Here is a 144,179-nt window from a genome sequence, read left to right as displayed (position 1 = left end):
AAAGAACAAAATTTGTATTTCTTCTGGTTTATTTGATTGGTTGTGTGAAAGGGTTTCACACTGTACAGCAGGCTGGCTTGAAACTCACTACATAGCACAGACTGACTTCCATCTTGCAGAAATGCTCCTGTCTCAGCCTCCCCAGTGCTGGAACAAAATCTATAACCATATTGTTTTACATTGACTCTCTCTCTCCTAATAAGGAATAAACTTAAGGGATTCCAGCATTTCTGAGTGTGGACCTGGAGGCTCTCATCTTCAGTGGAGATAGCAGACTTCCTGTCCCACCCATCGTCATCTGCTTCTGGTCTAAACCTCCGCTCTCACTTAGATAAAACTTCCCAGGCCGTTATGTGAAACTTGGTTTGTCTCCACCACAACTCATGTTGAGGCTTAAGTCTTCAATGCTATAAAGTTGGAAGGTAGGACCTGTTGGAGGTATTTGGATATTCAAGGAAGTAGAGCCTTCGCGGTGGGTTAAAGTTTTCTTCTGGGGTGGGTTAGGTATGTCCGGCGTTAGCACTCCTGTCTCTCACATGTGCCTGGTCTTCCCGTTGCCTTTTCCCACTTGCTTTACTGCCACAAGGCTCTCATCGGAAGGCAAGCGGATGCCATTTCCATGTTCTCAAACTGTCTAGTCTTCTCCAGAATAGAGTCAGATAAAGTCCTACTCCTTATAAGTCACACAGCCCCCGACATCCTTCTGTAGGAAAGGGAAACAAATTAAGGAACCATTAGACACAAGGAATGTCTATTCATGCTTGACCACAATTTGGTTGGAAGGAAACAAGGACAAAACCCCTGAACCACTCATTCCTCTCATGAAACTGGGACTGAGAGAATGAAATCTTTAGGTGGGAGGATTTAAATTCACAAAGTAAGACTCAGAGCAAAGGAAATCTTGAAAGGCAAACTATCAGGGAACAGAAGTGATGAGGGAGCCGAGCTACATGAATCATTCAGTTGCGAGAATAGAAATGGTGTGGGGATGGTTTAAAAAGCAGCGATAATGGGAGGAAGAAAGGGATCCCAGGCCCAGGAGAGAGAGATAACTACGGCTGCCTGAGTTCCCATGACAGTGTCTGACAAGCTGCTCTATCAGTGTTCTTCTCTTAGGTTCTTGTGAGATCCTCTGTCTGCCCTGTGTGCTTTTACCCCCTCAAAATAAGGAAGTAGAAAGCCTGTAGGACTCCACTGGGTATGAAGGCACATGCCTGTAACCACTTAGGCGGTGGAGGCAAGATGGCGGCTGCTGCTTAAAGGGCAGTCTGAGCTATGCGGTGAATTCCAGACCAGTCTGAGCTACAGAGTAAAACATAAGAACAAAGAAAAGGGAATGGGAACACACACACACACACACACACACACACATGCACACACACACTCCTGTAGGGATCTCGTTATTCTAGTACTAATGTATGACTTGACAAGCTCTACGAATGAGTAACAGAGCCCTAACCATGGAACCTCAGAATCTGAAAAGCTCTGGATGTCTTTCAGCTGCCTCATTCACTGTAATTCTCAGATTAATTCTAGTGAGAATGTTAAGCATTCTGTGAGGTGGTATATTTGTAGTTGATTCTGATTGTTAGAAGGTTCTTGCATATTTTAAGTCTGAAATTTCTCCATAACTCGTACCTGTTGGAATGGCTTTAGTCAGTCCATTTCCACATGGGGAACTTTCTGGAATGTGAAAACATCTATGTGCCCCCTTTTAAATCCTCCCTTCACTTGGCTGAACATTCTCCTATGCCTAATTATACAGTTTCTCCTTTGGGGGGAGAGAAGGGGACAGCAGGCAACTCTCACTTTCCAAGGACTTTAGTTTGCCTACAGTATAGTCACAAATCAAACAAAACACCCCAAGGCAGCAACATTGATTCAGGAAATTCTATGGCAATCTAAAATTGCATTAACTTATTCTGCAGTTCTCGCCACTTTGTAATTAGCTCATTTTTCTTAAGCATTTCTTCCTTTACAATGAAAAGATCCCATGGGTATCTTGAATTTTGAATTAAATTGAATGGAAGCTTCTTGATAAAGTTTTTGTTTTACTATGCCTATATTCTAGAGTAGCACTATCAACACAAATATAATAAATGTCATATACTTTAAATTTTTCTGGATAATTACGTTTAAAGAGGATAGAGAAACAAGGGCCGGTTAGATGCCCCTGTGAGTAAAAGCTCTTGCTGGAAAGCTTGAGAGCTTGTGTTTGATCCCTGGAACCCAAATCACAGAAAGAGAGAACTGACTTCAGGAAATTGTTCTCTGACTTCCCCTTGTACATCATGGCAAAATGCATCATGGCAACATGGACCTTACCATGTCTACACTATGGCTTGCACCATGGCATGTATGTGTGTGTGTGCACACCCAGGCAAATATACACATGTTAAAAAAAAAGAAAACCGATTTTAATAACTCATTTAACAAAATATATCTATAAATTCAATATGCATTAAACACAAACTTTGAGAATTTTCCATTCTTTTTATATTAAATAACTGAAATTCTGTACGTAATTTTCACTTGAGGCACAAGACTACATTTAATTTGTTTGTCTGTACCTACTTTATTGAACAGCACAATTTTCAAATAATAATAATCATTGCAATATCTGATTCTTATTGAATACTTACTGTATTGCAGCCACTTTTCCAAGGGGTTTACATAATTTAACTCCTTAGATTCTCACTACACCCTCTGGGATGGGCACTGTAATTATTCTCATTTTACAGACGAAGGGGAAGAGTCACTGAGAAGTTAGGTAACTGGTCTAGCTAGTTAAGTGATGACTTGAATCTATGATGACTGGCTCCAGGCTCACATCCTGACTATGTACGTATCATACCCACATGGCACATGGGTCACTGTGCCAAGCACTGTACATATAGTTTTATGGGTCGCCCCCTTTTACAGAGGAAGAAATAAGGCCTTTAGTAGCCTCTGATCTCAAAGCCAGTTTATCTAGCCTTTGAACTTTCTTCCTCAACTGCCCTGCTACCCCAGACTCTAGTGTTTACACATATTTACACCCCTGAGTCAATATTTTTGTTGCTGATATTTTAAATAAGAGAATGACCAAATAAGATGGGGGTAGGGAAGCAAGCAAGGTATGAGGACACAAGCACTGTTCTTTTGATCTTCAAAGCCAAGTATGTTAAGTCACAAGCACCCACAAAACACTAATTAGAGTTAACTATCTCTAACACGAGAAGGGGTAAAAGTTGTTTCAAGTACTTATCTAAAACATGGAAACATGCATTTTAAAAAGCTTTACACAAACACACACACACACACACACACACATAAAGTAACAATTTCAACAGAGCAATTCTCAGGAAGACATCTTATTTTTACCATAGTACTCAAAACTGAGAGAGGAGGCGGTAAGTGGAAGGGTGTGGCACCCCTCCATTCTTTTGTTCTCTGTGGCTTTATTCTTCTGTAAACCTGACTTTCGGTTGTTGCACTGTTAAAGATCTTGCTTTTCCTTAGTAAGGTCTTCCCAGTTTCTAGGCACCTCTCTCTTTACTGCTTTGGAAATCGGTCCTAGGCTTTTAGTGAAAACATAACTTTGAACCATTTTTTTAAATGAGTCTTCCTATGTTTTTCAGGCTGACCTTGACCTGTACACCTTTCCCAAGCGCTGAGATTACAGGCTCGTGCTACCATATCAGCCCGTAGTGGACAAGTGGTCCTGGGTGGTATAAAAAACAGGCCCAGCAAGCCATGGGGAACAAGTCAGCGAGCAGACTTCCTCCGTGGTCTGTGCTTCAGGTCCTCCCTTCCCTGACTTCCCTCGGTCATTAACCTGGATGTATAAGACAAAATGAATCTTTTCTTCCCCAAGTTGTGTTTGGTCAGTGTTTTGTCACAGCTACTGAAAGCAAAGTAGGACCCTGAATTATTATTATTACTATTATTATTATTAGTAGTAGTAGTAGTAGTATTGTTATGTTAGAACATTGAGTTCATATATTTCAGCCTCACCTGTGCACAGAGGTATCACATTTTTTGTCACAACTGTTTTGCTCATTCCTCTGATCTTTCTGTTGCTGCTATGGGTTAGCATTTTTCTCCTCCTAGTACAGCTTAGATATGGAGAATATCCCAAAAGACTTAGGTACTGAAGGCTTTGGTGTCCTATTTGTGGGTCAAATAATTGGGTGGTGACTTGGGCATAAGGACTCTGACCTAATTAATAGGTTAATTTGTTGATGAATTTGAATTTTGATGGCATAATTAAAAAGTAGTGGGAGATGGGACATGGTTCAAGGAAGTAGGTCACAGGAAATGAGTCTCTAAAGGCTATTTGGTCCTGGCCAGTTCCTGTCTTCCTCTTTTGTTTTCCAGTTGTTATGAGATAAGCATCTCTGTTTCACCTCACCCTTTTCCATGGTATTCTGTCTCCAGATCCAGAAATGTGAGGCTAACCTCACATGAACTTTCTGAAACTGTGAACCAAAACAAACCTTTTCCCCTAAGTTGTTATCTTAGGTGTTTGTCACAGTGACAAAAGTCTGACAAAACACACAACAGTTATTAAGCAATAAAGACAATGGGAGAAAGAGAGTCTAGTAATTAGTTGTTTCATTGCAGTGATTACATACCTGATCAGAAGAAACTTAAGGGAAGATGGTTTAGTTTTGGCCCACAGTTCTGAGGGACACAGTCCATCATCACAGGAGAAATGGCAATGGAGTAATTTGGTCTGTGGTGCCAATGAGGGGACATGCTAGTGCTCAGCTGGCTTTTCCTTTTCATGCTTTCTCATTCAGTCTGGGACCCCAGTCCACGGAATGGGAACATTCACAAACAAGGTGGGCCATTTCTCTTTAGTGTCCTCTGAAAACTCCCTCAAAGAAACACTCAGAAGTGTGTCTCCTAGGCGATTCAAAATCCGGTCAAGTTGAACAATGAAAGTTAAAAATTGCAAGGAGAAAACACACTAAGAAGGTGGGATGTTCAATAATCAAGGAACCAGAGGTTCAAGCTAAACTTTCCTAGCATGATCAACTAGAATGGTATGCCCCTGCCCAGTGCTTCAGTTTCTCCATCAGAAAACGGAGTTAGAAATATTTTTTGTAACGTGACTTTCCACTGCAATATTTTAAATTCAGTGACTATTTTGAATTGCTGTGTATGCTTGTTAAAAGTTTATTTTTAATGAATAAATAAAAGACCCTAGAAGTTGGAGAAATGGCTCTGTGATTAAGAGTACTAACTGTTCTTCTAAAGGATCCCAGTTTAATTCTCACTCCTCACATGGCAGCTAACAACTATCTGTAACTCTGGTTCCAAGGGATCCAACTCCCTCTTCTGGCCTCTGAGTTTACACTGACACAAATGCAGGCAATGTACCCATACACTAATTTTAAAGAAAAGACATGTTTTTGTCTTCTCTGGGAGAGAGGAGCAAGCCTTGTCCTTTAGCAAAGAAAAGACCAAGGGAATATACAAGTGATTAGTAAAGGGAAATATTCATCATCCTAAGCCATCAGAAAAACTAAGTTTATTTAAAAAAAATAATATTCAAAGGCCAAAAATAAATAATCATAACCAGGACGGGTATAAAAGTAGAATATGTTTTTTTGTAAAAATTTTAATAATGTTCTAAGCCCTAAATTATGTAACTTCTTAGTTTGTACCATTATAGCTTCAGAGCCTGTGATTCTAAAAAACAAACAAACAAACAAACAAACAAACAAAAACCTCCAAATACACTGCTTCCCTGAAAATCCACTAGAAGATTAGCTACAGTAGACCAGAGAGAACAAGAGGCCTAATTCCTATGCATGGGGATTTTCCAGTGTTGTCATAATTCACACATAACTAGCACACACAATGGATTCAGAAATTAGCAGCTATATGAAAGGAGTGTCCCACTAAATATAAGCCTTACACATCCTGGGGTTCAAATACACACAAGACACACAGATGATATCCTGACATCCTCCAGGGGTCTTTGCATGGCTCCGATGAGATGCAATCCTCCCTGAGATGAGTGAGAACATTTGAAAGGAATAGGAAGGGAATTCTGAGTGTGTCACTCAGAGCTCTGCTCTTCCTAGTGCTTTCCAAGGATCAATGCTAGAACCCAGGAATGAGAAACCATAAAAATATGTGTAGGGCTAGGCACGGTAGTGCACACCTTTAATCCCAGAACTGACACTCTCCATGCCTCAGGTTTTTTCCCTTAGAAGGTAATAAGATACACGCCTCAGAGAAAAACCAAAAAGACTGATGCCATGCTGTAGCATCAAGAACTGGGTATGGACTCCCTTGGTTCATGCATCAGGAGCTAAGGAGCCTTTGAATGGAACCAATAATTACTGGTGTGGTCGAAAAGGCAGAGAAACGGTTTAAAAAACACCAGCTGCATCGGGGAACCAGCCATCTAGTGATATAAGCAGGTACAATTATAGTCACGATGACATTTGGCAGGCTTTATTCACGGTTTCATTTTCCTGGGTTTTCTTTTACGGAGATAAACAGTCTATCTCGTATCTTTTACAAAGGATTTTAATTTTAGGTTAGAAATTAAAATGGCAGGTTGTACCCAGTATCTTAACTAATTATTAACTGAATTAACCATGAAAACCTTTCCTGCCATGTTAAGGCGCATCAAGTTATCCACAGGTGTTCACTGTTTACCTTATCCTTCACTGCATGAGAATTAAATGTGATGTTTGCTCTTCACCTTTTGAGAGAGGTTTCATATTGTAGTACAGGCTGGCCTAGAACTCAGTTCAGACTGGCCTCTAATTTATGTTAATCCCCGCCAGCCTCCCAAGATGCTATGGTTAGATGCAAAGGCAAGCCACCACACCTGGCTAGAATTAAATAACTTCCATAGGCTACAAGAAAATACTACCAGTTTCATTTTAAAATCTGACTCAATTATATTCACTAAATTATATTCACTAAATTATATTCACTTTGTCTTTTATGCTACCTCTTTCAAATAATTTAATAGGTTAGAAGGTAAGTAACTATTTACTTTTTACATTACTATGTTTATAGACAGCTGTATATTTCCCTGCTTCATTATCTTTATTCATGTTTTTTAATAGATTTTTCTCATTTTTATTATATTCCAGTGAATTACCAGTAATTTTTCATTTTAAGAAACTTTGTAGGGCTGGGATATATAGCTAAATAATTAAGTGCACATTTAGTATATATGAGGTCTTTGGTTCATTTCCCAGCAACAGAAGCAACCAGCATGAACAAAACCCAAAGAGAGTACTGTGTTGTATCCCAACAGCATCCATTTATCCTGCTTGGTACCCACGGTGACATCCTTTTAAGTGGATGGCACAGAATTGCTTGCCTAATGGTTTCTTTTTGAGTTTTGCCGCATGGAGCAGCAGAAGCAAATACAGTGCAGGAAGAAAGAGAAGCAGGTTGCTGAGCAGGTTGCTCCTTCCCCTCTGGCTAGTCATGAAGATACCTACGTGCTTCTGTGGCCACTCTGTTCATAGCTCTGGCACTCGCCCAGTTCCAGTGACATGATACCTCCCTCCTTGATCTTGTGACCTATGTGTCACCGTAGCTCCCACACTTGGAGTCATTATTTATTTTCAATATTATTTCAACATCCTTTGTTACCATCCATAATCCTTCCCACACCTCTATGACTATTCCACTCTATTAAACTCTGTTGTATTAAATTCTTTGACTTTTCCTACTGGTTCATTGGCTAACAGACCCCTAGCCAATACAGCTAAATTGGATTTAAATTCATGAATAGGATAAACAAATGGAATTTTTAATGTTAGGAAAAAAATAACTAAACACTATCTAATAATAATAATTTCTGTAATTCAAAATAAATGTAAGAGAAGTCAAATTATTTTTAAAATCCTCCAAAACTCATGTTACTTCTTAAATCTATGTTGAAGTCTGTGCCTTGCAGTAAAAATATGCCGCTTCCAATGAACCATGTTACATGAGTCTTTGCTGAAGACTTTTTCTCTAGATAGAGGGAACAGCCTTGGCCCATGATTCTTTTCCCTCCCCCATAGTACAAGGCAGGAAGGAGTGTGTCCTTTAAAGACAGGCTACAGGTCACCTGCTTCTGCTGATTAAGCTCAGCCTTCTGCAGTTCTACCATCTTCCAATAGTCTGTTTGAATACAGAAAACATACTTTAGGTCAGAGCCCTTGTGATCTAATTGTTTTAGGAAACATTCTCTGAATCTAATCATTTGACAAGATCCTCACAGCGATGAAGAACCTATCCAAAACACCGTCTTCCTGTCCAGTGCTCCCTGTACCTCATCTTCCTCCCTATGCACAATCCTTTCTTGTACTTTAATTTCCTAAGAGAGTTGGTTTGGGGTGGGCGATGATACCTTTCTTCTCTCACGATGCCATGCCTTGAATAAATCTGGTTTGTCTTCTACTAACTCTCATTCCCCCATATTAGTTTCCAAGTGGCAAGTACATGGACTCAGGTTTAGGACCACAAGACACACCGAATAACTCTAGAGGATGTAAGTTTATCAATCTAACCTTGAATTTTCTCCTGTAGCATGAATTGAAAAAAAAAAAGCTCTTTGTTGTAGTTATCCAGCAAATAACTATTAGAACACACATGCACTCACATACTCTTCCTTAAAAAGAAATAGGAATTACACACATTCTTTTTTTTAAGGCATTTTTAAAAAGATTTATTTATTTACTATGTATACAGTGTTGTGCCTGCATGCCAGAAGGAGCTAGATCTCATTTTAGATGGTTGTGAGTCACCATGTCGTTGCTGGGAATTGAACTTGGGACCTTTGGAAGAGCAGCCAGTACTCTTAACCTCTCCATCTTGTACACACATTCTTTAGTATACTTTGCTAATACAGTATTTTTTAAAAGTAATTAATAGATCTGATGGGCAAATCACTGGAAGATCCAAATTTGCATCCTTTGAAAATCACCAGGGGACCCAGCCATGCTAAGCCTAATCTGTGCATTCTCAAAACCCACTGGAATGGGATAGACATTGCACCTTTTGGTGAAGGACTGGCTCCGGGGGCACCTTGTTCCTCCTGTACAGTGCCCCTCTCCATGTTCCAGTCACTCGTGACATCTGCCTCACTCTGTGGACACTTAGCTTTGTCACCTCCCTCCCTACTCTTTTTAGAATTCTGCTCCGTCTGGTTCATAAGAAGTAGGCCCATTGCTTAAAAATAAACCTGGAAATGGCCATTCCATTCACCCAAACCAGTGGATCAAAGCTTTGAAATTAGCACTTGTAAGGATCTTGTGTAACAAAGAAAAGAGGTATGGCCCACGTCCCTTTTATATTTTAAGCAATTCGAAGGGTTCTTGCATCTGAACATTATATGTTTGATAGTGTTTATGCGATCTGATTCTGCTGTAACTAGGGGAATATTTGGTATCTGAATGAAATATTTTTCTAGATTCTCTTATTCAAACTGCTTCAGGTATAGGTTTTAGAAAACTGGTCAGAACTCATGAGAATCATGCTTTTTAATGGAATGGATTATTTGAATCCTACAGCATTTGATCCGTTTTGAGTTAGTTCTATAATCTATAGCATGTAATGCAGTTACAGCTAACACATCTTTGGTCAGCAGTTCAAGCTTTTGCTTGAAACCTATTTTCACCTAGTGCCTGATTTAAATAATCCAGTATTATATATAAAGAAATATTATGCCATGCATTGCTTAATTTATTACGTTGATACTGTACGGTGGATTTCTAACTGGATTTTCCACTGTTGACAAAGTCTTTCTTTTGAAAGTGTTAAATCTTTTAATACAGCTCCCATATAAACTTGGCCATGTTCTAGTCTCTACTGAGTTAAAAATAAAAATAAGAAAAAACATGATTTTGTAATTATACATGCTCATTAATAAAATTCCACCCAATCTATTAGCTACACTCCCTCTCCAGAGTAAACCTACGTATGGGTTCTGTCAACACCAAGGTCACTTCCCTGCAGTCTCTCTCACGTCTGCCCATCATTGCTCCAACTAGCAGAGTCTTATGTGGGAGAGTTTATTGCTATTGCAAATTTATGATTATTGCTGAAATATGTACACAAAATAATTCTTTAAATATGAAAAGTGATTTGAGCACTTTGGAAAGCTACAAGGCAGACAAGATGCTACATATTATCACTATTGGCACCAAATTTTGGATAAGAAGACTATTGGGGTGATAACTGATAAAACACTCACCTAATATGTGTAAGGCTGTGAGGTCAATCTCCAGCAGTCCCCATCCCTGCCCCACAGCCCCTGCAAAAATATTAGCTCTCTAGGTGAATTCATATTGCTTGGCAAGCACATATTCTCTTTTAATACAAATATCTATTTTCCCTACTAAATGCCAGACAAAGGCTCCAAGTGCTAACAGAAGTTAATACGAGCAAACTTAAGTTAGCTTGCTTTTATATATCTTATCAGAGGGACACTATTACTACTCTCACTTTAGAGATGAGGAAATTAAAGCACAGAGAGGTTGGGTAGAGTCATCTAGAGTTTATGGTTTGGAACCTGGTTTGAATCTGAGATTCCAAGTTCTAGAGTTAAATATTGTGACCATGTTACATAAGAAAGAGGTGATAATTCAAAGCATCAATCAACAGACCCATATTAAATGGGAGGTTTAGTAAGATGCATACCTGACATTATCCTGTCTCTTAAACTGTGTACAAGTCATTCATTTGAAAAATCATCCATTCTAACTGAACTAAAAAAGTTTCCTTAATCAAGAGAAATACAACATTGAGTCATACTATAAAGACGTTGTTTTCTTTTAGTAGAAAATACAGAATTTAACATAAAAATTATGAAATTATGATAATTTTTTTCAGCAAGTGGTACTGGAATAATTGCATACCTACATTATTGAAAATGAACTTTCACACACACCTCACACTTTAAAAATTAGTTTAAAATGAGATGGAGGTTAGTAAGCATAATAGTTGAGGCAAGAGGAACTGCAGAGCAAGTTCCAGGCCCTGCTGGGCTACTGTGACACAAACCAACAAAGAGGGACAGGGTTTCTCTGTGTAGCCCGGGCTGTCCTAGAACTCCTTCTTTAGACCAGGCTGGCCTCAATCTCAAATCTTCCTGCCTTGGCCTTCCAAGTGTTGGGATTAAAGGTGTGGGACATCACCTCTAGGCCAGGGTCTTGGCTTTTAAAAATGTGTATGCTTACGTTTTGTTGAGTGAGCTGTCTCCCCAGCCCAAAGGATATTAACTTAAACTTTTTTGTATTACATGATAAATATGTGAAAGTCAAAAAACAACATTTGGAAGTCTGTTTTCTCCTTCCATCTTGTGGGTGATTTGAACTCATGTTGTTAGGCATGGCAGCAAATATAGCTACTTGCTGAGCCATCTCACTAGTCCATGAATCTTAATTTTTAAAAAGTGGTAATATTTTGGATGTATGTCTAGGAGTGGTATAGCTGGATCTTGAGGTAACACTATTTCTAATTGTCTGAGAAAGTACCAGATAGATTTCCACAGTGGTTGTACAAGTTTACATTCCCATGAGCAGTGGAGGAGGGTTCCCCTTTCTCCACATCCTCTCCAGCTTGTGTTGTCACTTGGGTTTTTGATCTTAGCCTTTCTGATGGGTGAAAGGGGAAATCTTGGTCATTTTGATTTGTATTTCCATGATGGCTCAGGATGTTGAGTGTTTCCTTAAGTGATGTTTCTCTCAAGTACACAAAAAGGACATTTACCCAACCATGTTTGTAGAAGCTTTATTCTACAAACTATTCTATAATCTATTCTATAATAGCCAGAATCTGGAAACCACCCAGATGTCCCTCAGTTAAGGAATGAATACAGAAATTGTGGTACATCTACACAATGGAATTCTACTCAGCAATTAAAAACAAAGAAATCAAGAAATTTGCAGACAAATAGTGGGAACTAGAAAAGATCATCCTGAGTGAGGTATCCCAGAAGCAGTAAGACACGCATGGTATATTCACTTATAAGTGGATATTAGACATATAATATAGGATAATCATACTAAAATCTGTGCACCTAAAGAAGCTAAGCAAGAAGGAGGACCCTGGGTAAGATGATCAATCCTCTTTCAGAAAGGCAAACAGGATGGACATCAGAAGAGGGAGAAAACAGGGAACAGGACAGGAGCCTACCACAGAGGGCCTCTGAAAGACTCTACCCACCATGGTATTAAAGCAGATTCTGAGACTCATAGCCAAATCTTGGGCAGAGTGCAAGGAATCTTATGAAAGAAGGGGGAGATAAAAGACCTGGAGAAGACAGGAGCTCCAAAAGGAGAGCAATAGAACCAAAAAATCTTGGCACAGTGATCTTTTCTGAGACTGATACTCCAACCAAGGACCATTCATGAGATAACACAGAACCTCTGCACAGATACAGCCCATGGCAGCTCAGTCTCCAAATGTGCTCCCTAGGAAGAGGAACAGAGACAGAGATGCTTTCTGACATGAACTCAGTGGCTGGCTCTTTGAGCATCTCCCCCTGAGCTGGTGGCAGCCTTACCAGGCCACGGAGGAAGACAAAGCAAACAGTCCTGATGAGACCTGATAGGCTAGGGTCAGTTGGAAGGAGAGAAGGACCTCCCCTATCAGTGGACTGAGGAAGGGACATGGTAGAAAAAGAGGAAGGAAGGGCAGGATTGAGAGGGCACAAGGGAGAGGGCTACAGCTGAAATACAAAGTGAATAAACCGTAACAAATAAAAATTTTAAAGTGGCAGTATTTTATTTTTGTGATAAATTATTTTATTAAATCCTGGGGGGACAATGGGAACTAAGTCAAAAGAAACATTGGAAAGGAAATGAAGACATATACAGAGATAATAGACAGGAAACAAAAACAGGACTTGAAAAATGTTTATTTTTTTTTCAAGATCTCATTGTGTATCCCTGGCTAGCTTGGAACTTGCTATGTAGACCAGGCTAGTCTTGAACTCATAGAGCCCCACCTGCCTCTTCCTCCCATGTTCTGGGATTAAAAGCATACACCATCACACTTGGCTGGGATATTTGCAAAATAATAACCATCAGTGATATCTGATACTTATATGTGTTTTACATACATTTGCCACATACATATACAAACCATTATGTGAGTGCTGTAGTTTCATGTATATCTTCTCAATAAGTAGATGGGATAAATTTTTTGCTCAAGGCTTCACAGTGTCTAAAGCTTACATAAGAAATGACATTTAAATACAAAATTTGGCTTCTGGTTATTACCCCCCCCATATCATATTGCCTCTGAAATCATCCAACATTTGTCGAATATCTACTCAGTGGACACTGTATTAGACACAGAAGGAAATAAAAAGAAACTTTTATTACAAGAAACTAATGTCATAAGAAATGTCTAAAAAAAAAGAAATGTCTAAGTGAATTCATTAGGAAAACAAAAAAAAAATAACTTGCTTCAGTTGACAGAATCATGTTTCTAATGAGAGCTGAGATTTTATTAGTGGTCTGAAGAATGTGTAGCTGTGGAAACAGGTGTGGATGTAAAACAAAAACAAAAACAAAAACAAACAAACAAAAAACACTGAACAGTACATTTTGGGTGAGTTTGTGATTGGCCTCTGGGATCAGGAAGTAAATAAATATAATTATCAGCATAATTATATTTTAATTAACCAGTGTTAGGTGGATGGTTTTAGTTTGCTTGTTTAGAAGTGATTTCAGATGAAAGCCTTACCAAAAAAACTACTAGAAACTCAAGTGCTGAGATGATGATAAATTCTCTCTGTTGGTGATTCCTGTGCTTGGGAGACTGAGGCAAGAGGCACATTAGTTCAAGGCCAGCTTGGCCTACGTAAATGTTGTCTCTAACAACAACAAAAGTTATTTGTGCTATAACCTGAGCGTTGGAATCACCTGAAGGCCTAGTTAGAGACACGGTAACACACCCCACCTCAGATTTTCCAGATCTCTGTTATAGGTGTGAGCAGCTCTGAGAAGTTCCTAATACAATGGAAGCTGCCAACCTGGACAGAAGGCTGCTATTTGGAGGCCATGAAGGCTGAGCCTGTTGTAGAAGGCCAAGGAGGGGGAGATGCCAGCAGAGATCAGCAGTTCCTGAAGCAGGGATGACAAGAGTAATGGCAAGGCAGGTAGTTAGGAGATTTGGAAATTAAAGGCTCCTGGGAATCCTAAAAGGAAATTCATCCTTATCTGAAAGGCCAAGGAGTTTGACACTGCAGGGTTTGAGGATGGGCAGGTTTTGATCAAGACAAAGGAGAAACAGTAATAATTTACCATAGTGCTCCTTGGACTCCCATGAAATTTAGTGGCATCTGCCACTTTCCTTAAAAAAATAAATAATAAAAAAGACAATGTACTAGTGCAACAGACATTTATAATGATCCTTCCCCAAAGAAAAGTTCAAAATGGGCTGTAATCTTTTTCACAGTGGGACTTTTATTAGCCACTTTACATTAGAAACTCAGCAAAGATTTTTAATGCTTTCATAATATTTGAATTAAAAGAATTTTAACTTGTTTCTCTTTTAGTTACAACTATCTGAGGAGATACAGTTTAATATCTCTGAGTAGATTTTTATATGTGCATATATGTTTATGTGTGATGCATGTTGTAGGTATGTGTTCAGGTGTGTACATGTGGAGGGAGGGAGAGACGGATGGAGGGAAAGTGAGAGGGAAGGAAGGGGAGAAAAAGAAAGGTCCTTCTCAGGAGCTGTCTACCTTATCTTAACTTTTATATTACATTTTAATTGTTTGGTGGGGGGGGGGCATGCATGAATCACTTGGTGAACAGAGGGCAATTTTCACGAGTCAATTTTCCCCTTCCATCACTGGGGTTCTGAGGCACAACCTTGGGTTATCCGGTTGTTAGTTATCCAGTTGGTTATTATGCCTTTGCATAATAAAGGCATAATAGGGTGAGCCATCTTTCTAGCCCCAACCTGGTCTTATGAGACAGGGTCTCTCCTTGCCTGGGACTTCCTGGCTTGCTGGCCAGGGAGCCTGGGGAATTTGCTCATCTTTATCTCCCCAAATCTGGAGTTACAAGGGTGTGCCACCATGCCTGGCACTTTTTTATGTGGGTTTAGACCTTCAAGCTTGCATGATAAGCACATTACCAATTGAGCTATCTTCCTAGCGCTACACAGATTTTTGACATTTTAAAAGAGTGTATAAATCCAAAGAGTAAGAATTTTCATTACTTAGATTTACTCTCAGTGAATTGATTGGCAGGTCTGTATTATGTTATCCAGAAGAATTTGTTCCATGTATTAAAAGAATATCACAAATGGGAAGTTTGTAATGCCTCAAATATATTCATGTTTCAGTATGAAATTAAAGTCAAGATAATAATATGCACTTACCAGTATTATTTTTATTGAAACACCAGCAAATACTCAGTATAAAGAAGTAAATAAAGCTAATAATAACAGTTTAGAAAAAAAAACAGAAATAATTTAAAGAACATTCAAGTACTACACACAACTATGAAACAAGAGATATTTTGTGCCTTTTAGTCTAAAGCTGTAATTCAACATTGATGTCAGCCAAACAGTTCTATGGGCTACTTATGAGAGGTAGCAGGCAGGCGTAAATGGCAACCACTAAGGGTAGATTATGTTCCAATGATTATTATACAAAACTACAAAAGAAATGTGTATTTTTGAGAACAGTTTGTAATGTAAGTACCCAATTCACTTGAAAGAAAACTGCTTTTCAAAGCACAGAAAAAGTAAATATCTAAAGCCAAAGAAACATAATAAAGGCTCATGTGAACAGCACATGAGCTGTGTGTGCGTTGGGGCGGGGTATGGGGACTCATTTCAGCTTAAGAAACAAGTTTCTCCTAGAACAACTATCTTAATTCTAAAGCAGCAAACAAACAAATCCCCAAGGGAAGCAACAAACATGTAATAAGAGAAAGATAGCAAAAAAAAAAAAAAAAAAAAGCTGGCAACTGCCAAAAAAATTTCATTTTTTTGTCTTCATAGTTTGTATCATTTTAAAAAATGTGAAATTCAGTAAACTATTCAAGTTGTATTTGAATATTCCAGATCCATTTAAACTCTGTTTTCTTTTTCTCAATCTTTTTAATCTCTCTTTTTCCTCTCTTGCTTTTTCCAGACATAGAACAAGGTGAGGATGAAATTATCTCTTGGCATTAATTTGTACATTTAAGGTCTATGAAGCCATATTCACAGTAATCAAACCTTCAGTACAGACAGCTGTAGACTGAGACACTAACCCACACCTACAGTACCGCTCAAGCCCTCCCCCCCCTTTTTTTTCTTTTGTGGGAGAAGGCTGTTGTCTTAGGAGTCCAACATGAAGATCCAGCTGCATAACTGTTACATATGTTCAGAGGGCCCAGGTCTGTCCCATGCATGCTCTTTGGTCAGTGGTTCAGTCTCTGTGAGCCCTGTGGACCCAGATTAGTTGCCTCTGTAGGTTTTCCTGTGGTGTCCTTGACCTCTCTGGCTCCTTCACTCCTTCTTCCTCCTCTTTTACAGGGTTCCCCAAGCTCCAGGTAATGTCTGGCTGTGGGTCTCTGCATCTGTTTCTATAAGTTGCTGGGTGAAGCCTCTCTGATGACAGTTATGCTAGGCTCCTGTCTGCAAATACAGCAGAATATTATTGATAGTGTCAGGGGTAGGCTCCCTCTCATGGAAGGGGTTTCAAGCTAAGCCAGTCATTGGTTCATCATTCCCTCAAATTCTGTTCCATCTTTTACCCTTGCACATCTCCTAGGCAGGGTAAATTGTGGGTCAAAGATTTTGTGGCTGGGTTGGTATCCCAAACCCTCCATTGGAAGTCTTGCTAAGCTGGCACTTCTTATCTGAGTTAATCTTGTCATATTGTCTTGCCAAATTTTTACCAGGAGCAAAACCCACTGATTTATTGCCTCAGGGGAAAAAAAAGACATTCAAAGAAGAAAAGACAAAGATTCCGGAGCTATCTTTTTGTTCTGAAAAGCAACAGGGCAAACCTTAGGGGACCAAACCCAAGTCTGGGGAGATATACCTATTCAGTGGCTAATAAACCTACCTTTGTCATTCCGTGCCATTGGGATCTTAAGCAAAGCATTTACTCATCCATATTATCTACGTAAGTATTCTCTTTGAATTCAGATGCTAGCACTAGAGATATTATGAAAAATAGCTAATTATATAATATGAAAGAGCTTTATCAAGCTGGGGTATAGCTCTGTGATAGAGGACTTGCCTAGCATTCATAAGGCCCAGAATTTGTCAACATAAAAGACTGTTTAATCATTTATTTAGAAACTGAAATACTATATTTAACTTACTTGTATAATCTTATTTTATTATACAAATTAATCCTTGGATGTAAGTGTGCTGGTTAGTTTTGTGTCAACTTGACAAAAGCTAGAGTCATTGGAGAGGAGAGGGGCTCAACTGAGAAAAGGTCTTCATGAGGTCTGGCTGTAGGTGAGCCTACAGTACTTTTCTTTATTGCCTGATGAGGGAGGGCCCAGCCCATTGTGGGTGGTGCCATCCATGAGCTGGTATGTTGTGGATATAAACATGTTTTTGTTTTGGTCCCAGCTGTGGGACTGATTCAGATGGTCCACAGCAGCAGACTATTTGCTTCAGGTGGGTTCTGAGAGGAGCTTTTGCCAGCTGCAGATATTTTAAATCTGAGGGCTCTGGAGAGAGAATGAATGCCACAGCCCAGAGAGTGTGGAACTCAGAGAAAGAATAAGGCTGCTCCTGGTTGCTGCTGTGAGACAAGAAGTTGGGGATCTCCTGCAATGAGGATTGGACTGGCTCCAAGGAACCTGATGATCCTAACCAGCAGGAAGCAGCTAAGAAAGAAAACTGTGACCCCTTTCCCACTTAACCCTTTCTCTCTCCTACCTGGTGTTGAGGTGTTGGAAGGGATTGGGGTGGAGTAAGGAGAAAAAGATATAAGAAACGAAAATAAAAGTTTTTAAAAAAGTATACCAACACTTGTGGTCCTGGTTTCTATAAGAAAGCAGGCTAAGCAAGCTATGGGGAGCAGGCCAGTAAGCAGCACTCCTTCACAGCCTCTGCATCGGATCCTGCCTCCAAGTTCTAGCCCTGTTCTGAATTCCTGTCTTGGCTTTCCTCAATGGACTGTGGTATGTAAATCAAACAAGCCCTCTCCTCCTCAAGTTGCTTTGGTCACTACTTTTCCTCACAACAGTAGAAACCTTAACTAAGACAATAAGTAAGGTATTTTTGTAGGATACATTTTAGAGACATAAAATCTTTTAGTCTACTAAGCAGGGAAACCTTGGGCCATAAACTTAAATCCTTACCTCTTAGGTTTTATTGTGGTTTCCAGATAGAAGAAGTCAGGTTTACCCACTCACTTAGTAGTGTTTATTGATCATCTACAATGCACACAAACATAGTTTCTCACTTAAAAAAATTTAGGCATACTTCTTTGGATGAAGAAGTAATCAAGAAGAAAATGAAAATGATTTTCTTCCAAATGCTTATAAACATAAACCAAGTTGAAAGAGCTTCCTGACAAAATAGAGAATAACATTTTTCATGGCACTAGGAATGGAGCCCAGAGTCTTGTTGCATGAACTGAGCAACATCCCTAGACTCCAAGACAATTTTCTTTCTTCAGTCTAAGAATCACATCCATCGCCCAATCTATCTGGATACCAAGCCTATTTTTGGTTTTGAATTTTTAAACATGGCATAACCAAATAATACTAAAATCCTCAAAGAAGAATGGCTGTTTCCCGCCCCAGTCACCTCCCTCCTCACAGAAGCAGCCCTGCAGCTGTGTTCATGTGTCTAGACTTCTCTCCTCCTTGCACTAAATTGTGGTAAATGCTCCAGGAAAGTGCAGTTTTCCAAAGTCCTCCGAATTCTGACAGTCCATCTCTTGAGTAACTGAGAGCCTAACAGAACTGTGTTGACCCAATGAAGTCCTAAGTGAATATGTATTGTTTGGCAGGAGCATGGCCATAGCAGGGGCCAATGCCTCAGCTCCATGGGAGTGGCAAAGCCTTCCCCTCGTCTGAAGACAGAGCTTGTGCTTTCCCTTACCACACACACACACACACACACACACACACACACACACACGCACACACGTTTACAGCCTGAAGGCTGCTCCCCAAAAGAGTATGCTCCTAATGACATTAGCAGACCCTGACCCCTTGCTCAGCTGCATATAACAACCCAGCCTTCCTGCTCAGCTGTATCAGTAACTCTGCCTCCACGTTCAACTTTATAACAAACATGCTGAGCTTTCAGGAGCTGCAGCTTCTCCATCAGAAAGCCCAGACCACAGAAGCCAGTCTGTGTGTCTTTACCACCCTAGTTATGTCAGTCCCTGGAGCCGTGTAAGAACACACACCCTTAAGCTAATCAAAGATTGCTACCAATTTCAGCCTTCTTCAAACAACCTGTAATCTGTGTCACAGTTGAAGATCGGTCACTTCTCCTGATAGTGCTTTATATCAACCTGTTAGTAATTCCTAGACCTGAACTTCATGATATCACATGTTAAATATTTCCAGTAGAAAGGCCTTCAACATGCCCTCATTCCCAACCATGCTACTGATGTGACAGAGCTACTTAATAGTCTGGCCTGACATGCATGTCAATAAATGCTAATAGTATTCCATTAGTGACTGTTTTGAATACCTGCTTTATACTAAAAGCAAATGCCATGAGAGGATACTAAAGTTAAACTTTCCGTTTTATGTTGTTTCCAAAATCAAATAACTGTTTAGGCAGAGACAAGCAACCAGGACTGTGTCCAGAAGAGAACATGTCCAGGAAAAAAAAAAAATCTAGGAACAAGTGTAATCTGTCCAAGAAAATAAAACAAAAACTTTAAAAGAAATTTTAAGAAAGCTATATTAAATTCAATATAATTAGATGATTAATAATCTTTTGTGGCTTCCAAGAAATTACCCGAGACCAGAAAAAATAGAATAATGTACAAGAAACATCAAAGGTAAGATGAACAAATACTCTCTTTTCTGAGAAAAACATTCTAAATTCTCCATGCAAACTACTCCTAAGAGGTTTTACTTCAAAAGACTTTCTAGCTACCAGAAAGGAAACAGTAACAGCACAAAATTCTGAGAGAACAAGAAGAGCCTGCTGCATTGATTGGGCATCTTGGACATTATGCCCTGTTCTGCAAAAGGAGATGCACATGTCTTTGTTCAAATGGCCACATCTTAGTACGTAGATGGATGCTGTCGAAATACATTCTGATAGAAGCAAGAGCCTGTCGATATTTGAATCCACATCTTTGAAATTATTTTTAGTTTGAAGTGCAGGTGCCTGCGGAAGCCAGAGGCAGTGCAGTCCCCTGAAGTTGGAGTTCCAGGTGCTTAGGAGTCACCTCAAATGGATGCTGCAGCCCTACCTCAGGTCCTCTGGAAGAGCAGTGCCTGCTCTGGATCACTGAGTTATCTCTCCAGCCCCTGATCCCCATCTGAAGAGACTTGCTGACTTTTTACACTTTGAAAGTGTCATACTCTTGGAAGGACAAACACCTAAGACATAAAAATTCACAGTTACACAACCATGATAACTGGAGAGATTTAGAATGGCATTTCCTTTTGGCTTTAATTCATTTTGTTGAACCTTTGCTATAGAGTTCAGATTTGAAGTAACCACTGTCCCTGTGTTTTTAATGAGAAAATACTATAGCTATATCTATAAGACATATGCATATCTCTAGCCTTAATAATTTTAACCAGTTTATGTCATATGTTTCAAAGACGAAAATCAACACCAACATATCAGAGGCAGATTTTCATCTCCACTTATAAACTATTTACTATTAATATCTACAGGATTTGGCTAGGAACATAATTTAGTGGTAGAGCTCATGCTTAGCATGCAGGATGTCCTGAGTTCAACACTTAACAACATACACGGAAAGGAGAGAGGGAGGGATGAAGAAGAGGAGGTGAGAAAAGAGGAAGAGGAGGGGAGAAGAAGAGGAGGACTAGAAGAAAAAAGGAGAAACATCTTCTGGGGAAAATCTAAAGTTCTAAAAGATTATTCTACCAAAAGTTAAGAATAGCCAACTTGAAGTACAGAAAAAGTTGAAAGAAAATGAAAAAAAAAAAAAAAAAAGATAATCAAAGAAAAGCCTCCAGGGAAGGCTCTTCTCCTGCCAAGAAGGATGTTCGCAAAGCTTATTTAAAAGAAAGAGGAAAGAGCTATTACTGTAATAAGAATAGTTGATAAAAAAGAATATGAGAAAGATGTCAAGGGAGTGAATCAGGCAAGGAAGATGAGGCACCAAAAGCACAAGTGTTCTTAAGGGAGAGAAAAATCTGAAAAATTCTTCAAAGGAAATAGAAAGGTAATAAGTCCAGAAACTCACATTCCGAGGTTACATAAGAAAGACTTGTCTATATCTATGTCAATGTCTGTGTCTGTCAACTATGTATTTGGCTTCCTCAAGACAGCTGACACATCTTAATCATCCCTGTGTCCTCCAGAGCAGCTAGCTCTGGTCTTAACTCATAAAAGGACTCTGTGGGTGCTGTGTTGAACATGAATAAAAGTGACCTGTCATGCAGTTCATACAGCAAAAGGCCAGAGACAAAGCTTTGTAATTGCACACTGGCTCCTTTATTCATCCCACAAATTCTCCCAGAGCTAAGAAAGCTCGGAGGACATAGCAACAAATCTGTTTTTCTTTATAAAAATATAACCCACACATTCCAAGAATAGCATTAGAATTTCCTGATGTTTGGGAAACAACTATACCACATGGCCATGTCATTTCCCCACTTTTCTTCCCATTAAATAGGATGATACTGGAACAAACATACATGGGAGAAAGACTCTGGACCGAGACATTATGAATAAATGGGCTTTCCCCTAGTTTTCCAAATTACAGCTAAAATAGTTTACTGAAGAGTAGGGGAGGTGAGATGATGCTGGCCTCAAACTCAGAAAGCAGCCTGCCCCTGCCTCCCTAGGTACTGGGCTTACAGGCAAGTGTCACCATGCCCATCTGAGATGCTCATTGTTAATTAATGACAGGTGCTAGATCTTGTGAGCCACAGGCCTCTGGGAATGCCTGTAGGAAGTATTGCCTTAACTGAGGTAGAAAGATCTACCCACCGAGTGTGGCACCACTCCCTGGCTGGGATTCCAGACTGTTTAGTTGGAGAAAGGGTGCAGAGCAGCAGCAAACTTTCATAGTTCTCTGCTTCCTGACTGTGGAAGCTCCTTCTGCCTTGACTTTCCTGCCATGATGAACTGTACTCTAACTAACTAACTCACTAACTACATAAAAGGCTGAGACAAGAATGTTGTTTGAGCCCAGGAATTTGAGGCCAGTTTGAGCAATACAATGAAACTTAAACACCAATAGAAGATTCTCTGAGAGCAATGGTATACTGGTGCACACCTGTAATCCTGGCCTGATTGAAACAGTATCATAAGTTATGGCCAACCAGGCTACACTACCTTCATGTTGAGACCCCTCTCCCTGTCCCTTTCTCAATAAAACAAGCCTTTTTCCTATTATTTTCTTATAAGAAATATTCCTATTATTTTCTTATAAGAAACAATATTTTCTAATAAGAAATAATATTTCCTATTATTTTCCTATAAGAAAATAATAACATAAAATTTCAGAATCTGTATACAACTTTGCAAAGTTTATGTACTATTCCAGTATAAGATTACAGGTGGGGAGTCTTGGCTGTGGATAAAGGGACAGTTGAAAAATACAAACAAATATTATCTGTATTCTTACTTCTTGACTTCCCATTTCCTGTTTGGTATCATATGGTGGATGAGTGTAAAAGAAACTTTTATTCGCCTATTTCACTTGTTGTCCTGGAGGCTTACTGCCTCCTTCTGCTAACCTTGGCCTGGTCCTGGGATCTTCTAGCCTCCATACAATCTAACCTAGGCCTAGGATGTTTTCAGCCTCTGAGACTTACTGCTTAGTAACTTCACCCTTTCTTGTTCTTGCTGAGCTCTGGGCTGGCTGGTTCAATTCAGCTGTTCTGGTTGGAACTCCTCTCCCAGCTGACTTATTCAATCTGGCTTTTCTCTCAGCCCCTGGCTTGCTCTGCTGGGCCTTAAAGTAACTACAGCAAACTTCTCAAATCTGCTTCATCATTCTCTGGTTCATTCGATCTTCACCTGTGTCTAACTTGTTCTCTCTTTGCAACCCATCTCGTTGGCTAGGTTATCCAATGCCACCAGCAGCTGAAAGCACGGTCATCTCTCTCACTCTCATGCCCTCAGGCTGGCTCACCTGCACCCATGCCACCAGAGCCACACTCCACTGTCCTGCCCAGTCAAGGTTCTGGACCCACTCTCTTAAGTACTGCAGCTTGTGAGGGGCTGGGTCAGCTCTCCTGTTCTTACACCCTCGGGGTTGGTTCACCTGTGCCTTAGCCATCAGGGCCAGCTCCACTGCATTGCTCAGGTGGAGTGCTGGGCCTGCTCTCCAAGTGCTATGGCCAGTGAGGGTGCAGGGCTAGCCCTCCCGCTTTCATGCCCCCTGGACCAGCTCTCTGGACTACCAAAGGTGGCAAGGGGGAAGCAGGGAGAGTATCACCCAAGAGCAGTCATCTTTAACAACAATTGCCTAATGGGATATTTCCAAGCATTTGAATTCCTTGGCCTTTGAATATCAGATCTCATGCCCTATCAGTTTTGGCTCATTCAATAAATTTGAAGTTTACCCTTTTTACCAGTTTGAAGATTACCCTTTTCCCTTGGAAACCATCAACAAGAAAAATATAGTTCTTCAGACAAAACTCTTCTTGCTAGTTGTGGATACTTCATGATAATTGCATCATAACACAAAGAGCTGACCATCCCTTCAAATGCATCTACAGTAATAGCATAAGTGGGAAAATTAGTTCTTTACATTAAGCATAGTTCTTTAAGTTCTTTTTTCATTTCTCATTAGATAAATGGGCTATATAAATTCCAAAAATAATAAAAGTAGTGCACTATGTCCAGATGCCTCTCTATATTTCAGGAAAAAAACAAATGTACATAGGTTCAAATTTGAATGCCCTTACTCTGGTTGAAAACATATATTTTAGTCAACCTTTTGTCATTAAAACAAAACACCTGAACTTCATTAAGAAGTCTTTTAGCTCACAGTTTGGGAGACTAGAAGTCCAAAAAGCAGTGAGCCGGGTTTGTCTGGTGTCAGGGCTTTCTCTGTCTTTCTCATTTGAGTGTGTGTGTGTGTGTGTGTGTGTGTGTGTGTGTGTGCATGCACATTCATGTGTGTTCTCTACCTATAAAAATCACAGACTTCAATTATAGGGGCTTCAACCTAATAGCCAAATCCAACCCACTTACTTTCTAAAGGCCTCTAAACGCTATAGTCAGATCAAGTGTTCACCATCTTAATAATATTACCATAAATGTTTGAGGATCAACCTGGCGTGAGTTGAAGGTTGATGAGAACAAGCCCTATTTAAACCACAGCTTCATTCACTGAGTGAAGAGGATTTTTGTGGGAAGGAAGAAGGAAAAGGAACTCAACTCCTCTGTCTTCTGAAATGCCTCCTACGTGTCTATATAATCCTAGGAATGCTTACAAATACCACCTAATTGAATCTTCTCAACTTCATAAAGCAGAAATTATTATATTCTTTCTATAGGTTTGAAACAAAAACACGGAGATGTAAGTGAGCCTCCTAGTCACCTTCCACTGCTGATCCAAGGAACCAGCTAATAATAAGCAAATGACTGTTGGACTCAGCACTTTCAAGGCTTCCGTTCATGTTCGGCTGTCCTTGTTGGTTTTGACATTTTTGGCCTATGACAACATATTACTGCAGGAACATGTAGCAGAACAAAAATGCTTACTCACAGCCCAAACTTAAAGGAGAGAAAGAAAAAGAGACTGGTGTCCACAGTCCCTTTCTTCTTCTTTCTTCTTCAAGCGCTCCTCCCATCCACTCTTCATCTTGTTTTTGTTGTTTGGTTGTTGTCATTTATTTGTTTTTGTACTTGTGTTGGAATTGTGTTCTGGAGAGCTGGACTCGGGACCTTAAACAAGCTAAGCAGACAATTCTACCAGTGAACCCACCCCTTCCCACAAACACTGGACAGCATGTACTCAGTGGCCTGAGAACCCCCACTATGCCCCACCTTTTAAACTGTCCAACATACCCTAACTGCGAGTAAGCTGGAGCCACAGTTTTACACATGAGCCTCTGGAAAAGTTTACAGATCTAAACTATAGCAAAAACTGTTCATATAAACATACTTATAATTTTTTGTGGCAATTACATTGAACTCAGCTTCATGTAAATCAGTCAATAAACAGTTACTATGAATTCATTATATACAAGCATTATAAGGCATTACAGAAGAAATAAACAGAGAGAGAGAATGAGAGAGGGATGGGGAGAGAAAAAAGGGGGGCGAGAGGGGGAGAGATTGGGTCTAATAATGAGGTCACTCATAACAAGGAAAAATATTTTGATATGCAAGCATCTTGTATCTTAAAAAGGCATGTTGGTACAGGTTTAAAATTCTCAAGCTCCTTCAAAAATTAAATTTGCTCAGTTATATTGAGTCATTCATTCAGACATAGCCTTAGGGTAGGGACATTAATTAAAACCAATTGTAGCAGATCCAAATGCAGCACAGAGCACTTAAAAGGCTGAAGGAAGAAGGGGTGATGAACAAACCCCCATGCTTCCAGACAAGAACTGTTCTACAAGATCAAAAAGGTCAGGTGGTTTACAGAGAGACGTTTTATCAGAAGGTAAGCAGAGTATGAATGAAGGAGCCTGGCCACTCTAAGACTATAGTTGGTAATATATTGTCGTGGCTAAGCACATCAATTCTAACAACACAATGTCCTGGTTTAGATTCTGGATCCCCTGAAGAAAGTTACTTGATATCTTTGAGAGGAAATAATAATAATAATACCTTGTATGGTGCTTGTAAAGGTAAAATTCACACACACACACACACACAGCTGTACAAACACACACACACTAAAAGAATCTGCACTCCTTTGATAACATCTTACAGATTATTAAAAATAAGAGAGCAAGTAACTTCATTCAAGCATTTACAAAAAAAATAAATGGGTCTCTTGTTATTGTTCCATGGTTTAAGAAAATGGTGTTGAATTTGGTAAATATCTAATCAGTTGGTAACCCCAAGGCCATATTAAACAACAGGAAAGTTATTAGGTGATCTTTAAAATATTTTCTGCAATTACAGCTTGGAACTGGCATATCCCTACTTATGAGGAGGAACACTGAGAATTAATAAGGAAGGTTTTGGATACCAAAAACAGGTGAGAGACCTATCGTAAAGAAGTAATTTTTGAGAAACTTCTCAGGAAAGTCCTACACATGGCAGGATGCATCATACAAGACCTTTAAATGTCACTATAAGAAGTGAGAAGCCCTGTGGGTCACTAGCCCTTGTCATCAAAAGTTATCATGAAGGCTTTGGGTTAGGTTACTTCCCTATTATTTGAGAGGCCATAGGTTTAATCCCCAGTACTAGGAGAAAAAACACCCTCTGGACAAACAAGTAAAAGCATGTTTACAATGGACTGAACCTAGAACAAACACTATTTTACTTATGAAGGACTTGCAATTCTGAGGAAGAAGGTTAATCCAACTTTTTATAGAAATGCAGCTATTATGTAATTTTAAAAAAAAGATTATAATTGTTTTGCCTGGAACCTTACCAAGAGTACTTCACCATTTTAGAAATATCATGTCATGTCATTTTAATGACCTACCACACCTATATATCTGTTGGTCTGCTGTTAGAGTCATGGGATTCACATTAAAGCTACATGTAGATACAAGTTCCTAATGTCTTTATTTTGGCATCCATTGTAGTCAAGCCTGAGCATTGCATTATAGCATTTAATGATAAATTACTTTGCTTTTAATTATCCTATATCTTATAACTAAGGCATTACATTATTTTTAAAGAAATCATTTATGTACATAAAACATATTATTTATGCATACCAGGTCAGAACAGGTCAGGATAATAAAGATTACAAAATATTTGCTATTAAATGAGAATGTTGGATCTGTAGGAATTGAGCATTATATACACTTAATGGCATTACATTAACACCATAACACTGCGTGGAAAAAGTAAGTTTCACAGAATTAGCTATGGCTTATTCACACATACACACAGATGTACAAACAGACACACCCCAGAAGAAGCTACATTCCTTTGATAATACCTTACAGATTATTAAAAAGTAAGCCAGTACTCCACTAAAGTGGCCTATTGTCTATACGCCTACAGTATTTTAATTAACGTTCTTCACTTCAAGCAGACAATACAGCAGGGTATTGTTTTGATATATGTTCTAATCCTGGCCCCTCCATTTTCCTTCCTTCTTTTATTTTCTTTCTTTCTTTCTTTCTTTCTTTCTTTCTTTCTTTCTTTCTTTCTTTCTTTCTTTCTCTCTCTCTCTTTCTCTCTCTCTTTCTTTCTTTCCTTCCTTCTTTTCTTTCTTTCTTATATGAGTTTCATATATGTGTATGTATAAAGTGAATTTCAGTATTTTTCACCTTCCATTATTACACTCTCATCTGTCTCCTCCCACTGAAATTGTTCTTCCCAAGCCCCACTCCTATTTTCATGCCTTGGGGTGTGTGTGTGTGTGTGTGTGTACTCATACCCATGCATGCATGAGAAAGAGAGACAGAAAGGGAGGAGAAGGGAGAAAGAACCACCGAGTTTAACTAGAGTTGCTTTTGTGAGCATGGGTGTGGTTATTAACTTATCACTGAAGAAAACGTCACCCCCTCCCCCTGCACCTAACAACCATTAGCTGCCAGTAGTCCCTCAGGATTCAATGTGAAAAAACAGAGATTTACACCTTATGTTAGTTACCTCTGAATCACTGTTACCTTGACCATAAAAACAAGGGAGAAAGGGTTTACTTTGGCTTGTGGTTTCAGAAGGATCCCAGTCCATTTACAGCAGGGAAGACAGAATGAGAGTAGCTCAGCTCAGGGTGGCAGAGGCATGAGTTCACCTCATGGTAGACCAGGAAGAAGAGGCCCTAGATCCGAGCAGGTATAACCTTCAAAAGGCCCACACCTAGTGGCCTACTTCTATCAGCTGGGCTTCACCTCCTAATGGCTCCACAGCCTTCAGAATTGTGCTGTGCTACAAGCTGGGGCCCATTGCTCAAAACATGAGCTGGTAGGTGACATTCCTGATTCAAACCATTACAGTAATGTGTGACTTCTTACTTAAAGGGCTAAGCAGATGGGAGGGGAAGTGGGGAGGAGCTGGGAAGAGTAGGGGGAGGGGAACCATAATCAGAATACATTGTATGAAAAACATCTACCCTCAGTTTAAAAAAAAATCCATCAATAAACTTATAACCATTCTAAGTAAGCAAACAAAAACAACAAACAAAAATAAAAACTTTGTTGAACATAAGTTTACATTGTGTTTCCCAATATATGTGCCAACAAACACTAGTATGATAGGACGGACATATGGTGTTAATAGGTATTGGAATAGTCACTACACATGCTAATTTTCTGGTTGCTGTTGTTCAATACCTAACCAGAAGAAGCAACCTAAGGAAGGAAGGGGGAATCCATTTTGGCTCACAGTTTGAGGGTGCTTGGAGGGGAGGGCATGGCAGCTCACAGCTGAGCAAACTACTAAAGTAGAGAAAAGGGAATGCAGCTGTCTGACTGGCTCTCTCTCTCTTCCCATCTTATTCAGTCCAGGATCCCAACCTATAGAGTAGTGCTTACCATATTCAGGCTGGGTCTTCTGGCCTCACTTAATCCTCCCTCATAAACACTTCTAGATGTCTGTTACCTAGGTGAATCAAAATCCAGGCTAGATGACAAGGGAGATCAACTATAACAACATATTTGGGAAAACCCCAGGATAAACAAAACTAAACATGTTGAAACTCTTTCTCGTTCTCTCTCTTTCTGTGTGTGTGTGTGTGTGTGTGTGTGTGTGTGTGTGTGGTTCTTGGGAACAAACCTGGGGCCTCATGCAATTTGGGCAAGCATTGTGTCACTTAGCTAAAGTTAAAGACCCAAGACTTCTTAACTTTCCTATTTAAGAGGCTTCTCAGTTTTTGAGAGGAAAAATGCAGTGGATAGTGTGTCAGGATTATTTTTGCACATAATCTCCCCTTTCCCTACACATTGAGAATCTCTGAGGAAATGATGCTTAGCATAGCAGGTGTGGCGACTGACTAATTAAGGTAATGTGGGGTATTTCAGAAGTTTTTTTATCTTCAAATGACAGTTCCCAGGGTGTGTTTTCAGGAACTGTGTAGCATGCAGAGGGGTAAAGAGTTTTGTGTAAATTCTTCTAATTCACATCACACGAAGAGATTCTAACTTGTAACTTCATGTTGACAAAAAGAAGGAACTGAGAAGGTCAACCAGAGAACACAAATTAGAATGTGTGACGAGCATGAGTCATTTTAGAACTAAAGTCAAATACAGGCTCCCTCTTCTTAGCAAAAATAAGATACATTGCATAAACATGAGAAAAAAATGTGTGGTTGGTTCATTCACTTTGAATATTGAGATCTGGAACAGTAGATGTAGATATGGAAAGAATGTGTTATTATTTATGGAAAAGTCAGGATGGAGTTAAGAAATTGGTGATATTAGAAATACTGTTCTTTGCTGGGTCTTCTGGGGGAGTGGGCCAGCAGTATAGACAAGCTAAACAAAGAAGTAGAATACAATTCTGAAAGAACGGTGACAAGATTATCCCTACACAGGAAAAGAACAGTCCCTTTGATTAAGATCAATACAAAGGTCGGTTGTTGGAAGTTTCCCTAATGTGTTTGACCTAGCTGTATTAGCACTTGGTTCCTTCCTCCCCCCCTTCTTTCTTCTCCTCCCTGCTTTCCTTCTTTGCTGGTGGTGAGGATTGAACCCAGGGCCTTCAGTATGTAAGTGTAAGGTCTACCATTAAGTTGTCACCAGATCAAGGTTAGGTCAAGGCTTCTTTCATAATGCATAAAGTTCCTAGGGGGAAAACCAATATTGAATCCTATACTTTACCAAAGTATTAAGCCCCTACGTGCACAGGTCATTGGGGTTGTTTTCTGGAAGTGGGAATGGGGCATCATCAGTCAATCTGGGATTCAAATTCATTTATTCCTCTCAACCAGATTCTGTATTATTGAGTTAGATAAACATGAAGCACAGAACACACCTATGATGTATTATTACAAAAATATTTAATTTTAATCTAATAAATCCTTAGCACTAACATACAGTTTCCAGAAAATGGAGAAGACAATGGGGCAAAACAAATGCTAAAATGTTTGTCTAAATAATCAAACAAACCAGCAGTTTGATATTGTTTGGAAAAGTTGGCCCCTCAATTGGAATGACTGGCTCCTTCAATAAGTCAAGGTTACAAAAATGGGACTGTCACATAAAGTCAGACTTAAAAGCCAAATTAACAAGATTCACTGTGAGATCCTAGATTGGAGAGTTGTTGGAAAATGAAGCTCTAGAGATCTGAAGGAAGCACCTCTCACCGTGTAGATAAGGCCTGCCACCGTCTCTCCTTCCTGCAGCTGTCTATTGACAAATATGGCTTATGCTGTTCTGACTTCTTATACATGGCATGATAGATCAGCCAACCCAGCTTCTTCATTTTCATTGGAAGGCCACCCTACTGAGGCCTCAGCACAGTGGTGCAGCTAGTCCAGTGTTCTCTTCACAGTATGGGAAATGCTGTTGCTCCGCAAGTGAATATTTATGTTCCAGATGAATGGAAGCAATTTCCCCCAGATCGTATAATAAGTGGCAGAGCCAAAAATTTGTATTCAAATAAACTCTTTTCTAAAATCATATCCTTTCCTAAAGTTCCACCACACCTAGTTGACATGTCAGAGTACCTTTCCTCATTGTGCTGTGGGTTTTGAAATGGGGATGAGGGTATGCCTGGTTGTGAGAGCATCAAGAAGGCTGTAGGAAACAGTACAGGTGCTTGAAAGGACAGCTCATTGGAAGTGTGGGATGGAAGGCTGGACAGTGAAAGCAGAGCACAATAACAACAACAAAGACTGGGAAAGCTGGGGCATGGGCAACAAGTTTGGCTATAACTTAGGGAGAGTGACAGAAAAATGTGCTAAGTTTTCAAATGTTGAAGCCCAGGTTAAAAACATGCTAGAAAGGCAGTTGGGCCCTGTACTACTTACTAGCTTAGAAATAGTGTTATGAGCATAAAATGTGCACACTCCTAAAAGTCCAGTGGTATCTGGGACAAAAAAAGGACCTTACTTTTTACAAGAAGAAACGGTTTTCCTTTTTTAAATTTACAGAGTAAAGGAATCCATCTATTTGACATCCTGGAATTTAAATATAGATGTTCTAGAGGATACCCAAAACAAACTCTACTGACCTTTCAGAGAGATAAAGAAACAAAGGGAAAAAGAGAGTAATTAATTATGAGCTTCTAAAAACAGAACATGAAAGCTTTGTTGCAAATGCCTTGCTTTAATTCAGATGAGCACAACAGTATTCCTGCTTTGCTAGCACTAAAGGTTTTGGTTATAAAATTAAAAATACACTATCTTCACTGTATTTCTCTGGACCCCTGAGCCATGCAGTGTTTTCGCGTGATGGATCCCATCTATTCTGCTCAGAGCTTTACTTACAGTAGCAATGTATTTACCAGAAGCAGTTTGTCAGCTTCAACTAGATATTACCCTTTCATTAAGTTTATGGCTAATGAAATCTAAGCCAGATTTTGGGCAGACCTTCCAGGAAAACGCTTACAGGTGAAGATAAACTTTGAGTTATCAAGAAAGCAAATTTGACAGTTAGAATTCCAACATGCATAGTATCTTTTCCTGTCTTTGAGCAGAAGAAGGCCCCATCCTGGTATGTGTGTTAGAAGGACCTCCTCTGAGCACAAGCAACCCCTCTTACATCCTGAGCAGGTGCACTTGCAGTAGATTGCACAATTTTGTGTGGTGTGCCCCCGACAGAAGTACCAGAGTATGAAACAGGAGAGGAAGTCACGCTTAAAAGATAACATAGTCCTGTTGGCCACAGCTGTCCCTGACCACTAGCTGACTACTTTAATGTGAGAGAAAAGTTATTTCTGACTTCCTTTACTAGCAGATAATTCCCTAGTAAATGAAATCAACATGGGCTAGATGTGGAACAGTATCTATAATCAGCAGATGGAAGACAGAGGCAGGGGGGATCATCACTTTGAGGCTAGCCTGGGCTGAGCTGCATAGTGAGTCCCAAAGCAGCTACATACTGAGACCTTGTCTTGAAAAATAAGAAACAAGCAAAAAATACTGATGGTATGATTTGAGGAGGGCTACCATTGATAAAATATTTCTTGATAATTATGTATTGAACATTCACAGATAAGAAATATCATTGTATTATTTGTTAAAGATAGAGCTCACAATACAGGGTGTAAGACAGGTATGCACGCACTCAAGTAATCAGAGGATACTGTCCTATGGCTGTTCATCCACACACTATGTAGAGGCCAAGAGGCAAATGGGGACTGGGCTTTGATAGGGCATATGCACAGAATATTTCTTAACTTATCTTCACAAATGGAGTGTCTGCTTTGTTTATAGCCTCTGATGGTCGTGACAATGACACTGCCTTATTGTACTGTTTGGTGATTTCCAAATGTACTTAGCAGGAGTTAGTCTTCTTTGGAAGAATATGTGGTTGTTCAGAAAAAAAAAAATGTTCAGAAGTTTTGGTGTCAGAAGTCAGCTCAAGTTAGAGTCTATATAAAAAAATATATATTGGTTAATTTAACCATACTTTCTATAGCAGAGGTGGGCATGATGTACTGAGCATTTTAGTAAGGCTTTTAGATAAAGCTTCACAGGGAAAGTAATGCTTGAGCACTCCTTGCTACTATAACAACCCTTTAAATATTTTTATTTATTTAATTTTATTCAATGTGCATTAGTGTGAAGGTGTCAGATCACTTGGAATTGGCTTATAGACAGTTGTGAGCTGCCATGTGCGTGCTGGGAATTGAACCCAGGTCCTTTGGAAGAGCAGGCAATGCTCTTAACCACTGAGTTATCTCTCCAGCCCCTATAACAACCTTTTAAAGGCACAAATATTTCCCCCAAAGAAAAGGAGCACCAAAGAGAAAGGAAAGTTACTGGACAGATGACAGTATAGAAGACAAATATAAGGCAGTTCTAGTTTACTTGTTTAATTTTTAATTAATTAATTAAGTTTTGACAGGGTCTGAATATGCATCCCTGAGTAGCCTGGAACTCACAGAGATCCATCTGTCTCTGAGTGCTGGGATGAAGGCATGTGCCACCATGCCCAACTGGCTACTTTAGGTCTTATGTACTTGTTTCCTCCTGTGTTCTATAGGCAGCTTCTGATTCATGGCTTTGAAAAATCCTTTAAAAATCAGTAGGGTACAGTATTGACTTATGGTGTACAGTAATTGACTTTATTGATTAAATAGTAAGTCAGTTATCTCCCAGATGAATGAAGGCATGAAATATATATATATGTATAAATATACATATGTATAAATATATGTGTATATATATATATATATATATTTTTTTAGTAGTGATGGCCTACCTAGGAAATATGTAAATATAGGGAAATACTAGCAAAAGTGGTGATGATATTGATGGGATTGGGGTACAGAATCTAAATATAAAGTAATCAAGGGCTTGAAATGGATAGTTTATAAAGAAAATGGATAAGGAGGACACTTACTTTTTTTTTTATCATTTTCTGGTGGATGATGTACCACTTGGTACAATATTAACAATAGTGAAACATATTCATCTATTAAGAGTTGTTTTAAATATGAAGTGTCTTTTAGACTCATGGGTGCTGGTGGCCATTTGAGAGGGTTATAGAACCTTTAGAAGGTGGAGCTTCCCTGGAGGAAGTGGGTCACTGGGGGAAGGCCTTGAGATTTTAAAGCTCTGCCCCACTTCCTTCACTCTGTGCTTCCTGACTGTGGCTACCATGTGAATAGCTTCCTCCAGCTCCTGCTGCCATGATGGACTGTGTCTCCTTGAATCGTGAGCCAAAATAAACCCTTTCTCCCTTAAGTTGCTGCTTGTTAGATATTTTGTCATAGCAACAAGAAAAGTAACTAACACATCAAAATAACAGTATGATACCTGGTGATATCCACAGCCCGTCTGGAGAAAGGATCAGAGGAAGGGCAATGGAAAGAGCTGATGGGCAAGAAGCACTAAGTCACCACACTTGGATGTATACACCAATGGCAGATGATCATTTCAAGAAAAATAAGAAACAGTTCAGCATGGTGGTACATGCCTGTAACCTGAGCCCTTGGGAAGATGAGCGTGGTGGTTTGAATAAGTATGGCCCCGTAGATTCATGTGTTTGAATGATTTGCCCAAAGGGAATGCCCTACTAGGAAGTGTTGCACTGTTGGAGGAAATGTGTCACTGTGGGCGTGGGCTTTGAGGTCTCTTATGTTCAAGCTTTGCCCAGCGTGGCTCACAGTCTCTTTCTGTTGCCTGTGGATGAAGATGTAGAACTCTCAGCTCCTTCTCCAGCAGCATGTGTGCCTGTGTGCTGCCATGTGCCCCACCATGATCATAATGGACTAAACCTCTGAAATTCTAAACCAGCCCCAATTAAATGTTTTCCTTTATAAGAATTGCCTTGGTCATGGTGTCTTTTCACAGCAATAAAATCCCAATTAAGACAATGAGGTAGAATTGCCATAAGTTCCAGGCTAGCCTAAATGACACAGCAGGATCATCATGCACTATATGTAGATCTTGGTTCAAAACAAAACAAGCAAACAACATTAAGAGCAAACCCCAGGGCCTTGGGATATGGCTCAGCTGGTAGAGTGCTTGCTTAGTATGCCTGAAGTCCTTGCTTGGTTTGATCCCTAGCACCACAGGAAGCCAGGCCCAGGAGCTCACTCCTTTAATAAAAGCACTTGGAAGCAGGACGATCAGAAGTTCAAGGTCATCCTCACTACATGAAAGTTCAAGGCCAGCTTGGGCTACCTTAGATTCTGTTTCAAAACAATAACCCTCAGAACCCACATATAAAATGTCATGTTCTGGGAAGGAACTGGGAGGAGTGGAGAAAGAGGGAACCATAATCAGGATGTATTGTATGGGAAAAATTATTTTCAATAAAAGAAAAACATCAGGTGTGGTAGCATATTTTTGTTGATCCTGCACTGGGGAGGGGTAGAAAGGTGTATGTAGGGCTTGCTTGTCTGTTAGCTTGGCCGACTTGATGAGCTCCAGGTCAGAAAACCCAACCCAAGCAACCAATCAAGCACTAACAACAACAAAACAACCCTAGAAACCAAACCTTCCAAAACCACCACATAGCTATTCAGAAACGAGGTTGAGGTTGTCCTTTAGCTTCCAAATACACACATGCGCGTGCACCACAGACACATGCAAATCGGTTCTTGCAGGAAATGCACACACATGACAAACATCAAACCCAAACTAAAGTCAAAACAACAACAACAAAAAATTACAAATAATTTGAGGAGAGAGAGAGGCAGTAAATGACAAGAGCATAGGAAATGTAGTTCAGTGAAATGTAGACTATGTCACTTCACTGAAACACAGTTTTGAGGCCCCATGAGGAGGTTTGGAGAAAAAAGAAAGATGATCTTACTATGTATTTGTGTGCATTTTTACACCATGTTCATATATGAGTGGGCACAAGCACGTGTGACATGCGTGTAGAGGCTAGCTGTGTTTGAGATGGAGTACCTTACTGGCCCGGAACTCAACACGTAGGCTAGGTTGGCTGGCCAGTGAGTTCCAGGGAGCTACTTACTTCCCAGCCACTCCCTGCCTTTTTTCCCTCCACACCCACCTTTTATTTATTTATTTCTTAAATAGGCTCTGGAGGATCAAACTCAAGTCCTCTTTCTTGCAAGGCAAGCACCTTACTGACTGAACTATCATCAAGCAAAATACTCATTTCAGCCTTAAAAATTATGTACGGTGGTGGGGATCAAAACCAGGGCCTAGCGTGGGCTACAGAATGATACGTCAGTGAACTATATTCCAGACCAAGTTACAGTCATTTTACATTCAGAAAATGGAGCAAAATACAATTCGAAATCTTACTAATATTTTTTAAGATTTATTTTTATTTATTTATGTGTGTGTTTTTGCCATGTGTGTGCAGGTGCCCTGGGAGGCCAGAAGAGGGTGTTGGATCTCCTGGAGCCTGAGTCACTGGTATTTGTGACATGACTGATGTGGCAGTGGGAACAAGGGCAGGCAGGGCTCTTAATGATTGGGCCATGTCTCAAGCTCCAAACTATCTCTTTAAAGAATATGCTTTCTTTTAATTCTTGGATATATAACTGAACTTATTTACAGAACATATTTCTTTAAATGCATACACGGTATAGTAATCAATTTTGGAAAATTAGTGTAGCCTTCACTATAAAGATGAGTAGTCATCAAGGAAATACAAATTAAAAACAATTGAGATACCATCAACAAACTCAGCATGTTTATTATAGCTCCGTTCCCAATAGCAAAGGCAGAGAGTTTCTATTCTAATTTAAACTTTAAAAAAAGGACAAAATCTGACAAGCATGAAAAATACCCAGAAATGACATATTAAAAACAGGTTTGGCTTGTTTTCTTTTGTTAAGACAGGATCTCTCTCTGTAGTCATGGCAGGCCCAGAACGTTGGTTAGGTTGGCCTTTGCTTTGAACTTGCAGTAACCCTTCTGCCTCTGCCTCCTGAGTTCTGGGATTATAAGCATGCAACACCATACCTTGTTCTGTAAAACTGATTTTTAAAAATGTGTAGACAGACCAGTGGTGGTGTAAGCCTGCAATCCTAGCAGGAGGGTAGTTTAAGGACAGCCTGGGCTGTATAGGGAGATTGTGTCTCAGACAAAGTAACTCCCAGAACCAAGCTAACCAACCAGACAGACAAGAATTGTCTAGAGCTAGAGATGTAGCTCAGTAGGACAGCATGTTAAAGAAGGTGAAGGCCTTGCAAATTAAACCCCCAGGGATAGTACCCAACATGCCAAGGGGAAAATAGTGCAAATTAGTCCTTTTTCGTTTGTTGCAAGTCAATATACTTCATATCCCACAGAAACTATCTCTGTGAGTACAGATTTTTGGAATGCAACCTGGATTCAACTGAGCTTTTAAAAATTCTTTCTTTGTTTCATGTATGTGACTGTTCTGCCTGCATGTATGTTTGTGTACCACACTCATGCCTGGTGCCCAAGGAAGTCAGAAGAGAGCATCAGATCCCCCCAGAGCTGGAGTTGCAGATGGTTGTGAGCACCCACATAGCTGCTGGGTATCAAACACGTCCTCTGAAGAGCAGCCAGTGCTGTTAACTACTGAGCTCTCTCTCTCCAGCTACACCCCTGCTTGAGCTTTCTTTAACAACAATCACATTCTTAATTCTAAATGTTATAATTAGCCCTCCCCTGTCTTCAGTGCCTTTCTTCTCCCTGTACCATTCCTATTATTAGACAGCTGACAGTGGGTAATATCAGATGGCTGAGGTAAAAATGTCAGGGATTTCAATCTGTCCTTCGAGGCATTGTTCAGCTAATTTGTGTCACCTTTCATTTTTGGCTTGCTCTCTGAGAACTTCCTGTTTATGTGCCAGCTTCCCCTGCAAGGGCTGTGAAGCACTCAGGCATAAGGACTAACCACGTTTGAGTGTGTCTCCAGCGCTATGAGGACCGTCACACACCTGGCATGTATGTTTGCTTATTGTGTACAAGCTAGAACCTTATCTACAGGTATTTAAAGACATGTGAGACATCTATCACATTTATGTGGCTTAAAATTGGATGATAAATATGGTGTCATGCAGGCCCGTTCACTATCCTGGCCTCCTGAGGTGACTTACTTGGTTTTGCTGTTTACAAAGTAAAAAATCACTAAGTATTATTGGTATCCAGACTAAAATAGTTGGAATCGAATAGACTTCTTCCAGGACTAAGGCCATCTTAACCTTTTACAAAACATGGTTTGTGTGGTGTTGTTAGTGAGGGAAACAGAAACTGAACCAGATGGAAAAATAGGTAGCTTGTAGATCTTTTTGGCTCAGAAGGGCTTTTTTACTCATTCATACTTCCTGGCGACAAGATGAAAGTGCAGTTCAGTTCTTAATAAATAATTTGCATTTTAATCGCATCCCCTTCCTCACTTCTCAAGAGATAAAGGCTTTAAACATTCAGTAACAGGGCCTGTGATAAACTGCAACCAACATGGTGCCTTCAGTGTGCTGAAAACAACATACATTTGAGGATAAAATATATTGAACGGTGTAATCGACTCTTGGACCAACATCGATAAATACCCAACACAGAGCCACGCACCGAGACCGAAAGTGCAAATCCGTGGCAGCATTCTGCCTTGTAGAGCATATGCAACTTGCTTCTCGGTCTGCTGGTGGAAAATGTGGTGTGCTTCAAGTGCCAAAATAAATCCCTCCAAACTTAAAATAGCAAGCTCCATTCACACGGTAACCAATAATATTTCTAGTTTACACTTAAATGTTTTCACTCTGTAACTGCCGCAAACTGCTAAATGCAATCTTATCGCGAGAAGGGAGAAGTTAAAAATAGGAAGGGGTTATCGCAGAGAGTCGTAGGTTTTGAAATTCACCTCCCGCCACGCAACTTAAACATGCTACTTGTTTAAAAAGGGGCGGAAAAAAAAATCCCACGGAGGATGTCAGAGAACATTTTCCTTGGGTCGCTTCACCTCACCTGACGGTCTCCTTAAGCACCTAGCACGCCCTGAGCTCTGCCGGTGGGCCTAGGGCAGCATCGGGGAACAGGTCGGGGGAAGGGTCCCCGCGTGTCCTTCCCCCACCCCTATAAATGAGCACGTAGGTTTCGATAACCGTGCAAGACCCCTCAGCGCTCCTCTCCCCTCGGTCTAATAAAAGGAGATCTGTTTCAGGGTTTTTTTTTTCCCCCCCTTTCCAAACCACCAGCGGAGGGCGACGAAGCAACCGAGGGAGCCGCTGGGCCGCCCCGCGCGCACGCGCACCTTGCGCAGCGCGGCGCGGCGCCGGAGCCCCGCCCCCCGGCCTCCCACCCCACCCCTCCGCGCCGGGGAGTGACGGACTCCCGCCAGCCCCTCCACGTCAATCAACCCTCGCCGTCGTCGTCCTCCTCCTCCCCGCACTCTCTGCACCTTGTTATTAATCTCTAGAGCGATAGCGCCCGGACCGCTCTCCCCCGGCCCTTCGGGGGTGTGAACGTGCGTGAATTAGAGCGAAGGCACCGAAGGCCCGCGTCTCCCTCGGTCTCTCCGCTCTCGGCCCCGGCCTCGGCAGCAACCCCGGCTCGGCAGCAACCTCCGCGGCGGCGGCGGCGACAGCGGCAGCCTCGGCGCCGGAAGGCCAAGGCCAAGGCCGGGCTCCGCGAGGCGCTCGCAGCGGCGGCGGCGGCCGCGTCCCCGGCGACCGCGGGCCCCTCTCCCTGCGCGCCCCGGTCGCCGTCGTCCCTGTCCGGCGGCGGAGGCGGCGGCGGCGCGGGCCGCGGTCCCCTCTCCCCGGCCGCCCCGCCTCCCCCCACCCCAGGTCCCCCGATCCGTCTGCTCTTCGTCCTTCCCCCTCCGGCCGCCCTCCGCCGCCTCGGTGGTTCCCCAGGCCGCCCGGCCCGGCCCGCCCGCCCCGCGTCCCCTCCGGCCGGTGCCTCTCCCCCCGGCGGGCTGCCTGCATGTCTTTACTGCCCTCAGCCCCGCCGCCACCACCGCCGCCGCCGCCTCCTCCCCCGCCGCCGCAGCCCCGCCGCCGCCGTCGCCGCCGCCGCCGCCCGGACCCTGGCGCGCTGAATGCAGGTGAGGAGGGGGGCGCGGGCCTCGGCTCCCGGCCCTGCGCGCTCGGCCGCCTTCCGGGGCCGGCCCTCCCGCCGCCGCCGCCGCCGCCGTGGCCGCGGCCCCTCGGGGCGGGCGTGGGTGTTTGTGTTTGCGTCTGAGGTCCGGAGGGGAGCCTCCGTGGGGGCCCCGGCGCGCGCGCGCGTGGCCGTGTGAGTGTTTCTTCCGCCCCCCGCCCCTGCGCGGGGAAATGGCTGCTGTTGCTCCTCCTGGGCCCGCGGAGGAGAATGAGGTAGAGTGTTCCCGTGGGCTCGGGAGTCCGGACCGGGAGCGGAGCGAGGGGGAGCGCGTCTCCCCTCCGGGGAAGTGAGGTGGGCGAGGGACGGACGGACGGACGCGTGTGTGTGTGTTGAGTTGGGAGTTTGGCGGGCGGGAGGCGGCCCCCGCGGCGAGTGGGTGTGCGTGCGTGTGTGACTGTGTGTCTGTGTGTGGGGGAGAGAGAGCGAGAGAGAGGAGAGTGCGCGCGTGTGTGTGGGTCGGGCGGCGGGAGCCGGCCCGCGTCGCCTCGGGGGGCGCGGGTTCCCGGCCGTGCGCGTGTGCGGAGTGGGGGCCCCCCGCGTCGGGGACCCCCTGAGCCGGCGCGGTCCTCCCGCTTCGAGGCCCCGGAGGGCCCCGGGAGCCTCGCAGGTGAGGAGAAGTGCTCGGCGGGGCCCCACGCCGCGGACGCGGGTGGGAGCGCGGCGTGGGGCCGGCGGGGGGCTCGGGCCGCGGCTCCCGAAGCCGGGGCCGCGGCAGGAAGCGCGCCGGCCTGCAGCGCGGCCTAACCGTCTTCGCGCCCGCCCGCCCGCTCGCTCCCTCCCTCGCCCGCCCGCCTCCCCGGACGCTCCCGGGACGCTGTGCTCGCGCGGGCTCTGGGCGCTGGCCCGGGCCTGGCCAGGTGAGGGTCGGGGGCGGGACACGCGGGATCGCCGTCGCCTTCTGGGCCGCCTCCGCGGCTCCCGACGGGAGACGAAGGCGTGTTTTGGCGTTCCGACTGCAGGCCTCCCCGGGCTGGCGGGGGTGGGGTTTTGGGGGGGGGGGGGGACCCGAGGGAAAGTGAACCAAACAGTAAATTCTCGGAATCCGGAGTGTTCGGATCCCCTCTCAGCGTCCTTCATTTAAGGCTGTGTGGTGGAGGGACTGAGTAGATGCGTTCTTTGTTGTTGTTGTTGCTGCTGCAGATACTTTATCGTTGGTAAGGTTGTTATAATTATTTCCTCCACACTAAGAAAAATCACCGTGGAAAGGCAGAGGAGGAAAGGGAAACTGGCCTTCTTGGCCCGTGGTGTTGGTGGGCTTGGATCGATTTTGTGAATTTGAAATTGCTTATATCCTGCCTCCTAGAGGGAAAGGCGTGGACGCGCCGAACTGAGGTCAGTGAGGAAGAGGAAGTTACGGGAGCTGTCATCTTAAGCCAGCCAGCTTATTTCGCTTAGGCTGTTTAGGAGGATTGTGTTCAGGAGTTCAGCTGAGCTGTTTGTACACAGCGAAAGCACATTACAGCATTTCTAGATGCTGCCTTACTGCTGCTTATCTCAGTTGTGCATCGAGATAGTCATGCACAACCAAACGTGTTTTCCTCAAGTCTCCAAACCTAGAGGAAGCAACTTCCATGGTCCTCTCGTTCTGTGCTCCTGGAAAGCTATTTTAGAAGAGTCAAAACAAAAAGCGGAAATAAAGGTAAATCTGCTAATATACTCTGTGCATGTAAAGGACGTTTTATTTGCCGACTTACCTCACTTTCTTTACATTTTTGTTTAGTTAGGCCGCACAGTTAGACCTGGACTCTAGGTGGAGTCACAATACAGATTTGAAGCATTTAGGCCGTGGTCACTGTAATGGCCAGAAATTGCTCTTTTCTGAACTCGGTCTCACAGAGAATGTTGTTGGCTGGTAAGGTGCGGTGGAGGATTGGAGAGGAGAGGTAAAAAGCTGTTTTCTATTAACGCTGTTTGAGGAGCAGCTTAAGTGTTCAGTTTAATGGGACTTAACTTTTACAGTCCCATTAGAACCAGGACTGTCATTAACGTTCATTCTCATATTCTCTTAATGTCTAAAATTTGAACATCTGTTTTCTTATTTGTATCAGGAAGATGCTACCCTTTCAGTAAAGGTTGTGAGAATAGGATGAGAAAACATACTTGGCACATAGGAGATGTTTTCTTTTAGTACTGCCTGCTACTGATTATAAGTATTGAAAAGTTTTTTAAGTACAAATACTCATTAATTACCCGGAACAGTATTCCTTAATTGTGAGGTAGGGATCAAGAAAACAGAGCTGGGGATGTAGCTTTGTGTACAACTTGCATTGTCTGGATGAGGCTCTGGGTTTGGTTTCCAACACTGAAGGGAAAAGGTATTTTCAGAGGCCTTTGATATACATAAGTATATGTAACCATATGAGATATCCCCCCCTTTTTTGTTTTTAGAAATAAAATTATTGAATAAAGTGTAAAAAAATAATAATAAAAGAAATAAAATTATCAGTGTAGCCTTGAGTGTTAGTTTGTAGAAAATAACCAAACTTGATATATTATTTTTTTGGATAGTCTTTTAGTTTAATTTTTTTTTTAATGAATTTTAGTGCATAGCCACTGGGGGAGGATTCATTCTAAGTTCTATACATGTTTGAATACAATCAAACATTAAAATGCATCGAAGAACCAGATTTTATATATAGTCACAGAGAATAAGTCTCATTAAAGTGTTATATAATTCTTTTAGTTCAGGTTGACAGATTCTGGTAAATAAAACCTTTAGGAGTATCTTTCTGAGCTTTTCTACCATCTTAAAATAATTTGCTATTTTCATTGTTTTGAATAGAGTAGTGAATGTTATGCATTGAATTTTAATTTATTTAAATTTAATTTGTGATTTTTGAGAACCATCATGGTGAGGAGTATAAAATATAACCGATGGAAAGGTTAAAAGAATTACAATTTTTACAATTGTGTGTGTGTGTTTTGAGTCTTGCCCTGTAGTTGAAGACTTACCTCAGACTTCTAGTCCTTCAGCCTAAACCTCCCTACTGCAATTATAGGCAGTTGCCATTTCATTTGGTTCAAATTTAAGAGATTTTTTTGTTGTTTGTTTTACTTTTGGGTGGGAGTTGGGATGAAGACAGAGCAGAGACAATGTGGGAATACTTTCATTAAGTTCCTGTCTCTTTAAAAATAACCAGTTTTCGTGTTGGAGAGGTGGCTGAGTGATTATGAGAACATAGTACTTTTACAAAGGACCAGAGTTGGGTTCCTAGGCACCCATGTTAGGCAGGTCACAACTTACTGTAAGGCTTTTCAGGATCTGACACCCTTTTCTGGTTTCAGAGAGCACTGACATTATGTGCACAGTCATATATAGATACATGTATATATATAATAAAAATGAATATTAAAACACTGTTTCCCTAGTTAGGTCTTAACAATGATACAAGTATTTTCTAAATTTTGTAACTATACAGTGAGGTTTTCTAAAATTTCAAAATATCTAGTGAAATTTAAATATATAAGCATCCAATAAAAAATTATACACAAATACACACATACACCTTATAGGGACAGCTTTATTAGAATGCAAAATACACTTTTACTTATTTAAAAAATTAATATACAAAGATTTAGGTTTCACTGGCATTTTCAAACAAAATTTGTTTTGATTTTCCTCCTAGCTCTCCTGTTCCCCCCACCCCCCTTTGTTTCTATCTTGTCCTGCTCTCTGGTTTCATGTCATATATGTTCTTTTGTTCTTGTTTTTCCCTCATGTTCTCTTTACTCTTTCTTGGTGTCCATTCTAGTATTTTAGGCTTTTTCCACGTTTATTCCCACATGCAAGCTATAGTCTGCATATGCAGAGAAAACTTACTGGTTGTCTTTCTGTATTTGGGTCACTTGGCTTAATATAATGCTTTCCAGGCCTACCTATTTTTCCTGCAGATTCCAATTTTCTTTACAGCTGAGTAAAATTTCATTGTGCATGTATACCACATTTTCATTATAGGCATCTAGATTGCTGTTTTCTTTGTTAGCATGACATCTATGCTGATTCTGTTTCCTTGTTGTTATGACTATTAATAAGTCATAATAACACTAATATGAGTCTTTAGAATTACATATCCAGGAGTGATATAGCTGGGTTGTATGATAGTCCTGTTTGTAATTTGTTTTTGGAGGTAATTTCTAATGGCTGTACTAGTTTACAATGCATTGTAAATCACCAGCAGTGAGTAGGGATTCTTCTCTTCCCACATCCTCTTCAGCCTGCTGGCACATGCCTATAATCCCAGCCCTTGTGAGGCAGAACCCTGTAGTTTGTCAGTCTAGGTTACATATTGAGACCTTGTCAAAACCAAACAACCCCTTCCTGAAACAAAAAGCCAGCCTCCTACTCCAAGCAAACAAAAAAGCCAAGTATTTGGAAATACTCATCCTTTTTGTTTAAACTGAGTAAATTATAACAAAGTTGAGATGGAATATTGTTTAGTAGGGTTTGAAATTTAATGTTACTTAAAGGAACTTTAAATAACCTTTCCAGAATATTCATTATAAATACCTTTAATTAAGAGGTATTGAAATATTTAGAAATTTCTGTATTTCTTGCTAATATAAATTATGGTAATAAATTCACTTCAGAATTATAGTGCCTTAGTGCACTGAAGTTTAACTGTTTCGGTTACCATGCTTGTTTTCTTTGTGGTAAAATGCACTCTAGAGCTCCCCAAGTTTTGTGACTCCTCCACTCCAAGGACTGGGATTCCACCTCTTGCTCACAGATCATTTTTTTTAATAACTGAAAGGTATATTTCCCCAAATTTCATTGGCAAAGAAGTTGTCATAGAGCATTATTTAAATATGAGTGTGGGAAGTAGCCTTGGAGAGAAGACTGTTTTATCTTTTCAGCAAAGGGCTTTAGAGTATTAGCTTAGATAGTAGCACATACTTGTAAAATTACTTCTGAAAGTCAAATTGTAATACTTAAGAATTGCTTTCCATCTTCAGAGTACAGTTTTGAGGGAAAATTAGGAGGAAGGGAGGGAAGAGCCACAAGAAGGTGGGGAACACACCACTCTGCTATGTGAGAGGCTTGAATGGCAAGTGAATTTCAGCAACTATTTAAAGGTTTGCAATTTTATGCAAACTTAAGTTTTTGTTAAATTTGGTAGGCATGTCCTTTACTGTGCAATCACTGATGGTCATTGTGGTTTACTGGGTTCTGGTTGTTTTATTTGTTTCCTGTATTTTGAAGTTGCTTTGGATCTGTGAACCAAACCTCAGAATTTCAGTTTCTGGAGATTAATTTCACAGAGAACATTTTTTTAAAAAAAAATTATTTTACTGTTATTATTTTACACTCTATAAAGAAATGTTACTGAAGTGAACTTTGCCTTGTTCTACTGTTTGTTTTTGCTATTTTGTGATTTTAAAGTCATTAAAATAATTATGTGAGTCTTAATTTAGAAATAACAGTAAAATAATCAAATAAAAAACAAAAACATAATTAACCTGTATTTTGTGCTTCATGATAAAAATACCACATCTTTGCTTTACAAACCACTCATAATGGACTTCTTGTACCTGAAGTAGATTTTGTCTCTGGACAACTTCATTTTTAGTTCAATTTTGTTTATTCTTTCATTGCCCAGGAACCTTACAGTGTGAAACCCTAACTCATTTTACTTTTTCCCTAAAAATTTGACTGAATTTCAGAGTATTAACTTGGCTTGGTTATGGATCTCCTTTCTCCTTTCCTCTTTTCTACCTTTCCACTCCTTTCCTCTCTTTTCGTCCTTTCTTTCCTCCTCTTTCTGCCATCTCTTCCTCTCTTTCTGCCTTTCTTTCCTCTGAGGAAGATTTTTGAGTACTTTGGTTAACTTCTTGATGGTAAATATTTTAAATCTTTTGTATCTTTAAAATTAAAAACCCCATTTGGGGATCCATTCTGTACCCATTATTATACCCAATTCTACAGGGAAGTATAAAAGATGTAGAGGAGACATTATAAACCCTATTGAGACCTGTGCATGTATGTCTTTGTAATTGTAATGTTCATTATTCTTAAAACTTCCAAAATTACCTACAGTGTTCATTCTGTAGGTTCATAATTAGTGCAAATGTGTGAAAAATAGTGAATTCTGTACAGAATGGAAACTGCTAGTTACTTTGTTCCTATGACAAAATAGCCAAGAAACAAAGGAGGGAGGATGTATTTTAAGCTCATGATTTTAAAGGTTTCAGTCCACAGTTGGCTGACTCCATAATTTTTGTACCAATACAAGGCAGAGAAAAGCTGTTCACTTTATACTATCTAGGAAGCAGGGATGGGGCAGACATATCTTTCCAGGAATGCCCTCAATGACCCACTTGGACCCATTTCCTATTTTTTACCACTTCCCATCCCAATAATGCCATCAGATTATGAATCTATTAGTAGATTAACCCACTGAGATGCAAGTTCTCATATAGTCACCTCCCTAGAGCCCATCGCAAGTCTCTCTGATCTCTGAGTTGGGGGCCAGCCTGGTCTACAGAGTGAATTCCAGGACAGCCAAGGCTTCACAGAAATTCAGTATTGAAAGACCAGAGAAAAGGAAAAAAAGCATTTAATGGTAGGCTTGCTAGCAGGCAGGGAGGCATGGCTTTGGAGCAGTAGCTAAGAGTTTATTGATCTGCAAGTTGGAGACAGAGAAAGAAGCTAACTGGGAAAAGTGTGGGCTTTTGAAACTTCAAAGCTCACCCCCAGTCACACTCCTCCAACAAGGCCACAACTCCTAGTCCTTCCCAAACAGTCTACCAACTGTGAACCAAACATTCAGATATTTTAGCCTAAGGAAGCCATTTTCATTCTAACTACCATACTTGTATGGTGACCTGAAATCTTAGCGCTTGAAAGACAGGCAGGACAGTAGCAAGTTCAAGACAAGTTTCTGCCATATAACAAACCCCTGTTTTTAAAGGAAATAATTTAAAAAGGGGAGAACAAAATCAACGAAACATATACCTATCTAATTAGTACATATTTTAATTTTTTTCATGCCTATACGCTATTGAATTTAGCATTTTAGGGAATTAAAAGACATTTAAAACAGTGTTCTGAGCTGGGCACAGTGGCCTGTAATCCCAGTCCTCAGGGAGGCAGAGGCAGGTGGATCTCTGATCAGCCTGGTCTATAAATGGAGTACAAGACAAACCCTGTCTTGAAAAAAAAAAACAAAACAAAACAAAAATATAGTATTTTGTATATGATGAGGTTATGTGATATTGAGGATCAAACCTAGGATACTGAGCATGCTCTCTGTGTGTCCTGCCACTGAGTTGCAATAGTCAGCCTGCCTTTCTTTCTCTCTCTCCTTCCCTTTTGGATCAAGTCTTTACTTTGGAATGGAACTAATACATTTTACATTATTAAGTACCAAGGACTAAGAAAATTCATCCCCACAGACCTTAACATATAATCTTTCTGAAAATACTGTGAGATAGACAGTATGATTCATATTCTCTAGTAGGCCAAGACTTTGAGCCTTAGATCTTACATTTTGTACCTATCAGAAATTAGTTTTTGTACATTTTAGTTTCTTCATCTGTAATAGGGGGATAGTAATAGCACCTATTTCAGAGTTGAATACTGATTTAATGATCTGCTTCTCATAAATTGTACCTAGCAGATATGTAATAAAAGCAATAACTTCAGTCAGTATATGCTAGTGATTGCAGCTTCTTATTAGTAATAAACATACACGATATTTAACATTTCTGAATATAGTGGAACATGTTTGATTCCACAGTGCATATGTTTGCATTAATAGGGCATTTAAGTCTGGTTACAGCAAACAATGAGTTTCCTAACTGACAGTAACATTTAGTGCTGCTACAGAGTACATAATAGGTTGGGTAATAGGTTGTAACTTACAGGGATGAGTAAGCAGAGTTAGAAGTCTTTTTCTTCTTTATGATGAGAGAAAAGAAGGCAAGAAAATAGGTTACAGCAGCATCTTTCTATCAATTTCTGTCATTGTTCCTTCATATATACTATCATCGGACAGATTTATGTAAATTATATTGCATCTTTTGTTTCATACTTAAAGTGCTTCAACTGTAAAAATAGTTACATTTTTAATTATATATTATGTACTAGGTTGAGTCAATAAACTTTCTGTAAAGAGATTAAGTATTGTAAAACTACCATCAAGTCAGGGTGTAAGCAGTGTGCTATCTTTATGCTAGATTTACATGAAATAACATTTTTTATTACAGTATTAGTGAAATTGATATTACTAATCCCTATTGTATATTTGAGAATACTGAAGTCAACAGAATTCATGAAGGTCACATAGTAAATGGCAGATTGACAATTAGGTTGTTGGAATTCTTAAACCTATGATTAAGACAGACATTCCAGGATGTTTTTTCTGTTGCTTAGTCTCCTAGAGTAAGATGCACATTTCATTGCATTATAAGAGGAGGGCTTATCAAGATCTTGCCCTTGCTTACCTTTCCAGTTTTATTACTCTTTTCCTCTCACATATTCCCTAGCTTAGCCATAGCGAGTGACTTACAGTTTGGTCTAGGCTTTAAATGTGCCTATAGTACCTTACGCTTTATGACCCCACTGCCTTCTTTAATAATTCACCTCAGGTGTTACTTACTCTGGGAAATCTTATCTGACATTTCAAAGGCTTTGCTTTATGATTTTTCTTGTATGCGTTTAGTATCCTTTGTGCTCCTCTTTGATAAAATTTGCCACAGGGTCTTATAATTACTTGATTTATTTTTTTCAGAGAATGTCATTTTGAAGAGTACAGATTATGTATATTTCATCTTTATGGCTCAAGTGTTTGAAACATAATAGGGAACATGTAATGCGTGGTATATAGTAAGAACTTAGGAAATGTGTATTAAGTTCTAAGTGCCATTGTATGTGCTGGAAATTACATCAATAAATAAGTAGTTACAGATGTTAGGTTTTAAAAAGTCAGTTTAACTTCTGGTTAACTTCCATGACTTGGATAGAAACATGACATTAATAGGGCAAATTAAAGCATGATTGTAAGTAGGATATGTGCCTAATAAGGGATATGATATTAATTTTTGTCCTTACGTTATTGACAGTTTTCAACCCCAGAGCAGCAAATATTTTTCAAATATGTAAATTGGGGTCTCTTACTTAAATGGTAAATTGTAATGTGGCTTTGTTTTAGAGCACATTCATTAATTAACCACATACTTACTTGTACTAGTAGATACTGTATAGCTTTGAAATCTCATATTTACTTACACTGTTGAAGACATTGGGGCCATTGGATGATTTTGAGCAGGTTGATAAAAAAGTTTACTCATTCTTTTTGCTGTGCTAGAGATTGAACCTGGGTCTTGCACAGGACAGTCGAACACGCTGATTTCTGAAATTTTTTTGTAAGAATATTAACCTGGACACGCGAAGAAAGTCTAGTTTGGATTGTACAGGCTGACCACCAGCCCGGCCTTAAAGGTGTAGCTCTCATCCCTCAACATAGAAGCTTATTTTTCAGTAGATGGAGGCCGCTGCAGAGATCCACAGCTGATCAAAATGCAGAAAATAAGTGACTGTGAATGCCTAACCCCAATTGGTGTATCTGTGATATAACCCCTACATCTTAAGGTTCAGGGAAAAATGTGGAGGAGGGGTCAGGAAGATAATAAGAGCCCAAATTGCCTGCTGCAAAGACATGACAGGGAAACTGAACCATGAAATCTCACCAGTATGGTTACCCACCCAAACAAGACCTGAATAATGACAACACCATTAGACATGCCAGTGTGGATGGGTTAATTTCACAGGATCCTGTGTGAGGAGCTTTAGGTGACCTGTGGCTGCTGAGAGAGGTGGGTGTTATCCAGTGACAGGCCCCTGTACCTGGGTCCTCAGCCCTAGTACATGTTCATTTCAGCAGCGCTAAATGATGGACTTAGCAGGGTGTTATGTGTACATTCACACATTTATATATACACGATTAGTTTTGAATTTGGGAGGGAGTTGGGTGGAGAGAAGGTGGAAATGCTGTAAATGCAGTATTTACTATGAAATTCTTAGTAAAGGAAAAATGTAAGTTGAAATATTAATCTGATAGACAATAGGAATCAGTTCAAATGAGAATGGGAAGGAAAGTTTCTTTTAAAATTTAGAGTTAAGGGGGGAACCCTTCTCCCTTACCAGCTGACCCCAGACTATCAAGTCTCTTCAGAACTGCCGACATCCTCTTCCTCTGTGACATGGCAAGTCCTTTGTGGGCACATCAGTCCCTGCATGCCCCCTGGGCCCAGATTTGTTAGCTCTGTTGGTCTTCTTACAGAGCTCCTATCCTCTCCGGGTCCTTCTAATCCCCGACTCTTGTATAAGACTCTCTGCATTCTGCCCTAAGTTTGACTGTGAGTCTTAGCATCTGCTTCCATCCTCTGCTGGGTGGAGTTTTTCAGAGGACTTTTATGGAGGCTCATGTCATGTTTGCTCTCTCCAATCACTTCCAGTGTCTATTCTATTTGCCCTTTGGGGAAGAGGGAGGAAGGATAGGAACTGGAGGAGATGAGGGAGGGCCCTATACTCGGGATGTAAAATGAATAAATTAATAATATTTGGAGGTAAAGAAAAGAAAATAAATTGCATTAAAAAGGAACTTGTTGGCTTGAGTATTTTTTTAGTGCATTTGGTAGAGTGCAGCTTACCATCACAGGACCCTGTGTTTTACACTACCACCACATACAATTGGATGTAGTGGCCCATCACTTGGGAGGTAGAAGCAAGAAGACCAGAAGTTCAAAGTTATTTTTGGTTACTTAGTGAGTTCAAGGATACCCTGTGATACATGAGATCTGGTGTGAAAAACAAAACAAAATTAGCTCTTCCTGCTAAAAATCCCTAACTAAACAAAACTATTAATTGAAGTACCAAAATAAATAAAAACAAGTATGTGATATGGAAGTAGATGTCCTTTCCTCTTTCAGAAGATCTAGGAGTCTAATGACAACCCTAATTGTAAAGTAGTAAAAATAGAGATTCTGAAATTTTTATGACTGTAATGTGATATGAACATTAAATTCTGTTTTTGACAATAGATTTTTTTTTATAAAAATCATAGTTACCACAATCACTACTTATGTAGGTAGTCTAGGTCTGTATGAAAAAGGTATTGTATTTAGGTGAAAACTGTGACACATTTTTCTTACTATACAAATTCAGATTCCCTGACATTCATGGGCCCCAGGCTAACAAGGTATGCATATTGTCTCCTGGGTTCTTTCAACTTTGTGTATTTTGTCTTATTTATGTAATTTTTTTTTTTTTTTACAGATGGTAATCATTACTACTTTTTATCTTTTTGAAAGTAATATGTGCTCTTTAAAAAGAAACATTTGAAATGATACTAAAGGTAAAGGGGATAATTTCCTGGTTATTTTATCTCATAGTAAATAAGCCTGTTAGTAGTGTACTATATAGAACTATTACCTGAGCTTTTATATAGCCACATAAAAATTTCATATAAATAAAAGTAGTATCCTATTGTATACACTATTTTATTAAATTAAAACACATCACATTAATTTTTTATCTAGAGGTATATGCATTCAAATTTTCATGTGCCACATTACAAAATTCCTATTTTAAAGTATATCTCCTTGTTTCAGACTTATATATATTGAAATTTTTTATCAATAAAGTAGAAATACTACTGAGTCTTGCAAATAAAATAGAAAACAATACAGCTGATGGAAGCAAGAATTTATTTATATTGATTGGAAACTGTTTACTGAGGGAGTACCGAGCAAAGAAGTCCATGTGGATACTAAAGGGGATTGCAGGGTACAGTTGGTGGTCCTCTTTGACTTGTGATCTGTGGCTTAAGAATTTTTTTTTTTACATGTTTGTGTACTCCATGCATGCAGTGCCCACTGAGTCTAAAAGAAAACATCAGATCCCTAGACCTGTACCCTTGTGAGCTGCATGTGTGCTGGGAACCAAACACCTGTCTTTGTTTCTGTTTTGTTTTTTTGAGACAGGGTTTCACTCTGTAGCTCTGGCTACCTTCAAACTCACAAAGAACTACTTACATTTGCCCTCTGAGTGCTGGGATTCATACTTAGTGTTTTTAATAAATTGCCTGTTGTAGGCATGTAATGAAAGTGGAGTCATATATGTGACCTTTTATACCTGACTTCTTTCATTTAGCGTAATGTTTCATGAATAAAGCCATTTGATAACATGTAATAGGACTTCATTATTATTACAATATTATTATAGACAGGGTTTCCTGTATCATAAGCTAACTTGTAACATGCCATGGTTGTTGTGGAGGTTGTAGCCAAGGAGGACCTCAAACTCTGCCTCCTGCCTCCCCTTTGTAAATGTTGCCAGTACAGATACTTATCACCACACCCTGTTTTGCAGTGCTGGGGATTAAATCCAGGCTTTGTGTGTATTAGGCAAGCTTTCTGTGACTGAGCTGTATACCTAGTCTTCATTCTTTGTAATGGTTAAATAAAGTGCCTTTGCATGCTTATGGATATTTTTGGGCTGTTCTAAGTAATTTTGCTGTAACATTAGTGTGTAGATTTTTGTTGGGACATATGTTTTAATTTTTCTGCTCAGTCTTATGGTAATTCTGTTTGAGTTTGTGAGTAATTGACATTATGTTTCTGTAAGCCATACTTTTTAATGACTTCACTTTAGTTGTTATTGTTATGCTATTTATCAGTCATAATTGATAATTTATGATGATTATTGAAACAGTGGAAATGTATATGTCTTTGAATATGTGTGTGTGTCTCTCTGTGTGTGTTGCCTGTTTTTGTCATAGAATGCTCACTTGGTGTGTGTGGAGGCCAGAATGTTGGGATGTCTTCCAAAGTCACACTACTCAGAGCCCACATGGGTTCTAGGGGGTCTGAATTTAGACTCTCATGTTTTCCCTGCAAGGACTTTATTCAGTTCACTTCCAACAGCTCTCATACTGAGTACTTTTTTAAAGGATGAATTTCTACAAGTGGATTTGCAGAACCAAATAATTACATAATTTTGATTAATCTTGTCATATTACTCTTTAGAAATGCATAACATTGTATTACCGTTTTGCTTGGGGGCTAAAAACGCATAGCTCTGTGGTAGAGTGTTTGGCTTAGCAAGCATGAGGTTATGAGTTCTGTTCACAACACCTGAAAAAAATTTTAATCAATTTAGTAAAAGATGCTTGTTTCTCCAAGCTCTTAATCACATTATTAATCATTGCTATTATGAGAATAGTCATATATTTTAAAATAATTAGTTTTTTGCAAATGAGTTTTTGCTTACATATTTGGATGCTTCTATATTGTTTTGTGACTTGCCTGATAATGACCATTACCCTAAATATTCCTATTAGAATATATACAGTTGTTCTTAACTGATTTGTGAGGGTGTATGTTAACAGCAACAACAACAAAAACCTGTTGTACTGCCACTTATAAAAATTTATAAATATTTAAGAGGCTTTTTGATATAGTTTCTGGGTTGTCTTTTGACCTTGCTCTTTGCCTTATAAATATTAAATTAGATTTTTTTTTTTATGACAGGGTCTTACTATAGTGGCTTGGCTAGCATGAAACCCTTTATGTAGACCAGGCTAGGCTTGACCTCTGGAATCTCTCTGCCTCTGCCTCATGAGTATTGGAATTAAAGGTATATGTCACCGAGCCTGGCTCATCTGTAATTTCTAATGGTTTTTGCCTTGCTGAAAGGTTCTCTGTACACTTAGACTGTAAAACTTTTTCTACATTTTTTTTCTAGGAATGTACAAAATTGAACTTGGCAAGGGTTAGTAAGAGGTTAGATTTTGTAGTTGGCCGTAACTTATCTTTCATGGTTGTGGGTTTATTTTGTTTTATCCGTGTTAAGGATTAAATTATATGCTACGAAGTGTATTCCTGAGCCATATCTCCAGCACTTAATTTATGGTTAAATTCCATTAGCTGCTTTTTGGTTTTTTGGCCAAGATCATGTGTAGGATCTGTTCTTATCAGTTTGCTATCTGATGTGTTCCCTTTCCAAAAACAATATATTATATATGTTTTTGGTTTAAGGAGATGGAATAGGAACATGTTATATATTCATTCCACATATAGACCTGGTATTGCAGGAATAGTGCACCCTATTGGGAAAGTTAAAGAAATTTACTTATTATCTGTGGGGTATTGGTCATTTCACAACTTTTATATATTTCAATTTACTTATATATAAATTGACAGTTAATACATAATTCATAATTTTAATGAAATGAAATATGAGAGTACATACACATAGATTATCAAGCTATCTAAGCATGTAACGGGCAGTTAGTGCATGATTTTTTTCTCCTTACAACTTGTAACTCCCATCTTTCTTTATCCTACTTAAAATGTGGTCCTGGTTTATGGGGGGGGATACAAAGTGAATAAAGTGTACTTAATAAAAATTAAAAAAAAAAGACTAAAAAAAATATGGTCCAGAAGTAAAAGGGAATTTCAAGATACTATGGGTCTCAGTTTTCAAAACTAGGAAAGTCATTTGGGATTAGTACTGATTAAAAAGGAGAGCAACTTAGACTTCCTCCCCCCCCCCCCCCCCGGGAGGGAGCAGCCTTGTCAGGCCACAGAGGACAATGCAGCCAGTCCTGATGAGAACTGATAAGCTAGGATCAGATGGAAGGGCAGGAGGACCTCCCCTATCAGTGGACTGGGAGAAGGGCATGGGAGGATATGAAGGAAAGAATGTGGGATTGGGAGGGAATGAGGGAGGGAGGCTACAACTGGGATGTACATACAGAATGTATACATAAAATAGATACATATAGATAATTTTTATTATTATAACTGTTTATAGTGCACTCACAGTTAATCATTGACCAGATTAAGAATTACTCAGTCCAGATTTAGTTCTTAGTGGCTCCTTTATAATACTTACATTATTAGTTATATTACATTGATTTTTAAAAATGATTTTTAAAATTTCTTTGTGGAAAGTAACAGCATTTTGTAAAGAAATGAGAATAGGGAAATATTTACATTTGTCATAGTTTCAAGACAGTAAGAGTTTTTAATTACTTTTTGAGACTGTAATTTAATTGAAACATCTCTCCCTTTCTTTTCATTCCTCCAAACACTCCCATATTCCCTTCCCCACTTGCCTTCAAATTCATGGCTTCTTTCTTCATTAATTGTTACTGCATGCATTTATGTATTTGTACATGCACTATTCCTAAATGTAACCTGTTGAGTTTACATAGTGTCACTTGTGTGTATGTTTTCAGGACTATGTTTTACTGGCACTGGAAAACCACTTGGGTGTGTTCTTCCCGGGGAGTGTCATCTCTCCTGCTCTGAGCTTTACTTGGTTGCCTGTAGTTCTTTGTGTAGGGTTGAGGAATTGTGGGCTTTTCTGGTCCACTTTGGCTTGTTTGTTGTATCTTTTGTTCAGCTAATGTTTGAGCAGTTATGTTGGTGAGACTTAACAAGTGTAGCTTATGATATTAATAGGAGATACACTCTTAACAGCAAAGTCCCTGATTTCTGGTTCTTAGAATCTTTCCACCCTCTCTTCTGCAATGTTTTCTGAGTCTTTGGTGTGAGAGTGTCTTGTGGATGTATTCATTATACTGAGCTGTACAACTGTGTATCTGTTGGTTGTGGTTTTCTGCAGTGGTCTCTGTTACAAGAAGTTTTCTTGAGGAGGCAAAGATAATATTTATCTGTCAGTATAAGGATAACTGTTGATAGATTGTTGTTAGGGATTGTGCTGGTTTGGTAAATTGTAGATTCTTCAGTAACCATAATTTCACTAGCACTGAGTAGTTAGCCAGGGTACCAAGTCATTGAGGTGGTTCATAGCCATCATAAGTAGGTAGAAGAAGCTTACATGGCCCCTGCTGCTACTTACTGTGAAAGTTCACAGGGTATGGGCTTACCTTCTACCTTTGGGGTTTACCAAGGACAACAGAACTAGACTGTCAGTTTTGTGAGTCTCATAGACAGCTCTGGCAAACAACTTAAAAGAGGGCTTCTCATGTCTAGTTGTAGTGACAAACTTGGAATTTTAGTTTCTTTAAAAACATAAATACTGTAAAGAATGTTTTCGTTTTAATCCCAGGTGTGGGGTATGGGGCTGCTTGGACTGTCCACAGCTGACTGATTTGCCTCTGTGCTCTAGCAGAAACTGATTTTGCCAGCTGCAGATAGTTTGTGCAATTGTGTGACATTTGGAATTCTGGGAACTTCTCAGAGGGCATATAAATGTTACAGCCCCAAAAGGTGGGGTGGTTGATTAGTTTGTTGGTAGCCATGGTCAAAGAAAAAACAAAAGGAAAGAAAATAGATTCAGGGATTTTCCTAATTCCGTCTCCCGGTCCTTGTTTCTCTCCTATCTAGTGTTAGGGGTAGGATGTGGAATAAAAGGGCGAAAAAGAACCCACAAAGTAGCAAAGGTCAGCTACATCTAGTATTGAGGTTTTTTTTGCTTATTTTTAGAACAAGAGAAACAGTTTGGTCATGGGTTTTATCTAAATGTTTCTAAAATGTTACATTCTTGTGCTTTTTTTTTTTTTTGTCAAAACTAACTTCAAAATAAAGTTTAAGAAAGAAATGTAACATTTTCTCAGTTATAATAGTGGATATGGATTGTGTGTAATTAAGTTTCAAAATTTGATAACAAATACTATTCTTTGACTCTATAGCTGCCCATTGTTCCTAGTATGTTATATGTGTATACTGTTACTATGTTCTATTGTCTAGCTAGTGGAACAAAAGTATATATTTTAAGTAACACAAGTAAACCTTTGCTCCCCTGTGACCTTTGATGAGTTTGTTATGGGAGCATTTCTACTCTTGGACTAAAATTTTGGAAGAACTTTATATTTTATGTGTTTATTGCTTTTGTGGAGTGTCTACCTGCCATGAAAACAGAAATCAAAGATAAAGGTTCTGGGGCGTTTGTAGCAAATGAACAAATAAATTAATTTTCTTCTGATAATATACAGGTTTCTCTTTCAGTGGCTGGCTTTTGTTTCTACTTTGGGCCATAACATGGGAACATTCTTGACTCAGAGTCTTTGTAAGTTCTCATGTTGTTTATTTTAACCATTTATTTTAGGAACTATTTTAAAGTTGACACCCCTTCCTTTCCAACCTTGTTGGTTCAGTACAAAGCACTACCATTTTGTTGTTGTTTTCTGTCCTGGACTCACTTTGTAGAACAGGCTGGCATCCACCTCAGAGATCCGCCTGTCTTTGCCTCCCTGAGTGCTGGGTTTACAGGTTTGTGCTACCATGCTGGGCTTAAAGCAGTACCGTTTGATAGGTGTTTATATGAGTAGAATAGATATTTTGGTGAGAAATTACTCATGGGTGTGCCATGTCTTTGTTTAATGCTGTTTTGGATGCTTGTGAATGAGCATTGGATCTACTTTTCCTTTGAATCCTTTCATAATAAGATACGCGTACCCTGAAACATTTTCCTGTTGGATTTTATTCTGGATAGTGTTGTTATTGAGATTTTTCTGTTTTACTCCACTGTTTTTAGTGGAGACTTACAGATTTAGCTACTGCTTTCCCACAGTCTATACTTTCATTCTCAGAAAAGTAATATTAAGTTTTATTAACTCTTTATATATTACTGTTTTCATCTAACACTGGAACATTGTGTAATTTGGTTAATATCAAAAGTATGGGTCGGTTACTACAGATCATTCTTCGACCTTCATATTATTGCAATTTTGTATTCAGTGTTTAACTTAAAATATTTTCTTAGAAAACTGAAGTTATGCAAAAGGTTATGTATCATATAAAGGGTTTATAAGACGTTTAGTTTTTATACTTTTAGGAATTGAAACAGTATCTTAAGTTACTGTTTATTTTCTGGATGCAGTATAACTTTCTTAGTTAATATGTATGATTGTTTTGTTTTGAGGCAGAATTTCATCATGTGGCTTACCTAGAATTCTGTGTGTAGCAGGCTAGTTTTGAACTCACAGTGATCCACATACCTCTGCCTCCTAAAGTGCTGGGATTAAAGGTGTGTGCTACCATAGGTAATTGTTTATCTAAACAATTTTGTGAAGTATTACTTAAGTCATTGGTTTTTATAAATGATCTGAGACAAAGCTTAAAATTGGAAGAAAAAAGATTTTGTATGAATTTTTACTTTGCTTCAGGTTTTTGGTGTTCCATCTAAACATGTTGGACCAAATATATGTATGTATGTACCCTCCTCTTCTCCCAGTCCTCTCTCTCACCCCTCCTTCCCCAATCCCTCCTTTGTTTCTCTTCAGAAAGGGTAGGCCTTCCAAGGCATATCAAGTTGCAGTAATACTAGGCACCTTCTCTCCTGTTAAGATTAGACCAGGCAAACCAGTAGGGGGAAAGGTTCCTGAAAACAAGCAACAGAGTCAGAGACAGCCCCTGCTTTCACTCGTAGGCGTCTCACAAGAAGACCAAGCTTATACAACTGTAAAATGTGCAGAGGCCCTAGGTCAGCCCCATGCAGACTCCCTGTTTGATGATTTAGTCTCTCTGAGCCTCTCTGAGCCCAGGTTAGTTGATTCTATGGGTTTTGGTATGGTGTCCTTGACCTCTCTGGTTTCTACAATCCTTTCCCTCTTCTGAGGGATTACCCAAGTTCTGCCTAGTGTTTGGCTGAGAGTCATTGTATCTGTTCCCATCAGTTGCTGGGTGAAGCCTCTCTGATGACAATTGGGCTAGACACAAATCTATGAGAATAGCAGAATATCAGTAGGAATCATTTCATTAACTTTTTTTTCCTCTTTCTCTTTCGTTCCTTCCTTTGTTCCTTCGTTTGCTCCTTCCTTCCTTTCTTCCTTTCTTGTTTCTTTCTTTTTTGGTTCTATCCTAGGTCTCTGGGTTATCCAGCCTCTGGTTCCTGGCCATCCAAGCAGTGTCAGGGGTGGGCTCCCTCTCATGGCATGAGTCTCAAGCTGGACCAGTCATTGTTTGCCCACTCCCAAAGGGCACAATTTCTGTGCCCCCTTTACCCAGCACATCTTGTAGGCAGGACAAATTACAAGTTGAAGGTTTTTTGGCTGGGTTGGTGTCCCAGTTCCTCCACTAGAAGTTTTTACCTGGTTACAGGAAATGGTTGGTTCAGGCTTTGTATCCCCCATTGCAAGGAGTCATAGCTAGGGTTACCCTCATCAATTCCTGGAAGTTCTCATTGCCCTTGGTTTCTAGCTTGTCCCATAGATGACCCTGATTTCAGTTGTCTCTCCCAGTACTCTCCCTCTATCCTCCCCAACCTGATTCCTCCTGTTCCTGTCCCTACTGCCCCCATCCGGACCCCCACTCTCATTCACCAGTGATGGTCTATTCTATTTTTCCCTTCACAGTGAGATTGATGTCCCCCCCCTTCAAATGTAATTCTTTTAGTGGACTTGTCTATATGATATGTGATCCCTTTATAGACATTCTTGGACTTTGTCTCATTTGGGTCTAAATATAATTTATAGTTGACTTTATTTACAGAAGCAGAGATGTTTTCATTTCTAGGACTATCCGAAGAAAAAACTTGGTGCTGTAGGATTATTTGCCAATTTTTCAAATTGTACTGCTCATGGATTTAGTGGGATTTTCTGTGTGCATAACTTGATATTACTTAGCTTTCTTAGGAGAGAACTTCAGGAAACTATCTTGATCTAGTGTTCGATTAAGACATGATCTCACTGTGTACCTTTGGCTGTTCCAGAACTCACCTTGTAGATCAGGCTGGCCTTGAACTCACAACACCAGAATGTTGGGACTAAAGAGGAGCACTACCACATCAAGTTGAACTGCTAATAAGTGTTGCACTTAGCCCTCTTTTCCTTCCTATTGTGTTTTATCTAGGTTCCTTTGCTTTTGTTTTGCCTGCCACATCCTATACACAACTACTGATTCCTTGTCATTCAGATTCTTTCAGTATCATTTCCCCCGGTTCTGTGTGTGTCTGTCTTTCAAGCAGTGGGTGTTTTCCATTTTAAAAGGTAGTCATTCTAATAGATGTGCAATCAGCTTGTTTACATTTCCTTGATGCTTAATGTTATGTGCTTGTTCGCTTTATGCTTAATATCTTACATGCTTATTTGTTTTCCGTGTATCTTGTTTACTAAACAATCTTTTGAAAGCCTTGTGCTGCTCCCTAGCTGTGTGTCAGGGTGTCAGAGATCGAACCTACATTCAAGGCATATGGTCTACCCTGAGATATACATGTAGTGCCTTTTTAAAAATTAGATTTTGTGAGTTCTTTGAAGGAGTACTTTTTTCTTATATATATATTTTGAAAACATTCCTAATCTCATGACTTAATTTCTCAAATAGCAGATGCTTCAATTGTTCATAGAGTGTATTTGTGTATTAGTATTTTTCTTCTACAGATCGTTTTTTTTTTTAATCTTTGTATTAAGGATATTTTTTAGTTTCTTTTAGACCTTTTATATTGTTTGGTTTTTACATTTGATTTCATGGTCCTTTAAGTTTACTTTGAAAGGTAGGGGGCAATGTTTAGTTTTACGTATGAGTTTTCATCTAGTAGCATTTGTTGAAAATTCTGTTCTTTATGGAAATTCTCACCTTTGTTGAAAATCTGTTGATGATGTATGTGTGAATGTTTGGAATTTCTAGGTTCTGTTGAATTGAACTGTACTTGTCTATTACTTTATTAGTACCAAACTATCTGGGAAACTAGCTTCTGATAAGTCTTGAAAATAAAAAGGTACACATATAAATTTCTCTTGACTTTTTAACAAGAAAAGGTATGATCCCTTTTCCATATATTTTAGAATCAGCTTCAGATTTTTTTGTTTTCCTATATGAGGAGGTATACTCTCAAGGGGAAAGATGACTTAAGCAAAGATGAATGCTTACTTGAGACCCATGGAAAGAAGTAAGGGTGTTAATGTTTAATGAAATAGAAAACACATGAAAAGAGAAGGTAGAAAGCCAAAGCCAGTATAGTAATTGCTTTTCTCATCATTGTGACCAAATACTTGCTACAAACAACTTTTTCCCCCCCAAGACAGGGTTTCTCCATGTAGCGTTGGCTGTCCTGGCTCGCTTTGTAGATTAGGCTGGCATGGAACTCAAAGAGATCCGCCTGCCTCTGCCTTACCAGTGCTGGGACTGTAGGTGTGCTTCATTGTGCCTTGACTTAAAAACAATTTAAGGGGGAACTATTTAGTTTGTGGTTTCAAAGGATTGAAGCCATGGATTTTGATCCCACGAACTAAGGCAGAACACTATGGTGGAGAGAAAGTGTGACAGAAGAGTCTGTTATCTTATAGCTGACATGAAGCAGTTAGAGGCATCAGGAAAATATAAGACTCCAAGGACATGGCCTCTATGACCTCCTTTTTTCTAGTACATTCCAGCTCTCACATTTCCACAAACTTTCTTTTTAGACTTTGAATCCATCAGCTGATTAAAACATTGTTGTAGGTCAGGTCCCTCATGAATTTAATCCGTTTGAAAAGCATTCTCAGGCTAGAGAGATGGCTCAGAAGTTAAGAGCTCTGACTGTTCTTCCAAAGGTCCTGCGTTCAATTCCCAGTAACCATACGGTAGCTCCCAGCCATCTATAATGAGATCTGGTGCCTTCTTTTGGCATGATAGCTCACATGCAGTAGAACACTGTATACATAATAAATGAGTTAAAAAAAAAGCATCCTCATAGATGCATCATCATAGCATGTTTTTTTTAAGTAAAGTAGTTATTTCTCAGTTCAATGAAGATGACAGTCAAGATTAGCCATCACAGATAGATGTCAGAAGAAGTCTTAATTCTGGAAGAACTGATTTTGAAGATATTATTAACTTTGATTTTTCTGGAGATAATTAGAAAAAGTGAGAGACAGTGAAGCATAATGGTTGATAGGAGACTAAAACCTAATTAAGATGGTAAAAAAGTCATAAGGTTTTGGTGGTTTTAGAGTTTGTTAAATTTGAACTGATGGGTAGAATTGCATGCATAGCCTTAGGTCTTGTGTTCATTCTTTTTTTTTTTTTTTCTATTTGTACCCTTTATCACTGCTATTTCCTATTATCCTAAATACAAGAGAAAGTTGATAAATATGAACCAAAGGTATTGCATTCTGATTTTTCTTCTTATGCTTTATATTTAAATGTTAGTGCATTTATTTATGTACTTATTTTGTGTGGGACTGGTGTTCCACAGTATATATGTGGAGGTCAGAGACAACTTGCAAGAGCCAGGTCTCTCCTTCCACCATATGGTTCTTGGGATTGAACTAAGTCTTAGCCTTGTCAGCAGATGCCTTTACTCTCTGATTTTTCCTTTTTCTTTTCCATGAGTCTTCTGACATGTTCTGAATCAAAAATTTGCTCCAGACCTGTTTAGAATACCTTTAGAAAGCCATGTAACATCTTTTTTTAAAACCCAGTCTTTATTGCCTGTATTCCTATATGTTTTGTTTAGGTAAATAGTTTTACTTGGCATGTGAAGTAGAGCCCAAGAAATAAATGAAATAAGAACAAGACATTGAATCCAATTATTTCTAAATACCAGAGAATTCCCATTATGAATGTTAATTATTTGCTTTGCCAGTAAGAATTGTAGGAAAAAAATCACCAGTGTAGAAAACCATTTGCTATCACTTTAAGTTAAATATAACCTGATTATCTTCGTTTCATTCCCAATATAGGATAGTGGAAATTTGTTATACTTTTTTTTGGAGTGCTCTATTCTTTTCACCTTTTTGACTGTTAGCTTATCTATTCATCACTCTTACTCTTTATTATAAAAATATTTTCTTTCTGTTCAGCATTTTTATTTCAGTATAATGTATAAAACAATGCAACTTTTTAAGATTGATTGATTTATACAGTGTTCTGCCTGCATGTATGCCTACAAGCCAGAAGAGGGCACCAGATCTTACTATGGGCCACTATGTGGTTGCTGGGAATTGAACCCAGGACCTTTGGAAGGACAGCCAGTGCTCTTCACTTCTGAGCCATCTGTCCAGCCCTCAATGCAACTATTTGAAGGAAAAATAATAATGAACAGAAATGTCATTGTTTATAGGATTATGTATGTCTATCTTTTCAAGTAATGAGATATTGAAGCATTAGGGCATGGTACAGTGAATGACAGCAGCAGACATACACTGAATATTTTTTCTCTTCGTATTTATTTATTTTATTCATTCATTCATTCATTTATTTTGCCAGTTTTGCATATTGTTGTCATTGCCACCTCAGGCCTTGACCGCATATATGTGTGCAGTAGTTACAGCCGCTCCTTCCGCTGCTGCTCTTTGGTCTTCACCTTCTCTTGCTTGTTGAGCCAGCGGCATGTGGCTCTAGTCTTCTTGGGTCGCAGGTCCAGATACTTGTACTTCTTACCCTTATAGAATTTCCTGAGATTTTCTTCTTGAGTCTGCCTAAGGACACGGGTGATGGATTTGTGGAGACTCGTATCTTGGACAGCTTGGAGGTGACACTGCCTGTCACCCTGACAATGTGAAGCTGAGACAGCTTCACCTTCAGATCATCCAGTTGTTTCAGCAGCTCTTCTTTCTTTTTGCCGAGCAGGTCCCGAGCCTTAATCTTGGCCATGGCTGTGCTGCTCACTGTGGAGGATGCCTGATTCGAGACTTTTTCTTCCTCCTTTTCTTCTTCTCTCAAGACAAGGTCTTCCTGGTAGGACTGGAGCCCCCTATCTTGACTAACTTGGTCTCAGAAGATCAGCCTGTCTCTGCCTCCTGATTAAGGACATGCATCAACATGTTCATCCCTACTCTGACAAAACAATTTTTAGGCAGACTTCTGTTTAGTCAGGACTGGCTTAAAACTCTTATGTTCAGCAACTAAATACCTCTTGAATAAATGTTAAATTGGTTAGAAACATGGGATTTTAAAAGGTGAAAGATTATTTTTTTCATAATAAGTGAATTATCATAAATACAGATTTTGCTTTGTGTAAAGTGGTCACAGAGCTGGAAACAAACATTTACAGTAAAATTGCTTTTGAATGCTTGTATTGTATAGACATTGTTAAATTTGTCGTCAGTGACCATGCCATCCAGAGACCCGTGGTATAGGAGTGGAATTGCTAATGAAATTGTTCTTTATCTCAGAATGTCTTATAAGTTCTTGGATTACTATCAGTCTTTAATCCTACCAGATGCAGTATCATTTGTAAGGTATGTTTAGGGATTGGTATTGATTAGGAACTAGAAACCTCAAAAAATAACTTCAAAAATGTACTGTAGATATTTTGTTTGGATAAATAAGGTAAGCCTAGACTATTTTCTCAAAGAGAAACCCTGTAGTGTTTAAGACCAGATAACGAGGCTATAACAAAGAATAATTCGTATGTTCACCCCTTCACTTCCCCTTGTTTTGGAGGAAATCTTGCTGTGTAGCAGAGGATTACTTTGAACTTCTGACCCTCCTGTATCTACCTTCTGAGTGCTGAGATTGCAGGAGTACTTAACTGTCCTTGGTATTCTGCCTTTTTTAACCATTAAGAATAGATCCCATTATATGACAGCTTTGAGAAATGTATTCAGTGTTATAAGCCATTTTGACTTCTCTAAAACATAAGTAGACATATCATATAGGCTTATAGTTTTTACTAACTTTTGTATGTTGATCATTTAATATCTGTAGAAACAGTTTATGTTTAATGTACATGTTTATGTACAGTACATGTTTAATGGTTTGTAGTTTAGATTTGGATTGTTAGTCTTTTCATTGTGAATTACTCTTGCTGAATTGTAGCCTTCTTTACGAATCTCCAACAAAATTATGCTGAACTAAACAGACAAAATTCAACTTTTGAAAGACTTAGATGTTTGCACACATTTGAGGAAGAACTAAAAAGCAGTAATAACTTTCTTATTCAGGACAGATGACTAATCTCAGAACTTCGACAATGGGGTATCCACGGGCTGCATAGGTGGTGTAATAAAGAACAAAGTAGATGAAGTTCAAAGTAGCTTGTGTAGCTTGTATATGGAGAACCACATAGTGTCTTTCCTAGTGTCTTGCCGGGTTTAAAGACTGAAGTTAAATTGTGGTTAAGCGGCTTTTAGTTTATTTTGTTTTAGTTTTTTAGTTATTTTATTTTGTTAGGGCCTCCAGGTTAACCTAATGTTATTGTCCTTTGGAAATTGATATAAGATGTTGTAAAAATTGGAAACTTGGGAAAACCATTTAACCTTTTCCTCAAGGGCTAGAATTGTTATTCAAGGGGTAAATTGCCTACTGTGCAGGAGACTCTGCCTACCACTGTAAGAACCAGAATACACAAAACAAGGACAACAGCAAATAAACACAGACAAAGCAAAAACCCGTGCAAGTAGATATGATGACACATGTCTGTAATCCCTGCATTTGGAAGGCTAAATCAGGAGGCTTTTGAACATAAGGCTGCCAGTACTATGCTGTGAGATTGAGGCCAGTCTGAGATAGACAGTGAGAGCTTGTATGAAACAACCCGTCTCCCCCACAGCAACACTAAAAATACTTCTTCCTCGTCTTTAAAAGAAAATGTGAAGAATTAGCTGTTACTGTTTTCTAAAATAAACCATTTCTCTTTCTTTGGATGAAAACTGCTCATCACTCAGTATTTAAACCCTAAACTGGCTTGTATGTGCAGTTACTAGAAAACATGATCAGCATTTACAGATTTAAGTAACATTTGAATGATTATTTTAATAATTTTCAGTTATTTGTATTTTATTTAATATGTTTATAAGATAAAATATTGATTAAAGACTAAAAGCAACTTTGGAGGAAAAGACTTACTGATTTTATACTTCCACCTCACATTATTAAGGGAAGCCAGGGCTGGAGCTCAAAAAGAAAACCTGGAGGCACCAGCCAGGGAGGAGAGCTTGCCCTCTTTGGCTTAGTCAGCCTGCTTTCTTATACCACTCAGTATTACCTGCCTCGGGATAAAATGCTACCAGTGAGCTGGGCTCTTCCACATCAGTCATTAATCCAGAAAATACCCACTACAGACTTGCATAAAGGCAATTTCATGAAGGCTGTCTTAGGGATGCTACTGATGTGATAAAATGCTATGACTAAAAAGCATCTTGGGGATGAAAGGTTTTATTTCTTTGCACTTTATCATCACAGTTCTTTACTGAAGGAAGTTGGAACAGGAACTCAAGGAAGGAATCTAAAGGCAGGAAGTGAAGCAGAGACAGTAGAGTAACACTGCCTACTGGCTTGTTCCTCCTGGCTTGCTCAGTTTGTATTTTTATAAACCCCAGGACTACCTGGTCAGGAGCGGTGGCACCATTCACAATGGGCTGGACCTTTTCACATCAATCATTAATTATGTGATGCCCTACAAATTTGCCTACAGGACAATCTTAAGGAGGTACTTTCTCAATTAAGATTTTCTCTTCCCAGATGTCTAAAACCAACCAGCACATCTTCTCAACCGAGGTTTCCTCTTTTCAAATGACTCTATCTAGCTTGTGTCACGTTGGTAAAAATCTAACCTGTACAATGTATAACATCGATCATATTCCCCTCCTGTTAAATTTTATTATAAGGCTATAACATTAATGAAACATGCTTTTCATCCATCCTAACTGTAGATAAGGATTATGTATCATGTGCTTAGATTTGGGTCTATTTGCTTTGCTTAATACTTTTATATAATCTTAGAATGGAAAACTTCTCACAAAACTCACTTATGTTATAGTATGTAGAAAATAAAGCTTTCAATAGCTGAAAACTTTGAGAACTAGTTAAAATAAGCCAAATGTGGTAGATAACAGGTTTTCTCTTGGTGGAAGATGCTTATATTCCTGTGCTTTATAAATAATTATAGAACATTTATAGAAAAATAGGTATATGACAATTATTACTAAAGCTTTGGGGTGTCAGCTGGGTTGCCAGATGATGCAGAGAAAATCAGGGACTCCTTTTAAGTTCTTAGTGTCATAAATAAAAGAATTTAAGAATGAACTTAAATGGAATCTCAAAAGCAGTTTTATTAGAGTTTAAAGGAAAAACATCCCAAGGCAGGCAAGCTGTAAATCCTCAGCAGTTGCCCAGAGAAGGGAAGAAAAAAACCTTATCATTAAAGCTGCCATGGAGGTCAGACAACAGGGAGGGAGGGGAGCTTTAGGAAAAGAGTAAGGACATTTAAAGTATCAAAAAAGCATATTTACATTCTGGGCAGCACCCAAGAGAAAAGAAAATGGCAAACTTACACTTTTCTAACTTGGGCCTCAGGAAAGGCAGACCATGGTATCTTACAGTGACTGCAAGGAGTGGGAAGCAGGAATTGAAAAGTATAGTTTATTTTAATTTATATTTTAATTTGTTCCTTTTATTTCCCTTATCTTTAGCATAGCTTAGTTGAGCCTGCCTTTATAGCTATGGTCCCTGGACCAGGTGGTTGACCTGGCTCAGTTGGAATGTTAGATCTCTACTTAGGACAAAGATTCTGTTTTCTTGACCAGAAAGATTTTTTTTCTACTCTAACATTGTAACTACAAATAGCACAATGCGATGAGATTAGAATTAATCTAGGGACTGGGGAACTTTACTGTTAATGATGAAACTTGCCCTCTACTTCTTTAAGTAGAAGGAAAAATGATATGAGAAATTTTGATTGTGAGCTGATAAACTAGCTTTGATTCTTAATATTGATGGAATACTACTTCATTTTATTTTTGATTTACAACAAATTTTAGACCTCCTGAAAGTAACTCATATTTGGAATACTGTTTCTTAACTTAGAAATAGCCACAGATATGGGTACTTGGATTAAGGGCACATATGAGAAAGAACAAAGAAATAGGAACAAAGAAATAGGAGCAAAGAACCGATGTATACTGGTTGCAGTAGAGTATGCATAGTATGCAGCTTAGTAGTAGAAATCTTACATGGCATGTCCAGTCCCTGGGTTAGATCTGTTACTGACAAAACAAAGTGACTAATACGTGTTTGAGACAAGGTTAACATGTAGGAACTTAGACAGACGTGGCTGTTTGATCTGAAATGGATTTTATCTCTGTCTGCTAAAAAAGCAGTAAGTTTTATATTGGACCCCTCAAAGTTATTTTCAGGGCTTTTTGCTATTTGCTTCATATTTAGCACATATGAAGTGGTTTTATGGTTGATTTTTGTCACCATTCATGATTGTGCTGTGTGGTTATGAAGACAATCACATGATTTTGTTTCCATTAGCCTGACTTTGTAATTTGCCTAGTTAAGTACTTTTGAGAGTAAAAGGGAGTGACAAGAATTACCTCAGAACAAGAGGTATAAATTAAGCCTAACTCCAGAAAATCAAGATATGCATTTACCTGATTAAGATGTGTTGATAACAGTAACAGAAGACAAAACTTAGTTTGTTGTGTGTGGGTTCTGCATCTGTGATTTATTGAGATATCTGCCTTTTATTTGTTTTCTAGACTGCCTTATGAGGTCAGCTTTCCTTGTAGTGGGAAGGCTTTGTGAAACAGTCTGGACTATATCTTAACTTTGTTTATGATCAGCAGGAACGAGGATCCTATTTCTGCAAACATAGCATCAGTCTTGAGCATTGTGTAAACTAATGTCAATGTTGGGGGAAAGCATGTGCTCTTAGTCATAGGTATGAGATATCTGAAGGAAATGGAAGGAAAGAAGTGCAGGATTCTCTTAGACTACTTGGAGTTCCATTGAGGAAACTAGTTGTAAGATAAGCTTTTCTGGGAAGGCAGTACTGCTTAGTAAAGGGAAGGAACCGGGAGCAACGCACTGTTCTCTACAGATTCTAGTGTGGTTGTTCATTTGCATTTTCCCCTTAGGTGTCTGTTAATGAGCCTCTCCAAAAGCCTGAAATGTCATAGTGTTTTTCAAGTGAGAATATGTAGTATAAAATGACTGAGCTGGCATGGTGGGGTAGTTCAAGAGTACACCGAGACATATTGTGGGGGAGCAAGGCGTTTCTTACAAGAGTTAATGCCATGGACAGAGGGGCAGCAACATGGTAGAGGCTCTGAGTGAGTTCAGGTCACAGCACCAGAGACAGTGTGGGGGATCTCAGAAGAGAATCAGAAATCACTTGGCAGAAGAGGGAGTCACCTTCTTAGAATGTGGGGGAGTTCAGCTGCAGCCAAATTCTCAGGTTCCCTGGCAGGAGACAGGGGAAATGGAAAAGGTTGTGGCACCCCTTTGACGTAAACTCATTTGAGAGGTCCTGGAAATGGCAAGTCAGCTTTCTCTAGACTCACAGATGATGCCTCTGAGTATTTGTGAGATTCTTACAGGAAAAAAAGAGAAAAAGAAAACTTAACATGTTTTCTTTTTTTCCTATACTATGTAATATTTTTAATTTAATTTTTATTTGCTCATATTCTCTACCCTCCACATTGATTCCCTTTCTTCCTCAAATATAGCAATAGTAGTAATGATTTTTATAAAGCTGTGTGTGTGGGGGGGGAAGGTTGTCAGAAGACAACTTTCCAGAGTTAGTGGTTTCCTTTCACCATGGGTACCTGGGCTTGAACTCAGATCATTAGAATTATGCAACAGGCACTTGAACTGCCTGAGCCATCTTTTTGTCCTTGACTGTAATAATTATTGTTCTTATTTTTTTCCCATAGACTAATAGGGATGCCAAAGGAAAAATATGATCCTCCAGATCCTCGCAGAATTTATACCATCATGTCAGCAGAGGAGGTAGCCAATGGGAAAAAATCTCACTGGGCAGAATTAGAAATCTCGGGTGAGTAGAATCTGAAGCATTTTATCTGAAATACAATGGCAACAATTGTCAAAGAGTATTGCTATATTTTTATACTCTTTGTTGTCGTGTTTTAACTGAATGAACTAATTGGAAATATGTAAGAATCCTGAGGCACTAGTGTTTTTTGATCTTTTAAACATATTTTTCCTCTTTTGAGATTGTCTTCAGCAAGGATTGCTATCTACATTACATTTAAAGGTATTTGGAATTTAGTTTCTGAGTAAAATTAAGTTCTATAATAAATTATGTGTTGACTTTTCCAGAGAAAGTTTTTTGTAAATTAAAGTCTTTGCTATCCTTCTTTTATCTCAGTGCTGGCAAAGAAGGAAACCTATATGACACTGTCTGTGTAAAGACATCTGCTAGTTATAAATAGGACATTCTCAGAATTTGTTAAAGTGGAATATGAATTGAAAAACTTGTAACCAACCCTCTCTGAAAATGAAAAAAGCTATCCAACTAAAACTGAAGGACATTGTTTAAAATATCCAGCTGATACACTTCAAAGTTATCAAGATTGTGAAAAAAAAAAGAAAGTGCCTTAGGTCAGGAATGTTAAAATTAACATTAATAATTAACATAGAATTGAATTATTATTACAGAAAGATGAAAATGGTAAAATTTGAATAAATCCTGAAGTTTTGTTACTAGTACCATATCAATGTTAGAGTCTTACTTTTGATAAATATACCATGTAATATAAGACTCTAATGTTAGGGAATTCAAACAAAGTACATATAAGAAACCATATTACTTTGACAACTAAAATTATTATACAATTAAGTTTATTAAAAATAGAAGATAAATATTTTTCTTTTCTGAATAGAATGTGGTCAGTGTTCTCCCCTGTTGGCTTTACAGTGTCAGCAACAAGACTTAACTTGTACATAAAAATAAAAGGGAGCTGACTAGATGGCTCAATGCTCATTATTCTGATAGGAGCAATCCACATCCTGTTAATTCAAGATTTCTCAGTCTTGGCCTACTGAGAGTCTGGGCTGCATGTACAATTCCTTGTGATGCAGGGTTTTTGTGTATAGTATAGGGTGGTTAGTAGCTTGCTTTGATTTTACATAGCAGATTCCAGAGTACTCCTTTAGTTTTATCAACTCAAAATACCAAAGTCCTTTGAGGAACAAAATTTCTCCAGATTGAGATTGGATTTTTAAATCCTACATTTAATGGAAGTTTCTCATTTATCCATAGCCTCATCATTAAATACTTTGTTTTTTATTAAAATGGAAAATTCAGTTGGCACTTTGTATTTGATTATAAATAGGAGGAAACAGTCTGGTAGAAAGAAGCCTGGATAGAAATAAACACAGAGTGTAGTTATGTAAAAAATAACATTATCCCTTTCAGACTTTGTGTTCTCTAGCTTCCATTGTCATCTCCCATCTAAATTTATTTTGGAAAGCAGTACATAATTTCAAAATTGCTTTATGGGTCTAAGAGATGGCTCAGCTGTTAAGAATACATACTGCCTTTCTAAAGGACACACAAGTTTGGTTTCTACCATCCACATCAGGTGTCTGATCAACTCCTCTGACTTCAGCTCTTGGAGAAGATAACAACTCTGACCTCTGAAAGCACCTGGACTCATGGGCACATACCCACAACAAACACAGATATATACACTTCTTTAGAAGCAAAATACAGCGTAAAAACGATGGCTTTGCTTTTATTCAATTTAACAAAATAATCTTTATATAAGTTATGTTTTATAACCAGTTAAAATCACATCTGCGATGGCGTCAGTTGGTAGAGTGCTTGTCTGTCATTTGTAAACTCTTGTCTTGGAGTTAATTTCCATCACCAAATAAAGTGGGTGCATGCCTACAATCTTATCACCTGGAAGGTACAAGCAAGAAGATCAGAAGGTCAAGGGCCATCTTTAGGTACATAGCAAATTTGAGGCCATTCAGAGTTACATGAGATTCCATCACAAAACAACGATACTAATAACTTAGATGAGAAGATAACATCCCATTTTATAAAACCTGAGGCTAGATGATTTGCCCAGGTCAATATTGCTAATAAGTGGTAAAGATTAGAACTGTGAAATGGGTCTTCTGACTTAGTACATGCTTTATACTCATTGCCCACAGACTTTAATGTGAAACTGTTTTCCTGAGTATGTTGCTTTTCATGTAAAATCTTAAACCATAGTTTTTAATCTCTAATTATAACATCAGAAACTTAGGGAAAGTGTTTCCTTTGGTGCCAGAATGGTTTTCTTGGTGGCTAATCTAAAGTTGGTTTTAAATAGTAATTCATTGTTTATTTAAAGCTTGTTGACCAGTCCAGACCCTGGATATAGATATATCTTATACTCAATAATTTTCAGAGTGTGAGAAATATTTTTTAATTTAATTTTTTTATTATTAGTTACATTTTATTAACTCTGTATCCCAGCTCTATCCTGCTCCCTTATTCCCTCCCAATCCCACCCTCCCTCCCTCATCTCCTCCCTGCCACTTTCCAAGTCCACTGATCGGGGAGGACCTCCTCCCTTTTCATCTGACCCTGTTTTAACAGGTATCTTTTTAAAGCTTGTTGACCAGTCCAGACCCTAGATATCGCTATATCTTACACTCAATAATTTTCATAAGAGTGTGTGAGAAATATTTTTGTGATGACTGTTTAAAAAAAAGTTCAAGCTGATTTTTACCACCAAAGTTCAATTCAGCCTCAAGTTTTATCATTCAGATCTGGCTCTGAGAGAGGTCTTAGTTAGCCTCTGTCAGTTTTTCTCTTTCTCTTGTTTGCTCTCTCTCTTTCTCACTCTGACTGTTTTTCAGTGTTTCTCTCTCTTCTCCCTTCCCCCTCCATCCCATGAAAAAGAGTAGCTGTTGAAAATGGAGTGAAATTAAAGGAGGCTAGATGTTTTAGCAGTCACATAGCTTGAAATACAAAGTTAAAAATGTCAAACATATGGTGATATCTGTGTGTATTTGCTACCTTTTCTAGCACTTATCAGTCCTTGGGAATTCAGACTTTCTCGTGGGTCTAGAGTTTATGCTTTAGTATTTTGTCTTTTAGGTAGAGTGCGGAGCTTAAGTACATCGCTGTGGTCATTGACACACTTGACAGCACTGCACCTAAATGACAATAACCTTGCTCGCATTCCACCTGATATTGCCAAGCTTCATAATCTGGTTTACCTGGACCTGTCATCCAATAAACTCAGAAGTTTACCAGCAGAACTAGGAAACATGGTGTCTCTCAGGTGAGGAAGCATTGAAGACATGTTCATTATGTAAAATTACAGATTTGAAAAAAAAATTTCAAATTTGCCAAATAAGAAAGTTATGGAATGCTATTTTATGGTGGGATTTCCATGCCTGTGAAAATAAAAAAATAGAAATGGTCTTAAGCACAGTGTGTGAGTTGACCTCCATTTAATGTTTCTTTTTCTTTGCATTGTTGGTTCCTGCTATGAATTTCTTTTGACAGACTTAAGATAGAGGGAGGTTAAAAGTCTTACCAATAAAATTAATCAGAAATACTTTAGAAAATATGATTGCTTAGAAACAACTTTTAGGAACAAACTTCTACTTCTATTATAAAATTATGTTTATATTTTTTATTACAACTGTTAATTGAAACCTAAAAACTTGATTAAGATGATTTATAGTTCAATAAAACTTCCTTATTGAGGCAGGATCTTGCCCGTAGCACCCCGCTGGCCTCAGCTTATAGCAGTCCTGCTCTAGCCTCCCAAGTTTAGGAACAGCAGTCACTTGCCACTACACTACAACATTTACCAAAGGAGAAAACATATTAGGATCTTATTAACTGTTTTCAAAACACAAATTGCTTTTTGATCTTACTTACTGAGTAATAAGGTGTTGCTCTTACATCTTTGAAATTAATACTTGTTGTGTTATTTATTTAATCCTTTATCATCCCTTACCTGGTTATATGAATGCTTACTTTTTTGTCCTTTACTAATGAAGGTGTTTTTCTTTTACAATCTGTTCAAAATTTCAGTTACAAATTTAGATCTTACCTGTGTTGTTTTTTCTGTTTTTGTTTGTCTTTGATGATCTTTGCTATCTTTTCTTTTTGTAATTTTGTGCATAAATTCTGTGTTAGTGATTGTTCCCCAGAGTACATTTTATGCTTTCTTATTTTTGGGGTGGAGAGGGTTTTCAGACAGGGTTTGTCTGTAGAGCCTTGGCTGTCTCGGAAGTCACTCTGTAGATTAGGTTGGCCTTGAACTCATAAAGATCCACCTGCCTCTGCCTCCTGAGTGCTGGGATTAAAGGCATGCATTACCACTGCCCAGCCATTTTCATCTTTTCATATTTATCTTTTCTTTTCTTTTTAAAGATTCATTTATTTATTATATATACAGTGTTCTGTCTGCATGTGCCCTGCACACCAGAAGATGACACCAGATCTCATTATAGATGGTTGTGAGCCACCATGTGGTTGCTGGGAATTTAACTCAGGACCTCTTGAAAAACAACCAGTGCTCTGAACCTCTGAGCCATGTCTCAAGACACTTTTCTTTCTTTTTTAAAATAACATTTATGTGTTTGTTTCTGTGTGTGAGTATGCACAAGTCAACTGCCTGTGTGTGGAAGTCAGAGGACAACTTTATGGGAGTTGATTCTCTCATTCCACCTTGTGGATCTTGTTGATCAAGCTTAAATAGATAGATTTGGCATTAGATGTCTTTACTTACTGAGCCATCTTGCCAGCCCACTTTTCATATTTTCTATTTAATTATCATTAGCTTCTGTGATATTCTATTTTGTTCTGAATTTCTTTGTTTTTATTTTTTTCTCATATTTTGACATGACTTAGTTATAATAGATGACATAGCTTGCAGAATGAGTAAACCACAGAAATATTTAGTAATGGTAACACTGTAATAATAGTGCACAGCATTTTGAGATTGGCATGAAGGAATGCCTTGAATGTAAACATCACTCATTGTATATTAGAAGAAAGACTAAGAATGACAAATGTATGTACTAATAAAGCATGATATACTCAAACTGTGTTAAAATTTTTTTGAAACAGGGAATTGCTTTTAAATGACAATTATTTACGGGTTTTGCCTTATGAACTTGGCCGGCTCTTCCAGCTACAAACTCTAGGTTTAACAGGTGAGTGACTTATAAAGAAAAAGATAATGTTAATACTGTATTGCAGTATTTTTAATGCCCTTAAAGATCATTTTGCTAAGAGTACAGGTCAGTTTTAGTATGGTGAGAATGTGAGAAGGATTTGTTAACAGCATTAGAAATGTAATAGTTGAAATGTTTTATCTTCTCCCTTCTACTCTCTTCCCCACTTCCTCTGACACCTTCCCTGCTCCCCTCTCCCCTTTTGGAGTAAGGTTTCATACTCTAGCCCAAGGTACCTCAAAACTCTTATATTCACTTGCCAGGATTACAGATGTGAGCCACCACTTCCATATTTATTTTATTTTCTATATGCTAAATCTAAATACTTAAAAGAGTTGTCTAGTTAGACGTAAGATGATGGGGAAAGTCTCTTTCTCTTGATTGAAAATATGGAATGTTTATCAATTTTTTAAGGTTAAATTCACAAATTAAGAAAGGTTCTAACATTCATAATTACAATTGTCTTTAATAAGAGTAATTCTTTAGTACATGCAGAACACGTGTTTTCTACATTCTTTGATGATAAAGAGCTTATTAATGAAAAATTAGAAATTTAAAGTTGAACTCAGAAGCCTTATTCTTTGAGCCAGGCAACATTCCTGAAATATAACTATCTATGTTACCTTGCACATTTCCCAAAATGTGTGCTATATTACCAACTGAATTCTGATTATTTGTAAATTTTACTGTCTTTTACTTTATTAAAATGTTAAGTATTAAACTAGCTGGGCGCTGTGGGGCACTCCTGTAATCCCAGCACTGGAGAAGGCAGTGGTGGGGGTCTCTGTCACTTCAAGGCCAGCCTGGTCTATAAAGCGAGCCCAGGACAGCCAAGGCTACACAGAGAAACCTTGTCTTGAAAAACAAAACAAAACAAACAAAAACCTTAGCATTCTAGGGCTGATTATTGAAATAAGTTGTGAAGTGCTTGCCTAACATCTACAAGGACCTGTGTTTGATCTTCACCAACTTTAAAAACAAAACAGAAAACCAAACTAACTACTGTTTGGTTGGTCTTCATTTTAGTGGCATTTTTTTTCTCCTAATACAAGTTCATTAAAATCTCTTCTGTTATCATATGAGCAAGATTGTCAGACTAGCCAGGCATGGTGGCACACACCTGTAATCCTAGCATCCAGGGAGGCAGAGGCAGGCGGATCTCTTGAGTTCGAGGCCAGCTTGAGCTAAAAAGTTAGTCCAGGACAGCCAAGGCTACACAGAGAAACCCTGTTGTGAAAAAAAAACAAAAAACAAACAAACAAAACACAGAAAAAAAAATTGTCAGACTAGATAAAAGAAAAACCCATTTATGTGGTGTTTACAGGAAATAACAATTTGAATTAAAAATTAACATAATTGGTTGTTAGCTATTCTTCATCAACTGTAACTTAACTTTGTTCTTGGGTCTGGAAACATTCCTCTCACTAAATTTTAATTAGTTCTGTGGTAAATTTAGATTAAATAGTGTTTGTTTTTCTTTCCTTTTGAGTTTTTTTTGGTATTTATACATATGTAACAAGGTATTTTGAAGTTTTACAATAATGGTATGGCTTTCTTCCTTTTCTTATCTTTTTTTTCTTTTTTGGATACCTCACATCTCAAACTCTTAAGTGCTACGATTATAGGTTTGTGCCATCATTTCCAGTTGCATTTTTGAATTCTTATTTTCAATAGTAAAAACGTTCAACCTGTATCCTGGAGTTTTCTTGCTTTTGAGGATCTGCTTAGTTTTCATTCAGTTCCAGTTTCTATTCAAATGACTGTATACAGAAGGGCAAGGAACTTTTAGAAAAGAAAGCTAGAGCCTTTCCTGCCTTTTAAAACTTTTTTCTTAAGTAGTTGAGGGAATGAAATGTCCTTAACAAATGGCAGCTTTATAAACACAGGAAGATAACTTTGGAATGATTTCTAGGTCGGTTTTTAGCTATATCATAGTATAGCTACAAATATAGCTGAATGTGAATGAGGTGAAATGAAAGTGAATGAAGTGAAAGAAGTGAATGAAGCATTTAACTACACTGTAAGATACAGGGCAAATGAGCATCACGTGGTTGCAGCCTTGATATCTTCATTTCTTTTTCTTCTTTGAAATCATAGTTACTGAAATTTTAACAGTGATTTTATATTGTCCTGGCCTAACAAGCTAAATTTTAGAAGTTCTATTTTGAGATTTGAGGAATGTGTCTGGAGGATAAGTTATTTTAAAAATTCAGAAAAGTCTATTTTTTTTTTATTGTCATAAATGTTTTTTTTTCCATACAGTATAGTATATCATATTCTTTCTCCTTTCCCAAGCCCTTCCAGATCCCACTCACCTCCCTACAACCATAGGCATGACTGAGACAGTAATTTGGAAGTATATCTTTTAAGTCACTGAAAAGTCCAAATGTTGATGTAGCTCAGAGTACTCTGGCTCTTCCAAGGAATCAGATCCCATGTTAGTTGCCTCACAACTACCTAAAACTGCAGCTTCAGGTTATCTAGGCCTCGTCAGGCCCCTGCAGGCACCTATACTCATGTACATATTTACTCACACAGATAAACACACACAGTTATGAAGCAAAATACAGGAGCTCCACAAGGAAAACAACAGAGCCAAAATATCTGGGCCTAGGGGTCCTGCGGAGACCGATACTCCAACTAAGAGGACCTAGACCCCCTGTTCAAAGGAAGCCCCCTTGGCTGCTCAGTTTCCAAGTGGGTTCTCTAGTAAGGAGTACAGGGGCTGTCTCTGATATGAATTCAGTGACTGGCTCTCTGATCACCTCCCTCTGGGGGGAGGGGTGCAGCCTTACTAGGCCACGGAGGAAGATGATGCAGCCAGCCTTGATGAGACCTAATAAGCTAGGATCAGATAGGGTATCAGGGGACTAGGGAAAGGGCATAGGAGGAGAAGAGGTAGGGTGGGTAGGACTGGGAGGAGCCAAGAGAGGGGGCTGCAGTGGGGATATAAAGTCAATAAATTGAAATAAATTAATTAATTAAAAGAAAAAGCAAAATAAAAATTTAATTTTATGTTTAATTTATTTAATTATTAATATTTAATTTTATGAGGGGAGGGATTTGACATGTTTTTTTTTTTATAAAAACAGTGAAAACATTCAGATTCTAGAAGATTCATTTCTACTTTGATAATCCTTTACATAATTTATCAAATGCCTTTACTAAAATGATACTGTGTTTCTCCTTTTTAAAAGAAAGCTTAAATAAAATTTTCATTCCAGTGATGGCCCAACTTTTAACTTACTATGTGATTTATACACTGCTGAATTTAATTTGGTAATGTCTGTTAACTGTGAAGACAGAGCTGGCACAAGCCTTTAATCCCTGCACTCAGGAGGCAGAGAGAGATATATTTCTGTGAGTTCCAGGCAGAGTTTATGATACTAAATAGCTACTTTTTTGTTTGCCTATTTCCATGCATAGTGGTTGATACAGTGCAATTGAGTAACCCTGGCTAAAGCTCAGGATGTTTCAAGCAAGTAGCAAATACTGTAGCAAGCTGCATAGAGCTAGTTAAGCTTTCCTTGGGGAACAGTTACATGTAGTTATACTATGGTTGCCTTGACCTATTTAGTTGCCTACATAAACAGTTAACAGAAACTTCCTAGTAGAAATAGATAAAGTTCTAAATAAGGGCAGTACCCTAAGAAAGCATAGGAATTGGCTCCTAAAAATATGTTTTAAGGATTTTTTTTTTCCCCGGTAATTTTTAGAATAAAGTTGACCTTGTTCTTTTCACTATTCTTATTTAAGGATGTGGTGGTTTTTGCCCTTAATCAGTACTTTGGAGGCAGAGATAGGCTAATCTCTGTGAATTCCAAGCCAGCCTGGTACCACTACATATCTACTTTCAGGCTAGCCAGGGCTATACATATGGCGAGTTTCTGTTCAGAAAAGCAGTAACAATAGCAAATCAACCAAATAGCAACAGAGAAAAAAAAATGGGCAAATTCTGTATTTTTCATATATATTAGAATATGATTGAGTGAAACTGTTCTTTGAAAGTTTGGTAGAATAGTTTATAAAACTATCATTACTTGTTTATATGCTTTTGGAAAGTAGTTTCTCAATATGGTATAGTCTTATAGTATACGATTATTGGGGAATTTTTAAAATTTAAAACATTTTAATTACGTGTATTTGTGTGGACTTTGTGCTTGTGAATGCAGTGCCTATGGAGGCCAGAGAAGGTACTGGATCCTCTGGATCTGGAGTCACTGGTAGTTGTGAGTGGATTATTTTGGATACTAGGAACTGAACATGCATCCTCTGCAAGAGCGTTCAGTCTGTGCTCTTAACAGCTGAACTTTAAATTCCCTGCCTTGTTCATTGTAGTTGGCTAATTACCAGTGTGCTTCCATACCCAGCTAAATCTTTAAAAAATTACTTCCACATTGAGTAAGAAAAGAATGTGTACTTGTTAAAAGTATGATATATTTTGAGTCTGCCTCTGCCTATATTACTTACCATTTTAAGAAATTTAAAAGTTTTCTTCTATATTATATTGTATCATTCACATTTAGTCTTTATTATTTTCAAACATAAACACTTAAAGGCTATCTGTTATCTTATTTAGCCATTGCATATTGTATCTACAATTCAAAATATTCTTTTTTTTTTCTTTTGAGATAGTGTCTTGATTTTAGTAGGCTTGTTTCAAATATCTTGCTCAAATGATACTTTTGCCTGGATGTTAATTCCTTCTTGGATTAATAGTTCATAAATCTTATTTTGTAGGTTGCCTTTTTACTGTACTGATTGTTGACATAACGATATTTTTTTTTGTATTTGTGATTTTGAGGTTATATACCAAAAGTCTTTGTGCATGTTAGTATTCCAAAGCAATTATTCTATATTTTTGAATACTAGCATAGTTTTGTATGATAAGTTCTTTATCCATTTTGAATTGATTTTTTGATTAGTGAAAGATAGAGATCTAGTATCATTCTAAGTCAGTTGTTTGATATCAGTTTATTATGCATAGGTTATATGTGTTCAGGACGTGTGTGTGTGTGTGTGCGCGCGCGCCCAGGTTTTTGGTGTTTCTGTGGTATCAGTTTTAATACCACCTTTTTCATCTCTTTTTGTTAACTGAGATCCTCTATTTCTTTAGTATATATAAAATTTATTCTATTTATATTTTAGTTATTTGTTTTGTGAATATTTATTTTAAGGTTTTATTTATTTTAAGTCTCATCTTTATTATTTACCCTACTAAGTGTGAGCTCATTTGCTTCTTCTCATTCATCAGTAGGTTGCTTATGTAAATGTTTTTATTTTTCAATATAGGTACTTAATACTACTTTTGCTCTGTTTTGGTGGTGTTGAAGTTCCATTATTTTAAGTAATGCTTAAATTTCTCACAAGATCTTGAAACTAGAAGATTTGGGGGAAATATTATTTAATTTTTATATATTCACATAATTTCTGTAGTTCTTCCTTTAAAAAAATACATGTGTTTAGCTCTGTACCCCATTTTTTAATCGGATTGCTTCATTTGCTGCTTTTTAACTTCTTTAATTCTTTATATATTCTGGATATCAGCCCTCTGTCAGATATAGGGTTGGTGAAGATCCTTTCCCAGTCTGTAGGCTGTTGTTTTGTTTTGATGACTATGTCCTTTGCTTTACAGAAGCTTTTCAGTTTCATGAGGTCCTATTTATCGATTGTTGCTCTTAGAGCCTGTGCTGTTGGTGTTCTGTTCAGGAAGTTGTCTCCTGTGCCAATGAGTTCCAATGTCTTACTCTTTCTTCTAACCGATTTGGTGTATCTGGTTTTATGTTGAGATCTTTGATCCACTTGGACTTTAGTTTTGTGCAGGGTTATAAGTATGGATCTGTTTTCATTTTTCTGCATGTAGACATTCAGTTGGACCAGCACCATTTGTTGAAGATGCTATCTTTTTTCCACTGAATGGTTTTGACTCCTTTGTCAAAAATCAAGTATTCATAGGTGTGTGGGTTTATTTTTGGGTCTTCTATTCGGTTCCATTGGTCCACTATTCTGTTTCTATGCCAATATGATGTAGTTTTTATTACTATTGCTCTGTAGTACAGCTTGCGATTGGGGATGGAGATGCCTCCAGATGATCTCAGTAGAGGAATACAGAAAGGCAGAGAAACACTTAAAGAAATGCTCACCGTCCTTAGCCATCAGAGAGATGCAAATCAAAATGACCCCGAGATTTCAGCTGACACCCACCAGAATGGCTAAGATATAAAGCTCAAGTGACAACACATGCTGGAGAGATTGTGGAGAAAGGGGAACCCTCCTCCATTGCTGGTGGAATGCAAACTTGTACAACCACTTTGGAAATCAATCTGGCGCCTTCTCAGACAATTAGGAATAGAGATTCCTCAAGATCCAGCTATTCCACTCCTAGGCATATATTCAAAAGAGGCTCAAGTACACAGCAAGGAGATTTGTTCAACCATGTTTGTAGCAGCTTTATTCGTAATAGCCAGAACTTGGAAACAATCCAGATGTCCCTCAATTGGATACAGAGGAATGGATACAGAAATTGTGGTACTTTTACACAATGGAATACTGCTCAGCAATTAAAAACGAGGAAATCATGAAATTTGCAGGCAAATGGTGAGACCTAGAAATGATCATCCTGAGTGAGGTATCCCAAAAGCAGAAAGACACACATGGTATATACTCACTCATATAGACCTATAAGATAGGATAAACATAATGAAATCTATACACCTAAAGAAGATAAACAAGAAAGAGGACCCAGGGTACAATGATCAATCCTCACTTAGAAAGACAAATGGGATGGACATTGGATGGAAGAGCAAACAAGTAACAGGACCGGAGCCCACCACAGAGGGCCTCTGAAAGATTCTACCTAGCAGTATATCAAAGCAGATATTAAGACTCATAACCAAACCTTCGGCAGAGTGCAGGGAATCATTAAAGAGGGGGGCGGGGAGTTAATATGCCCTGGAGAGGACAGGAGCTTCACAAGGACCAAATATTTCTGGGCACAGGGGTCTTTCATGAGACTGTTTCTCCAACCAAGGATCATGTATGGATGTAACCTAGAACATCTGCTCAGGTGTAGCTCTTGGTAGCTCAGTAACCAAGTGGGTTTCCCTAGTAAGGGTAACAGGGACTGTTTCTGACATGAACTCAATGGCTGGCTCTTTGACACCGCCCCCGGGGGGGTGGCGAAAGCAGCCCTCTAGGCCACAGAGGAGGATTTTGCAGCCAGTTCAGATGAAAAAAAAAAAAACAGTATCAGATGAAAGGGGAGGAGGTTCTCCCCTATCAGTGGACTTGGAAAGGGGTAGGGAGGAGATGAGGGAGGGAGGTTGGGATTGGGAGGGAAAGAGGGATACAGCAGGGATAAAAAGTTAACAAACTAACAAATATTAAAAATATAAAAATTAAAAAAAATATATGTGGTCAGAGAAAACATGTAATTTTGTATTTCTCAATTTTGTTGAGAAGTGTTTTGTGGCCTAATTTATTTTGGACTATTTGGTGAATGTTTTCTGTGCACTGATAAACATAATGCATATTCTGCAGTAGAGTGAAATATTATATAACTGTCTGTTAGGCACATTTGGTCTACAGTATACTTGAATTCTCATGTTTCTGTTTTTCTCTCTGACAGTTCTGCCCATTGGTGAACATGTAATAGTAAAGTTTGTTTCAATGCATGTGTATTGTACAATTGTTGCATATTCTTGTTCTTATTTTTATATTATAATCTCTTTCTCTTTTGTGATTTTTTTTAACAGACTTAATTCACTAAATTTTTCTTGTATAAAACCCCTTATGTGGTAGCCATAGTTGGAGCCTGGGTCCTCTGAACAGAGACTCTGGCGTGGGTTTTCACAAGATGATCAGTGAATTCCTGATAAGGAGACTTGGTGAACACAGTCTCTTTCCAGAGGTCAGGGGTCCGGTAGCTGTAGGTCTTGGAGATGGCATCCAAGGTGGCCTTGGCAAAGCTGCCCAGGGTGGCAGTGCAGCCCCTGGCTGATGTGTAGCAGTCATCAATACCAGCCATCATCAGTAACTTCTTGGGCACAGGAGCAGAGATGATGCCAGTGCCTCCGGGAACAGGGATGAGATGCACCAAAACAGCCACAGTGCCTGTCACCTTTCAAGGAACACTGTGGGGACTTGCCAGTCTTGTTCCCCCAATAATCTCCCCGCACAGGGATGATGGAAAGCTTGGCCAGGATGATGGCCCCTCGGATGTCAGTGGCTATCGTGGAGCAATTAACACCAAGATCAGGATGACCATTATAGTCCCCAAAAGCAACAAAGGCCTTGAACCTGTTCCGCTGGCCAGCCTAAGCCTTCTTCTGCACACGCATGAGTTTTAGAATCCCATCCTTCAGGGATATACCCAGGAAAAAAGTCAGTAATCTCCGATTCCTTAACGGGCAGGGAGAGCATATAGATCTCCTCCAAGGATTTTATCCTCATGCCCTTATCCTCAAGCGGCCCAGCTTGGTGACAGGGATTCACTCCTTGTCTTCAGCTTTACCTCCACAAGCCCCAAGGCTTCAGCCCCACCCACGGCCATGACAAGGGCCCCTAAGATTGTTGAATCCTCCTTTTGTAATTTTTTAATTTAAATTCTGATGAAAAAAAAATACAGCTATGTCCTCCTAGGTTTTATTTCCATGGAATATCAGCTCTCACCTCTGATACTTTTCATTTAAAAAAAAAAATTGTTCTTTGACAGTTTGCCCCCAGCTCTGCTCTTCTTCTCTCCCTGGATACCACCCCAATGTGTCCCTCTCCTACATTCATATACTGTCTCTTTCTTTTGGGATGGGATCCACTGAGTTCAATGAATGGCCTCTTGTTGGAATACTGGCTAATGTTGGCTTGATTTTGTGTAGTCTTGTGTAGGTAATTATACTTACATTGAGTTCATGAGTGCAAAAACCTGTCATGCTTAGATGACAGCATTTTACAGCACTCTTTCCATCTGCTAGCTGTTATATTCTTTACTACCCCCAATTCTAAGTTTCTGAGTCTTGGGGATCAGAGGTTGATGTAGATACCCCATTTAAGGCTGAGCACTCAACAACCACTTATTTTCAGCCCTTTGACCAGTTACGAGTCGCTATAAGAAAGTGTTTCCCTTTACATAAAGAACATTCCTGTCCAGGGTTGTGAGCAACACTAATATATGAGTATAAACAAATTTTAGAAGGCAGTTTGACACAATGTCAACTTAACAAAGCACAAGTAATATTTGACCAAGAGTTACAGTACCTGGCATGAATTTCCTCCTGTAGAGCAGACTTCAAATCCAATCAGAAAGCAGTTGCTATTCCCATAATCTTTATGCTTCTGTTTCACCAGCGGCCACATCCTTCTTGGCAAGTAGGTATTGTAGCTTTCTGTTAAGTACTTCCATTAATGACTTTTCTCCTCCAGTGGCCGGAATAGCACCTTCCAGTACTCTGAACACAAGCCACCAGGAAGAATGTTTTCAGGCTAGTTCCAGTTTGATTTCTCTTTGTTCCTGCAAACAAAATTTTTGATGTGTTTAGCAGTAGGTTCTTACTATTTAATTATGTTTGGCAACCAAGAGCAGTGGTAGTAGATTGTGCTTTGGGGCCTCTGGGTGATTAACCAGTAACTTGTAGGGAGTTATTCTGTGCGTGTCACTGAGATTTTAATAGTCCACGTCTTCTGGGAGAAGTATTGTCCACAAGCAGGGTTCAGGTTTGACCCATGTTCAGGTCAAACTTTCTTTTTCTTTTGAGTTATATCGTGGGTTTTCATAAGGGCTTTCCACCCAACCTTAGTTTTGCTTATCCCACCTCTCAGCACTTTTCCTTTCCCCTCCCCCATCTCTGCCTAAACCTTATCACATGATTCTCTCCCTTCAGCCCTGAAAGTGTCTTTCCTTACTTCTCAAGAACAATTTCTAGCTTCCTGACCACTCCAGATACCCCAGTTTAGATAATTTCTAGCTTCCTGACCACTCCAGATACCCCAGTTTAGATATACTGGGGTGTTTTAAAAATACACACCTAAGATCCATATATGAGAAGGAACATGGGAAGCTTTCTTGGTGGGTTATCTCACTATGCAGTCCAGTTTCATCCATTTCCCTGCAGATTCTATAATCTCGTTGTTTTGTTTACAGCTAAAAGTTCCATTGTGCATATGTTCTACAATTTTATTATTTATTCATTAGTTGATAGGTGTTTATTAACTAGCTATTGTTAATAAGGCAGCAATGAATATGGATGTGGATATATTTCAGTAGGAGTGTGTGGAGGAGTCCTTTGGATATATATGCCCAGGAGTGGTGTATCTTGGTTATATTTTAGATCTTTTTCAGCTTTTGAGAAATCACTTCACTGATTTCTGTAGTGGCTGTACTAGTTTACATTCCCAACAACAAGAATTCCTCTATCCCCACACTCTTGCCAGCATTTTTTGTCATTTGTATTATTAATCATAGCCGTTCTGATTGGTGAAATGGAATTTCAAAGTAGTTTTAATTTACATTTTCTTGCTATCTTGTGGTGTTGAACTCTTTTAAAAATGTTTATTAGCTATTTTTATTTTTTTTTTCTTTAAGAACTGTTTAGTTCCATGGTCTACTTTCAAAATTGGTTTCTTTCCTTAATTTTAACTACTTGAGTTCTTTGTATATTCTAGATACTAATCCTGTGTTGAATATAGAGCTGGCAAAGATTTTCTCATTCTGAAGCTCTTCACTTGATTGACACTTTCATTTGTGGAACAAATGCTTTTTACATTTAATTTGATGAGCTCTGATTTGTTACATATTCCTGAGCGATTGGAGTCCTACTCAGAAACCCATACTTGAATCTTGACATGTACTCCCTACTTTTTTTTCTAGCAGTTTCAGAGACCATTAATAATCAGAGTTAATCTTAAAAGGTATGTATTGATTCCTGTTACTTTGTTGATTTTGTAGTGTTTGGTTCTTTTTCTTTTCTTTTTTTTCCTTTTTTTCTTTTCTCCCTCTTCCTTTCTTGCTGAACTATTATTCTGGTATTATTATGTTCTGTGGCCTTGTGGATAAATTTGTTTTTCTCTTCAGACCGAAGGATCACGTCAGTTATTTTCTGTAGAGCTGGCTTAGTAGTTATAAATTCTTCTAGCCTATCATCACCATCACTCTACTCTATAAGGTTTTGTTTCTCTTTCACTGATGACAGTCTTATCAGCACACCTATACTAGTCTGGTTGGCAGTTGTCTTTCAGAACTTGAAATCTATCTAAGTAGGACACCTGGCTTTTAAATTTTCAGTTTAATAATCTGCTTTTATTCTGATGGGCCTTTTTGTGACTTGGGTTTCTCTTTTACTCTTTTCAAACTTTATTGTGTGTGTTTATAGTCTTTTAGTTATCACATGATTAAAGGAGGTTCTTTTCTATTTTTTGTTTGTTTGTTCTTTTGTTTAATTTTATTTTTCCTTTTGGTATTCTAAATGCCTCCTGTATTTGAATTAGCACCTCATTCCCTAATTCTTGGACGTTTTCCATCATGATTTGTTTAACAGTGTTTTCTGTGCCTGATTCTTCTTTTCTGTGTTCATTATTCGTAGATTTGGTCTCTTCAGAGTGTTACATATACCTTGGAATTCCCATTGGTCTGTTCTTTGTCTTTGTTTAATTATGCTACTTCCTCAACCTTGTCTTCAAGCTCTCTTTCCCTAAATCTGCGGAAATTTCTGTTAAGATTATTTTAAAAAATGTCTCTATGCCTTAAGAATGAAATGAGTTCTCTTCTTTCTTCTATGTCTGTCCTAATAGATTTGGTCATTTCAGAATGTCATGTATATCTTATTTCCACTATAACTTTCTTACTGTTAATAGCTTTGTCTTGTCTGATTTAGTTCTTCTGCTTTTCTTCATGCCCAGATATGTTTATTCTATTGGGTGAGAATGTTTATTCTATTGGGTGAGACCTTCCAAGAGCTTTTTATATGACTTAGTATGTTTTTTTAATACCCAGCATTTTAGCTTGTTTTTTTTTTTTTTTTTTTTTTCTTTTTAAATCTGTGTTGAATTCTGTTATATCTGGCTTCGCCTTACTTAATTCATTCAGTTGTTTGTGTCCTTAGTCAGCAACTTAATTCTTGAATTTTTTTTTTTTTTTTGAACACACGTATAACAATCCTTAGTGCTTTATCTGGGATTTCATCTCCCTTATTGTCACTAGATGTCATTATTGTAGTGTCAGTGATTTTGAGAAGAGTTAAGTAGTTTCTTTTTCTTTGTTTATGCATCTGGTATTACTTTGCTGGTATTACTTTTATCAGTTTTCATTTTTTCAGGTGAAATACTTGCAGTATTTATGTGGGGCTTGGATGTAGTAGAGTTGAATGTATACTGAAGACCTCAGTTCCTCATTCCAGAAGCTTAGGGTACCTGGTGTGAGCTCTGTATTGCTGTATTACTGTATTTCTGGATAGGATATTAACTGCTAGAGTAACCACAGCTTCTTGATATTACAGGAGCTGTGTTAGTCAATTAATAGCAATATCCCCATTTGAATTTAGTAACTGCGGGAGAATAAACAACCAAGGGTTCTACATAGAATTGTCATATTTTAGTTAATAAAATGAGTTGGAGGGAAGTAGGATGGGCAATCATAAGTAAAGGTTAAATATTCATCTTGAAAAAGAAAACTGAAGTGGGTAAAGTAGCTGGGGGTGGGGTTGGTAATATTGTTAGGGTCCACACATTTTAGAGGTTGTTAAAGCCATGGAAGATAAAAAGAGGAAAGGATGAGAGAGAGAGAGAGAGAGAGAGAGAGATGAAAAGCTGTAGAATAAGAGGAATATGTAAGATGTGGCTGAAGACTATGGTAAGGAATGGTATAGAATAAACTGGGTAGAGAAACAAAGTCTTAATACTTAATTGAGCAATCACAAGCAAAATCATCATGAATCATAAATGCAAGACTGGAGAGAAAGTAAGAAATAAAAAGAATGCGTATGGAGTAAGTTGCTGGCTAGTTCTAATGAGGTTAGAAGTAAAGTTCTCAAATGGCTCTAGATGTAGCAATCTCCATATGGTGCTGTGTGCAGGAGTAGACAGTTGAAGCCCACTTGAAATCTATTTATATGGTGAGGTGAGTTTCTGGCAGTTCAGCTCGTAAACTAACTGAGGATGGGTCCATGATATTTTACTTTTCTTGCCTCCTTTGAAAATTTTCTCAATACTGGATTTCTCAGTGTTACTAGAATTTACTAAGTTGTACACCTTTTGCATTTTGTCCTACTTGGAATTTGGTAAACTTGATTGGGCGTGTTTACTAATGGTTTTCATCGAATTTGAGTTGGGTTTGGCCACTAGCTCTTTCTGTTTTTTCTTTGACTCCTAGCATGTTGGTATTCTTCATGGCATCTCACTGAAGTGCATTTTCGTCATTATTTTTCTTTTCTATGTCTTCACCTTTGGTTTTTTGCTCCTAGGTGTTCAAGACTGTTGTTGAGCCATTCTAGGGAGTTTCACTATTGTTGTTCATAGTTTTTTATCCATCCATCCATCTCTATATTTTTCTTTGGCTTCTTTCTTTTTTTTTTTTTTTTACATATACATTTTTTTCATGTAAAAATTAATTTGAAACTATCCTTTGATCTTTGTTTTTGAAACAGTTTCTCTTTGTTCGGCTTATGATGGTCCTGATCCTCCTGTCTTGCAGTCTCCTGAATTTAGGGATTTTATGCATGGCTTAAAATTTCAGACAATTTTTAAAGTTCATTACACATGTAGCTGGTTCTCTGTTATGATGGATTTACATCCTAATAAATCCATTGTAATTGGAAAGTATATTTACTACACCAAATTCAGCCACAGAGTACACTGAAGATCCCTGTGATCTTGTGCCTACCTGGAGTCTGCAACTTGATATGGCTGCCTCTCATAACAAGGCAGTTTACTACTTTTTGTTAGCCTGATACAATCCCACAATTGAAGGATGATTTCTTCCACTTGCATACTGTTTTAAAGCTTAACAGCTGTTAAATTAAACCATCCAAGATTGACTATTGGTATTAAATAACTGATGGACAGTTCATTTTTTCTTTTGTAAATTCATAATCTGTTGCTCTCTCCTCTCTTAGCTTTGCTCATTCTGTATTTTTTGGGAGGGGGATCTTTTATAGATTTTGTGTATTTGTTTGTTTTTGTTAGAACTAGACTTTTCAGTAAACAGAAAAATTCAGAAATCAGAATTTTACCTTGTCCTGTATGTGTATTATTTGCAGTTTTTCTTCTTGCTTTAGGAAATTTTCAGAAGTAATACTGTATGTGGCCACTGAAATCTTTACTCAGGATAGTAGTCAGCTAATGATTTGTCTGAAAGTTTCTTTAAATGCCTGGAGCGATAAATCTTCCCTCTTTGCTTTGTAGTTCTGTTTGGAATATACTTTTACTACTAAGCAGGACTTTTACAATTTCTGTTAGCTTTGTTTTTTACCTGGGCATAGATTCAAGGTCAGAGGTGAAACCTGAACTGTTTTTCAGTTTTTCTTGTATGTAGCCCTTTTAAACTGCCATGAGCACGTCAGCACTGTTCAAGCCCCTATGGATATCAAATTCTCAAGGTTTTCATTTGTTCAGCTTATTGTTTGTTGTACCTCTTACCATCTTCCCCACTTCCACAGTTAAAATTTATCAGTAGTAGTTTTCTGCACTCTCCTGCCTCTTATTCAAGCATGTGGGGAGTGTAAAGAGGAGATCCTTCAGCTATGGACAACAGTCAGAAAAACACAATGCAGACCAGGTAGTAACTAATCTCTATGAGATGAAGCTGAAGGACCTCCAGCTGGGCTGCTCTGACAGTGTACTTCCTAAGTAAAAACTTGAAAAATCTTTTCTTAATAAAAACAATTTTTTTTCTTAAATGAGTCCTCTCCGAGTGCTGGAGTCATTTGGTAAATTTTTTGAGATGTCAGATGGAATGATATATTGCTTAAAGACAGGAATATATTCTTAGAAATATGCTTTTAGACAGCTTCATCTTTGTGTGAATATCATAGAATGTGTTTGCATAATCCTAGGTGGTAGAGCTAGGAGAACCCTATCTCATTTTGATGCAGTCCAAGAATATGGTAAATATGAGATGGCAAAGTTGGCTGTGATGTTATAGGGCATGTAGTATAGAATACAATTTTTAAATGTGGGAATAATATGTTCTAGTATAATACAATACATGAACTAGTGACAGTTTTGTTGTCATTAAATATTATGTACCCTCCATAATTGTATATCTTATAATTTTATGCAGCTGGCAGCACTGGCCTTTTAACACCAGAGTTACTACAAACACATGAATAATGCATCAAGCTTCAGTGTTAGGAAGGCTGTAATGTTGCATGGTGATAAAATGTTTTTGCCTTTATTGTAGGGTACCACTATTACATGTCATCTCTTATTGACATAGTGTCATTATCATTATGAAGTATAAGATTAGTTTGTTACTCTTGAATCCAGAAGGAATAAGATAGTAGATTCTTAGTCAAATATGAATGTTCAGGTTGTTATGAGCATGTTTCACGGTACAGGAGATTATACGAACTTTTAGAGCTATAGAGCAAAAGGAAGCCATAAATCAATTCCTTTACTGAATACATTGATAGAGGAGCATCAGCTAAGTGCAAATTTTCTTCATAGATTTCAGATACTACCTTTTTCTTAACTTTAGGGCTAGTGGAAGCTGATAGTGTAATTAAAATAGTATATCCCAAAAGATTTCCTTAATAGTTGTAAACATGTTAGGTCTAATACAGGGGTAATAACTCTGAAAGGGAATTAAAGATAGCCTAGGATGATTTTGTTTGTCAGTTTTAATATTCTGTCTCCACAAGTATGTTTTAATCAGTCATGCTCTTCAGTCTTAATACTAATTGATATGAGTTGATAGTTCGAGCACATTTTTCAATTTTGCTTTTATGGAATGGAGTTTATTTGAAGGTCCTTATTTTGCCACTTTTGATTACTGTTTTATCCTTTTCTTGAATAAATGCTTATAATTTTTGTCTTTTAAGAACTTTATACATTTCTCAAAAGCAGTTTTCCACTGAGTTCTACTTCCATCCAGGTTTAATTTTGTTTGTTTTTCTGGTTTTCACTTGCATTATATAAATATTTAGGTAAAGTTGTAAAGCTCTTTTTTATTTTTTTTATGGAAGGGAGTCTACTTTTTCCCTCTTGATAAATGAGAGTAAGGTTTGAAATCTCCAATGTAGTTTGTATGACCTTTTGGGGATATATTCTGTTGGTTTTTAGCTTTTGAAAGATGTCACCATTCTTATTTATCTTCAGATCTGTTTGATTCTTTTATTGTTTATTTTTAGGGGCTTCTGTTTGTCATTATCATGGTCTAATTTGTACTACAATATATTTTGTTAAGTAATGCCCTTTAGTAAACTTCTTTATATATATTGTGTATCTTATTAGCTTGCTTATTAAATTTCTTTAGGTTAGTATACAAAGTGCTTGATTACAGCCTTTTCATGTATATATACAAACATAATTTTACTTTATTCTTATTTAATCTTCTTTTTCCATATTCTCCATACTTCCTGAACTCTTTTGCTGGTGTATTAAGTGGTCTTTTTTTTTTTTTTTTTTTACTTGATTATGTGTGAGTTTAACATTATGTACCCCAGTCCTGCTCATCTTCCTGCCTTGTCTTTGGAATCTCACTTCCTCCTCAAAATAAAGCAAACTAGCAGCAAAAACAAGACATAGAAAACATCTCATTGTGGAAGCTGTAGTATGTCACAGTGTATCCCATAGTATATTCTTCTGTTGACACATCGTCACTTACAAATGTTCATAGCAGTGAGTCATTGGTCTGGTTCAAGATCTTTGGCTTCTGTGACACCATCAATATTGGATCGTCATTGAGACTCCTGCTGGTTATCCTCTTGTTGCCCTGTGTTATGGAAACACTGCAGCTTTGGAACAGGAGGCCTGGCCCTATCACATGTTCTAACCATTAGCAGATGATACAAATTTTGGAGTGGGTCAATTCAGAGGCTTGGATCTGAGCCTGGGTGGTAGCAGAGCTGGTCAGCCCACATGCTCTACCTTATCTGAACCACCAGGGTGAACTCTCCAGCACTGTTCTGGGTAGGCCAATCAATGCCACCATCAGTAGGAGGCAGGGTCAGCTCTCCTGTTCTCATGCCCATGGGGCTGGCTCATTGCACCCAGGCCTCCATACCCAGGTCCACTGTGCTGCCCAGTCAAGGTGTGGGGCCCATTCTCCCATGTGCCGCATCCTATGAAGAGCTGGGCCAGCTTTCCTGCTCTCACATTCTCAGGGATTTCTCACTTGTGTCGTCAGTGTCATGGCCAGCTCTACTGTGTTGCCCAGGAGAGATGCTGGGTCTGCTTTCCTGAGTGCTATAGCCAGGGAAGTGGTGATGGTGGGCTAGCTTTCCTGTTCTTATGACCCCAGGGCCAGCTTCCAAACCCCCAGTGCAGGGTCTGCTCTCCTGAGTGTTGCAGACTGTGAGGGGTAGAGCCAGCTCACCCACTATCATGACTCTGGGGCTAGTTCTTCTAACTGCCACAAGTGGCAAAGGACACCTCGGGGGAGCATCATCCATGCACCCCCATCATCTCATGCAGACAAGGGGCAGGACCAGCACTCACTCTCGCCCTCAGGGCTGGCTCATCCACTGTCCCTCTACCAGGGATAGCACTAGTGTGTGTTCCAGGCGAGGTGCAGGGCCCATCCTCCAGAGTGTTATGGCTGGTGAGGGGCAGGGCCAGCTCACTTGCTCTCATGACCCAGGCCTGGGTCCACTCTCCTTCCTGCCTCAGGTGGCAAGGGATGAAGGGGAAAAGGGCATTGTCCCCTTGCCAAGGCCACTTCACTAATTGTGGGGCCAGTGCTCCCTCGCTTACACTCTCAGCCATGGCTCACCCATACCCCCTCCACAGGACCAGCTCTGTTCTGCCACCTGGCCAAGGTGCTCTCCCATTTGGTGCTGCTGGTGAGAGATGGGCCAGCTCTCCAGAGTGCAGCTTCCAGTGAGGATTGAGGGTATATACAGCCCCTGTAAATCCACATAGTTTCAGGCGTCTGTCCTAACCAGGGATATTCCCATGTTCTTTAGTCTACTGCATAGCCACTTCCTTAATGGCACCTCTGTCTTGGACCTTAAAGCCTTAGGTGTTGGGGCTAGCCACTCACAGTAGGCTTCTCATCTCCAGTTCCATCTCTCTTCTTACATAGTGCTCAAGCTTTTCCACTTCTCTTTCTCTCCCATCTGTCTACCACATACTCACACATCGTGGGTCCTACTGCAGGCTGGCCAAGCAATTGGCCGGGCCCCTGGGTGATACCCTCCACCCCAGCTGTGTGGTGTGGCAGCAAGCCAGTGTCTATGGCCCATCTGTGCTGTGCACTGGAGGACAGGTCTGTGGGTGGCATGGGGGTCCACAGGTCTCTGTCTCTGTCTTCCTCCTCCTGCACTGCTGCCTGGATTTGATTTGATTTGATTATTATGAGTTCTAGGCATAAAATAGCAAAGCTAGGATGAACAAAGAGCTGCCATCTGCTGTGCCCCTGACTGAAATAAGAACACCACCACCAACAAGGTGTCTCTTTGTCCATTGCCAAAGGGAAATTGTTTCTCCTTTTATGTCAATTTTTAAAAAATGTCTTTCGATACTTCATAATTTTTTCCTATTTTATGGATTGGTCATCCTCCTGTCTTTCTGTATAGTGTTAAGTTTGTTTTGTTTGTTTTTTTTTGTTTTGTTTTGTTTTTATCTGTTGTATCAGAGGCTAGAACTGCTTCAGATGTCCTTCCCTTGTCTTTTCTGTTTTTATGTTTGCCTAAAGACTCATTAGCAACGTCTAAGACCAAAAGCTTTTTCAAGGTCTACGACCAAAAGCTTTTTCAGCAACATTTCTTCTCTTGTTGTGAAGATAAACTGTTGATGTGAAGGGAGAAGAGGTCTATCAGTTGGTAGCAGGATTTAAGGGACCCTTGGTTGAATATTTTCCCATTTGTTATTGAAAACTAGAGGGACCTATGTGGAATAATTTTTCTTTCTTTACACCTGTTAAACCTTAGTAAAATTATGATTTGGAGAAAATAGCTTTTCTTAATGGCAGGACTTATGGAGGACATACTCAGCAGTGATTTGGATTACTAGTTTGGGGTGCAAGGACAAGAATGGTAACTTCAGTCCTTTTATATTTTGGAGCAGAAATCAAAGTTCTTTTTTTAAAAAGTATTTTTATTAATTACAATTTATTCACTTTGTATTCCAGCTGTAGCATCCTCCCTCAGTACCACTCCCATTTCCACTCTCCTCCCTCTTCTCCCCCTATGCCCTTCCCCCAGTACACCACTAGAGGGGGGTCCTCCTCCCCTTCCCTCTGACCCTGGCCTGTCAGGTCTCATCAGGACTGTCTGCATTGTCTTCCTCTGTGGCCTGGTAAGAGTGTTCTCCCACCTCAGGGGGAGATCATCAAAGAGCCACTGAGTTCATGCCAGAGACAGCCCCTGTTTCCCTTACTAGGGTACTCACTTAGAAACCAAAGTTCTGATCACTTTTTCTATAGCTCTAATCTATAAGGTCTCTTATTTAAATTTTGTGTCTTTTACTGTTTAATATTCAGTATTTTGAGGTCTGTTCATGCTTTTTTGGGTGATTTTCTTAAATCTGCTTTTCTGTTTACTGAGGGTTTTTTTCCCCCAGTATGTCTAATAAAATACCTACCTCATTTTTTAAATTTTTCTTTCTGTGGCACTTAAGTTATAATGACATATTGCAAAGTGCCCAAATATTTAAGAATCCAGCTCGACTGACCATATGATTGGAAACAGCACTCAGATGAAGGTTCTCTATACACCTTGAGAGCAGTACTCAGATGAAGATCAGAATATTTCCATCACCCCTTTTCTTTTTTCCCTTTGAAGTTAACTGAAAATTGCTAACCAGACTTACATCATAGTCATACACTTCAGTAATATAAAAAGTTTCCAGGAACTATATATTCTCCTAATATCCTCTTTTTTTTTTTTTTTTTTTTAAGAATTTGCCTTTTGATGGATATATGAACCACTGATGGTTTCTTTTAACAATTGGGAAACTCTCAAACATTTGATGAGTTTTGCTTTTTTGGAGCTGAATGCTAGTTAATTGTTGCATGTTTACATTAATCAATTTATTATTAAGGATATATAGTCTTATAGACATTTTATGATTTTTTAATCTCTTAATATTGAAGAAATTTTTGATCACAGTCATAACAATTTTTTCTCTACTTTTTGCTAAGGTAATTTGGCAACACATTTTCGTTTTCCTCATGTAATATGTTAATATGAATATTTTAAGGAGACTTCATTTTAAACATTAAAAACAATTTGTTTTTATTTTACATTTATCTGTTTGTGTGGGAGGGAGGCACTGTTTTAGTCATAGGACAATACTATAGTAGTTGGTTTTCCTTCTATGTGGTTCCTGGGGATAAAATTCAAGTCATCAGGTTTCACAGCAAGCAACTTTACCCTGAGTCATCTCACTGGCCCGAGACTTCTTTTTTTTTTACGAAATCACTCATTCTTTCTTAAATAGAATTGTTATGTTTTGTTTAGCAGTCTATCTTTAAAGTTAATGTAGATTCTACAAGGTAATTTAAATATAAACCATGGTTGTTACATGTATGTGTATATGCATGTGTGTATTTCTTTGGACAAGCTCAGATTTTAGGCTTATAAACTGAAATCTGAAAATAACCCATTTGAAATTATTGTCTGTGGGTATAAGGTATTTTCTTTATATTCATATAATTTCTTTAGATGTGTGTCACAGATAAAACAGTAAAATTCAGTTTAGGAAATTAGTATGTTGTTTCAGAATGTATGTACTGAAATTATAATTATGATGTTTTATTTTTGTTTCCTCTTAAGGCAATCCTTTATCACAGGATATTATGAGCTTATACCAGGACCCAGATGGAACTCGAAAGCTACTGAACTTCATGCTTGACAATCTTGCAGGTAACTCTTAGTGACAAAGTTTGGACTCCATAGTTGTTTTCACTTTTTAAAATTTTATTAATTATAGTTTATTTGCTTTGTATTCCAGCTGTAGCCCCCTCCCCCATTCCCTCCTAATCCCACTCTCCCTCCCTCTTCTTCTCCTATGCCCCTCCCCCAGTCCAATGATAGGGGACCAAGCATACATTGCTTTTATAGCTGCTTATAGATTTGGAGTTTATTTTTTTCATGCATGAGTACTCCCTGTTTATGAAGTAATATGATGAAAGTTTTAGTTATACTAGCTTGTAGGAATTTTTACATTTTAAAATGATTTTCTCCTACTGCTGTGCTGCTACTAGTCCTACTATTGAGATAGAGTTTTAATGTATAGCCCTGTCTGGTCTCAGTATTATAATTTAGACCAGGCTGGCCTCAAACTCATAAGAGATTCATCTGATTCTGCCTCTGCTTCCTGAGTGTTGCCATTAAAGGCACAAGATAATTCGTATATGCCACATATGTAGAGGTGTCAGAGGAGGCCAGATGAGGGTATCAAGATTCCCTGGAACTGGAGTTATAGGTAGTTGTAAGCCGTCTGATATTAAGTGCTAGGAATCAAACTTGGGTCTATTGAAACAGCACCAAGTACTCTTAGTTGCAGAACCGTCTTTCCATCCCCAGGTTCTTTATATTTTACGGGTACAGACTTTGAGATAAAAATGGCTTGTAATTCCAAGGCTATGAACTCAAAATTGTCTTATTTTTAATCACTAAGATAAATGGTTACTAGTGGCCTGAATTTGGTAGAGATGACCTGCAGCCTGATCTATATACATAATTGTAATTGAGAAGATTATTCTCAGTAATGCATAGACAAGGTGACTCAACTCAAGGTGTTTTTGATATTATGTAAACATTTACCCAAACAACAATTCTGTTACTCGCTTTTAGTATTGTGTTCAGTTAATTAAATAAGATAATCAGGACTTTATTATACATTTGGTTTTCTGTTAGATAATTTTCCCAACTATAACTTAAGTATTCTGTTCATGTTTAGATAGGCTAGGCTAGGCTAATGTATGATGCAGGTTAAATGTTTTAAATACTCTTTTGATTTAGTCTGTGGGTTTAATTGGAACACAATTACTTTATAAATCAAGGTTTGTCCATAGTTCAACTCATTGTATATTTATAAAAAATTTGCGAGCAGTCTTTATGTATACCAGAGTTACAGGGCGATAAAATGGTTGTAGTCCATATGTATAATTGTCTTACATATAAAGGCAATTCTGTACATTATAGCTTTTTATTGCCTTACTTAAGCATTCAAAATTTGGTTATAAGTATGTAGATTAATTCTGATTTACATATTTTTTGAATAACATCTTTCCAAAAGTATATATATTTTGGTTATGAGTGTGTTGTTTAATGTGTATTTGTGGTCCATGAACATGACTATATGGGTATGAATGAGTGTGTGTGCGCGCATGCTGAGGAGAGTCTTTATTACTCTCCTTTTTGATGATCTGGAGATAGGGTCAATCGTTCAACCAGAATTGGCTTTTTCAGCTGGCCAGCAGTTTCCTGGGATATGCCTGGTTTTGCTCTCTAACACTATTGTGTGCCAATATATTCTACTTTTAATGTGGTGCTGGGGTTTTGAGGTTAGGCCCTCATACCTGTAGAACATGCTCTCTTACCCACTGAGCCATCTTCCTGGTCTGCACACACACACAAAATTGTCTAGAGGTGTGGTTTTGATGGGAGACTGCTTGCCTACCATGCACAAAGCATTTGGTTTTGTCTCCAGCACTACATAAACTGGGTGTGATGGTATACACATAATCCTAGTTCTTGGGAGAGAGAGAGGAATGAAGATCAGAAGTTGAGAATCATCTTTAGATCACTGCAAATTCCAAGCCAGTCTGAGATTCTTATGATTCTGTTTAAAAAAGAAACTAGGAATATGTAAACTTTAATTAAGCTGTGTATATAACACATGCATGCTATTCCCAACTTTAAATAGTAAATATCTTTCTTATCTCTATCAATGTTGCCAGTTAATTTGACTGTATATATTTTCAGGAGTTCTTTGTCTGAGTCATTTAGTATCTAAGTTGCAGATATCCTTTTTTGTGCTTTTGGTTTATCTTTTGATGAAGAGAACTTTCAGCATACTAAAATGTACTGTTTGGGGGTAGCATGGGTAGTATTGGACCTGGTATGGTCATGGTCACAACTTCTGTGTCCTCTTTAAGAAATTTCTCTTAGCATAAGATCATGAATGCATTCTCTACTGGTAACACTTACAGTTACAACCTTGGAATTGGTGTTTGTGCAAGGTAGATGTAATAGGGTGTGTGTTTTTCCTCCCAGTCTAAGCTTCTGAAAAAGTGACTCAATTGATTATTTTACAGATACTTAGGCCATATAGCTAGGCTCTTCTTTGACTAGCCAAATATGTAAAATAACCCATTTATACTAATCTACATTCTGGCACATGACTGATTTTCTCTTCTCAAGTACCATATATATCTTCCTCACATCTTCCAGTGACTCTCCTGTACCTGGCTCTCTCTCAGAATCCTTTTTGCCTGTTAAATGTCCCACCTTCTAGGCTACCCTTTCCTATCGGCCAGAGTTGTGTTGTTTTTTTTTTATTGACAGACAGTGCATCAGTACAATACACAAGATATTCTCTCAACAGTAGGAGCAGAGTTCTATGATAATGCCATACATATATTTTTTTAAAGCTCTGAACCATGAATTAAGAATTCTGTTTTTTCATTGCTGATTTTTAATGCCTCATCAGAAGCCAGGTGTGGAGCAGCTGATGTAACTCAGTGGAGAGCTTACTTAGTGTTTTAAATAGGTCTGTTTACCCTATGAATCAGTTGGAATTTCTTGATTTTCATGAGAATTCAGGTTAAATTTTTTAATATAATTTTTTATTTATTTCAATTTATTCACTTTGTATTCCAGCTGTAGCCCCACCCTCGCCTCCTCCCAGCTCCGTCCTCCCTCCGGCATCTCCTCCCATGCCTCTTCCCCAGTCCACTGATAGTGGAGGACCTCCTCCCCTTTCGTCTGACCCTAGACTATAAAGTCTCATCAGGACTGTCTTTCATAGTCTTTCTCTATAGCCTGGTAAGGCTGCTCCCCACTCAGGAGGAGGCGATCAAAGAGCCAGCCACTGAGTTCATGTCAGAGACAGCCCCTGTTCCCCTTACTAGGGAACCAACTTGGACACTGAGCTGCCATGGACTACATGGGGTTCTAGGTTATCTCCATGCTTGGAATATCAGTCTCAGAAAAGACTCCTGGGCCCAGATTTTTTGGTTCTGTTCTCCTTGTGGAGCCCCAGGTCCTTCTAGGACTTTCTGTCTCCCCCTTCTTTCATAAGATTCCCTGCACTCTGACCAAAGTTTGGTTATGAGTCTCAGCATCTGCTTTAATACTACCATGCTGGGTAGAGTCTTTCAGAGGCTCTCTGTGGTAGGCTCCCGACTTGTTCCTTATTTTAACGTTCTTCCTATGTCTATCCTGATTGCCATTCTGAATGAAGATTGAACATCTTACCCAGGGTCCTCCTTGCTTAGCTTCTTTAGGTACACAGATTTTAGTATGATTATCTCATTGTATGTCTAATATCCACTTTTAAGTGAGTTTATACCATGTGTATCTTTCTGCTTCTGGGATACCTCACTCAGGATGATCTTTTCTAGTTTCCACCATTTGCCTGCAAATTTCATGATGTCCTTGTTTTTAATTGCTGAGTAGTATTCCATTGTGTAAATGTACCACAAATTCTGTATCCATTCCTCTGTTGAGAGACATCTGGGTTGTTTCCAGATTCTGGCTATTACTAAGAAAGCTCTTACACACATGGTTGAACAAATGCCCTTATTGTATACTTGAGCACCTTTTGAATATACACCTAGGAGTGGTATAGCTGGATCTTGAGGTAGGCTGTCATTTTGTTCAGACAACAGTGTCCTTTGCTTTACAGAAACTTTTCAGTTTCATACTGTACCATTTATTGATTGTTGATCTTAGATAGAGCCTTTGCTGATGGTGTTCTGTCCAGGAAGTTGTTTCCTGTCAGGATAGATTTTTTTTAACTTCATTCTATTGTGGTTAGAGACCATACTCTTTTATTTAAAAATTTAAAACAAAATTTATAACATTATAACAGTCTTAGTTTTTGTACATGTTAAGTGTGCACTTTCCTCTGCTTGGTTTAGAATTATTTTGTTCCTTTTTGTAGATAGGGTTAGTAACAAATTATTAATGGAAACCTATCCTTTTTTAACATAAGTGTGTTATTATCTTTCATCTTCATTTATTTCAGTGTGTTTTATTTCCTTTATAGTTGATCAGTGATGTATTTAGAACTGTATTGCCTAAGATACAAATGTTGTAAAGTTTTCCTGTTGGTTGATTTCTGTTTGATTTTATATAGGAACAACCAGAAAACATAGCTCATATTTTCTCCAATTTATAAAAAAAAAAAAAAAGCCAGTTTATCTGTGTCATAGTGTGTTTTCCCTGGGCTTTTGAAACCCTTGCACATTTTATAGTTTTTTAATAGTATAAAAATGAATGTTGGTGGTGGTGCTCAATTCCTCTTTTTTTTTTTTTTTTAACATTTCATCTGGTAATCCTGTCAAATGTTGAATGAAGGAGTTAAAAAAGTCTTCAGGTATACAGTTTATACATTTGTTTATTCATTCTTCTGTCAGCTTCTGCTTCTGGTATTTTTTCAAGATTTATTTTTGTTTTATATATATGAGAGTTTGCCTGCATGTATATGTGTGTATTGTGAACATGCCTGATATCTGAGGAGGCTAGAAAAGGGTATCTGATACCCTGAAACTAGAGTGAACAGAAGGTTGAGTCACCATTTGGGTTTAAGTTGGGTGTAATTTAAGTTGGTGGTTTTCTATATCGGTAATCTGTTAGATCTTTGGTGTTTTTTAATTTATTTCTCTAGTTTTCAAAAGGTTAGTTAGAATCTGTCTTGAAGGAGATTTCGTTAAATTTGTTGGACTTAAATTCTTTGATTCCTAGTTGAATGGAAATTTTATTCTATTATCTTTTAGAAAACTTTTTAAGCCTTATATTCTTTATTCTAGACTTCTAATAATAGGAATTTAGATATTTTTAAAGTTCCATAAATATTTTCACGTTTATTTTTCAGTTTTTTGAAACAGAGTTTGTGTGTGTAGCCTAGAACATGCTCTGTAGACCAGACCTCAAACTCACAGAGATCTGCCTGCTTCTGCCTCCTGAGTGCTGGGATGAAAGCATGTGCTGCCACCACCTGGTGTATTTTCACATTTTCAAATTCTTTTCTGTTTTTTTTTTTTTTTTTTATTAATTCATTCTAAAAGTCAATGATTGTTTCTTTTGTAATTTGTACAGTTGTGTCTTTTCATTTGTCTCAGTTCTGGTTCAACAAGGTGAGCTTGTAAAAGTCCTTCCTGCTTGAGTGCACAGGATGCTTTTCAGGGAGCGATCCAGCTACAGATATAGTACAACATCATAGATAATTGCATCATCGTGGGGGCAGGACTATTCTGGAAGGCTCTATTTTTCCTGGAATCCAAGGTGATTGCAGGTTTATGATAAATGTTGGAAACCTGCAGGGAACTCTGGGATAGAACATTATTGAAATTTGACAGTAAGGTATCTCAAATACTATCTTTATGTCTTCATCTTTGAAGAGAATAAGCAGGTAGTTGAAAGCCTCGTTAGAAAAGCCAGTTATCTATCTATTTATTTATTTATTTATTTATTCATTTATTGTGTATTCATTTGCTTTTTCTGTTTTAAGTTACTTGATTACCAGAATGTTAAAACTTTACATGGCTCTGATTTTGCAGAAGGGAACAAAGCGAAGTCACTTTAACCTACCTATGTAATTAGAAGATTTTGCTTAAGGTTTTAAATTTAAGTCACTTTTCATAAAAACACACACATGGAAATACCATAAGTGAGTTTATTAATGTTCTTTTCCAATACTAGTTTTATATTCTTTGCATAGCTCTTTTTAGAAATTTAAATTAATTTCTTTATTTCTCTCTTTTTAAAAATTTGTTACAATTTATTCACTTTGTATCCCAGCTGTAGCCCCTTTCCTTGTCCTCTCCCATTCCCACTCTCCCTCCTTCTTCTCCCAATCCCCTCCTCCAGTCCACTGATAGGGGAGGACCTCCTCCCCTTCCATCTGACCCTAGTCATTCAGGTCTCATCAGGACTGGCTGCATTGTCTTCCTCTGTGGTGGCCTGGTAAGGCTATAACCCTCTAAGGAGGAGGTGATCAAAGAGCCAGCCATTGAGTTCATGTCAGAGACAACCCCTGCTCCCCTTTCTTGGAGACTGAACTGCCATGGACTACATCTGTGCAGGGGTTCTGTGTTTTCTCCATGAATGGTTGCAGTATCAGTCTTAGAAAAGACCTCTGTGCCCAGTTTTTTTGGTTTTGTTGCTCTCCATGTGGAGCTCCTGTTCCCTCTAGGTCTTTCTATCTCTCCCTTCTTTCATAAGATTCCTTGCACTCTACCCAAAGTTTGGTTATGAGTCTCAGCATCTGCTTTAATACTACCATGCTGGGTAGAGTCTTTCAGAGGCTCTCTGTGGTAGGCGCCTGTCCTATTCCCTGTTTTCTCCTTCTTCTGATGTCTATCCCATTTGCCTTTGTGAATGAAGATTGAGCATCTTACCCAGGGTCCTCCTTCTTACTGAAATCATGAAGTTTGCAGACGAATGGTGAGAACTAGAAAAGATCATACTGAGTTGAGGTATCCCAGAAGCAGAAAGATACACATGGTATATACTCACTTATAAGTGGATATTAGACATATAATATAGGATAATCATACTAAAATCAGTACACCTATAGAAGTTAAATGAGTTTCTTTATTTTGTTTGTATGTACTGTGTGTGGGTGCCATGGGTACTGTAGAGGTCAGAGGTCAACTTTCAGAAGATTGCTTTTACCTTGCTAGCTTGCTTGCTTTCTTCCTAGAGAAATGCTAGGATTGCAAATGCAAAAGGATAAGGCTTTTTACCTAGGCTCCAAGGATGGGGGTTGAGTTCATTCAGGCTGGTACAAAAGGAAGTTTTACCTACTGATTTTTCCTGCATCTCTAAATATGTTAGTTTTTGAAGTCTTAATTAAATTCTAGGATTGGATTTTTAAGTCCATTTGTGGGCCATTATAGCCAAATAATGAATAGGTTGATTTGGTGTTAGAAACTAAATGATAATGACTTTACAGGCATATAGGATTGCTTTATGTTTTTAATTTTTTTTTCTTTCAGTTCATCCAGAGCAGCTTCCTCCGAGGCCATGGATTACATTAAAAGAACGAGACCAAATTCTGCCATCAGGTAGTTTTTCTCATCTTTGGCCTTTAAAGTAAATTCTTAATTTAGGTTCGTGATTAATAGGCTTTCATTTTATCCACCATGGGTGGAGATGGATTCAGAAGTGTTGATAGGCTTGACGTAAACAGCACTAACAGTAAGGTGGGCCTGTTATGTAAGGAGACATCAGTATCTTTCATATTGGCACCTGGGTTAGAAAAGTGTTCCTTGTTATGAAGCTTTTGAAAAGACCTTCGATGAGTCTTAAATCATCTAATGAGCACTAAGACACTTTCTTATGAAACATTTTGAATTTCTTAGGTACTTTGCCCTTCTTGAGAAGACTGCTGATACTTAATGTTTAAGTTACAAGGGGAGGGAGCTCTGTGGGAAGAGGAAGGGAACCTTATAGGAGAGGGATGCAATAGGAGTGGGTACACTCAGATTGGGGGTAAATATGAACAACATATCTAATACATGAAAATGTCAGAATGAAACTCATTTTGTACAGTGAGCATATACTAATTAAAATTTAAAATAGTATAAAAATAATTTTTATTCATTAATGATGAGCTTGGTGGAAATGTCAATGAGATTGATTGTAGAAATGGTTCAGAGTATTTTATAACTCTAAGAACATAACCTGGCATGTCTAAAACAGTAGTAATGCCGTACATATAAGCCATTAGGTCTTTGTGCAGATGAGTAACAGTTTGATAGTTTTCTAAGACTTTTAAAGCTACATGTTAAGACAGTTCAGGTTTGGAAATGCTACTTAAATAAGTTGTGAAGGGGCTAGAGAGATGGCTTAACGGTTAAGAGCATTTTCTGCTCTTAAAAAAGATGTGGTGCCCTTATGGCAGCTCGTAACTATAATTGCAGTTCCCAGGGATCTGATTCTCTGTTCTGGCATCCTCAGGAAATAAGACTGCTTGTGGGATACATACATGCAGGAATTCATGCATACACATAAAATAAAATAATTTTTTAAAAAATTGTGAATGTTTAAGTACCTTTAAAATTATATCCATAAATATTTTTATGATACTTCATTTCATTTTAAATTTTAATGAAAATTTTAACTTTCATAGGTTAGACCAATCACTGAATACTACTGCTTTAATGATTTTAAAGGGTATATTGCAGTTAGAAATTGCTGTGTACATTTTGAACAATATAAACCTTTTTGTTTCTGAGCGGGTTTTTTGTTTTGTTTTGTTTTAAAGACAGGGTCTCTTTATTATGTAGGTCTGGCTGCTCTGAAACTTGCTGTGTAGATCAGGGTGTTCTCACAAATCTATCTGCTTCTACCTCCATGTGCTGGTGTTAAAAGTGTGTACCACCATATCTGGCCTTTTGGGTTTTTTTGTTTGTTTGTTTTGTGAGAGGATTCAGAGCAAAATCTTTCAGTATTACATGGAATGTATAACTTCTTCTTGATTTTCTTTCTATGTTGATGCTGACAAATAATGCTTCACAATACAGTTTTGTGTGTTTCATGGGCTTCTGATTTTAAAGTCATCACACTTTAGGAAAACATCAGCCTGTTAAGTAGACTTTGTTCCAAAATTAACACAAATAACACTTGTTTTGGCATGATGCATATTAAATGATCTACGTAAAAGAAACATTTACGTTTTCTAGAGTGCCTTGAATTAGATGTATTTATTTTATAAGTGGTTTTCTGTAGTGTGGTTGTGGCCTTTCTATTCTTAAAAACACGTTTGTTTGTTTTTTATACACTGTCTTTTACCTCCTTGGTTAGAGTTTTATATTTGTTAAGTGAAATTAAGCCAGATACTGAAGTACAAATACTTCATGTTTTCTCTTGTATTTGAAATCCAGATTTAAGGGAAAAAAAAAAAATCACATAAGCCATGACTGTAGAGAGAGAGGAGCTATGTGGGGAGGTGGGAGGTGCACAGGGAGTGGGTGCAGTCAGGCTGGGTGAGTATGAACAACGCACAGGATGTACAAAAATGTCAGAAGGAAACTCATTTTGTACAATGAGCATATACTAATTAAAATTAAAAACAGTGTAATATGAGTTTTAAAGAGGTGCATAATTTTTTAGCTCCTTAATCTCTTCTTGAACACAAATGAGCGTATTTTGGAAAAAAGGCTTCTACTACTACTATACCGTCACATTTCTATTAAGAAAAGGAACAAATACATAGAGCTTAATATTAACTACTCAGTGATTTCTAAAGTAATGCATTCTTAGTGTTAACTGACGAACTAGTAAGGATTCTTCTTAGTGTGGTACTAACTGAATAGATTCTGAGTGTCAACAATGAAAAATACCCTTTCTCTTGTTGAATAGGAAGATGTGTGTAATAACTCGGGGTAGTTAAGAGTAATTTATAATCAAATAATTATAACCATTAACTATATAATAATCAAGACCAATTAGTTAAAAATCTTCCAGATAGAAATGGAGTATAAGGAAATTGTAACTGCAACTTATTTTCACTTTAAAACACTGCAAACGTTTAATTTAATACAAGGTAAACATTGGGTTGATACAGAATTTAGTCTTTGTTAGAGAAACTTTTACTGCTAGACTTTTCTAGAAAAATCTTCAAAAATCTTGGATATGAATGAAGCCAATAACAATCTGCCTTTCTTCTTTTCCTCTTCAGAATGGTACTCCAAATCTGGAGAGGCAGAACATGGTAAACACAGGGTGCTCACTTCATAGTATAGTGTCTTACAAATGGTTCTGGGTCATTTCCAAAGTAAACACAGAGGATATAAATATTTCTAATGAACTGTAGCCTTCAGTGTACAAAATGACCATGAATCAGATACTTTACTGCCTTTCCTATTATGGACAGTGAACCCAACTTCAATAAAGATACTTACTTCAAATGCTTACAAATTTGTGAAATTCATGATATTGATGGTTCTTTACCTTACAGGTTTATCATACTCAAGTGGTATCCCTTTTGAAAGTATGCTTGCCAAGAACCTAATGCTTTGACTTAGTATAGAATTATATCCGTCTTGTCAGTTTTTCTTGTTGATGATGATTTTTTTTAATTGTCTATAAAGTGACTCAAATGGGTACCCATGATGGAGAATTACTGAGGAAAGTTAGGCCTTTTTATAGTTTGACATGCATGTTAATTTGAGTTAAATCAGGATTTTGTTAAACTTCAGTTCCTGTTTCATAGATACTTAGGGGCCAGAAATTGTGGCTTTCCAATCATTGAAGTGATCATTGGTGGTGCTGGGTCTTAGGAGCACATTTTGGGGTAGTGGGAGCATCTAGATTATTAGTTAACTCATAGTTGTTATTGTTGTTTTTAAATAGGTCAGCTCTTTCAGAATGATAATTTTATTTCAGAAATGAACATTAGACTGGCAAAAAGAATTCTCTTATGGCTTAAATTTTGTTCACCCTCAAGGGTGAACTAATAATAGGCCCCAAAATATTAACTATCAATATTTGGATAAAAAGTAATGAAATTAGAATCCTTTAACTGAAATGAAGCCAAAATTTGCTTTTGTTTTAAACCAAACCCGTTTCTCAGTAAATTACATGCAAACAGTTGATAGTCTGATTTTCAAATTTTGAATTTGTTGAATTTTTCTTAAAATTCTTGAATATGGATAGTTAAATGTAGACTAGTAAACATTAGTGTAATGTATTTATGTGAAATCATCAGGTAATAGTGTAAGTGAATTGTCATTAACTTAAAAGGTGAATGTAAAAGTCATAGAAGATCCTACCTCTTTGAGAAATCCTGCACCCTAAGTGAAATAAAGGAAAATACTTTATTAGAATTTACACCTCCTGGCATTTTGCCTGTAATAATATGTGAATTGTATTTGTGTGCTTATGCAGGTATATCCTTGATACTGATTGACAAAAAGTTGCCTAATCTCCTCCCTTTGTCTTTTTTTCCTTCTGCTTCTTAGCATCATTCACGGTTATGTGTTACAATGTGTTATGTGATAAATATGCTACCCGGCAGCTATATGGCTATTGCCCATCCTGGGCATTAAACTGGGAATACAGGAAAAAGGGAATTATGGAAGAAATTGTTAACTGGGACGCAGATATCATTAGTCTTCAGGTAACACTATAGAAATTAAATTGTGTTTAACTTAAAGGTGAACTAAAAATAATAAAAGATCTTACCTCTGGGAGAGAGTCCATGTTCAAAGCAAAACTCAAAAAGAATAGTTTCTCTACTTCAAAGGGGGGATAATTTTTAATAAAAATTAAAGAGATTTCCACAGTGTAACTATATTGCTGACTGAGAATATATGTGTACTTATTTTTATTTACTATTTTCTGAAGTTAATCTTGCCTCTTATTCAAATTAACAGCTCCCCACATGAACAATTGATTGGGATTATTGAAAGATAAAATTGCAAAGAGATTACTAGTCATTCAGGAATATAAATTTTACTTAGAGTTGAGTTCATAAGAAACTGTTTTCTTAAAGATGTTTCTTAAAGATTTAAAAAAGCTGCACAATCATAAATTTTACCTTACTTTGTAAACTATTTCTAAAATTTAGACTTACCTAAATTTCTTTCTTTCTTTCTTTCTTTTTTTTCAGTACATTTATACAGATCTATACTGGCAAAATTTTTTGTATCTGTTTGATTTCTCAAAAATAATTTTAAAAATCCCTTTCAATTTCTTTAAACACTTTAAGGGCTCAGATCTCTCAGGAGGTGGGCCACTCACAGAAGAAGGGCCCAGTTGTAGAAGTTACATAGTCTCAAATTGGAGAGGAGGACTTCAGAGCCTTCTATTTAATAACATTGTGTTTAGTGAATTTAAGTGAAGATTGTATGTATTCTTTGGATATTCAAATTTCTATTCAACATTTAACAATAACTAGCCCAAAATATATGTGTGGTCCTTTTTAGTAATTTTATTAATTTTAAGGCATATTAAGTGTTCTTGTTTTAATTTTTTAATTGACAATTATTAGATACAGTATGGTATTTTAATATATTTGTACAGTGTTTCATGGCTAAGTCAGGCTTGTACATATATCTACTACCTCAAATAGTTGCCATTTCTTAAAGATGCTTTAAAACTATTGTAGTATTTTACACATATTCAGTATATTCTGGGAAGGAAACTGATGACTTGCTTTTTGGTTTTGTTTTTGATTTTTTGTTTGTTTGTGTTGTTTTTTGTTTTTGGCTTTTTAGTAGCCGAAAACAGCCCCAGTCCTGCCACAACTACATAGAGAGACCCTGTCTCAAAAAAGAAAGCCAAACAAATAAGGAAGCCATTTAAAAAGATAAAATAGCTTGGTAGTTGTTTGTTTATTTTGTATTTTACATTTTCTGAGATGTAATAAGTAAAAATCTTTCAAGATTAAAGGCTCTTTATAAATAGTAAGAACAACCAGAATTGGGGAAAAGGAAGCAAATGCAGTTATGCTGTCATTTACTGTCTAGCTTTTGCTTTAGTATTTATAGTAATAACATGCTTGTACCTTTGTAAGTGAAATGTAGTTTGAACGATAAATCAGAATTTCAAGAAACTTTTCTTTTGTAAAAGCCATAGTATATTGTAGAATATTCTGGAAAAGGTGAGAAATTACAAAATATGACCAAGGAAGACATATACTCCTATACGTCAAAGACAAACCAATATTTTAAAACCTCTGAAATATTTTTTGTATTTTTTTTTGTTCTTTCCATTTAGTTAACTTATTTATATGTTTCTTTTTAATAAAAAGAGATCCTACTATTGGCATATTTTGTTTATTCACTTAGTATATTTTTTATGTTACTCAAACTCAGTATATGAATATAATAACATGAATAAATATACTGTGGGACAGTCACTTAGGTTTTTGTTATTAAATCATGTTAAAATTATCCTTATGTAAATATCACCTCCATATTTGATTTATTTTGTTTGGAAAGGTTTATTTAAAATATGGGTTAAAGAATAGAAATCTAGCTTCAGTATTAAATTAAGAGACTGTTTTATTATTGCTAGTTCTAAAATTTCTTGAAATTTTAGATTTTTTTGGTTACTGTTGAAAGAATATTTTTTATACTCTTCAGGTGTTAATTTCTCTCTCACAATTTAAGAGAATAATTATTTTTCTCTTTACATAAAAGATTTGTTACCTGACATAACAATTTTGTTTAATTATTAGCTAGAGGAAGTAAGATATATTGGAGTGACCCTGATTTAGGAGTCATGAGAGCTGAGATCTCATCCTAATCCTGCTATTAACCAGTGCTGTGAACATAAAGTCATATTTAAAGTGCTGCACATGTTAAGTGTAGCTGCTAGTGATTAGATAGCTGGATAATATGTTATACGAGTGCTTTGTCTTAACCACTTCTTACTCATTGCAGAACATTTTTATGTCTTAATCATTTTCACTCTGTTGTGTAGATAACAATTTTTCTTTCATCTTAGGAAGTGGAAACAGAGCAATACTTTACTCTCTTTCTGCCAGCATTGAAGGATCGTGGATATGATGGATTTTTTTCCCCAAAGTCACGTGCCAAAATCATGTCTGAGCAGGAAAGAAAGCATGTGGATGGTTGTGCAATATTCTTCAAAACAGAAAAGTGAGTCAATAAATAGACACAGGAATGTCACTTAATTACATTTAACTTTCACTAGTCTTTGGTTTGACTATATAAAGGCAAAGCTGAAATTCCAAGTGTTATAGAAGTTAAAACTTTTTCTGAGACAGTATACTGATATTGATGCTATTTAGTGTATTATCCTTTATATTCTTACTGGAAAATTACTCTAAAAATTTGAGTTGGAGGTAGACAGGACTCAAGTTCCTTGAGTCCAATCTTTGCCATCAGAATTGTCTCCAAGGAGCAATCCAGCAATCCAGCAGTAGGAACCAGCAGCATCGGTGGAGCAGCCACCGCTACAGGCCTCTTGGGGCTCTCGCAGCTTCTCAGGAGTCCCTAGAAGTCCACACGTAAACTGTCTGTAGCTGGCAAAAATCATGCCCTCCTAGAGCACGAGACAGATCTTAATTAGTGGCTGTGGACATTCTGAAGCAGCCTTGTATCCCATACCTGGATTTAAAAGAGAAGCATAGTCACATAACTATAGAACTGGGGTTTTTAAAGAATCTAAAATTCTCACTATAGATGGATTTAAAGATACAATTTCTAAAATATTTTTATAAAGTAAAATAATAGTTACTTGTAAACTAGAAAAAGCCTTCTAATAGCAATAAGTGATGTGGATTTCTTTATCTATTTAACTATTTATTTATTAAATTCTTCTTGAAGTCTTGTGACAAGTCTGTGCTAGGCATGAAAAATTCCTAATTCTCACTAGCACTTCAAATATAGCAGGAAAAGATAGGAATGTAGGACAGTCAGTTTTAATACGGTATATATAAGAAAGTTGTAGTTATATGGAGAGAAGAAACAAAGCATAGGACTTAGGGAAACAGCAAGTTAAAAGATTAGCACCTCTTAGTGAGAAATGTGTAGAACTGTTAGAGAGGTTGAATTTCATGGTTAATACTTTGGAATTGACACGTTAGACAATTATCTATATACAGAATAGCCATATACATGTTAGTGCCTATTTTCTATTATTTTCCTGTTTAATCCCCATTATAACAAAATCAGGCTTTTTTCTTTCTGATAGCACATCTTTCCATCATAGAATACTATTTTATATGAACAAAACCAGTGAGTTTGAAAGATATTTGGCCGACTTCCCATTTTCTTGTCTCTTCCATGAATTTTTAAGAAACATCTCACTTTAGATAATAGTGTAGAGCTCTATAAATAATGGAGAATATACTCACTTTTTTGGTTTTGTTTTGTTTTGTTTTTTGCTTTCATTTTACTAGATTAAAAAGCCCTTTCTAATTACTTATATGAATTTTCCTGTGTAAGTTTTAAAGTGACTCTCAGAGGTAGGTAGACAACCATTTTTTCATTTTATTTTTATAGATAATGAAATCAAGACAGGCAGACAAGTTTCTTGAGCAAGACTACCTGAAGTCTTCCTTCATACTTCACACTCTCCACTTCTATAACAATAAAATTTTTAAGGGTTTTTGCTCCCACTCTGGTATACTTTTGCTCCTTACAAGGATAAATTGAATTTAATTTGACATTAATTATCAGTGTTCATAGAAAAATTTATTTGAAACACTTAAGTTTAAAAAAAGTATGATAACAGTAAAATGTTTAATTAACATCAAGCTATTGTCCCACCTGCTTGCATTTCTTTCCCCATCCTTGCCTCCTCTTTACCCTGCTCTCTTCCTCTCCTGATCTCTGTCTTTCTAGACAAGGTCTCTTTATGTGGACTTGAGCTTACTGTGCAAGTGTTAGGATTGCAGGTGTGTGCCATTGCATCTGGTTCACTTCCCCCGAATACTTTCTGGATAATGTGGATGACTTTTTGTTTGATCATTCGCTTTACCACTTTGAAAGGAGAAATTTAAATTTCTTGACAATCTACTAGAGGTGTTTAATGTTTGAAAATAACAGTTAAAACTGCTGTATAGGAATCTTTAACTATTGTATAGTTGCAGACTCATTCTTGAATTACTAAAATAGTGTGAACTTTTTAAAAATAAATGCTATAGGAAATATTTGTTGCATTCTTTTTCTTTTCTTCTTTAGCTGTTTCTTTCCTAAATAGTATAATAGTATATGTATAATATACTATATATAAAATATATATATTATATATGTTATATAATATATAATATAATTTTAAAATATAAATAAATATTTATAAATATTATAAAAAATATATATAATAGTATCATGGACTCCATAACAGAGAAAACATTTTGAGTGAGACACATTTTATAAAAGCATATCCAAGGATCCCACTTTGTGTTCCAGTGTTTTTATTATTAAATTTTATTTACATAATTTTCTTCAACTCGTCCTATATCTTCCCCCTTCTCTACTTCTCTAAAATTTTTAGTTTCTTTTTGCTACTATTACGTGTGTGCTGGTGCATATGTGCACATATGCATATGCACATAAATATTAATTGTAACCTGCTGAGTCTGTTTAGTGTTGCTTTATGTTTACTAACTTCAGAACTGACCACTTGGTAGTTGATAACCAGTACCAGTTAGAGGGCTCATCTGTGGGGAAGACTTCCTCTTGTTCTTAAAATCCCATAGCCAACTGTAGTTCTTTGTCTGGGGTTAAGGCTTCTGGGAACCCACTTTTACTCTCCTCTTCCTTCATGGAAGAGGTGGTAGTGCAAAGACTAGGAACTCACTTCTTTACTACTTAATTAGCTGTATAATATTTAGTAATTTATTACACTTTCAGATCTATTTCTTCACTTGTTTATTCTTGTAAGAAACATCTTAATGTTTACAAAGTTAACATTAAATGATAGCTGTAGAAGAGTATTTTGACTTCATATTTATTTTCAAAGACTCTTAAATCAGAATTGACAGTAGTTTTATCAAAAAAAACTCATCCATATGGTGAAAGAATGGAATATCTTTCATTAAAAGCTAGGACACAGATTATAAACATGTAGAAAATCAGAATACAATAAAACCTTCTAGTGATTTTTTTTTTAAGATGGGAGAGGGGTCACTGATTGTTGAGCTTAAGGCCTCCCATTCTTCAATGCACTCTTCTACTGAGCCACACTGTAACTCCACCCAGGATTAATTTAGAAGGTTTATAAGGAAATTAAGATTTGGTAGTACCTTTCAGCAGCATCATAGACATCATTTGTTTTTAGTTAAAGATATTACAGAGTTGGATTTTGATTAACCAAATGCAGAAATGAGTTTTGATTTGTCTTTTACGTCAAATATGACCTACAGTAGACAAACATGTTTTATATTTTATATATGTAGTGTTTGAAGAGAACTACATTAAGACAGACTTTTATCTAGACAGTAGAAGAGGAAGAGAGTGGGGAGGGGGCAGTAAAGGAGAGAGGGATGGGAAGACAGCTTGGTGTTGTTGGACATTTTACTGTCATCACATTTTTTAAACTTACAGTGTTTAAATTTTTTTTCTATGAACATTGGTAATAAATGTCAAATTCAAGGTAATTTTCCCAAATGAGGTAACCTCTATATTTTGTCTAGGAAAGGCCAGATACTAACTTTTGTTGTTGTTATTGTTGTATTATTAAATATAGTTTTGTGCTTGGAAAAAGTGCATTCAGAAGTTTTAGTGCCATTTCAAACTGTTATATTTTTTTAAAGTGTATTTTGATACTCATTTCTCATTGGCCTCTGGGTTATTGATTTCTTTGATAGCGTTTAGCCGTCTGTGATTTTAATTCTTTAAAACGAGGTCTTCGTTTTTGGTTTCTAATGATATTTTACTATCAATTAAATGTGGGGCTGCAGAAATCGCTCTTGTTAAGAGTGCCTTCTGTGTTGGGTGGTGGTCGTGCAAGCCTGCCTGGTTCAGGATAGACAGGGCTGTTAAACATAGAAACCCTGTGTCAAAAACCAAAACACAGAGTGCCTTATGTTGTTGTGGAGAACCTGGGTTTGTTTCCCAGCACCCATGTTAGGCAGCATACAACTACCAGTTCCAGAGGATTGATGTCCTGTGGTCTCCTATAGACTCTGTGCACATGTGGTCCACATAAACACACAGGCACACACACATATACATAAGTAAAAGCAGTGAATCTTTAAAAATAGAGTAAAGATGGGATGTAAAATGATCTTACACTAAGGTTTTTTTCTACTTTTCACATATGGGTTAATAAAAATTGTTTATTTACTGTCTAAGATTTATTATGAGACTGAAATAATATAGGATGTGGAAGTACCCTCAAGAGTTCTCAGCGCTCAGAGGTTGACAGATCTCTCTGTTAGTTGGAGACCATCCTGCTCTACATAGTAAGTTCAAGGCCAGTCAAGGCTACAAAGAGAGACCTCACAAAACAAAACAAAACAAAACAAAAACAAAGTTAAGTGCTGTACAAACACACAGAATAGTATTTGCCTATTTTTCTTCCATATTTATCTCTAATCTGTAAGTTTGCATTTATAGGGTTAGTTTTCTTACATGCTAGTGATGAGATTTAAGGTCATCATGTTTCATGCTAAATGCACATTAAAAAATTTTCTGCGGTTTATTTTTAAGAGAAATGATACAGAAAGGAAAAGACAGGTTAACTTTTGGAACCTTACCTCTTTCCTCTTTCTCCTCCTCTTCCTCCTGTGGTTTCTTTATTTGTGTGTATGTGTGTGTTGGGGGGTGGTTGATGTCAGCACATGGACCAGTGACCTGTGTGAAGGAGTTATAAAGTGTAGCTTGTCAGAGGAGTCAGTCCTCTCTACCTGTGCTCTGGATTCTGGTGATTGAACGCGGGTTATCAGGCTTCTTGGCAAGGGCCTTTACCACACAGAGCTGTCCCACTGGCTCATATTATCTTCTCGGTGGTATCTGTGTTCTTTTTACTTACAAATAAATTTGAGGAAGAATACTATTTCATTCCTCTTGTTTTAGTTACTCACATTTGGTGCTCAGTATTGCCTCTCTTCTTTAGTGTAATCATATGGCGACATAGTAAATTACTTTTTAGACTGCACACTCTTAAGACATTGTTCCTTTTTTATGTGAAAGCTTGTTTTGGACATGATCTCCTATACATGAGATTCATCATAATCTTTCTCATATATATCTGTATAATGCTTTTGTTACAGTTTTGGTTTTTTAGTCATATCAGTCTTGATTATGTATGTTCTTTTTTATGCCCATTTGAGCTTCTGCTTAAAATTTTCTACCAGGTGAACATACTGAAAAATTCTTATATGATAAAGTAGCATCAGTAATGATGCTTATAAGGCAGAATATAAATACCAAATGAATTTTAAATATTGAATAAAATGACAGGCTTAAGATTTTATACATTATCAAAGATTGTTAGCTTAAATTAACAGCTGGAAAGTAACTATAAACCAATTCATGTTAATTAAAAGAAAAATTCTAATATAATAGAGGAAGGATGGTGTATTTCAAAATTTCCTGTATGGCATTTTGTGCAACAGAAAGTAGAAGCCACATGTAACATATTTGGTATGTCGTGGATAGGGAAGAATGTTTTCTTAAATATTTATTTATTTATTTAGAGACAGAGTTTCACTATGTAGCATTGGCTGACCTGGAACTGGCTGTGTAGACCAGGATAGCTTTGAACTTAGAGCAACCCGTCTCTGCCTCCCAGGAGCTAGGATTAAAGACATGCGCCACCACACTACACTTGCTTCTTTTATTTATGTGTGTGTATCATGTATGTGTGGAGCTACAGAGAATCAGCTATCCTGAAGCTAGAGTTCCAGTTGGTTGTGTTGTGCCTGTTGTGCATGCTGGGGACCAAACATTGTTCCTTTGGAAGGAGCAGCAAGTGCTCTTTACCTATAATCTACTTAGCTGCCCTTGTTTGTTTTGTCTCCAGTACTGCTTTATACTCTACCATTCTTTCTTTCTCTCCCCCCCCCATCTTATCTGTGTCGCTCCTAAGTTTGTTTTGTTTTGTTTTTCTCTGTGGCTTAGTAAGGCCACCTGCTAGGGTTAGGTGATCAAAGAGCAGAAAACATAGAGTTCATGCCAGGGATAGTCCCTACTCCCCTTACTAGGGAACCCCATAGAGACCGAGCTGCCCATGGGCTACATCTGAGCAAAGGATCTAGGTCCTCTCCATGGATGGTCCTTGATTGACTCATCAGTCTCTGCAGGACCCCTGGGCCCAAAATTTTTGGCTCTGTTGGTCTCCTTGTGGAGCTCTTATCCCCTCCAGGTCTTTTAACTTGTGTCAAGCTGACAAAACAACCAATATAGATGGCTTGACCAAGTTCACAGACCTTAAATGTTAGCATTAATTTTTATTATATCCTACAATTCTATTATACTTACAATTTTCCATCATCACAGAGACCCATTTCTTCTTATAATACAGTCTATTTCTCTAAGCACTTATACCAAACTACAGTCTTAATGTAGTAAAAAAAAAAACCATATATATATATATATATACATATATATAATATTTAGCTGCTAAAAAAGATTTTATTCCTGCATTTTCTTGACAATTATCTTGATATCATATTTAAAAATCTGCAAATAGGGGAGGTAGACTTTATTCTTTCTCTTTTAAGTTGCTGACTCAGTTAAGATTATTATGTGCCTTTAAATGTCAGGAACAGTAGCTTAAGTAAATGAATTTTCATATGCAATGATCAGTTTATAAATAGATAGAATTGGTTCAGTTGCTTGCTCATCCTCAGAAGAGTGGCTTTTACTTATCTACTTGGTTCGCTCTTGGTTATTAGTCCTGTAAGTGCTAGCTTGAGAGGGAAAAGACACAAAAATGATTAGGAAGATGTTCATTTCATTTTTGCTGGATGAGGCCTCTATAAATTGTTTATAGGAACCATATTTCTTGTTTTTCACTGGCCAGTTATGTCATGTGACCATTTGTAGCTAGAAAATGGTAGAGCTTATCAGTAGTGTCTGTAATCATGCCCCTTCCACTGTCAGTATCTTAGCACGACAGTGTAACTACCTAAGCCAACTACCTAAGAATATGTGTGTCTTTTAGATTTACATTGGTGCAGAAGCATACAGTGGAATTCAACCAGGTAGCAATGGCGAATTCAGATGGATCCGAAGCAATGCTGAACAGAGTGATGACAAAAGATAACATTGGTGTTGCTGTGGTATTAGAGGTCCACAAGGAACTCTTTGGAACAGGTGAGTTTAGTCTACATAATATTAAAGATAAACACCATTCCAGGTTTCCTAAGAGAAGAGAATTTTACCATTTATTACAAGGTTTTTTTTTTTTTCTTTGAGAACTGTTAAAAGAGATGGGCAAGAAAATAGTACTAATTATGTATTATGTATTTCTTATGATTTCTTGATACATTCTACAGTTTTTTATCAGCATTTTTACTTAGGTAATATCTGCCCATTTAACATACCATTAATTGAAAAAGTTATTTGAAGTAGATTAGGCTTGATTCGAAATTATATTGATTTTGTCCTCTTTTATGTAGTTTTAGCTTCATAAGTGTGAACCTTTTTTTTTTTATGGTTAAATAGTTGGCATGTTTTCTTTAATTTCTTCGTTAAATTTCAAGTCTGTGTCTATGTGATGCTTTTCAGGGTTTTTAGGTTATTTATAGCTCCCTGAGAGTTAGAAACTCACTGTGTACTTGGCATTATCAAGGTCTTTTGTTGGCCTCTCTGCTGCCTGCCTCGGAGTGCTCTAATGTCTGAAGCTAGAACAAGGTGCTAAGGCCAAATTGGTGCACTGCTCTTTCTGTTTGTCCTGTGGAAGAAAAACTTCGCCTTGAGCACTAATTTACATTATTTAGACTATACATAGTGTCAGATTTCTTTTTCTACAGTTCTTTGGTTTATCTATCATTAAACAATCAATCTTTAATGTGAGATTTTGTGTTTATTTCTTTTTTTTAGCCTTTTCAAACTTTTTATGTCTTTTCCCATCACATTGTTCTTCTGGTATGTTTTGTTTTGCTTTTATAATAATGTTCTCTTTTGAAGTTTTACCTATTTAATTTACAGAAGAGTAATTCTAAATTATATGGTACATACTTCTACTTACTAAAATATGTACCTTTCCTGGTAAAAGGGAAATTTAGTGGGCAAATGGCTTTTTGGGGGACACATTTTTAATATTTAACATAATGAATGTTCATTTATAGCCAAAAGTGACATTAACACTTATAGGAAAAGAAGACAACTTAGAAGTATTTCTTTAGTTTTATATAGCAGATTACTTTGCTAATTGGTTTTCTCAACATTGAAGAACATTACAGTTTGATAAGATTATAAGCAAATGTAATTTTACCTAAATATCAGACTTAGAAATTGGGCATTTTCTTTAGAGTTCATATTTCAGTAGAAAAAATTTGAAATATGTTATGGAAATTTCAATAGAACATTGACATGGAGTGTTCTTCAACAGCCCAAAAGTACATAAACTTAAAAATTGAGAAATACTTATTTCAGTCATACTCTAAAAATAGCTCCTATTCATTTCTTTATATAAATCCAAGCATTTAAAGTATATGTATATAGGTTTGTGTTAAGTGGCATTATACCATAATATTTTATTCCTTGAACTTAATTTCTTGCCACTGTGCAGTACTTACCCACTTTGCATTTCACAAGCTTAATAGTGAAAGGTCAGTAGCAAAAAATGAGTAGTATTGTATGAACCTGCAGAAAATGAAATAAATAAATTTGCTATCCAAATAGTTAATTTTAAAATAGAAATTGTTGTTCTGCCAGTGCCTATTACGTTTACTTTTCACAGTTTATATTATATTTATTTCCATATCCACCATTTGAAAAATACTATGTTAATGTTTATTTTTAACAGAAGTTAGGGGAAAATAATTTTAAATTGTATAGTTGACTATCTTTTTCCAGATTAATCTGAGTTTCAAAAATGTTAAGTGGCTAACAAGCCTGAGTCCACACAAAGAAGTTAGTAATAAAATGAGGTCTAAAATGAAAGTATCTAGACTCTTGAGAGCAAACAGTTCCCTAATTTTTGTTTTAAGATGAATACCTGCGTATGTGTAAGTACACTGTGTGCGTGCCTGGTACCCGTGGAGGCCAGCAGGGGTTTTGAATCCCCTGGAAGTGGAGTTGTATTATTGTCTGATGTCAGTGCTAGAAACTGAACCTTCATTCAGCAAGTATTCTTAATCGCTGAGCTGTATATCCACTCTCACCATTTTCATTTTAAAATTACTTTTATTTGGGAATTTACTTGGATAGCAATTTTTTTTTTCATATGTTATTTTCTGTAGGTTCATAAAATTGGTTAATTCAACTGGAAACATCTCTCACTAGAATATTTTTCTATTTAAATAAGAGCTACTTAAAAGTGTTTGCTTGGTGCTGGAGAGATAGTTCAGCAGTTAAATACATGAATTGTTTTCCCAGAGGACTGGAGTTTGTTTCTCAGCACCTTTAACTCAGTTCCCAGAGCTCAGAGGCGTTCTTCCTGGCCCCTACAGGCACTGCACTCATGCACAGACCCTATACTCTGACCCCCACACACACATGCACATCCACCATTTAAACTTGCTTGCTTAAACTAAGAACACAGCAGATGAAAAGTGCTATAACCCAAATACTGATCATACATGAAATAATTTCTATACTTAAGCATGTACAGGAAGAATCTGAAAAGCTATCTGTAATGGTCTGGCTACTAAATATGTTTGGCTGTATGGGCCACATAGAGTTTGTTTGAAAATGTAAAACTGTCCTTAGCTCACATAGGCTCTAATAGAAATATGTAGTAAAACAGGTTTAGTCCATAGGCTACCATTGGTCAGTATGATCGAGATGAATAACTAGCTAATATATCATGTTTTCCAGAATTGCCCTTTAGCTTCTCAGATAAGTTTAAGGTGAAAATCAGTAAAAATACATAGAAAAGAAATAAAATAGCTATGGATCTTTTTCAGAAAACTTTTAAGATACTTCTTTTTAAGAAATATGAACATAACTTTCTACATCTTTTTTATGCTGTTTAAATTTAGGTATGAAGCCTATTCATGCTGCAGACAAACAGCTGCTTATAGTGGCAAATGCCCATATGCATTGGGACCCAGAGTATTCTGATGTGAAACTTATTCAGACCATGATGTTTGTCTCAGAGGTTAAAAACATTCTGGAGAAAGCCTCAAGTAGGCCTGGCAGCCCAACTGCAGATCCCAATTCCATCCCGCTGGTGCTATGTGCAGATCTTAACTCTTTGCCAGATTCAGGTATTTACATCATTTTTCCTTGCTTTCAGTTTCACTTTTAGTCTTGGTTGAAAGGCCACCTAACTCTTTTAACATATCAGTTGGAATTTGGAGGATGAGACAGTGACTGATTGAAAAAAGCTTAATAAGGAAACTGTTTCCAAAGGAGTGTTCAGGCTTTAAAACAAAACAATGAATGCTTTTGTACTTTAACCACTCTTACTCCTCTTATCTGGAAGAATGGTGGAATCTGTCATCAGAACTTGGAAGTATAGTTATAGGAGAGGGCCAGTAATTGAAGTGTGATGGCTTGGAATTGAATGATACAATCAGTGCCTGCCAAATCATAATAATAAGAAGGGAGCTGGGGAAGAGAAACCGCTCTCTCACTCTGCTCTCGCCTTTTGATCTGCCAAGGCTGCCCATTAACCAAGCTAGAAGTTGTATGGGAAGGGAAATGTTTGCATAGATGCAAGATCAACCTCCTGAAGCACAGAGTTCAACAAAAAGGGGCAGTCTTTAGAGACTAGTCATCACAGATAGCTGTCTCACTAAGTAATCTTGGCAAGTTTTCAGTGATCTTTCTGTACTTACTACTAGGTACAGAAGAATGATCAGAATTCCAGAAAGGTTATATATCATACCACTGGACTACTTTAAGTATGAATTTCATCTTTGTAAAACTTTGTTCTCCATTTTAGATTCTGAATTTCAGGTGCAAAACAAAGAATATAAGTCTGTACTATTAGCAAAATATATTCTAAATATTACATATTTTTATTAAGCTATTTAATCTCCACCCCCACTAGGGATCAAACCCAAGCTTATTGCATGTTAGGCAAGCATTCTACCACTGAATTATGTCCCTAGCCATTATTAGACTAGTCAAAGTAGTCACTCAGTATCAAATATAAAATAATTTAAATGCCTATGCTTAGAATTTGTAGTCACCAAGTTTAGAAAATAACCTGTTCATGGTAAATAATGCTGAAATATTTGCAAATTTGTGGTTTTGACCCTTAGGCCAATTGTTACTTCCTCTGCCCCCTCCAGCCTCCCATGTGTATATGCATGTGTGCATGGTGTATGTATGTGATCACACAACTCACCAGAAGGCAACCTTTGGTGTTCTTCAAGTACCAACCTCCTTGTTTGTCAGACTGGGTCCCTACTGCCCTAGGAATCGCCAAGTATGCTAGGCTACTTAGGCCAGTGAGCCCAAGGGATCTGTCTGCACTGGCATTGCAAGAGCTGTCTACCACATGCAGATCTTTTTTTTTTTTTTTTTTTTTTTATTGTTTCTGAAGCTTGGACTCAGGCTCTCTCATGCTTACATGGCAATCACTTTCCTGACTGAGATGTCTCCCCAGCCCACATCCCTGTTTTGTGGTCCTTTACAAAAAAAATAATTATTTAAATTTCTTTAAAAGTACAAGTTTTTCTTGTATTTCAAATGATTTCCTGAAACAATTTATAATAGCTATTAATATCACTGTTACCATAACATAACATAGTTCAGTGGCTCAAATCAGACTATCAGGGTTGTATCTTGATTCTGTTTATTAGCAGCTATACATGCTATTCATTATGAATAAGGGGATAGATGTTTTATTGATCTCATTAAAATTGTCTGTTTTCCTAACATATCATAAGTGCTAGATAATTTTCAGTTCATTTTGAGTTATTCATAACACCGATATTTTACTTCACCATATTTTGCTATCATTCTTAATCACTAATAGATGAATTTTATATTATTGGTAACATTATAAAGGGGATGAAAGACATGTATTTACTACCTCGATGGAGACTTTTTGAAGCTGCTACCCTTTTTGCTTTTAGACACATCTAACATTTTTGGTGTCTGGCATTTAATGTTACTTAAACATAATATGTTCTTCTCAGGTGTCAGACTAAAAGTCACACTAGCTCAAAGTAAGTGAGGGCCTGGAGAGCTGGCTCAGTGATTAGAGCACTGTCTGTTCTCTTTGAGGTTTGTGGTTTGATTCCTAGACCCACATGGTGGCTTACAACTATCAGTAATGCTAATTTCAGGAAACCTGACAGGATTGTGTGTGATACACAGACTTGCAACCAAAACACTCATATACATAAACTAGTAAAGTAATAATTAAAAAAAAAGTAAGTCGGGTTCACACCCTTAATCTCAGCACTCGGGAGGCAGAGGTAGGCAGATTGCTGTGAGTTTGAAGCCAGCCTAATCTACGAAGTGAGACCAGGACAGGTAAGGCTGCTCAGAGAAACCCTGTCTCAAAATGATGATGATGATGGTGATGGGGGTGATTTTCTAAGTTAACCCTGGACATTGACTTGTTGAGGATGAAAAATCTGTTTTTATTTCAAATGATTAGTTTTGTTTTGTTTTGTTTTGTTTTTCGAGACAGGGTTTCCCTGGGTAGCCTTGGCTGTCCTGGAATTGCTTTGTAGACCAGGCTGGCCTCGAACTCAGCATCTGCCTGCCTCTGCTTCCCAAGTCCTGGGATTAAAGGCATGGCAATTTTTTTTTATTATAAGTGTTCTTTATATATATTTATAATGTTAATTGACTACTATGACTATTGCTGAAGAGATAGTGGTTTAGAGTACAGTTACCAAAGCACACAAGGTCAAAACTTTTCTGGTGAAATCATCTGAACCTAAAGAACCACTAAGATTGACAATATTCTTAAGTGATCCTGATACTATGTTCTGGAATAGGCAAATGCCTTTTAATGTAGTTAAGCTATATGAAATTGCTGCTGTTTTAAAAATTTAAAATACCAGCAACAAGAACACTTTTTTGTTTGTTTTGTTTCTGAGACAGACTCTTAATATGCAGCCCTGGCTTGCCTAGAGCTTCCTGTGTAGGCCAAGCTGGCCTGGAGCCCAGAGAAATCAGCCTGCCTTTCTGCTTCTTGGGTGCTAGGATTAAAGACATGTACTACCAAGCCCAGCTGAGGTTTCATAGGACTTAATCAAACCTGGTGTGTCTATAGCTAAGTATGGTTCAGTGATACATTTTGCACTAAATATTAACAGGCAGTGTTTCTTTATTGTGCTAGGTGTTGTGGAATATTTAAGCAACGGAGGAGTAGCTGACAACCATAAAGACTTCAAGGAACTAAGGTACAATGAGTGTCTTATGAACTTCAGCTGTAGTGGAAAGAATGGAAGCTCAGAAGGGAGAATCACACATGGCTTCCAACTTAAGAGCGCCTATGAAAATAACTTGATGCCTTATACCAATTACACCTTTGATTTCAAAGTAAGTAGCAGTCTCTGGACTGGCATATGAACTATTTCAAATGAAAGCATGTAAAAATTAAAATATAAACCCTGTGAGTAAGAGTTTGCAGGGTTCTGCCCTCTGCCAGCACCAGGCACACAAATGTTCCACAGACATACATGCAGGCAAAATACCTATGTACATAAAATAAAAGAAGAATTAGCACGGATTCAAAAACAGACAAAAAACCACAAAAATGTCTGGTTTAAATACACGGCTAAGGTCTGGAGAGATGTCTCAGCTGTTAAAGGCTAGGCTCACAACCATAAATAAATAACATAGCTAAACAAAGAAAAAATTTTGTTAGGTTTTTGTGGTTATTTTATCATTTGAATTATTTTTAAACTTTTGTTCACATTTCAGATATTAATGATACCCAATATTTCTAAAATTTTTTATTCTGTAAGGCATTGTTGAAAGCACTTGGGTATAAATATAGATAATCTAGATAATAATATAGATAGTATTAATTCTCTTAACCTACTCACATACCAAAACAACAATAACAGCTAATTACTGAACACTTATTTTGGGGAACTTTTATTTTGGTTCTTCTGGGGTATGCTTGCAAAATTAAGTATTACGTTAAATCTGTAGTAATTAAGCCAAAGATCATTTTTCTTATAGCTCTTCTCTTTACCTCTGTTTGACTTTCTATCATTTCCAGAGTGAATTGTATGTCTTGTTCTATCATATATATATGTATATTAGTGTAGAGCCTAGAGAAGTTACAGTGTAATACAAAAGGAAAATATTAAGTAGGCTTGTTCACATCTTCAATAACATTTTCCTTCCTCCCTCCCTCCCTCCCTCCCTCCCTCCCTCCCTCCCTCCCTCCCTCCCTCCCTCCCTCCCTCCCTCCCTTCTCTCTCTTCTTTCTCTTTGTTTTGTTTTGTGAGACCAAGTTTCTCTGACCTGGAACTTACTATGTAGACCAGGCTGGCTTTTAAATCATAGGATTCCACCTGCCTTTGCCTTCTGTGTTTAAAGGTTTTAAAGGTTTTAAACCTTTAAAGGGATTAAAGGTTAAAGATTTGCACTATATTGCCCAGCCTCCTTTTTCAATTTTTGATGTTTGTTTATTCCTTACCAAACAAAAGTAGGAGGAAGAAAGAGCTGTATGTTTATATTGGTCAGCTTTTATTGAAATAAGACATAAAATGGCTTAAAAGTTAATGTGGTTTTACTATTAGATAAATATATGCATTGGTAGCTTGTATTGTTTTGATCACTTTGTATATGGTCATGTGCTGTTAAACATTTAAGAACTAGCTTTCTGTGGAAAATAAGCCAGACTTGTAGAGTTTTCTGTGGATTATGTACTTTTTTAAATCTATTAAAGTTGCTAATTGCTAGCTCTAGTAAAGGGCTATTTTTGCAGAAGTTGAAAGAAATACTTCTATACTTAGTGATACATAGTTTACTGTAGTTTAATAATATAATCATATTTATAATAACAATATGTAATATGTTTCTAAGCATACCCCGAAAGAACTCTAATAAAAATCTTCAAAATAAGTGTCCAGCTGTTATTTATGTCTTGATATGTGAGTAGGTTAAGAGAAATTAATTCTTCCTTACTTTTTAAAGCTTACTTTTTAGCTTATCCATAAACTATAAAATTAAAAAGAAAAAAAATTGGCATATTTGCCATCTTCTGAATTGGTCTAAAATCTCTTCAAGGTGTTTCTTTAACATATCTTATATGCATCAGATAAAACATGCACCTGTAATTCCAGCACATGATAGGGTGAGGAAGGAGGATCTTGAAGTCAAGCCAGGCTTGGTTATATAGCAAGGCCTTGCTGCATTAAATGAATGAATGAGTGAATTTCACATGTACTTATTTCTTCCTGAGTGTAGGCACTCTTGATATGGGAAAGCACTAGCTTAGGTAAAATCTGTGCACAGCTTGGAACAGTGAAGGCATATTAATTTTGCTTTCTGCTTATCAAATGAATCCAGTCATCTAGCTCTGGGAAAAAGAGCCAATATTATATATACAGGTGTGTGTCTGCATGTATGTGTCTCTTCCCTGCTGGCTGATACTTTGCTTCAGTCCAAGGTTTCTAGAAATGAGTATTTTAAACTAAGCAAATTAGGGCAGTTAACTGTATAGTAGTTTCCTCATATGTTATATTTTACTAAACAAAGAAGGTCTGTTCTAAAGGTGCTTAGATGTAAGTTTGTGTTTAGCTTTTTAGGTTTATAATTTATGTACAAATGTAAAATTTTATGATTCACTAGGATGCTCTGTTGGGCCACCTTCATTCATATAATAACTCGTCAAAGATTAGAGTATAGGTTTTTTAGTTATTTAGCGTTTCCAAATTAAGTATTGTTCCTTTTTTGGAGTTTTTCTCTTTTTCTAAACATATTTTTCCCTTTCCCTCCCTGTTATCCCTAATCTCTTTCCAGGGTGTGATTGACTACATTTTCTATTCCAAGACTCATATGAACGTGCTTGGTGTCCTGGGGCCTTTAGATCCTCAATGGCTGGTTGAGAACAACATCACTGGGTGTCCACACCCTCACATCCCTTCAGACCACTTCTCACTGTTAACACAACTTGAACTCCACCCTCCACTCCTGCCTCTTGTCAATGGTGTTCACTTGCCTAATCGGAGGTAGTGGAGTACAGCCCCGCAGAGACGGGGATCTGTTGCTATGGACCTGTACAGTTGTAAATCAAAGTATGTAGGAGTGAAGTATGGCCATCCTTAAGCTGCTTCTTCAGGTTCTTTTCACTATGTGTTTGCTATAAGACTTTGTATATTTTTGTGCATACTGATATCATTTGGCACTAGGGCTGGAACCAAAGTATTACTGTTTGTCTCTATCTATCCAAAAGTTTAATATACTTTAAAATTGGATTTCTTTTCCTATTATATTAGGAACCAACATTCACAATTGATAAATTACAATCTGAGGTCCAACATCAGTGTTGTTCTGTAAAAACAAATACATTCCTTTGAATGTTTTCAAATACACCAATCATTTTTATAAAAGGTGATTTCTACAAACTCCAAATAGAAGATTTTCAATTGAATGATGGCATGCCTTATAGGAAAAACTTTTGAGTTTTCTGTTTTCTTTCATAACAAGCTAATTTTTGGCTCCCAAGTCATTTGCACATTAACAAAGCACTTAAATTTGCTTGGTTTGTATATTAAATATGATATAGCCACTAGTCACAACAAGATAATTTGAGAAATGAAAGATAATTGCACAACATGCTTTAAAAATCAAGCATAGTATGTGGCAGTTTATTGGCCAAATGCTGGTTGTTTTGTTTGAGGAATCATTCTTTTTTCTTGCCTTTTAGTTATAATTTTTTTAGAAATATTAACTCCGAGCCCGTCTCTTCAGTTCATTTATAAGGAAATAGCAGATTATACTGCCATACATCTTTAAAGTAGATTTGGTATTTTTAGGATGCCCACAAAATTAATATCTGCTATTTTTCATTTTCTTTGTCCACCCTTCTTTTCTGTCTGGTTGTACTGAGAAAAAGAAAAAAAAAAAAAAAAAAGAAAAAAAAAAACACGATTCATATCATCTTTACTACAGTTTAATGTTTAAAGAAAATTGCTGAATGAAAAGCCCCTGGTCAAAGTTTCGAAAAGGGAAAGCCATATAATATTACATATGTTTTCCAAAGTAAGTAAAATGGCTATTTGTTTGTTGTTTTGTTTTGTTTTAAGTTAACAGTAGAGAAGATTTTAAGGAGAGGACAGATTGGGGAAAGTAGTTGAAAACCTTAAATCATTTTCTTCTGACTCTAGCTGCCAAATGGCCATCATATGCTTTTAATCTTTGTTGCCATTCTGTCTAGATTTGAATTAAGCTACTGTTTTATTCCCAAAGTTTGATGCCTCTAGATGTATTGGAACCACCACCACCCCCATTGTTGGCCAGGAGGGGCCACTTGAAAATCTCACTTACGAGGCAGATGAGCATAAATACTATTGTGGGGAGAAAATTAGTTGGCTGACTGATGTTAATTATGGCACAGTAACATTGGAAAAGGTTGTGTCTGTGTTTTTAAGTTTTTCTTTATTCTGCTTTTTTGCTGCTATAAGAGTTTTCTGAAATTTATATTTTAAACTTTTCATGCACTTTACTGTTTCTAGTATCAAAATGTGATATTTTTAATAAACAAGAAATTTTCCATTATGTGATGAAATTCTAAAAGAAAATAGCCTATATTTGTGTCTCACTAATATATAAAGTACAAGTCAAATTTAAATTATTTAATTAGTTTTAAAAATATACAAATTGTTTCCTCTTTCAAACCTGACATCTTAGGCTGTTTTATTAGTCTTAAATGATACATTTCCTGTGGTCATTTTATACTAATTTCTTCCATAGTTTACTGATCAGGCTATATAAAATAATATTTCCCCAAAGGGTAATTTTAGTGGGATGAGGGTGGTGGGATGATGTAATATCACACAGGATTGCATCCAGAAGAGGTCTGTAAAGCCTAAACTCCATTTTAAAAGTGCCTAGTGACAGAGGCGTTGTCATCTATTGTAATTGGAATGTCTTGTAGTTCAGCAAAGTTTGATGTAAATAAAATATTCTTTTAAAAATGTTAAAGTACCTGAATAAACAAACAAGCAAATTAAACCCTTGATGACAGATTTTCCTCAGTGTTCAGGTATCCCTTCTTATATACCTCAAGCATCCAACATCTAGCCATGCAAATTGATTACCTGAAGCGTAGTACTGGAAAGTAGAATAGCATGAAAAACTTAATTTTGTGGACATTACCTTTTTTTGTAATCAGCTACTGTATGTTTAGTTTTAGAGCTTCTGTTTCATATGGGTTTTCTGCTCTGGAGGTATATGCACTGACAGAACATTCTTCTTTCATAGACGCATGTTAATTAGCAATGTGAGCAATATTTCCTACCATACTTCACTCCCAATATTTTTTGAGATGTTTGTATAAAATGAAATTTAAAGTTCACTTATGATTGTATATGAACCACAGAGGAGCCCATTTATTAATACAAATCTTTTTTAATAGTTAAATGTAGAGGGGAAAATAAAAAAATTGGGAAACATTGTAAACAGCTTAAGTTTATTTTGTGTATGATTGAGGCACTCTGTTGCAAGAAGGTGTGTAATTGGGTCTCTCTGCTTCCAAATGCACTCTTTCAAACCATTCATTATCCTGTGTACTTTAATGTGGTTTTCGTAACTGTTGGTAGTAGCTCTGTTGAAGTAGGTGACTGTGTTTTGTTTTGGGTGGCACACACCTAGGGCATGGTATCTTAAATTTCATGTGCACGGTTTCCCTTTAGCCTCTTGCCCAAATTTCACACACTGTTTTCCTCTGTTCCCTTTGTAAAAGGAGTGGTATCTTGTTTTGAGCTGCCAGTTCAGATGATCAGAAATGCTGCTGTCCTCAGCATTGTCTTGTTAAATGCATGCCATTTGGAACTTTGGCAGTGAGAAGCCCAAAGGACAGGTGAATGACATAGTATATATTCAATGAAAGTGAAATATATATGCTCATATACTTTCTAGTTCTCAGAATAAGTTAATAAGCTTTATGCCATTGGGCTGCTGCATATTTTATCTGATAAAAGAAAAATTGGGCATTTTTAGATAGTGCTATGTATTTTTTTAAATGTTAAATATGATTTCTAGTAATTGTCTTAAGAACTGGAGTGTTAAGTTTATTAAAATGGTGTTGTCTGAAGAAGGGGAAACTGCACTGTTTGCCATTCTAACAGTCATCCAAGTGCATGTCAAGTCACCCACTGTCAAGCGTCAGTATCCTCCTCATAGCTTTACACACTTTGATGGGGAATATTGCAGCATCCTCAGGACTGACATCTGGAAAAGGCTCAAATCACTTACTGCTCCTTGCTTGTTGACTTTGTTTTACAATATTGTGCCTGGTGTCAACTTTTAAGCAACAGCACTGCCTAAAAGCAAGCAGAGAACAGAATCCCAGCACCATTCTATAGGCAACTTTTTAGAATTCAGATACAGTAAATCTGTTCAAGATTTATGATGTTTTATGTAAAAAATTTTTGTACAACATAGCTGAATATTTTTGTTTGATTTATTTGATGTAAGGCGTGTGAACATTCATTTGAATCTCACATGTTAAAGTCAGGTATGGCACAATGGGTTCTGAGACCAGCTTCCTCACCCCCTCCCATTTGCCTTGTTCCAATCTCTTTCTTTTCAAATTATGTTTCTGGTATCCATAGGCAGATATTTAATTTTACTAATAAGCATCCTGTGTGAATGTATTTTAAAAGCCACTATGTTTTAGTGTTATAATTTGTAGAAATATGAAACTTATCCCCCCTTTTTGTCTTAAAGTCATAAATCACTGAGAAGGGAGAAAGTTGAAAACAATCCAAGACTCATATCACTTGAATCTGTGACTGATTATGTTAAAATTGAGGGTGTGGCAATTAAATCTAGAACATGGACAAAATTGTGCTCCATTTAAGAATTCTGTCTCCTGAGTATGTCTTGTCAATTGAAATTTTAAGTCTGTATTGTATTTTCAAGAATTCATAAAAATTACAAATACCACCTGTGTACTCAATAGCAAATAGCAAAGAGAAGGGAAAGCACAAAGGAAAAGAGATTGAGTATGTTCATTGAAGGAGCCAGGAGCATAGAACTTCATTTCTAACACAAGGCTAGATTTCATAGTATTAAAAATTGACTTCATCCTATACTGATTTAAAATTTCATCTTTTATTTTCTCAGTTGTTGGAATATTTTAATAGTTTTGCAGAGTATGCTAACTGGTTCATAGCTTCAGTCACAGGAAATGCACAATGTATTACAGCAATGGTCCTGCATCAGCAAAACCTCTTTGTCACATGTTCAAAGTAACAAATGTTTTGACTGAAATGTGAGCTGTAATGTTTGTAAAGTTTTTCTTCTCCTCTCCCCCCATAAAACCCAAAGTAACACCTTTCTAGTGTGTTAAAGATGTTTACCAACTTTCCATTTAGTTTGTATCATATTTGTATGACTTTTGTCTGTTAGAAGTCGATAAATTAAGTAGAGAAGTTAGAGTTATTTTTCTAAATCAGGAACTTCAACTGAAGTTTTGAATTTGTAGACAGAAGAGAACATTTATGTTTATGATTGCTCTGGATGATTTTAATTCTATAATTGCACCATGATTTCCAAACTTAAATTCAAACACAAGTAAATGCTAGTACAACTTTAACCTGCTTATTTACCAAAGTTTAAGGACAAACTTTAAGGATGCTAAGAGCATCTTTCATAATTTTCACTTAAATGCTTCAAGAGATAAAAGGAAACCCTTAATGTGTTCTGAGCAAGAGCCACAGAAAGAAAGAGGAAAATGGGAAGGGAAGAGACTATGTTCAGGAAGATGAAAAGGAAGAGAATGTGTACTTGTTTTAACTAAATGCATTCATCTAAGTTTCTCAGTTAAAAGGCCTGTAGGAAGAAACAGATTCCAGGGAAAATTTTATTAACATAGTAGTTTCAGCATAAGTTTGGTTAACTTGATTTACGCTAGACTTGGTTTATTCTTGGATCCAAAGGAAAAAGTGAAGTACTTTTTAGTTAGATAAGCTAACTTTCAAAAAATATAAATTAAGAGCATGCCTATTAAGTGTTGATTTTTTTTTTATGATGCAGCCTATAAAATTAGTAGCACTGAATTGAAATTAGAAGTGTGCCATCAGAAGCCATGACTCCTGGCATGATTTCACCTTTCAAAATATTTCAGAAGGCATAATTTGGCACCTATTAACTGGTTATTTTATCAGCAGGTTTCCTGCATTTGTTTAATTTCTCTCTGTATCTGTCAGTTCAAAAAGCATAGGAGTCATGGTGGCAGCCCTCTGAAAAAATGATCCTTTCTTGCTCATTATTTCAGAGTACTGACATATTTTCTTAGCTATCCCTTGTTCGGTGTACCACATTTGTTTAATTTGTATGTAGTTACTTGAACTCAGAATATTGGCTCAGCATTGGTGTGCCAAACAGTGGCTTTGCTTCTTACCAGACAAGACTTTTAGTGTCCTGCTACTGTTTCAGCTTTAATGTGGTAAGTGTTGCAGTGTGTGGGTTGCTCTGTATTCAGAAACTACTGTCCTTTCTCTGTGCTTAACTTGGTAAAAGTATCTTCCCTTACCTCTGAAACTCTAGAGCGGTGCTCTGCTCACTTGGAGAGAGCAGGGGTTTGGATGGCTGTTACTGCACACTGGATCTAGACTTGTTCAGTGTCATGTGAGTGGCAGATTTCTTAAACACCAGCAGCACTGAAAAGTGCACTACGGGCATTCACACAGTTGTCCAAATGCAAGCAGTTCTTTCATCCAGAAGAAGCTGAGGAGTTGGGTTCAGTAGGAGTACTTGGAATATTTCAAGGAGGGCAAATGATTAACTTTGTTGTATCTGAAGTGGGATAGCACTTTTTATTTTTATTTTTTAAGAGGAAAAAATACATACCTTTTTTCTTTAAAAAGGCCAGGATGTTTGACCATATTAACCAGAGATTAAGTTGTATCTAATTTTCAACTGTATAAGTGCCAAGTAATTGTTCAAGGACTTTTTAGCATTTGACTAAGGAAGGGATTATTTATTTTCGTTTCCTGGCATCAGGTTGACTAATTTATTCTTTTGCATACACTTGAGTCATTCTGTGGCCTGTATAGTGTTTTTGTAACTATTACAATGGTCTAAAAAGTAAAGCACATGATCCTAAAACTAAGCAAGATGTTTTAGTAATCCCAGTGGATGCTCGGTAATTTCTATTAATACCACTCCAAGCAGATTCTACTGTTTAAGTTGTGTATTTATTTTTACCTTAAGAAAAGGCCAAGCACTAAATCAATTGTATTCTGATAATCATTTTCAGTCTAAGCTTTTCTCTCTCTCTCTTTTTTTTTTCATAATTAGAGGATTTAATGAAGTGCCATGTAGTTGTAGCTACTAATAATGTTTGATAGATTGGTTCTGTGATACTCGAAACATTTAACTCTTTCTTGTCATCTCTGGAAAAGATGGTTCTACTCTCATTCTCTCTGATAAAATCACCAGCTGCTTTATTTTTCTATTTATCAAAGAGTTGATAAGGTCTGGATCTTGACCGAACTGCTCAGCTGAGATGTTTTCATAGTAGACACTGTAGAAGATGTGCGATGTGCGTGCAAAAGGACATGGTTGGGTGGTGGTATTCTTTTTCATTAATGTGAACACTGACTAAACAAAGCAGTCCTGCCTTTGAAACCTTGTGGCAGCTCAGAAGGGAGGTGCTTAAGAACCTTAACTATATGTCAGATGACAAAATACTTTTTTTCCATTTTGGAGATTGGGTACTGCTCACACATGATGTATAGGGCTAAATATATGCTTGTTTCCTTGCACTTGTGTACTTTCCCCTTCTCTCTACTTTTCCTTTCCCTGTAGGCAATAAATGGCCATTTTGCAACCGCATACTTTGTCTTGGGTTTTGATTATCTGTGCCATGCTTTCTGCTTTGGAGTTGGTACTTCTCTTACAGAGTAAACTAGGAAACCAAGGTGATTTACGTAAAACAACTACAAATTCGTACTACCAGAGTTTTTTGTTTTGATTTTTGGTGTTATTTGGTGGAAATTACTTAAGGATTTCATATAGAACAGATTTCGAAGTTATATGACATGCTTTGCCAAAAGAAATTCAAGCAAAAGGACCTGTATTACTCAGAGTATGTGTAAGATGGTATGTGATGTGCTCAATTGGCAGTTTCTTACCTTGATGTTTTGGTGATCATGGAGGTTTCTACTGAGATGAAACCTCTCATCCTGGAGTCTTGAGTGGCTGGTGAACAGAAGTCTCCTGCTGACCTTTGGGATGACTATGAATACAAAGCAACTACTAGATCTTCGTGTCATTAGTTTGACCTACAGGACAGCCACTAGACAAACAGAGTTAAATAATAGTACTGAACAAGTTTGTTACATTAACACTTGCGAAGGTCCAGAATAAATTCATTCAGCGTTTATATCTCTTTGATGAACAAGCTGCTTCAGGGGATATAAAGATAGGCTTCTTATCCCCCCCCAGAAATAATTTCTTAAATAATCTGTATGACACAAAAAATACCCAAATGTTTTAGTCAGTGTAAAGGTAATTTTAAATCTTAGGATCTGGGGAAAAAAGGCAAGGAGAGGTCATATAGTAAAATACTTAAAATTCAAAGAATGCTGGCTATATTCAGTTGAAAACTGGCTTTGAGATGTATGATTCACATTCAGAGAGGAAATTGGACTAACCAGCTTAGTGCTTGAAAGGACACTTATCTTCGAACAGATTGCTGGCATCTATATAGATCCGTAGGCTCTACGGCTTTGTGCCTGCCTAGCTGGCATTAAGGGTTTTGTACAAGCCTCATTGGCCCTGAGGCTCTTCCCAGAAGCCATTATGTTGGACAGCCTCTAAGAAGACCCACTTGTGAAGTGGGACTTAAAGTCCAGATTTCAAAGTGTCTGCCTGATTACAAAGCTCTTAAAATAGGGCATTGAAGGGGCTGGAGAGTTGGCTCGGTGGTTAAGAGTACTTGATACTGTTGCAAAGAACCGGGGTTCAATCCCCAGCACCCACATACAGACTCAACCCCTACTCAGACACATGTAAAGGCAAAATAGAGTTAGGAGATTCAAAGTTCTCCACCTGTCACACTCAGATGTTCCCAGCCTAGAGTTTAGGGTTTCACGCAATACCTTGGAAGTGAAGGCAACATTTGTTGGTGGGTGTTTCTAATGTGTGATTTCTGAGTCTAATCTTTAATGTTGTTTGTTCTGAGATGATACCTACTGAAGTAGTGGTCTTTGACATTGCCTTTGTATACATTCTGATTTTTCACAGTATACCTTTACTTAAAGCTAGCTACTCTGAGTTTCTTGAGTTGTTTTCTTTTTCCAAAGTCTGAAGTTAACATTGGACACTGAATAGCCTATAATCTTTTTTCCCTTGCCTTATACGGTTTAAATGCTATAGCTTCCCAAGTAAACAAGTACTTCCTTTTTACTTCATTTCAAACCCATCACCAGTGAGATTACCTGCGGTCTTCAACCAAAGAGGCTGATGAGATCCAGGTCAAGAATTCTATCTTGAGCCTTTAGTGTCTTTGAGATTTCTGGTACTATATTAGCTTAATTTTGTACAAATAATGAGTCTGAGATTATCTTTTCAGATAGTATGTTTTGGCTTGTGCTTTTAAGAAACTGTAGGTGAGTACTGGAAATAAAGGGAAAAAGGTGAATTATTGAGCTAATCATCTATATGCAGCTGAGATTTGAACCTACCTGGAACCTTTTGAGAAGCCATGGGGAAGGTAGCCAATGGCTGCTGTATCTCATTGGTCCAAGGTTGATTTTCTTTTTTTTTTTTTTTTCAATGCAGTTTATTCAGGAACCTTGAACAATCATCTGACCCTGGGGAAAGCCAGCCCACAGCTTAAATAGCCTCTGGATAGCCAACCCAGGCGTGCCACGTGGGCAATGCAGATAGGTCCACATACATGGAAGCAAGCCAGATCCTCAGCCTTAGCCAAATGTGGAATTGTTCGTGACAGAGAGCACTCACCATCGGGAAGGTGGAAGGCGGGAACCAGCTCCATCTTTAAGGCACAGCATTCCGCAGCTCTCTACAGTTCCCCCTTTTTGTTTTAGACGCATCAGGCAAGAGTAGAGGTCTGATCTCTGATAATAGAAATAAATTGGGACTTTGTACCGATGTTCATTTAGGTTGATTTTCTTTAAGACATTAACTCCTTTACATGTGCCAGTTTAACTTTTCTAACTGTGAGTGAATAGGAATTCAAATTTCTGTTGAAGTAAAGGGAATATACTCAACTACAACAGCACATGATAACGTTCTGACTGAAATCAGGCATAGCCTTTTTTTTAAGCCACTTATACCATATATATGACATTCTTTTTTTTTTTATAAGACTTATTTATACAGTATTCTGCTTGTATGTGTGCCTTCATGCCAGAAGAGGGCAACATTATAGATGGTTGTGAGCCACCATATGGTTGCTGGGAATTGAACTCAGGACCTTGGAAGAGCAACCAGTGCTCTTAACCTCTGAGCCATCTCTCTAGTCCCCTCATTTATACCATATATAATGCTACCCCCTATTTGTAGATAATGGTGAATATAAATGCAGCTTACTGTTAAGTGTGCCAGACATTTTATACTTACTATACATTAGCTCATTCAAGTCTCACAATAACCCAGTTGCTCTTCCAGATGAAACTGAACTTTGGTCTTGGGCACAGGTGAATGAAGCAAGTGCGGACTATAGCCAAGAAGCCGCCTTATTGGGCCACTAAAGCATTCAGTTGCAGTGGTTTAATGCTTTAATGGAATCTGTTGTAATATATTTGAAACCCAAGGGTACACAAATCAAGTGACTTGAGTAGTCCAAAGCAGTTTTGCAATATAATGACTTGATTCTCTTCAAGATTCAAACACTTAAGTCTTTTCTCTGGGAGTGTAGGAAGTTGAGGGTAGGAGGGAGAGCTGTCTTACTCAAGATCATGACTTACTGCAGGGTGATTACTTATAACCAGTAACTGGCAAAAAGTGGAGTTAGAGGTTAGCTGGCTCCTTTGTATCAATGTTTGGGTAATTCTGAAGGCCCCAAAGCTGCCTGTGCAAACATTTAAGACTGTTAATGTGGAAGTATTGTTTCCTCCACAAATTTGATTCTGAGAATTATAATAAAAGCTTTTTATATGTTTGCCTTTATCTCAAAAGTTTGTTTCCTGGACAGCCCACCACATGTCGAGGAGAAAAAGGTTTCATACACCAGGTCCTTGGTCCTAGGATTATAAAGCCAAACAAACCTTGCTGTAGAAAGCTTTAATGCTTGGCGTGTAAGAACCGCTCTGTGTTTTAGTCAGTTGTCAAGTTCTGTGATAAGATGCCATGATAGAGGCTACTTTCAAAAGAAAGCATTTAATTTGGGGGCTCACAGTTTCAGAGGATCTTCTACAGTTTCCTTTGACCATCATGGCAGGGAGCATGGTGCAGGCAGGCATGATGCTGGAGAGAGGGGGCAGGGAGACAGAGAGGAGAAAGATGATGTGGGCTTTTGAAACCTCAGCGCTCACCTCCCACAAGGCTACACCTCTTAATCCTTCCACCAACTGTGGACCAAGCATCTAAATACGTGAGCCCATTGGAGGGGGGCTGCATTCTCATTAAAAGCACCATGTTGTGTGTTTATATAGTTTATAAATACATCAAGAAAAACATACCTTATAGGGATTTGTGGTCTTTTCATGCAGATAGTCTACAATGGAAGGTTATCAGTCAAGATTATCGAATAAACAAGCTTACTTTGAGGCAATAAAATGCATAGAGTCATAAGTGGGTAAGGAAACAAACTGAGTGAAACAGATTAAGAACACTTAGAAGATATTACCATTTTTTAAAGTGATCAATGAAGTTGGGCAGAGGGTCATTAGATCCAAGAAGCTTAATTTACCTAGAACCATGCAGGTAGAACCATGGAAGAGCCTTCCCAGAGTAGGTGGTAGCTCAAAAAAAGAACTCTATGGGGAGAAGACTAAGAACTGACTGAAGTGATACCTACAGTACCAAGGAACAAGAAAACCCCCCTAGGTTTCCTCTCCTTTAGTTTTCTGCCATGTGTTCCAGTGGCTGATCCTAACCAGAACTTACTGGTAAAGAAACCTGAAAAATGTGTCTTTGATCCTTTGTGAACAAAGGAATGGTGGGGCATGCATATGACAGCAAGCAAGTAAATGATTATAATATGACTTTTTACTAACATCCATCCTCCAACCATTGTTAGTTCAGTCATAATCTAATGCTGCTGTGTAACAGGATACAGTTATCCTTTGTGTGAATATGGCTTTGCTGATACACTTAATAGAGCCATCTGTCACTTACTGATGAAGGTAATTTCTGAGCAATGTGTCATTTGGTGAGTTTATCATTGTGTGGCTTTATGTAATGTGGTTGGCACAAGTATAACTCACTAAGGAATACTGTCCTGTGGGGCCATTGTTGTATAAACTTTAGTTGCCTAAAACCTTGTTCTTTATTGCATGACTACTTGACTGACAGGAGTATTCTCCAGTCCTCTCAGGTAAGGATGTAGGCGGGAGTAGTTAAACATTATGATTTCTCAGTAAACTGTCATATCTAAGATTCTCCAGAGTCCTTTATGCTGTGCTACCCAGTATAGTTCCAATGGTTTATGTGGCAATTATGTACTTCAGTTGACAATTTCTGACGGGAAACACTTAAAAACATTGATGTAGGCCGTGATGATTTTATAGGGTACATCAAAGGCACAGGCAACAAAAGTAAAAATAGACATAGTTCCGTCAAGCTTTGTGGAGTGAAAGAAATTACAGAATTAAGAAACAGTTTAACGGGCTGTTGAGATGGCTCAAGATGGCTCAGCAGGTAAAAGTACTTGAAATACAAAAGGATTTTTGAGTCCCTTCCACCCTCATGCAAGTGGAATGTGAACTGAATTTATAAAGTATACACACACACAGCATGCACACCCATGATAATTTTTTTTTAAATTAGAAAACCTACAGAATAAGACACTTATTTGAAAGTTATCCACCAAACAAGGTGAATATCCACAATATATAAGAACTCAAAGTCAGTTTCTCAAAAGCCAATTAAAAATGGGCTAGTGAACTAGATAGTTCTAAAAAGAAGACATACAAATTGATTCAATAAATACATGAAAATGCAACGTCTCACCAATTGTGAAGCCATTGGGGGATATGGGTACTAAGAAACTGTAAATCAAAACCACAATGAGATATTTCATCAGAGTAGCTGCCAACAAAAGGAAAATAGAGCTAGGGAAATGGCTCAAGTGGGTAAAGGGTTTGCTGCCTGACCATGACCTGCACCCATGTAAGAAGCTAGACATGGTGGTGTGTGCTTGAAATCTAAGTGCTAGGGAGGTGGAAACAAGGCTTGAAGGGGCCACCCCCTGGACAGTCTGTCTAGCTATTTGATGAGCTCCAGGTCAAACAATGAGGGATACTGTCTTATAAAATGAAAAGCAATTGAGAAGGATACGCAATGTCAACCTCTGACCTCCACAGGCATATGTGTGGAGGCGCGCACGCGCGCACACACACACACACACACACAAAAGAAAAGTGCTGGCCAAGGTACAGAGAAAGGAAATTCTTGTTCACTGTAGGAATGTAAATTAGTACAACAATTATGTAAAACAGCATGGAAGTCCCTTTTAAAACCTAAAAGCTACAATATTTTATCAGTCTTACTCCTGAATATATCTAAAATATTAAATTACGGCAGAAATATTAATGCACTTTCATTGTTTTTGTTCATTTTTGAGATTGTATTTTAATTACATTTCTTCCCTTTCTTCCTTCCAAAGCTTCCTGCATACTCTCCCCAGTCTCCTTCAAATCTGTGGCCTTTTTTTTTAAACTCATTTATTATTGAATACACACAATTTGTATGTAGATACGTATTCCCAAATACAATATGTTGAGTTCATGTAACGTTACTTCTGTGTGTGTTGGTGTGTTCTTCTCTGAGCAGTACTATCCAGCTCCCAGCCTTATTCAGTTGCCTTTAGTTCTTTCACAGGGTTGAGGACTTGTGGGCTTTTCCCTGTGTGATTTGCCATGTCCATTGGTGTCCTTGTTCGGCTCACTCTTGGGCAGTCATATTGGGGAGAGTTAACAGGTATAGTTTCTGATGTTACTAGGAAACACAATCTCACAGCAAAGTCCCTGATTTTCTGGGTCTTTCAATCTTTTTGCCTCCTCTTTTTAGATGTTCCGTGAGCCGTAGGAACGGGAGTGTTTTGTAGATGTACTCATCAGTATTGGGCTGTATAACTCATTATTAGTTGGCTGTGGTTTTCTATAGTGGTCTCTGTTGCAAAGAGAAGATCCTTTGATGTGGAGTGAAGATCACACTTACCTGTGGGTATAAGGACAATTGTTTATAGATTGTTGTTAGAGATTATGCTGGTTTAGAAAATATAGTTGTAGATTCTCCTGCAATAATCCTGATTTCACTAGCACTGGTTAGTTAGTTTTTCAGTACCAGGCATAGTATCCCTCTTGTTAAGTGTATCTTAAGCTCTAAGTAGGGAGCAGTTGGTTACCTCCAAGGTGTGTGTGCCACTACTGCACCCAGAGGGTTACTGTGCCATGATGGTCATTGAAATAATTTACAGACATCATAACTGGGTGACTATTGGTTGCCTCTTACCTTTGAAAGCTTACACGGTTCCTTCTGGTCCTATGAATGCTAGTCCCCAGAGAGGAAGAATTTGAATCAATTCCAGTTCAGAGGCCTTTGGTTCCTGTTTCTGAAGTGCAGGGTGTCTTCAGCAGCAGGGACTTGCCTTCCACCTCCAGGGGTTCACCAGGAGCAACAAGACTAAGCTGTACATTCTTGAGAGTCTCTTAGACTGCCGCGGCCAGCAACTCAAAGAGGACTTCTCATCATCTCTGGCCTGGGGGGATAGTTAGATGCTCTTTAGCTCTTGGAGGGAGCATGGTCAGCCCAGATGGGAAAAGTTCATTATAACTAAGTACATATATTTATATCCAGAATTATGTGTGTTACAAGAAGTTTGGGGGGATAAATGAATAATAGTATAATTCCTTTCAGCCTTTCCAGCTATACATACTGCTATTTTATTTACCACCTCCTTCTATATTTACTTCCCTCCTCCTTCTAAGGATCTTTGCCTTTTCCCTTCCCTTATCAGACCACTTGTGTCCTGTCATTCCTTTTTACCACTTTTTTTTTTTGTATTTACCTCCCTCCTCCTCCCTAGGGAACTCCCCTTTCCCACTCCTCTGATCAGATTACTTGTACCTACCACTCCTTTTTCTATTGCTCTATAACCCCTCTGTGCTGCCAGTGGTCCTGTTTTACCTTCATGATTTTTGTAGTTACTTCAGGCCACATACTCATATCTGGGGATTTGGAGCTAGGAGCCTCCGATAAGAGTGAACATATTTGTCTTTCTGGGTCTAGGTTACATCACTCAGTATGATCTCTTCTAGTTCCATCCTTTCACCTGCCAAGTCCATGATTTCATTTTTTTAACCACTGAACAGTATTCTATATTATATATGTACCACATTTTTATTAGCCATTCATCAGTTGAAGAATATTATGTTTGTTTCCACTCCCTAGCTATTGTAAATAGAGTAGCAATGAATATGGCTGAGCAAGTAAATATCTGTGGAATGTGGTGGTCCTTGGCTAGGAATGGTAATAGCTGGGTACTATGGTAGATTTATTTTTAGCTTTTTGAGAATTTTCCCCATTGATTTCTGTAGTGGCTACATCAGTTTGCAATCCCACCATCAGTGAATAAGGGCTCCCATTTCCTGAATCTCCTTAGCATTTGTTGTTGGTGGTTTTGCTGATTTTTGCCGTTCTGACTAGAATAAGATGGAATCACAAGGTTGTATAGATTTGCATTTCCCTAATTGCTGAAGATGATGAACATTTAAAAAAATATTTCTTACTCATTTTTTTAAAACACTCTACTCGGCTCCTAGTTCTGTTTTTCAAATCTCTCTCTCTCTCTCCTCCGTTCTTTTTTTCTTTTTCTTTATTCAGTTCTTTGAATATTCTGGGTATTAAAGTATCTCTGTCAGATTTGTAGGCATCAAAGATCCTCTCCCATTCTATAGACTTCCTTTTCACCAGCTGACTGTTTCTTTTGCTGAGCAACAGCTTTTTAGTGTCATGTTGCCCTAAATTCTTGGGTAAGTGGAGTCCTACTCAGGAAGTTCTTTGGTACACCTATATCATGTAGACTACCTATGTACTTCTAGCAGTTTCAATGTCTCAGGCTTCAGGTTTAGGTCTTTGATCCATTTGGAGTTAGTTTTTGGGCATCCTTTGATTTTCTTCTCTTGCCTTATTGCTCTAGCTAGTATTTCAAGCACAATGTTGAAAAGGAGAGCATAGTGGACATTTCTTTTTAGAATCTGACTTCAGTTGGATTGCTTCAAACTTATCTCCATTTAGCATGGATATGGGTTTCTTATAGATAGTTTTTATTTTGTTGATCTATGTTCCCTCTAGTCTTATATTCTTTCTCTTGTCATGAAGGCATGTTGGATTTTTGTCAAAGGCTTTTTCTGTGTCTATTGAGATGATCCTGTGATTTTTTTTTACTTTATTTATTTATGATTTAAATATTGATTGACTTGCATATGTTGATCAATCCTTGCATTCTGGGAATACATTTTCACACTTACTAAAGCATATTCACAATAACTAAAATAGAGAATTAACTAGATGCCTATTGAAGATGAGTGGACAAAGAAACTGTAGCATACATTCACAATAGAACATTATCCAGCCATAAAAATGATTGAAATCCTATCATTTGCAGTGAATGGACCTATAGGTTATTCTTTTAAGTGAAATAAGACAGAAGTACACAGGTGTATACTCATAATCATTTATGGAAACTAGTAAATCAGTTTCGTTTAAAACATGGAATAGTGATTTCTAGAGACTGGAAGAATAGCTGGAAGGGGACATATAAAACAGAAAAACAGAATAATGTATTCTGCTTTTTTCCCCCTGTGCTACTACAGTAGGGTAACTGTTTGGCTAAAACAATATCTGATATATTTCAAAAGGACTTTAAGGGCATAAAATCTCTAACACATAAAAAGAATTGAGGTCTGTTGGCTTCTAGATGTTTATGTTTATGCCTGTAGATCAGTGCTGCTGTCAACTTACAAGAAGCTTTTTGTTACAGCATTCATTCCACTTCATTTATTACTACAGAGACTCATAACAGATCAAAATGCTGAGAATAAGTGTTGATAGTCAGACCTAAATAAGACATCTGCATCTCTTCAAGGCTCAGAGACCCCATAGAAGAGCTATGAAAAAGGAATGTAAGAATCAGAGGAAGGAGAAGAGCATCATGGGATGTTGTCTTCTGGGCATGACATGGTCACTACTTTTTGTTTGTTGTTTGTTTTTATAACTCAAAGCAGCAGTTATTATCTATAAGATTTAGGACTCTGAAATATCGGTCATGGGTAGGGGAACTCCTAAGGAGCTATTGGCAGTTCATTCTTGCTGGGCAAAGAAAGGACATTTTCTTCAGTGTTGTAGCCACTGGTAAATATGCCATCCTCCTGTAAATAACCCTTATTCACATGAGCAAGCCTAATTATTTATTGGATCACACAGACGAAGACATGAAAGTAAAGGGAGACTAGTTGAGAAGAGGAAAGAGATCAGTGGGAGTTGAAGGGGGACAAGAAATGGGGGTATTGAATATGATCACATATGTAGGAAAATGCCATAGCAGAACTAGTTATTTATAATTAAGATATGTTACTAAAAACAAAAGGTAATGTTTGAAGAGACAAATACTTACTCCACTCACTTGATGATTGCAGTTTATACACATATCAAATTCCCATAGCATACCCCATAAAGATCACAAAGATGTATATTTTGTTTAAGTACATATGTCCTAGGAAGTTTGACATGACATGTGTGTCTCATATTTCAGTCTGTACCAGGCCAGTTAATGCCCACTCTAGATGTTTTTGTTCTCACTTTACTAACCAGTCATGATTAACACCGTGACTGCTGCTGAGGTAACACACTGAACTCTGAATCTGAGGTAAGATTACCCATTTGCAGTCAGCTTTGTCCTTCCACATTGTCTTTAATAATACATGGTGCCCAGATTTCTTCTAGACTGGTAAGGCTCAGCAACTCCTTTGATGTGTTTCCGGTCTCATGTTGGAACAGGCCATTCTCTTCTCTGAAGTCTGGGCTGTGTTGTGTGTGATCAGACTTTTGCTATTGGAATAGAAACAGTCCTGTGGTATCTAAGTAGGTTCTAAGCATCCTCTTCTAAGACAGTTGCCACAAATGGTTTAGATAAGATTTTTGTGAAAGTAAAGATGGGGCACTAGATTGACCAAAAAACAAAAACAAAACAAAATAGAAAACAACAACAACAACAACAAAAAAAAAACCGAACTGTTTTCTCAGAAAGGAAGTTTCCAGAGAGTTGGATGGTTCAGAGGCTCATCTCTGTCTGTTCTACAAATCTATTCTAATCCTCCTAACCAGGGTGCTTAACTTAGCATAACGTAACTGATGCGCATGACTGCTGTGGCCACTTTTAAGCCTATTATCAGTCTTTGGGCCTAATTGCCAGCCTGTTTGCCTTGTGGCTACAGAGCTTTGGAATGTAGCTACATAGCTTCATTCTATATTAAAGGCTCATGCCCTGATCTGTTGGGGTTAAACAGCTGCTTTCTGATTTGATTTGAGGCCTGCTCCACAGGATACTGTAAACACCATCAAAACCTGAGGACTTCTAGGCCCTAGTGGGGAAACTGCTGCCCCTGTTTTGCTAAATGTGCATGGTGTGCTTGTCAAATTGCTTTCTATGCCAGAGATGAGTGCTGTGGTCAGCTTTGGTCAAAGACACTCTTCTCTGAAGTCTTTGGCAGTAATTTATTCTCAAAGTTATTCTCAAAGCTATTAAAGGGACGTCTATGTCACTCCTTCCAAGCCTAAGGAGCAGAACGAAAGAATAAGAAAAAGGAAGCACCATTAAACACTGATGTGGCTGCTGTGCACTTGAACTCACAGCAGCTGTGACTGACCTATTCACAATCTGTACAAGATTAAAAAAGATTAACCTCCTCAACAGTCAACACCCTGTCATGGAAGTGGGGGGGGAGGGGAGAGGCATGGAGACTCCATATCTCCCTGAGGATTTATGAACAGGTAATGGCTATAGGGGGTGGTTGGGGGAGACATTTTCTTCTGCAGTGTAGCCACTGGTAAAGTACTTATGGTCCTATAAACAAATAACCGTAATAAACTCATTGGTCGAAAACCCACACAAAGGCACAAAAATAGGGGAACTTTTTAGAAAGAGGAAGGGAGCTGGGTGTAGTGGGACACACCTTTAATCCCTTCGAAGGAAGAGACAGGCAGACCTCTGAGTTCGAAGCCAGCCTGGTCTACAAATTGAGTTCAGGACAGCAA

The 144,179-nt window shown here is 37.8% G+C and overlaps 1 protein-coding gene, 1 non-coding gene and 2 pseudogenes across 7 annotated transcripts; 2 read left to right on the top strand and 2 right to left on the bottom strand.

The window, feature by feature from the left end:
* Window positions 1-39,334: 39,334 nt before the first annotated feature.
* Window positions 39,335-132,566, top strand: Cnot6l (CCR4-NOT transcription complex subunit 6 like). Of its 6 annotated transcripts, none has more exons than XM_060380972.1 (12): window positions 39,335-39,821; window positions 69,430-69,551; window positions 72,615-72,801; window positions 74,607-74,692; window positions 95,635-95,724; window positions 103,032-103,100; window positions 107,001-107,158; window positions 109,492-109,646; window positions 116,626-116,777; window positions 119,612-119,839; window positions 122,881-123,083; window positions 125,523-132,566. In XM_060380972.1, the coding sequence occupies exons 2-12, from the start codon at window positions 69,440-69,442 to the stop codon at window positions 125,733-125,735; spliced, it is 1,653 nt and encodes a 550-aa protein (XP_060236955.1). In that variant the 5' UTR covers window positions 39,335-39,821; window positions 69,430-69,439; the 3' UTR covers window positions 125,736-132,566. The 6 variants fall into 6 exon arrangements, with proteins under 6 accessions (XP_060236955.1, XP_060236957.1, XP_060236952.1 ...); XM_060380974.1 differs by lacking the exon at window positions 39,335-39,821 and adding an exon at window positions 39,942-40,089 and having other exon boundaries at window positions 122,881-122,944; window positions 125,523-125,661; XM_060380969.1 differs by lacking the exon at window positions 39,335-39,821 and adding an exon at window positions 39,944-40,089.
* Window positions 53,803-53,986, top strand: LOC132653336 (U2 spliceosomal RNA). Its single transcript, XR_009591104.1, has one exon. It is a non-coding gene; the product is annotated as a U2 spliceosomal RNA (small nuclear RNA).
* On the bottom strand, window positions 63,093-63,421 carry LOC110549719 (large ribosomal subunit protein uL29-like; annotated as a pseudogene).
* Window positions 93,212-93,334, bottom strand: LOC132653338 (small nucleolar RNA SNORA48; annotated as a pseudogene).
* Window positions 132,567-144,179: the final 11,613 nt, after the last annotated feature.

Source organism: Meriones unguiculatus, chromosome 3 (genome assembly GCF_030254825.1).
Source record: "Meriones unguiculatus strain TT.TT164.6M chromosome 3, Bangor_MerUng_6.1, whole genome shotgun sequence".
Classification (NCBI taxonomy): Eukaryota; Metazoa; Chordata; class Mammalia; order Rodentia; family Muridae; genus Meriones; species Meriones unguiculatus.
Note: the sequence above shows the minus strand (reverse complement) of the source record. Positions and strands in the feature narration are given on the sequence as shown.

Coding starts and splice junctions, on each gene's coding strand:
- Cnot6l (XM_060380969.1), top strand. Junction 107,159..109,491: donor CAGATATCATTAGTCTTCAG/GTAACACTATAG, acceptor CTTTCATCTTAG/GAAGTGGAAACAGAGCAATA. Junction 116,778..119,611: donor CAAGGAACTCTTTGGAACAG/GTGAGTTTAGTC, acceptor GTTTAAATTTAG/GTATGAAGCCTATTCATGCT.